Source organism: Mustela erminea, chromosome 4, assembly GCF_009829155.1.
Source record: "Mustela erminea isolate mMusErm1 chromosome 4, mMusErm1.Pri, whole genome shotgun sequence".
In the NCBI taxonomy this organism is placed as follows: domain Eukaryota; kingdom Metazoa; phylum Chordata; class Mammalia; order Carnivora; family Mustelidae; genus Mustela; species Mustela erminea.
In genome coordinates this window covers 99,234,262-99,378,440 of record NC_045617.1, presented here as the reverse complement: position 1 = coordinate 99,378,440, position 144,179 = coordinate 99,234,262, and the positions used below count along the sequence as shown (strand labels likewise).

At 43.4% G+C, this 144,179-nt stretch overlaps 1 protein-coding gene and 2 non-coding genes across 8 annotated transcripts; 2 read left to right on the top strand and 1 right to left on the bottom strand.

The window, feature by feature from the left end:
- Positions 1-17,497: 17,497 nt before the first annotated feature.
- On the bottom strand, positions 17,498-17,630 carry LOC116589619. Its single transcript, XR_004285378.1, has one exon. It is a non-coding gene; the product is annotated as a small nucleolar RNA SNORA44 (small nucleolar RNA).
- Positions 17,631-37,857: 20,227 nt separating this feature from the next.
- Positions 37,858-110,180, top strand: ELOVL5 (ELOVL fatty acid elongase 5). 6 transcript variants are annotated; one of them, XM_032340266.1, is made up of 9 exons: positions 37,858-37,948; positions 71,355-71,424; positions 81,707-81,772; positions 84,741-84,928; positions 100,736-100,813; positions 102,209-102,380; positions 104,111-104,235; positions 106,846-106,980; positions 108,308-110,180. In XM_032340266.1, exons 3-9 carry the CDS (start codon positions 81,715-81,717, stop codon positions 108,446-108,448), a joined length of 897 nt encoding a protein of 298 aa, XP_032196157.1. In that variant the 5' UTR covers positions 37,858-37,948; positions 71,355-71,424; positions 81,707-81,714; the 3' UTR covers positions 108,449-110,180. The 6 variants fall into 6 exon arrangements, 5 of the variants coding, with proteins under 5 accessions (XP_032196157.1, XP_032196156.1, XP_032196158.1 ...); XR_004285067.1 differs by lacking the exon at positions 71,355-71,424 and adding an exon at positions 107,312-107,477 and having other exon boundaries at positions 37,871-37,948; positions 108,308-108,394; XM_032340265.1 differs by lacking the exon at positions 71,355-71,424 and having other exon boundaries at positions 37,871-37,948.
- A 22,364-nt stretch (positions 110,181-132,544) lies between these two features.
- On the top strand, positions 132,545-132,648 carry LOC116589550. Its single transcript, XR_004285324.1, has one exon. It is a non-coding gene; the product is annotated as a U6 spliceosomal RNA (small nuclear RNA).
- The last annotated feature ends 11,531 nt before the right edge of the window (positions 132,649-144,179 follow it).

The following is a 144,179-nucleotide window of genomic DNA, read 5'->3' as shown; positions in this document are numbered from 1 at the left end:
CTCAATCTCATTACTGCAAGATCATGACCCAAGCCAAAACCAAGATTAAGACACTTTATAGACTGAAACACCCAGGCACCCTGAAAATTCACTCTTAACCAGCCAACAGATTTGCCATTTTTGAATTAGTCAGTTGGAGAGGAAGGATCGTGCTCCCAGGTTTAAATCTCATAGAAGTGCTTGGAGGGAATCATTATCTCCTTTGCATTTTACCTATCCACTGAGGACTGTACTTGCCTGCCAATGGCCACCTTACAGGGACAGCTGGATTCAGGCAATAGATGACCTCTCACCAGAACATCTGGGGCTGGTCCCTTCCTTTTCAGATACTTATTTATATCCAGTTGCATTCTGAACATCCCACAAACACCTCAGACTCATCTAAAAAAGTGAATTTATCATTTCTACCAAACCTTCTCTTCCTCTCATATGCTCTAGCTCTAACGATGGTACCTCCATACACCTAATCTAGAAACCCAGGTTAACCTTAATATCCCTCTTCCTCAAACTGGATATCTAGGTAACTGGTGGGACCTGCCAATGACATGGCCCATATACCTCCTAGCTCCATCTCTATCTCTGTGTCGTGGTTCAGGTTTTCTACTACAGCAGGTATCCCTTCAAATCCACTTGCCCACTTTAGCAGAATAATCTATCTAAAACGATAATATGTCCATGTTATTCCCAGGCATGGAACCATCAATGGATCTCCTTCATTTTCTAAATTAAGTCTAAGCTCCTTAACTGGGTATACAAGGCCCTCTACGATCTGGCCTTTGCATACTTACATAGCTCTCATTTCTAATCACCCGAATTGAACATTTTATGTACTAGCAATTTAAAAATATGTCTAAGTCCTCACATCCTTTTTCTTGCTCCTGCACTTTTGCTAAGACTATTCCTCAGGATGGAATGTCCCTTCTCTTCTCTCTAACCTTTAGTCGTCTGACCAGACTCCACAACCTTACCCATACCTTCCTCCTCTACGTCCCAACCAAGTCATCACCTTATAGGAAGTCTTCACTAATCTGAACGCACATATATATATGCATACATACATACCACCCAAGTTACGTTCAATGTCCTTCTCGATGCTATCATGACACCCTGGGCATTTTTCTATCACTACAATTAGCAAATGATTCTCCACTCATTTGTTCATATACCTACCTTGTGCAAAGAACTGTGGTCCATTGAGATCCACAGCTGTGTCTTAGTGTTTTAATGTCTCAAAGGCCTGGCTGGCCTACTTCTTGGCATGCAGTAAGAACCAAATAGCTTTGTTTTGAATGAATGAACAAAGGTGTGACGGATTAGGTCAAAGCAGGCATGCCAATGGAAAAAGTACAGCAACCAAATTAATGAAATCCTGAATCAAAGCAAGAGAAACAAGAAAGGGGGGTGAGGAGACAAGAATGAGGAGTTTGAGAGATCAACTCATGGAGCTTTAGCACCTGAGCAGAGGAAGAGATCATGGATGACTTGGTGGCATCTTCCTTTGGTGATAGAAGGGAAATGAAAATGCAGGGAAAGTTATACTTTTGTGAGGGGAGAGGCAAAATAGTGAGTTCTGGTTTGGACATGTTGAGTCTGAGGTATCAGAGAAAACAAAGTGATTGGAAAGATGGGAGTTACAGACACTGAGTGGTGTTGAAACCATGGCATTACTTAGTTCAGCCAGAAAAAGTGTAGACTGAGAGTAAAAAGACTATGTGTTGTCTTTGATCTGCATTTTAAAGCTTTTCTTATCCCCTTAATGTTCTCCCTGACACTTGTTTTAACCTGATTTCTTTGTACCAAAACTGATGTGCCCTGGAAGGAAGAAGAATCCACAGTGTGATCTGCCTGTCCAGTTTCCCCAGAAATAGTTTGACAAGAGGTTGCCTCCTGAGACCAAATGTATCAGGGACAAGATGGGATGACAGAACCTTCTGTTTGCAGAGGAAGCTGGTCCATCACAGATGCTATCCTGGATGGCTACCATTAAAGAATTAAGAAATACTTACACATCTTTCTGCTTTGTTCTACTTTTAAAAGTATGTCCTCAAACTATCCATATATACAAACTTGATTTCTCATTCCTAAATATTACAAGAATTTTTAAAAAATCATATATAGCCACTTTCACATAGGTGTGCACTGGACACTGCAATATGCTTAAGTTCAAACAAAATAGTTTCTGGACCTAACCTAATGGATATAAAATAACAGTTTATAAGGCAGGTTTCAAACTTTAAAGAAATAAAGCAAAGAGAGAATTGCATATATTAGATCTTGTTTTTTCTTTTATTTCTTCACTTGGCAAGATTTACTAAGAATCAATCATTTGTCAGGCTCTTACTACAGCTTAGGAACGTGGTCATGAATAAAACACACATGGTTATTTCCCTCAAAAAGCTTGCAGTCTGTTGTGGGAGAAAGCAATATGATTTGGAGGATGAAAATTAGAGAATGAGGGGAGCCTGGGTGGCTCAGTGGGTTAAAGCCTCTGCCTTCAGCTCAGGTCATGATCTCAGGGTCCTGGGATCGAGCCCCGCATCGGGCTCTCTGCTCCGTAGGGAGCCTGCTTCCCCCTCTCTCTCTGCCTGCCTCTCTGCCTACTTGTGATCTCTGTCTGTCAAATAGAAAAATAAAATCTTAAAAAAAAGAAAATTAGAGAATGAAAATAGTGTACTAAGAGAAATAGGTAAATATTTAAATGAACAATATAAATGGCAGCAGAAGGGAGAAGGATGAAAAGTGAGGGAGGGAGGAATTAGATAAAATATAAACAGAAATAGGAAAGGCACAGCTACGTAGAACATAGGTGCAAAAATCCTCAATAAAACATTATCAAACCACATTAAACAACACATTAAAAGGATCATTCATCACGGTCAAGTGTGATTCATTCCAGGGATGTGAGATTGGTTCAATATTCACAAAATCAATGTGATATACGACATTAACAAATTATATAAACCATATTATCTCACTAGACACAGAAAAAGCATTTGACAAAATTCAACATTGATTTATGACAAAAACTCTCAAATCTCAAAGTGAGTTTAGAAGGAATATACCACAACATAATAAAGGTTATATATGAAAACCACACAGCTAACACCATATGCAACAGAGAAGAAAATCTTTTCCTCTAGGAAAAACAACGATGTCCACCCTCACCCCTTTTATTCAACATAGTAGTGGAAATCCTAGCTGCAACAAGAGAAGGAAAATAAATAAATTAGTAAGGAAGGAGTTAAACCTTCACTATTTGCAGAGGATATGATGCTACACATAGAAACCCTGAGCTCTCCACCAAAAAACTATTAGAAGCCATTAATGAATTTAATCAAATTGCAGGATACAACATTGTTATACAGAAATCTGTTACATTTTTATGCATTAATAACAAAGTAGCAGAAAGAGAAGTTAAGAAAACAATTTCTTTTTACAATTGCATCGAAAACGATAAATATCCAGGAATAAAATTTACCAAGCAAGTATAGGACCCGTACTCTGAAAAGCAGAAGACTCTGAAGAAAGAAATTGAAGACAACACAAACAAATGTAAAGACACAGTATGGTTTATGGGTCTGAAGAATTAATACTGATTGTTAAAATGTTCATACCATTCAAAGCAATCTATAGACTCAGTGCAACCCTTATCAAATACCAACAAGCATTTTTCACAGAACTAGAACAAATAATACTAAAATTTGTATGGGACCACAAAAACCCCAAATAGTTAAAAGCAATCTTGAGAAAGAACAAAGTTGGAGGTATCACAATCCCAGATTTCAAGATAGACTACAAAGGTATAGTAATCAAAACAATATGGCACTAGTACAAAAATAGACATGTAGATCAATGGAACATAATAAGAAACAAACCCACACTTATATGGTCAATCTAAAATACAAAAGAGGCAAGGATAGTATATTCTTTCCAATAGAATATTGCAGTAGAATATCACAATAGAATACTGCTGGGAAGACTGGACAGCTACATGCAAAAGAATGAAATTGGATCACTTTCTTACACCATAAACAAAAATGAACTCCAAATGGATAAAAAGCCTAAACGTGAGACCTGAAACCATAAAAGTCCTAAAACAAAACATAGGCAGTAATCGCTTTGACATTGGCATTATTGCCTCCTTGGGCAAGGGAAACAAAAGCAGAAATAAACTATTAGTATAAGACCAAAATAAAAAGCTTTTGTACACTGAAGGAAACCACCAACAAAACAAAAAGGCAGCCTGCTGAATAGGAGATATTTGCAAATAGTATATCCAATAAAGGGTTAATATCCAAGATACATAAAGTGCTTGTACAACCCAACACCAAAAATTGAATAATATGATTAAACAATGGGCAGAGGACCTGAATAGACATTTTTCCGAAGAACACATGTAGATGACCAATAAACACATGAAAAGATGCTCAGCATCACCAACCTTCAGGGAAATGCAAATCAAAACCATAATGAGTGGGGTACCTGGGTGGCTCTGTCGGTGATGTGTCTGCCTTTAGCTCAGGTCGTGATCATGGAGTTCCTGGATTGAGTCCCAAGTAGGGTTCCCTGCTCCGCAGGGAGTCTGCTTCTCCCTTTGCCTCTTTCCATGGCTCATGCTCTCTCCCTCTCTCTGTCAAATAAATAAAGAAAATATTTTTTTTAAATGATGAGATATCACCTCACACCTGTCAGAATGGCTAGAATCAAAAAGCCAAGAAATAATAAGTATTGGTGAGGATGTGGAGGAAAAGGAACCCTTGTGCACTGTTGGTGGGAATGGAAATTGGTGCAGCCACTATGAAAAATAGTATGGAGTTTCCTCAAAATTTAAAAATAAAGATACAATATGATTCAGTAATGCAAATATTGGATATTAACCCCCCCAAAAAAGAAAAACTTATTTTAAAAAAAATATATGCACTCCTTTGCTTGTTGTAGCATTATTTACAATAGTCAAGACACGGAAGCAATCCAAGTATCCATCCTATCAATAGACGAATGCATAAAGAAGTAGTAATGTGTGTGTATATACATACACATACACACATAAATATATACATTAGCTATGAAAAAGAATGACATATAGCCATGCACAACAACATGGATGGATGTAGAGGGTGTTATTCTAACTGAAATAAGCCAGAGCCATATGGTAAAATCCATATGATTTTACTTGTATGTGGAATCTAAAAACCAAAACTCAGGAACAAACAAAAAACAGGAACAGACCCATAGATACAGAGAAAAAACTAATGGATACCAGAAGGAAAGGTAGTGGGAGTTGGGCAAAATAGGTGAAGGCACATGGGCAGTAGAGGCTTCCGGTTATCTAATGAATAATTCTCAGGTTGAAAGTTTAGGCAACATAATTGATGGTGTGGTAATAGCATTGTTTGGTGACTGATAGTTTGGTGACTGTCCGTGTGAAACCTGGGTTTGCTAACTGGCATTTAACTAAAGTCAAGCTCCTACCTCCCACAGAAACTGGAAGACAGTAGCCTGTTCTATGTTCAGGTGTTGGCTGGAACAAACAATAAATTCTTTTGGCAGCCTTGGATTGTTTCAGGCAGAAGCTTTAGGAGAGGCTAGGGTCATCCTAGACCCATCCTAGTGGGTCATCACACACTTGTATGAGCAGAGCATAATGGATAGAGTTACTGAATATTCTATCACATCTGAAACTAATACAATGTTGTATGTCAACTATACTTGCATTAAAAAATTTCTTTAAACCATAAAAAAAAAAAGCAAAAGCTGCTGTTCATCAAAAGATGTCATTAAGGGGCTCCTAGGTGGCCCATTTGGTGAAGGATCCAACTCTTGGTTTCAACTCAGGTTGTGATCTCAGGGTCATGAGATCAAGCCCTGAATTGGGCTCTGCACTCAGCGTGGGGTCTGCTTAAGATTCTCCCTCTGCGCCTCCCCACTGCTCTCTCTGTCTCAAATAAACAAATCTTCATAAAAAACAAAAGTGCTGTTAAGAAATGAATAGACACACCAAAGACTAGGAGCAAATATTCACAATAAATAAATCTGACAAAGGACTTTTAACTAGGATATGTAAAGCACCCCTATACTGCCTTAATAAGAAGATGAACAACCCAATTTTTTAAAGGTTTTATTTATTTATTTGAGAAACAGAGAGAATGTGAACAGGAAGGAGGGGGAGGCAGAGGGAGAGGAAGAAGCAGACTCCCCGCAAAGCAGGGAGCCTGATGCTTGGGCTTGATCCCAGGACCCCAAGTTCATGACCTGAGCTGAGGGCAGACAGTTAACTGGCTGAGCCACCAGGTACCCCAAAAACCCAATTTTTTAAATGGGCACAAGCCTTGAACAGATACTTCAAAAAAGAGGGCATATGAATATCTAATAAACACATAATTATATCTAATAAACACATATCTAATATCTAATATCTAATAAACACATAAACACAAAGAGGATTATATATGTATATAATTATATATCATATATATAAATATATATATATATATATATAAACACTCATGAGGATTGGTTGTTAGGGAAGTGTAAATTAACCTTAATATCATTGCAAATTCACTAAAATGATTAAAATTTTGAAGAATGGAAACATCACATATCAGCAAGAGTGTGGAACCAACAGAATTTTTGTTTTCTCAAACAGAATTTTTATCATTGCTTGTGAAAAGGTAAAATGGTACAACCACTTTGGAAACCTACTTGGAAGTTTCTTAAATAGTTAAACATACATCTAATCCTATGACCCAGCAACGCTAATGCTAGTGTTTATCCAAAGAAAATAAGACATATGTCCACAAAATGCCTTACATGAAAATGTTCAGAGCACCTTTATTCCTAATAGCCAAAAACTAGAAATAGCCCAGCTATCCATCAATAGAATAAGCAAGCTGTGGTATATTCATACAACGGGGTACTATTCAATAGTAAAAATCAACAGACTGCTAACTACATGAATGAATCTCCAAAACGTTATACCAAATTTAATAAGTCAGACACAAAAGAGTACAAAATGTGTAATTCCAGGTTCGTGAAGTTCTGTAGCTGATCAATTTATGTGTTAGAACAGTGGTTACCTCTGTAAGTGGCTGGTGTTGACTGGTCAAGGTGTGACGGACCTTTCTGGTTGATGGAAATATATCTATACCTTGATTATCTCAGTAGAGGTGTGAGTTCTACGGGTGTAAGCATTTGTTAAAACTGGTTTAACTGTATGCTTAAGACTGTGCATTGCAGGGTCTCTAAATTCCATTTCGTCAAAAAACAACATATTTCCTGCAAACAACTCTAGCTCTTTAATGCTCTCACTTTCAGTAAAGAGTACATAAAGATTTGAAAGCTATTCCTATACATGCCCACCTTTATTTTTTTCCTTTTTGACCACGATGAAAAGAGTTATCAGGAGCATCATGTCGAAAAATAAGGGTCACTATATCAATAGCTATAAACCATAGCAGACTAGAATATCAGAGAACACAAATCAAATTACCAATTTCAAATATAAAGAGGCATAAAATAAAAAGGAACATTGTACATTTACAAAATATACATAATAAAGGCTAAGGAATGAAAATTCATTATTTTTTTTTTAAAGAGATTCTATTTGTTTGAGAAAGAGACAGACAGAGAGAGCACAAGCAGGGGGAGTAGCAGAGGGAGAATGAGAAGCAGTCTTCCTGCTGAGTGGGAAGCCCAACCTGGGGCTGGATCCCAGGACCCTGAGATCATGACCTGAGCCCAAGTCAGACGTTTAACCCACTGAACCACCCAGGCGCCCCTTAACTACTTTTTTTTTTTTTTAATTTATTTTCGGCATAACAGTATTCATTATTTTTTCACCACACCCAGTGCTCCATGCAATCAGTGCCCTCTATAACACCCACCACCTGGTACCCCAACCTCCCACCACCCCCCGCCCCTTCAAACCCCTCAGACTGTTTTTCAGAGTCCATAGTCTCTCATGGTTCACCTCCCCTTCCAATTTCCCCCAACTCCCTTCTCCTCTCTAACTCCCCATGTCCTCCATGGTATTTGTTATGCCTTAACTACTTTTAAATAATCGAGCCAGATATTTGAAAGCAAAGGTCACTTTCCCTTAGTTTTAAGGGAGCAAGGTCTTAAATAACAAGCCTAGCTGCACAATTGTTTCTGTGTATCATCAGGAACTAACAATGTGGAAGTTATTTAAACTAAAATTCTGCTCACAATATTAATTTTTATTTATTTTGGGAAACCAGAGATAGATGAACTAAACAGTAGATTTCTTGGGATTTTAGCAGAACACAGTATGGACAATAAACCTAGTTTTTTTGGTGATTCAAATTTAGCAATCTTTTTGTGGAGTAGTGTGATTAAAGTTATCCCTTGTTTCCTTATAGTATTTTCTACCGGTCTGGAGACTTTCTATTGTGATCAGAGTAGATACTTTCCCACTTGTTCTTTATTTTCTTGACCTATTGACAAAGATTCTCTCCTTGACCTAAACTCTAGCCAGGTTTCTCTGAGCCCTCTTCCTTACTAGGCCCCACCCTGGGCCTATAAAGAGGTAAACAAACATTAACATAGTTTCCCACAGCTCAAAGCCAAATCCCTTGGATGACCATAGCCCCTCCTAAAGCTTCTGCCTGAGACAATCCAAAGCTGCCAAAAGAATTTGTTTGTTCCAGCCAACACCTGAAGATAGGACAGACTACTGTCTCCCAGTTTCTGTGGGAGGGTAGGACCTTGACGTTAGTAAGTGCCAGTTAGCAAACCCAGATGGGTTTCACACGGACACCCACCCGCCACCTCTGGCTTTTTGGAAGTTTTTGCTTTCCTAATTCTAGAGCCTTCACTCATCCTCCTCCCTATTCCTTTGTTCTCTCTTTAAGATGCCCAGCCAACTCTGTGCATATCAAAGTTGAGTTCAGTTCACACTGGACTCTTTTCCCTGTTGCAATAATATATTAATGTTTAAAATCTGCCCTTACCACTTCAATGTCTGTCTTTGATTCTACTCAGCGGTCACCAAAAACAAGGTGAGCGGGGTAGAGCCTACAGGGGCTCGCAGTCAAATAGCGGATAGAGCACATGCGTAATAAATATAAACTCAGCTACTATAGTATAGAGACCAAAGAGTGGCAGAGATTTGGGAGTAGAATGATAGAACTGAATCAAGAAAGCTTTTTGGAAAGGATGCATTATGATAAAGCAAGAAGAGGACACACATAGTTTTAAAAAGAGCGGGGGTACCTGCGTGGCGCAGTCCGTTAAACAACTGACTCTTGGCTTCCGCTCAAGTCCTGATTTCAGGGTTGTGAGATGGAGCCCCACATTGGGCTCCATGCTCGGTGCAGAGTCTGCTTAAGACTCTCTCTCCCACCCTTGTCCTCCGCCCCCAAAATAAATCAATCTTTAAAAAATAAGTTAAAAAGAGCAAAAGGTTACAGCCGACCCAGACCTGCCAGAGATGGAAACCAGTGATGGGCATGGATATTGTTTGAGCGACAGACAAGTTTAGCAAAAGTGGAGGGGTGAGGGTCCTAAAGCAACAAAGGAGTACTGGGAGTTAATCCTGCTTGATAGAAAGTCTGTAACTCACGGGAACACCTGCTTTTGGTTTAGTCACAGAGCATCCCATGACAGTCGTCCTCCTGAGGGGCAATGGGCACTTTTCCAACATGGCCAAGAACAGGATCTACCAAGGCAGAGGGGAGACCGGGTGCAAACCAGGAAAGGCTTCCCAGCCTCGGGTAGCGACCCTTAGGAGAATATTCTGAGAAGCCAGGGATGCAGGGAAGAGGAAAAGCTGAATCAGACCCCCTGAGCATTTCAACCTGTAGCTTTTGTGCTGTGTCTCACAGCACAAAGGACCAGAGTCACTTGAAGTCAGTTACTTGAGGTCAGGACGCTGGTAGAGATAAACTTTGTTTCCTTCAACTTTTCAGGGTTTCTTGTTATGGTTTTTTTGTGCAGTTTTCTTTTGCTCCTCCCCTGGTTTGGTTGGCTAAGCCCACAATCTGAAAACCTGGAGATTCTCCTGCCTGGATAGCAGAGCCCATGTTTAGGTCACCTATAAATAAACATCCTACCACCACAGCTCTCAGCTTTTGGAAGTCCCCCCACCCCTTCCAATCAATTTACTCCCAAAGTATCTCTGAAACCATCTCCAGGGCTTCCCTGGCTCAGATCTCAGATCTGTTACACTGTAACCATCAACTGCAAGTCTCTGCCCCGCTCCACTGTTTCTAGTTCTCCTCTCCGCTCAACCCAGTGTGTCAGAGATCCTATCAATCATTTAAGGCACAGATCTGATTTTGTCACATCTCTACTGAGACACCCTCAGTGTCTCTCTGCACTACTTAATTGATCAAGTCTAAGCCCACAGCACAGAGGCATCTGGCCCAAGAAAATTTTCTATCTCAGAGTCTATCACTCCTTTCCTCTCAGGCCAGCCCTCAACACCTAGATCCCTCTCCTCCTCTCTTCTAAGGGTGAGAGAGTTGCCGTTCTTCAGTTATGCCGAGCATTTTCATTTCTCTGTGCCTTTCCTTGCATAGTGTGCTGTCTGAGGCCTTCCTCCCCACCCACCTCTGACCATCACTCTTTACATGGCCTATAACATCAGCTCAAGCTCTCCTTCCTTCCGCCAGGAACCCATCTGGACTCCTCCAAGCAAAAGGAATTCTTCCTTCCAGTTTTCCCCCAAAATGTCTCTCTATTGCCATTCTTATTGCTTCCCCCATATTTACCCCTATAAATATACCCTTTGTTTAAATGGTCTTTTACCAGATTATGAAATCCTGGAAGGCAGAAATGGAGTTACATGTACAATCTGACACATAATGATCTATTGCCACCAAACATTTACCACTTGCTCATAGATCTTCATCTTCCTTCCATCCAGACTGTAAATTTTTTTGAGGAGTTAAATCATTTTGTTCCTTTCATCTTTCACTTCTTCAGCCCTTACTATTGTGATGAACCTAGGTTATCCTTTTATGTAGATGAAAGGTAGACTAGGTCTAACACTGGGTGATTCTAAGGGCAAGGTGTGGAAATCCAAGAAGTACAGCATACTGACTTCACAAAGGCTGCTTAGGCAATATTGATATTCAGGACCGGAATAGTAACTACTCTCCCCATTTTAAAAATATTTTATTTATTTGAGACAGACAGAAAGAGAGAGCACAAGCATGGAGAAGAGCAAGCAGAGGGAGAGGGAGAAGTAGACTCCCCACCGATCAGGGAGCCTGATACAGGACTCGATCCCAGGATACGAGGACCATGACCTGAGCTGAAGGCAGACGCTCAACCGACTGAGCCACCCAGGCACCCCAGTCATTACTCTTTCTAAGTAGAAAAGAGAAATAGGACCAATGAAGAGCCTCCTTCTGTATGTTCATGTTTACTGACAGCCTACCACGTGCCCCACACTGACCTAGGCACAGGGGGGCATACCAGAGAACAAAACTACACAAAGTCCCTGCCATCTGTGGAGGCCAGGTGGGGAGACAGACCACAAACAAAGGCTTCTAGGGCATGGCCAGGTGGCAATAATTCCAGAAACCAAAAACACTCTCCATTACGCTACTATTAACAACAATAGTATAAACCTGGGTAAGGAGCCAGAGAGTGATGAAGGGCAATGGTAATTTGCAAATGGCAAATGGTAGGTAGCTCTCTCTAGAGGATGCTAACATGTGCCTGAAATGTTGCCAGGAGGTCCCCAAGGCCATCCTCGCCCCAGGCTGAGGGCAAGCCACTGCTGTTGCTCAGAGCCCAGAGCTTTGCCAATAACACGCACAAAGGTTTGTTTAAGTATCAAGGAGAAGAGCTAAAGATGTTGGTGAGGAAAGAGATGAATGGGGAAAGAAATTATAATAGAGCCCCAAAACAGAACATTATATAATCATAAATGGTGTTTTAGAGATTTAAATCTAGAAACACAGGCTCCAAAATGTGGCATAATAAACTCTACAGATGTATGCTCTCATCCAAAATATAATTATGTATATACATACGCCCGCAGAAAGTACACCAAAGGAATATCACAAAATATTAACAGTGGTTGTCTCTAGTTGAAAAACTCACAGGTGAATTCCATTTTTCTTATGCTTTTTTTTTTTATATTTTTAAGTTTCCGCCTTGAGCATGTCTCACTTATACTTCATTTGATTGTGGTAGGAACCAAGATCTACCCTCTTGACTTTTTAAGTGTGTGATACAATATTGTTAACTATAGATACACTGTTTCAGCTCCTTGTTCATTTTCATTTTAAAAATATGTGTGTATTAAAAATAATTCAAGCAGTACAGATGTGCGTAAGGTAAAAAGTAAAAATCTCTGCTTTACCGACCCCACTTCTCTCCTGAGCGCTCCCGGATCTGTTATCTGTCAACAGGTTTTTCTGTGCCGTTAGAGAACTTATATATGCAGGCATAGGCATTCATAGTATTATTCCTCACCACCCCTCATGCAATCATGATGTGTATGCCTTTATAAATCTATTTTTTCATTTATTTAAAAAAAAAAAAAACTTAAATACATTCCTGTGTCAGAACATAAAGAGATGCCTCATTCTTTTTTCAGCAACTGGGTAGAATTCCCTTGTTTGTTCTCTTGTTCTATAATTTATCTCACTGGATTGTTTCCAACTTTTTGCCATTGCAAAGAGTGCTGCAAACAACAGCTGCCTGCAATTCAAGGGTTTCTCGGGCCAGCAGTTATCTGATTGATATTCAAGTCCTCAGAGAAAGACCAGCTTAGCTCTTGCGTGCTTGGACTGATCGCGTCTTCACACATCTGGTTTCACCACTGATTTCTGAGGGTAAGAGGATTTCTCTGCTCCTTCAGCTAGAGAGCCATTTCTGAGATTGGCCAGAGTGTCTGGTGTTGTCGTGAGCAACATGTACACGCCTGTGTTGTGTCCTCTTCTAGTTTGCACTGGGTACCATATTAGAGAATATTGATACTGCATGCCCTGTTATAGCATCTTTCTTTGTCAGGACATGAAGCACTTTTGAGCCAAGGCTACTCAGAGAAACAAAAGTGATTAAAACAAGAAATTTTGACAACATAAGCTTTTTTGTCTCAATTAACTATGGAAGTACATAATGCTTACAATTGGCAATTGAGTGGACATGGGGCATGGATTTGGCAATGGCGGTAGCTGCCATTATAACAAGTTTCAACCAAGTGGGAGGCTCCTCAAGGGAGTAAGGCAAAACCGGATCTTTTCTGAATTTTCAGACACTGGTCTTTATCAACCTGCCTTGCTTAGAAAATTCCAGGCATCTATAAAGCTCAGAAAGCTTATTTCCCTCTTTCCACCTAAACCTGATGAGAACCAATCACAGTGATCGGTTACCTATGGTTTCTAGAAGCACAGTCATACAACTGAAGTTCTAGGTCTGGGCTCTGCTAAAGCAGCAAAGAGCAAAGTTTAAAAAAAAATGTAGAGATGGTAGAGATGGTAGGTGATTCCCTTAATTTCCTACTCCCTGAATGCACTAGTCTCCACCTGGAGCTAGTCATCAATCATGAGACTGTTGGGTTTAGATAAATAGGACTGTAGCAACTGGGGATTCTGAGCATCTGACCAAATGATGATAAATTCTCTGAAAGTCATTTTTAAAGCCCATGTTTAATGGGATAGACTTTGGTCAAGTCAGAGTCATATGAAATTCACAGCTTCTGGCACAACCCGTCCTTCAGAAGAGTAATCAAATTATACATTAAGCTATTAAAATGAAAGTTTATGCAGTAGGGTGCTTAATCAGAACTGGAAAAGTGGTTCCCTCCTCCTGGGCATTTGCCTTATTAATGAAATGTGGCCAAAGGTCCCATGCTGACCAGACACAAAGGTCCAGATGTTGAGTAAATGTGTAACAGGAGGGTAACAAAGACAACTCCAAAGGTGACTGGGGTGCAAAGGATTGGTTGTTTAAATGTAAAACACAGAAAGAGTTGCTAAGCAAAATTAGAATGAAAAACTAAGCATATGTTTATGTATGTATTACTTGCTAAAGTATATATGTATAAATTGTGTTTTTGAAAACAAAGATGACAGGAAGGAAATAAAACATCACTAGTGAGTTGTGGGTAGTTTGGGTCATTATCTTCAAACTTTAGCATTCTATAATTCAAGTTTTCTACAATGAATCTGTATCACTTTTGTACACCAAAACACATACAGAAAGGAAGTCTTTTTTTTTTTTTTTTAAACTAAACTGACGTTCAACCCAAACAGCTGGAATCAGTGCTTATCTAAAAGCAAAAATAAATAAATGTTTAAAGATTAAAAAATAAATAAAAGCAGATTTAAATTCAACACTCCCTGCTATAGAGACCCTATCATGATTCTTAGCCAAAGCTTACTCTAATAAGGGATGGGGCAGAGGTTTTGGCCAAGAGATTGTGGGAAGTCTGGTTTGGCTCATGTTTCCAATAACTCTCCTCATTCTGAGACCAGGAAAGGGAGGAGAGGACAGGTGCTCTTGCTTGGTGGTCAAATAATGATCAAATTCGAATCAGTGACTCAGCAGCTCTATTAGGACACAGAATCACACCTCCTGACCTCAGTCTGCAACTAATGGTCAACAGGTCATTTGAAGGCAGCCTCACAATTATTAAATAAAGCAAAGGTGCTGAAAATAAAACAGCTTATCATCTCCAACAAAGAAAAAGAGCCAAGAGAACCATGGACAAGACTCTTAATTCTTCTGATCCCAGAGATGTGAAAAAATATTGCCAACCTGGAAGACAGGAAGCATCTGGTTATTTTACGAAGAAAGGAGTCAACTACAAAAAAAGAACAAGGAGAGGAGGAGAAGGTACACAGATTGAAGCATTCTTGGTCAGAAAGAGCAGGAGGTGATGTAATGCCTGACATTTGCTGGAATGTGTGCTACTCTGAGGCAAAGGTTGAATATTTTAAGGAAAAGTTAAAAATATAGCATCTGTATCAGGCTCCACCAGGCATGAACTTCCAGAGACACCTATGTATATGGAAGGAAGTAACAGTTTACCACACAACCTGGCTATCACATACCACTTACTGAAGAACTTACCACTGACAGTTGGAAGAAGATGCATCTTTGTTTTTATCAAATAAACTCAGAAAAATAGTACTAAAAAACCTAGGAGTTTCAGAAGAGGTTTGTCCTGCTGCTTACAATGTCCACTGCAATCTTGCTTTTTGTTGTTGTTCATTTTTGTTTTGGGTTTTTTTTTCCCCCCTAAAGATTTTATTTGACAGAGATCCCAAGTAGGTAGAAAGTCGGGGGGGTGGGGGTAGGTGTGAGGAGCAGGCTCCCTGCTGAGCAGAGAGTCCAATGCGGGGCTGGATCCCAGGACCAAGGCAGAGGCTTTAACCCACTGAACCACCCAGGTGCCCCTGTTTTGTTTTGTTTTTAAGATTTTTATTTATTGGGGCGTCTGGGTGGCTCAGTGGGTTAAGCCGCTGCCTTTGGCTCAGGTCATGATCTCAGGGTCCTGGGATCGAGTCCCGCATCGGGCTCTCTGCTCAGCAGGGAGCCTGCTTCCTCCTCTCTCTCTCTCTGCCTGCCTATCTGCCTACTTGTGATCTCTGTCAAATAAATAAATAAAATCTTTAAAAAAAAAAAAAAAGATTTTTATTTATTTATTTATTTGAGAGAGAGAGAGCACCTGAGCATGAGGGATGGGGAGTGGGAAGAGGCAAAGAGGTACAAAGGGAGAGGGAGGAGCAGACTGCCCATTGGGCAGGGAGCCAGACCTGGAGCCAGATCCCAGGACCCTGAGATTATGAGCTGAGCTGAAGGCGGGCACTTAACCAACCAGGCCACCCAGACACCCCAGCTGCCGTGTTTAAAAAGGCTTCCCTCATCAGCCAGTCTGGGAGGGACTGACCAGCCCAAAGAAAGCCTAAACTGTGGTGTTTCCGTCAAAGTGTTCAGGAGCAGAAAAACTGCCCAAGTATGTACATCTCCAGTCTGTAAATTGAGATCTACCAAATCATTTCTGCCCATCTTTTTCTTAGCTGTTTATAGGCATGGGTTTTCACTCATGTATCTGTATCTGCCTATTGACCTGTGAGCTAGACCCACATACTCGGAGGTTTCCCTACCTCCCCTGTCCTTGGGATATGGGGTGCTTGCCTTTCCTGCTCCCAGAGGCAACTCCAAGGACACAGCCTTGAGATAGGGATGTGGTTATTGAGAGCACTGACACTGTACATGACTGAACCCGGTCAAGGCCACCTTATAAACTTTTAAGATTTGGCCGGTGGGTGTGAGCCACAACTGTGAGGTAGGAGCACTGTGGTATTATTAAATTACTGATTTTTCTTTTCTGAAAATACATTTGAGCATCACTTCTGGGAAAACTACAACTTTAAGGGACTCAGTCTCATTTATTTTCCAAAGATGAAAGCAGAAACTGAATTACCCTCATTGTGCCAAGTGGCCATCATTGGTTGGGTTTGTTGTTTAAATTTTGTCAAGATAATAATTCCATTTCACTCACTGTGCCTTTTGTCATTAGGGAAGGAGGAATGACTCCCGGTTCTAATTACCTCAGTGTGCCTGTCTAATTTAAAGTCATGTTGAGAGAGGCTCCATTCCAATTTCTGGGTCAAGCTGAATTAACCCCAAGCGGAGCCACTGGAAGTTGTTATTTGCAAAGATTGCTGTTACCATTTAGAAATAAGTGCACTATCTAAATTTCCTTTAGAGAAAAACTCTCCACCTATAAAAAATTGCCTTATGGGGTGCCTGGGTGGCTCTGTCAGTTAAGCATCTGCCTTCCACTCATGTCCTGATCCTGGTGACCTGGGATCAGCCCTGCATCAAGCTCCCTGGTCGGTGGAGAGCCTTCTTCTCCCTCTCCCTCTGCTGCTGCTCTGCCTACTTGTACTCTGTGTGTATGTCAAATAAATAAATAAAATCTTTTTTAAAAATTGCTTTGACAAAAACAGTTGTGATTTGACTAATCATTTTGCCTCTTTAAATGATGAGTGTTGTGCAAGTTGGATACTCAATGAGCCCACACTGCACTGTGGATACATATCTGTGTTTAGGAGCTATGAGAACAGAAGGTGCTGTGTACAGAAAGGTTGCTTTGAAGCAATATTTGCAAAACATGCAAACATCTGTATCTGTATTTGAAAAAAATAAAACAAGTTTTTGTTGCTTAAAAAAATTGTTGTTTCTCATCTTGCCGCAGTCCAAGATAAGCCTTGTATGCAAGTTCCCTTTGCTTATTAAACCTGCCACCTACAAACCTGGAGGGGCCTCTTCATCCTCTCTCCCTCTCCTCCAAGTATAGAGGCTGGTTTCAGATTTCACCAGGGAAACTCCAGGAGGCTGGTGAGCCAACAGCAGCTCCTGCCATCCCCCTGGAAGGAATTCACCAAGGTTTTTATAGTCTAATCCCCACACTTCAGTGCACAGAGTCAACATTTATTAGATACTTCTGAACTTGATCATTTCAAAGAATATTTTTGTCGTTTACGGGGGGGGGGGATGCCCTTCCTTTTCCCCTTGAGCCATTCTAGCAGATGCAGGTAGATGTTACGCAGACCTGTGCTGTCAGAGCTGCCCCAGGTTGCTCTCACGTACAGTTGGAGATCCTATGGCCATAGTCAACCACGGCCACTGGAAACATGCTAAAAAATGTTTAACTTAAAAAAATGTATACTAACCATCACAGCTTGCCTCTAAAGGACTATAATCTTTTTCTTCTTCAGGTCTTGATGATTCTTATACCTCTTTTTATTATTTTATTATTATTATTATTTTTTTAAAGATTTTATTTATTTATTTGACAGAGAGAGATCACAAGTAGGCAGAGAGGCAGGCAGAGAGAGAGAGAGGAGGAAGCAGGCTCCCTGCTGAACAGAGAGCCCGATGCGGGACTCGATCCCAGGACCCTGAGATCATGACCTGAGCCGAAGGCAGCGGCTTAACCCACTGAGCCACCCAGGCGCCCCTATTATTTTATTATTATTATTATGTATTTCTGTCATCAGGATGAAAGCTATTTGAGGCAAGATTTGTCTTACTCATCTTTTTTTTCCCTTGTCTTACTCATCTTTGTATGGCCTCTAAGACTTAGCAAGTGGTAGGAACTCATAGGTGTTGAGATGAATTAAAACTAATAATTTGGCATCAACCATATGAGGGACACTGTCCTACATAATTGGTACAAAATATCCAAAGTTGCATTCATTGCATCATTCACATCTAGCAATCAAAAGCCTGTTCATTGACCTGCATTTGTAATGGCTAATGTCACTAGCATTCTCCCAGATACCAATCACCCTCACTGATTCTCTCCATGAGCCACCTAGTTGTATTGTTTCGCCTTGTACGACTTCTCTTCCCGCTTCTCATTTCTTCTGTCCTGCTCCAGGTCTAGTATTTCCTAGCAGGCACCGTAGAGGACCCTCCCAATTTGTCTCAGTCCTCTCTGGTGAACCCTTCTCACCACCACCAGGGAAACCTCCCTCATACAGATAACCATTTACTTTTCCTCTGCAAAAGCTTCAAAACATTCTCAGTTACCCAAGACCTAAATGGCCTCTCCAAGGCCCTCTGCTCTGATCTCAGCCAGGCCTAATTTCCAGCTAACCCTTAAGCAGGCCCTTTGCCGCTCTGTGTCTTTACGCAGACCGTTCCCTAAAGTTTCCAATGAAATTCAGATTTGTTGGGGCCAAGTTTAACAGAAAGAGTTATAGGAGGATACCTGGAACTTCCTCGGCTATTAGAAATCATGCTTTTCTTTAGCTGTAAGAGCACAGAAGAACCAAACCTGGAAGCCAAGATGCTCAACATCTCTCCTATCCTATACCACTCAGGCAGCAAACTCCATGGGAACAAAATAATGAATGTACATTTTGACTCTGCAAGGGCAGGGATTTCTGTCTGTTCTGTTCCCTAATCTCCCAAGTTATTAGAACAGTGCCTATCATATAGCAGAAACTAAATAAATACTGGTTAAATGGGGGAAAACATCACAAGGCATGTTGTATATGGGAGAAATTGGGGCCAAGATCCATTTCATGGGTACCTGCTCAGTACTGGCAGTGTGTGAACCCTGGGGACAACATAGGAATCAGGAAACCATGTTCCACTCTTGAGGAGCCTGAAGTTCACAAAAGGAGACAGCATTGAGAGATAATTTGGAATAACTCAAGTGGGGAATCTTTGAAGTTAGACCTCTGTTTCCTCAACGGTCAAGGAAGAAATCAGCTAAACCTTCTATGGTCCCTGGCCCCTTCTTATCTTAAACATGTCTGTATATTTCCCAGATGAAAGCCCCTGGAGGCCTGGGCTGTGCCTCTCATCTTTGTACTCCCGCAGTACCTGGTGCAGTATCTTGCAACTAATCTTTGCTATCACCTGCTTTTGTCATTAAACTGACTGGGCTTCAATTTTCTAACTTTTTTTAAGACTTTATTTATTTATTTAACAGACAGAGATCACAAGTAGGCAGAGAGGCAGGCAGAGAGAGAGAGAGAGAGAGGAAGGGAAGCAGGCTCCTGCTGAGCAGACAGTCCGATGCGGGGCTCAATCCCAGGACCCCAGGGATCATGACCTGAGCCGAAGGCAGAGGCTTTAACCCACTGAGCCACCCAGGCGCCCCAATTTTCTAATTTTTTAAGGCAGAAATAAAAGTAGAGGTAAAGAAGAAAACTTCTCCCAACATTCTATTAAGAAACGGGTACCTGGGGGCACCTGGGTGGGTCATGATCCCGGGGTCCTGGGATTGAGCCCCGTATTAGGCTCTCTGCTTGGCAGGGAGACTGCTTCCTCCTCCCTCTCTCTGCCTGCCTCTCTACCTACTTGTGGTCTGTCAAATAAATAAATAAAATCTTAAAAAAGAAAGAAGGAAAGAAAGAAAAGAAACGTGTACCTCCCTCCTACACTGATGGTGGGAATGCAAGCTGGTGCAACCACTCTGGAAAACAGCATGGAGGTTCCTAAAAAAGTTGAAAATAGAGCTACCCTATGACCCAGCAATTGCACTGCTGGGTATTTACCCTAAAGGTACAAACATAGTGATCTGAAGGGGCATGTGCACCCAAATGTTTATAGCAGCAACGTCCACAATAGCCAAACTATGGAAAGAACCTAGATGTCCATCAACAGATGAATGGATAAAGAAGAGATGGTATATATACACAATGGAATACTATGCAGTCATCAAAAGAAATGAAATCTTGCCATTTGCAATGACGTGGATGGAACTAGAGGGTATTATGCTGAGTGAAATAAGTCAATTGGAGAAAGACAACTATCATACGATCACCCTGATATGAGGAATTTGAGAGGCAGGTTGGGGCGTCATGGTGGGGAGAGAGGGGAAAAAATGAAACAAGATGGGACCAGGGAGGGAGACAAACCCGAAAAGACTCTTAATTTCAGGAAACAAACTGAGGGTTGCTGGGGGGTGGGGTGGGAGAGGTGACTGGGGGATGGACCTTGGGGAGAGTATGTGCTATGGAAGGTGCTATGAATTGTGTAAGCCTGATGATTCACAGACCTGTACCCCTGGGGCAAATAATACATTGTACGTTAATAAATAAATAAGTAAATAAATAAATAAGAAACGGGTACCCCCAGTAAATAAACCCTATGATATGCGGCAGCATAGAAAAGAACAGGCAGGAAAGCTTCCACATTCAGACAATGACCCAGGCTTTGAGCATTTTCTTAACAACCTTAAGCCTTGGCTTCCTTTTATCCATATTGTGTGAAGAATCATACCTGCCTCACAGGATTAAGAGAACCTAATCAGATAATAATGTGAAATTATGGGGCACTTGCGTGGCTCAACTGGTTAAGCGCCTGCCTTGGGCTCCAGTCAGGATCTCTGTGTCAGGCTCCCAGCTCAGTGGGTTGTCTGCTTCTCCCTCTGCTCCTCACCACACCCCCTTGTGCTCTTTCTCAAATAAATAAAATCCTTTCTTTAAAAAAGGTATGTGAAATTGCTCTCTAAGTATGAAGAACATTCCCTTCCATTAGTTAATACTATTCCCATATGTGTGGCTACAAACCCACTTTGCACTGCCACTGTCTTCTTCCCTAACCTAGTCAACCAAGTAGAGTATAGAAAGATTTTGTCTTTTGTCTCATAAATTCCCTAGATTTAAACTACTGCCTGTCTCATGTGTAGAATTTAAAATGTAGGTAAAAATGGACTCTATTATTGTTGGAAATATTTGTTGATTAGTATGAGAAAAGAAAATAAGAAAGTTAGGAAAACAGATTAAATGTTATAAGTACTTTTGGTTCATTGCATTTAGAAAAAAAAAAATGACATACCAAAAAATAAGGAAATTATTCAAAGAAGAGAAACAAAAGTTCACAGAGATATTTGCTGCAAAATTATTTACAACAATGGAGAATCATGGCTTTTAACCCAGCTCTAGTAAAGCAGAATTCATGTAACAGATTCTTGAGCTCACCCCCAGTTTTTTGGATTCAGTAGATTTGATCCAACACCTAGAAATTTGCATCGAGCCCCAATGGCTCAAGCAATGGCTATGGTGCAATTGTTTTTTTTAATATTTTATTTATTTATTTAACAGACAGAGGTTATAAGTAGGCAAAGAGGCAGGCAGAGAGAGGGGGAAGCAGGCTCCCTGCTGAGCAGAGAGCCCGATGTGGGGCTTGATCCCAGGACCCTGGGATCATGACCTGAGCCGAAGGCAGAGGCTTTAACCCACTAAGCCAACCAGGTGCCCTATGGTGCAATTATTAAATGGACATTTTTAAAAAGACAATGTAGGGGCACTTGGGTGGCTCAGTTGGTTGTGACTGACTCTTGATTTGGCTCAGATGACGACCTCGGGGTTCTGGGATGAAGCCCTGCATTGGGACAGGCTCCGTGCTCAGCCAGGAGTCTGCTTGTCCCTCTCCCGCTGCCCCACCCTCAACTCTGCTCTCTCTCTCAAATAAATAAATAAAATCTTAAAAAAGATAATGTAGCAATATGGAAAAACATGATAATTGCTTATAAAATGTAAAAATCTGTGTTCAGGGGCACCTGGGTGGCTCAGTGGTTAAGCCTCTGCCTTCAGCTCATGATCTCAGGGTCGTGGGATCGATCCCCGCATCGGGCTCTTTGCTCAGCGGAGAGCTTGCTTCTGCCTGTCTCTCTGCCTACTTGTGATCCCTCTCTGTCAAATAAATAAATAAAATCTTTTTTAAAAAATCTATGTTCATTCAGAATCAAGCAATACGTGGATTTGAGATTTTATGAATCCTTCAGAAAAAAACAAACAGCAGTTGTTTCTGCCCTTCCCATAAGCATTAATAATTAGTGGCGTCAATAGTTACTGAACTTTAGCAAAATAGCTTAATTTGTCAGGAGACAAGAGGACAAGACACAATGCAGAACCATGCCATTAACTTATCATAAAAAACACAAACCGACAACTACACAACTACTACCAGAAATTGAGAACCCAGAAATGTTGGCATCCTGACAATTTAGTGTGCAGATATTATAGTCACACACATATAAAACTACTGTGGCTCTCCCAGAACCACCCAAAAGATTAAAGAACTTTGACTTTACCATTCGTTAGTGTTGTTAGATTAAAAGGTTTATGTATCCTTTTTAATCCCTTGGCACCTTTAGCTGAACTGCATTCTCTGGTACTACAGACAAGAAGAATCAATAAGTTTGCTAATTTTAAAGAAGAGGCGGAAGGCAGAGGGAGAGAGAATCTCAAGCAGCCTTCATGCCCAGAATGAGCCCGACATGGATTTCAATCTCACGACCCTGAGATCATGACCTGAGCTGAAACCAACAGATATCTAAATGACTGAGCCAGGGCGCCTGGGTGGCTCAGTGGGTTAAGCCGCTGCCTTCGGCTCAGGTCATGATCTCAGGGTCCCGGGATCTAGTCCCGCATCGGGCTCTCTGCTCAGCGGGGAGCCTGCTTCCTCCTCTCTCTCTCTGCCTCTCTGCCTACTTGTCATCTCTGTCTGTCAAATAAATAAATAAAATCTTTAAAAAATAAATAAATAAATAAATAAATGACTGAGCCACTCAGGTGCCCCAAGAAGTTTGCTAATTTATAAAATAGTGATTTTGGGGCGCCTGGGTGGCTCAGTGGGTTAAAGCCTCTGCCTTCGGCTCAGGTCATGATCCCAGAGTCCTGGGATCAAGCCCCGGATGGGGCTCTCTGCTCTGTGGGGAGCCTGCTAACTCCTCTCTCTCTCTCTGCCTGCCTCTCTGCCTACTTGTGATCTCTGTCAAATAAATAAATAAAATCTTTTTAAAAAATAAAATAAATAAATAAATAAATAAATAAAAATAAAATAGTGATTTATTTTTTCAGTAGTCTCCTGTTTGGAGCCCAATCTTAATCTCGGATAATTTAAGCATTTAGTAGATGAGTACCTTTCCCTCATGCCTCGTCACTTCCCTGGGAAACTGTGTCATGCTCCTCTGTCCCATTAACGCAGGCGTGGTAGATGCTAGAATCATTACCAGGTTGAGTTAAACCAGCTGTGACTTAAAAGATTCAAGCCAAAGTCCATCTTCTCTGTTTTCAGATAACTACCTCTAATTCCTACTTTGTGGAGAGCAAACCTAGCCATGAACCTCCGAGCCCAGAAATAGCTTTCTTCTCAAAACAGACAGAAAGAAACAACGTACTCTAGTAACTCAATTACTTGTGACATCTACAAACATAATGCAAACTCTTAGCCATGACCCTGCCAGCATAATCAGGGCTAAGGGTAAACTCCCACCAAAGGCACTGTTTACACCAGTGCTGGGCTGTAGAAATTTGGATATTAAAAACCTATTCTTTCAGGGGCACCTGGGTGGCTCAGTTGTTAAGTGTCTGCCTTGGGCTCAGGTCATGATCTCAGGGTCCTGGGATCAAGCATAGGGCTCCCTGCTCTTTGGGGAGTCTGCGTCTCCCTCCTCTCCTGCCTGTGTTTTCTCTCTGTCTCTTTGTGTCCAAATAAATAAACAAAATCTTAAAAAAAAACAAAAACAAATAAAAAACCTACTCTGTCATCCCATACCAGCAACAATGCTATACACAGTCAAGACAAGTCAGGACATAATCCTATGCCTTACAGGGCTCTTTTAAAAGAACGAAGGCACACTAAACCTAAAAACAGCAATAAATATAAAATATACAGAAAGAAAAAAAGCTTATTTGGTGCAATCTTTTTAGCAGTGCTACATGCTTCTGATTTCATTTGGGTAGAGAAGCCCCCTGCATTGTTTTGTAGAGTAGTAAACTCATATTCTGAGGATATAGATTTTTCTTCAGGGAACTTGGCTTTCTCCCCAGTATCGTCCCAGCGTCAGAGCCATTTTCAGCCCAACTCAGGTGAAATTTTAATTCTGGAGCGGTCCATGTCCTTCTGATCTGGGGAGACCTGGGGCTTGGCCCCAGTGATGGCTATTCTTAATCTGGGGCAGAACTGGACGGTTTCCTAAACTGTGGGAGGGCTTTAAGGATATGCTGGAGTAAGGTCCAGGGGACCAGTGTATCTCAAACTCCTGAGAACCCACAAGATCAGCCCTCAAGCAATTCTGGATCCTATAACTCCCACTGGCTTCCCTGAGCGGCAGAGCAAGTTGAACAAATTTGTCTCCCATTATTGTCCTCTCACCTTCTATACAACTTGTCCTTGAAACCCAGGACGCACTCCTGAGTTGGGGTCAACACTTACCTGGCTTCTGGGTGATTGGAAACTGCACGAGTAATAGGACAATATCGAACACGGGAAGATAATCATTCTCCAAGAGCAATATTCTGAAAAAAGGGGTGGTGCAGTTTTGGAGGAATGGAGTCAAGGGACCGAGGGAGTCAAGATGGATGACCCTTCTCACAGTTTTATACAAAAGATCCTGGGGCACTAAGAGAAAACTTCCCAAGCCAGTGCTTCTTTATAGACGCTGGAGCAGATGGAAAATACCATCAAGAACACACTGAAGAAATCCCACTCTTGTGATTAACCTTACCTGTGCCTCACCCTTGTATCTCACCTCCCCTGTACCTCTCACCTCGGATTAAAAAGCTCTTTCACATGTGGTATTCATTTGATCCCACGACAATTAAGAAACATCACGCTGGGATGACTGCCAAGTTATCCTGTTACTGCAGAGAAAACTATCTCTAGGAGGTTCCCGCTTCAGCCACAAAAAAAGCCCTTCCTGGATGAAATCCTAGTGTGCGTCCCCCGCCCCCCATCCAGGCTTTTCTGTATGCATCTTTTTATACACAACCTATTCAGCCAAGTCTTAAATTCTTGGATTCATCATAATGTGCTACCCTCTTGCCCTCCTTGCAAGCGGCCTTCCTGGTGCAACAGACATTGGTGAACTCTTCACCACAGGTGTGTATTCATCCTCTCCCAAGGTCCTCCATTGTCTAACCCACTGCTTTCTGAAAGAACATGGATGAGGAAGCCATTTTTGTAATTTAAAAGTGGCTTTTAAATTAGTAGCCAAATTTAGTAGTAGCCAAATTTTTTGAAAGCAAAAAGGAATAAGTGAAATTAATTTTTGATGTGGTGAAATGGACATAAAATTCACATTCAAAGGCATTTAGTCTATTCACAGTGCTGTGCAAATATCATCACTGTCCATTTCCAGAACACCTTCATTAACCCAAACGGGAATTTTATACCCATTAAATAATAGCTCCCCAATTTCTCTGGCCCCAGGTAACATTTATTCTTCTTTCTGTCTCTATCAATTTGCCTATTCTATGTACCTCATATAAGTGGACTCAAACAATGCTTGTCCTTTTGCCACTAGCTTATTTCATTCATTTCACTTTCGAGGTTCATCTGTGTTGTAGCATGGGTCAAAATACCATGCCTTTTTAAGGTTGAATAATATTCAAATATATATCCCATTTTGCATATGAATTCATCTGTTGATGGACATTGGGGTGTGACTATCTTTTCAGTATTTGCTGCTATGAACATTGGTGTACAAGTACACATTTGAGTCCCTGCTTTCAATTCTTTGGCTATATACCTAGAATTACTCTACAACTATGTTTTACTTAACCCAATATATCCAAAATAGTACCATTTCAACATGTAATCTTTAGAGAAAAATGAGATCTTTTATAATCTTCTTTTGTATGAGGTCAAAATCCAGTTGAGATGATAAATTTTCACCAAAATTCATCTGTATTTGGATTTCATAAAACTTATAAAAAAGTAGAATCACATAGCCATGTTGTCCCAGATATACTTTAGGACATGTCCATAAATCAAAATTAAACAGAATTTAAATTCAGTTCCTCAGTCATGTTGCATAAATGCTCAATCCCCACCTGTGGCCAGTGACTTCCACACTAAGCAGTGAGGATCTAACTGACAGGCTAGATAGAAATGCTTCTCTCTGCCCCCGGCACGGCCTCCAGCCTGCCTTCTCAGCCAGCCTCCCACTCTTCCCCAGCATGGATTCTAGATAGAGAGAGTCTCAGCATTAATTCAAGAAATATTTATTGAGCACTGGCCATGTGCCACCCATTGCTAACTGCTGGATATGATAGGAAACAAAACCATGTTCGCATGAAGCCTGAAACAAGTGGGGCCAGCAAACATAAAAACAAGTAATTTCAGAAATGACTCTATCTTATACATTGTTATAAGCCCACTGAGGAAAAAATGGTGCAATGCTAGCGCAGGCAGATATCAAAGAGATAATCACACAAATAACAATATCTTAGAAATTTTTGAAAAATGTATGGGAAAAAAAAAAAGATCTGATGAGAGTTGCAACAGTGGGTTTTATTTAGAAGGGGAGCTTCTCAAAGGAAACGACTCAGAGAACAGATGGGCTAGGAAAAGAGGTACAGAAAGGGGACAGTATAAGTGACCAGGCAGAGGGGAGAGCACGTGTAAAACAACTGAGGTGGGAAAAAGTTTCATCTCTGAGAAACAAAGAGAGGAATTGAGTACTGTGCGAGTAAAACAACGGTGCCCTGGGAGGATGGCAGGTAGGCAGGACCTGCTTCATGCAGGGCTTCACATCATAAGAAGGATTTAGGATTTGGGACCAAGTACAATGGGGTGTTAAAGGATGTTGAGGGATATTGGGTTGGCTGGGTTGGCTTTTTATTTATTTTTTTTTAATTAAGGCCATTCTGGCTGCTTGGTGGTCCTAACTCTTCAGCATGGAGCCTACAGGGGTCTTCCTTTCCTTCCGTATTTTGACCTACTTCTTTGTGAGAGCTCAACTATAATTCTTGCCTTGTATTTACCTATTGTCACTTTATGTGCTGCCCTCCTTTACTGTTATCCATACACTAACTCACTAATGTCCCTTAATCCAACTGGAACCTTTTCTGGCAGGCAGGAAAAGCTGCTCACTCATCTTTGTGTACCCACAACACGGAGCATGGAGCAGACATACTCAGCCAATCTGCTAAATCAGATTTTGTTAAAAGTCTGATCATAGCTTGCTTCTTTCTGCCCGCAAAAAGCATTCTGTGACTTCATTAACTCTGTCTTTAATCCAAATTTTCTGTACTCTGTTTGCCACAAAGACTGAAGTCCCTGAGCGAAACCCAGGGAGCCTTCCAGCATCCCTTCTGGCTATACTTAATTACGAAATGTGTATTTGTTTCAGGTAAAGCAAGGGTTGCAAAAGGCATCAGCCCACATGTGACCAGGCATTTCAGAACTTCAAGGAACTCTCCTTCCAGAACACTTCAAAGTTCTGGCATGAAAAGTATGCACTTAACAGAGTTTTCAAGAAACAGAAACTCATCTCCAAGAGGTGCTTGCGCTTGGCTAGGTGTACTGTCTTTAGCTAAAAACTCCAAAAGTGTTAGATTTCTTCCCACCTTCCACTTAAAGTGGATTGAAATTTCATCATCTCAGGAAAAGAAAGGTGAACAGGATCCAAACTTTTAAATTTATAAACCTGTGACCTTGGCCAGATTAATCTGGGGACTGTTCTGACATCTGAAAAGAGCGATAATACCTATTCCTACAGACTGGCTAGGAGAATTAAACTTGAAGTGAAAATATCAAGCAGCAGTGATCAAACTGCTTTCTGTGCCTTTAAGTGTTTGGGGGACCGGGTGGCGGGGGTGGAGGAGGTGAGGGAGTGACTTTTGCCACCAATTGAAAAGTCACTAGGTATCCTGTTAACTTTCCTGGTGAATAAGACATAATGGAAGATAAATCAGACTGGGAGAGCCCATTTATGAAATATTCCAAAAGAAATATTTTCAATATCACAATTTATGAGGATATAAGTAAATATAATGTTAACCTCAGCAGGGGCAGTCTTTTGTTATACTTCACTCTCCGGAGTGGACACAGGTTAACAAATTCTATACAAGCCGAACTAACGGATTAGTATTTTTCTTAAATGATTTTTTTTTTTTGATTTATTTATTTATTTATTTGACTGAATTACAAGGTAAGGGGGGAGCAGGCTCCCCGCTGAGCAGAGAGTCGGATGTGGGGCTCTACCCCAGGACCCCGAGATCACAACCATGACCCGAGCCCAAGGCAGAGGCTTAATAACCCATTGAGCCACCCAGGCGTCCCAAATTCACCGATTATTTAAAAAGAAAAGAAAAGAAAAGAAAAAGACCAAAGATGAGTAACGATTTGAAGCTTCTCTCCAGAGGCTTTTCCCCAGCACCAGACTTGGGCTGAGCTGCTCACAGACACGTTGGCTTCCTCATCTCCCTCTTTGCGCCCACCACACAGCTGCACCCAGTCGCGCGTCTGGGGACGGGGAACGTAATACGCTCCCATCTGGATGCTGGGGGGCTGGGTGTGAGGGGCATGGGGGACCCCCGGAATCAAGGCCACCTTCCATTCTTCCCCCAAGGCCCCGACCATCCTCCGATTCCAGGACTCCGCAGTCCGGACGGCACAACCCTCTGCTCCCTGGCTCAGCGCTTCCCCCACCCGCAGTCGCCGGCCGGGTCAGCGCTGGGACGAGGCGGGTCAATGCCCGGGAATGACCCGGCCTGGGCGCGAGCTCGGGGCGAGGAAGGCGCGAGCGCGCGCCTCACGAGGCCCCGCCCCATCGCCAGATGCGGCGCTGTTGGTGCGCGGTGATTGGCGGGTGCGGCCGCGGGATGAATGGGGTGACCGCGGCGGGGGAACGGGGCGGGGACGCGGAGGGCGCCCCGGGCGCGGGTGGGGGGAGAGCTGCAAGGGGCGCAGGGCGGAGGCGGCACCGCCCTGTGCTGCGGCCGGCCAACGGTCCCCACACCCAGCGAGTAGAGGAGCGGGGCCCGGTGGGCGGGCTCTGGTTCCCGGGAGGGGCGGGCTTCTGGGGCCCGGAAGTGATCGGGGCTCCAGAGGGCTGCGATGCAGGCTAGGGAAAGTGGGGGTGGGAAAAGGAGAAGCTGCGCTTTCCCCCAGGCCACCGGCATAGGGCATCCCCGCCTCCTGAGAATCCCTTCTGGGTGCTCCGTGCGTATTGTGCAGAGGGCCTTGCTCTTCGGAGTGAGAGCTATGATTGGAATCCTCGTCTGGACCTCCCTGTGTGGACACGCAGCTTTTTTCCATTCCTACACCAGTACCCTTTTTTTAAGCTTCATATTTCACGTTCGGTCATTCAACAGATATCTATTATGTGCCTACTTTATGCCTGACACACCCCAGTGGGCAAGGCAGATTCTTTCCTAACATCCTGGAGTTTAAAGGCTAATTAGGCAGATAGGAATAAAAATAAGCAACCAAAACAGTTACAGATTGTGCAAAGTGCTGTGACCTGAGTATTTGCTAGTGACTGAGGAAGGGGAAATGCAAGAAGAGACTGATTTTACCCAGAATATTAGGAAAGACCAATGTGAGAAGGTGACCTCTAAACTGAAACCTGGAAAAGGGGCAAGTGAGCAGTGTTAAGGTGAGAGTATAGCCTTTGCAAAAACCCTGCTGCTTCAATCCCCTTTTCTCATCCTCTGCAATATCTGACTTTTCATAGGACTTTTTTTTTTTTTTTTTTGCACTTCTTAAGTGCAAACACTTTTTACCAAGTATTGTAGTGTTACTATCTCAATTCCTGGCACATACCAGGTCCCCCCAAAATATTCCGTAAATATATACTTAGCACCCACTGATTTCCAGATACACTATTAGGTGCCTAGGACTTTTAAAAGTGACCTGAGCATTCATGAGTGTTTCCTGAATATGAATTTTGTATTTTTATGCTTGTCCTGTGTATCCACCATGGCACCATTTATCCCCTGTCTTTGGGAATTTTTCTTGAACACAGAGAGAAACTTTCCAGGCTTTCATGCTTTCAGAACTTAATTGATCCCATAAACTAACTGGGACTACCTATTAGTAAGTGAATGTACAGTGTGTTATTGTTGTTATATAATGTTTGTGTCCGTTTTTCTGTTTGTTTTATTAGTAACTAACCTGCAATTCCTTAATTCAAAGCAATAAATGACATGAAAATTTGAAGGACTTGACTGGCCCACTGAGTTAGAAAATGTTTGTTGGTGTTGGGCTGAGAATGTACATCCCTTCTCAGTATGTCCTCATTCCACAGAGCAGTACCTTGCTTTGTTTACAAAGTGGCATGCCTTGATCTCCACCTCCTCCTTTTGAAATTTGTCAACCTACTCCCATGTGTGTAAATGTTTTCCTGGAAGCACACTGGGAAAGGCAACTTCTTATAACTAAAATATTGACATAGTTATCAAAACACTAAGCATACATTGATTGTTCCAGCAAATAAATAAACTTTATTCATTTGATTCTGTTTTTAAAAAGTAAAACTATTGACTTATCTGTATTAGTTGTCTATTGCTTTGTAACAAATGATCCCAAAACAGTGTCTTCAAATGACTTGTTTTCTCCCAACGTTTCTATAGGTGAAGAATTAGAGCATTGTTTACTTAGCTGGGTTTTATGTTTCAGGGTTTCTCACAGTCTACAATCAAGATATCGACTGGACCTCGAGTCATCTTAAGGCCTTGATAAGGAAGGAAGCACTTCCAAGTTCACTCTTGTGGTCATTGGCAAGATTCAGTTCCTTGTGAACTGTTATACTGAGGTCCTCAGTTCCTAGCTGTCTATTGGCCAGAGGCATACTTGATTTCTTGATTTGTGAGCATCTTCAACATAGCCCCTTTATTTCTTCAAAGTATGTAATCCAAAACACTGAATAGAGATTGCCAGTAGGATAGCAGTCAGTTCTTTCCTAACCTAATCTTGGAAGGTCATTCCATTATTTTTGCCATACTCTTTCCATCTGTTAGGAACAAGTTACTAGGATCATGAGGAGCACTTTCAGAAGTCGCAATCACAGGACGCCTGGGTGACTCAGTAGGTTAACTATCTGACTTCAGCTCATCTCACGATCCCAGGGTCTTGGGTTGGAGTCCTACATCAGGCTCCTTGCTTAGCGGGAAGCCGGTTCCTCTCTCTGCCTCCAGCTCCCCCTGCTTGTGATCTCTCTCTCACTCTCTGACAAATAAATAAAATAATTAAAAAAAAAAGTTCCAATCATATTATCAGAGCCCATTAAGCTGTTGAAATGAATTTAGGACTCTAAAAGTCTTTTTTGCATATCGTGAAACAGCTTCCTATGTCTTATTTGCTATCTTTATCATGAAGAAAGTGAATGGTCTTTTGAGAGTCTAGTTCATAAACTTTTTTTTTTTTTAAAGATTTTATTTATTTATTTGACAGACAGAGATCACAAGTAGGCAGAAAGGCAGGCAGAGATAGAGAGGAGGAAGCAGGCTCTCTGCGGAGCGGACAGCCTGATGCGGGGCTCGATCCCAGGACCCTGGGATCATGACCTGAGCCGAAGGCAGAGGCTTTAACCCACTGAGCCACCCAGGCGCCCCTAGTTCATAAACTTTTATGCCTACTAAATATCTGGCATACCACAAAGCTAGAGGAACAAAGATGATCATGACACGTTTTCTGGCCTTGAGTTGGGGAAGAGAGATATAAGCAAATAATTATATTAATATTATAAGTGGTTTTTAAAAAAAAAAAAGTCGGGGGGGCCTGGGGTGCCTGGGTTAAGCCTCTGCCTTCCGCTCAGGTCATGGTCTCAGGGTCCTGGGATGGAGCCCCGCATCAGGCTCTCTGCTCAGCAGGGAGCCTGCTTCCCCCACCCCCTCTCTGTCTACCTGTGATCACCCTCTCTCTGTCAAATAAATATAATCTTTAAAAAAAAAGGGAAGGGGGAAGGCCTGCACAGAGCACTCTGATTATGAGGAGATAGGAAAGAAACATTTTGTTCTAGGTCAAATTCAAGGAAACATAAAGGGTGGGAGAGGTGGAGACAAAAAAATCAAGAAAAGATTACATATAGTTTAAGACTATGTAGAAGTTAATCTTATTGATCAGCAAAATGCAAAAGTAATGACATACTTCTGTACATTTTATTTCTAGATCTTAAATAGCCTGAAATTGCCTCAGTTATATGCTTCTAGAGTATCTGACAGCATTTTCAGTTTTATATCTGAGCTCATTTTACTGAGATACATCCAACAGAGTGCAATGTGTCATTTAATCATTCACATTAGAAGACAATCCTGTAATGCTCTTTAGCTGAAAGAGAATTGACTTAATGAAATTAACCTTAGGGAATGCACTTAAATTTGGGGGAAAAAAAAAAAAAAGATGTGCTTCACATCCAGATGCCGAGCAATAATTTACAAAACAATTGAATCACAACACACTCTTGTAGATTTTTAGGTGAATCTCGGCATGCATTCTCTCCTGGCAAACAGTGAACTTGAGACTGTAGAAAGAAATTGTACTACCAGTTTTTGACATGTAAGGGCATGTCTGATACTGCAAGGGCACAAAAGCAAGGCCTTTTATAATAATTATAACTAAAATATCACATGATCTTTAGCATGATTAAATCATCATTTGGAGAACCTGTTTTGTGAATGACAGTATAAGGGCAAAGCATATTCTATACTGTATCCCCGGTACTAACATCACAAGGAGCACTTAGAGAATACACCGGTTAACCGGAACATATTCCACAACAATAGACACCCCATGGCTACTCTTTGCCAGTAGCACTTGATTTTTGGCTAGAAGTTTGGTTATTGTTTGTTTTTGTCTACTCCCCCAAATCCTTAGCTCTTTAATATGTGATAGAATTTTTAAAAATCAAGTTATGACAGTTATGAAATAACCAACAAAGTAAAAGACACATTGAGAATCTGTCCTGTTTATAAGAAAATCTTATCTTTAACATAGCTAAGGATTTGAAGAAGTTGAGAACTGAGATTTAAATTCAATCTTAATATTAAAAGTAAATCGATAGTATGTCAGACAGTGCTAAGTGCTAAGGAGAAAAATTAAGCAGTGTAAAAAAGTTCCAGAATATGGGAGTCAGGGAGGGAGATGGTGCAAATTTAGGGAGTTTAAGGAGAACACTCTAGGAAGATGGTATTTAGAGAGATGAGAATGGAGCAAGAGTGTAAGCCTTAGAGACTTCTGGCATGGTGGAAGAGTAAGGGTAAAGGCCCTGAGTCAAGTCTAGTGCTAGGGAGGTAATTGTGGGTAGAAGACAAAGTAGCTTTAGAAGGTCAGAGAAATGACACAGGTGCCAAGACAAGAAGCACCTTCATAAGCCATTGTAAGAGTTTCGATTTTTACTCTGAACTGAGATGAGAGGTTGATTGATGGTTTAAGTACACAAGTGACACTATCTGTCTTTGGTTTTAAGAGGATCGCTCAGGCTACTGTGTTGAGAATAGACTGTAGGAGGCAAAAGCAGTAAAGGTCCAGGCTATTGGAAAATTCTGGGCATCAGCTTATTGTAACATAAACCAGTGTTCGTGGTAAAGTTGGTGAAACGTAATGAGATTCTGGATATATTTCGAAGATCAAGTAGACAGAATTTAGCTGATGCATGTCTGTATGACGTCAGAGGAAGACAGAAGCTAAACATAACTCTATGGTGTTTGGCTTGGGAAACTGAACAATTAGAGTTGCCATTTACAAAGCTGGGGAAATCCATAGATTTGAGGGAAAATCAAGAATTTCTTTCTTATTATTTCAGTTTGAGATGCCTTTTAGAGATCCAAGAGAAGTCATTAATAGGCAGTTACGTATAAAAGTCTAGACTTCAGGGGAAAATACACTTAGGAGAAATACATTTGGGAGTCAGTAGAGTATAGATAGAACCCAAAGTCATGAAAGACAGTGATAATAACGCCTAAGAAGTAAATGAATATACAGAGGATTGAGGACACAGGCTCCTTTTATTGTCCAGTCGCTCCTGGGTAGAGTACTAAAGAGTGTATAAAAGGAAATTGAGAAGAAAAACTAGAGAATCCAGAAATAGTTCAGATTGTTCATTCATTCCACAGATACTTATGAGCATCTGTTCTTTGCCAGAGGTTCTACCAGCCTTTGGGAAAACGTGGCAGACCAGGCATGGGCCATGCCTTCAAGTAGTTCACTTCCATCAGGGTGAACACTCAAGGACAGGAAGAGAGATAAACCCCAGTGCAGTGAAGAGGAGTTGCCTCAGAGTAACAATGGGTGTGGAGAAATGACTCCTTGTTCTGGGAGAAAAGGAAACTGCCTTTAATCTATCTGCCTCCTACAAAGATAAGCCAGGCCAATGGGAACCCCTGGCAACAAGATAACAGAAAATACAAATTAGGAGATAAGAAAAAAGTAAGATGGTAGAAAAGGGGAGAGGGGAGGGAGTAGGAACCAGTAGAGACTTAACAGTGATATCCTTAGCATAAGCTAGCTTATACTTGTCCTATATTTTAGTCAACTTTCAAATGTCCAGAGGCAAACATAGACTTATATTTAATCTCAAAAGACAGGTTTCATTATGTTATGCAAATACCTCCTGAGCACTTACAGTATTTCATCCTGAAATGAAACAAGTCTCTAATAAGAATTGCATTCTAATGAAACCTTCCATTGTATTTACATTGATTTTATTTTTAGGTAATCTCTACAACCAACGTGGGGCTCAAACTCACAGCTCTGAGATCGAGTTGCATGCTCTACTGACTAAGCCAGCTAGGCACCTCTCAATTGTATTTTTTTAATTCAACTACAGATGCTACAACAATGGAATATATTTCCCAAGATGTTAAATTCTTTCTCAAGAGCAATATTGGAGTAACATTCTAATATGCTTGGAAGTGTGTGGTTGGAGGAGATATCAGACCATTGATGAAAATTAAGAGCAGAAGGAAAAAATAAAGAAACCCAGGAGGAAGAAGATAAAAAGGAATAAAATTGTTAACTATTTAATGAAAACAATTCGACAATCCTTCTTAGGGATTATTGTATGGATGTTGTAAAGAAAAAGGCAAGAGTTACAGGGTTTTTTGTTTTTGTTTTTGTTTTTGTTTTTGTTTTTACTGCACTGTACCTGGGTTTACTCTTGATAGGTTGGTTATAAGGACTAGGATGACTCCAGCACAGTGTCTAGAACCTGGTTGGCCAAGAATCTGATTCTGACAGTAACTAAGATACTTTTCTTGAACCCTGGCATTGAATCCTAGGCATTCTTTTATTTTGGGAAAACAAAAACAAAAACAAAAACAAAAACAAAAAACACACGTTTAAGTTGGGGAGTCATTTCAGGTCTACTGCTTTCCTTAAAGCTTTATCCATGAATGTGATAGTGCTGCAATCTACCATAATTCATACTGTGGTCATGGTAGTTTACTCTGCTGCGTGTAAGATGAGCTTCAGGCGGGGGGAGAGGGGAATTCTCCCTAAATCATATATGTATTCAGAACCCCAAGTCTGGCTGGAGGAAGAAAGAGAACATGACTTTATTACTTTAGGTTTAAGAAGAATCAATAGACCTGGGACACTATCTGACAGAAGTTTGGAAATCTAGAACAGAACATGGAAGCACCAGAGGGGTGACGCTGAAGGTGAGGAGAAGAATTCATTCATTCACTCATTCAAAACGTATTTACTAGGCTCTTATTATATACCAGGGACTGTACTAAGATCTGTGGGCAAACAGTGAGCAAAATTCAACATGTTTCCCCTCCTGATGGAGTTTACAATCTAAAGCATTGATTTTTAAAGTGGGGGTACAAGCGTCCTATGGATTGAGCCAGATGGTACAGTCAGGAAACAGCCATGCATAAAATATTAGAACTTTGTAGTTACTTTTGCCTTAACCTAAGAAAAAATATTTAATGTATGATTTGACAGTTATATAAGTCCATAATTAAAAATAAACACAAATATTTTGGTAGTACAGGCTTAAAACATTTTACTGATAGGTGAGCACAATAAAAACAATTGAGTGTACTGTAAAACTTGATATTTTTGGAATACCAAGTTAAATTTGAAACTTTTAAAACCGGGAAAGACAGAACAGAATAGGGTAACAGAGAGCTGAACCAATGCCAGCCTTGGGTTGCTAGCAGAAGAGTGAAGAATCAATAAAATATCTTTACCAAACTCTTCTGTGTTTCTAGCACTTACTTTTCACATGGCCCTTATCAGAAATCTTATTTAATCTGTGTATCTCGGTTTCCATTGTAGCATTTACCACTGCATGGTGGTTGTTTCCTGACTGCATCACCTTAGGCAGAGGGGTTCTTTGAAGTGTTTTATTCCTAACAGCTAGCATGGTACTTGACAAACTGAAGCCATTTAATGTTTGTGGTGTTGAGTGACAATTGACTATTAAAAGTCTCAATTATTTGTGTATGTTTAAATTTTTTAAATATTTTATTTATTTATTTGACATCACACGTAGGCAGAGAGGCAGGTAGGGGGAGGGGCGGGAGCAGGCTCCCTTGCGGAGCCGAGAGCCCCATGCAGGGCTCGATTCCAGGTCTCTGGGATCATGACCTGAGCCAAAGACAGAGGCTTTAACCCACTGAGCCATCCAGGCACCCCTGTGTATGTTTAAATTGCCTTATTTGTATACAGTTTGTACACCTGTATTCTTACTGCAATGGCCCAGTGCCTGGAACACAGCTGGTACATGATAAACACTACACTGTAATTATGTAAAAGAATTTGCTTACATTAAATGGTTGACTATGCTGGCTCAATGGACATGGGTAGTAAGAGGGCGCAAGGAAAAAGGCTTAATTTCTGGAGCTTGATATGGGGCAAGGGTGGATTACTGGGATGAAAAAGGCCTGATGTTACCCAACACCTGTAAAAAAAAAACAGCAAGGATCTATTTGTGCCTGGAGCACAAAACACCCCGCCTTAACTGTTTACATTTGTCTATCTGAAAAGGCGTCACTTGCTTGGCCACCTTTCCTCCTTTTAAAAGCCTCTGGAATAATTTCTAGAGTAGAAAAGAAGTTGGCAGTGACTTCTGAGAAAGAGAGTCCCTAAGAAAAATCACAGTAAGGGAGCTCACTGTAAGATCAATTTTGAGTGCTTTTCGCTGTTGCCTTGTCTTGCTCAACTGCAGACCTTCGCTCTGGTGGTCTGCGTAGGTATTTAACCCTTTCAGCTAAAACCAAGGGGAACTGGATCCATTTCAGAATCATAAAGGCGAGTGGGCTTCCCGTCGTCCAAACGCGGCCATACAACCTTGCCCTGCCTGGCTTTCCGCGACGCAGGGTTCAGGGCATCAGGAACTTCACCGCCGCTATTGCGCAGGCTCTGCGTTCCACGCAGGCTTATTAGAAGGCGACGGGGGAAAATTGCCCGGACACACGTGAACCCGAAGGCACCAACCCGGGCCTCGGCTCCCCGCTGCCTCGGATTCTGGAATTTACAATCACGAAAGTTCTATTGTTTCGCTATTGGCTCCAGGGCCGCATGACATCATAGCGCTTGATTCAGCCTTCGGGCGCCGATTGGCTGGCCGCGCCATTGTGACGTCACGGTCAGCCCACGTTCTGATTGTAGATACCCGGCGCCTTCCTCTTCCCATCGCGGCGGTTCCGCGCTACCGGAGCCTCCCTCTCACAGCCTCCTCGGCTCCGCTGGCCCCGGGCGCCCCTGCCGCCGCCGCGCCGCTTCGCAAAGCTGCGTCTGCCCCTCGGACTACGAGGTAAGCCGTCAGCTCCCTGGAAACTTCGCCTGGGGCCGCCGCTCGGCCATGACACCGGCGCGGGCGCGCGGCCGGGACGCGAGGGCTGCGACCCCGCGGTTAGGACCGGACCCAGGGCAGTTACGGCCGCCGGCGCGTGTCCGCGTGGTGGAGAAGCGCGGCGGCTCCCGGGGCACGGAGCGCGGTGCGGGAGCGCGGTGCCGGCGCGAGGCTGGGCGCCTCGGGAGTTCCCCCGTGCTGCAGGCTCACCTGCTCGGCGAGGGGAAGCCGCCGGCGGGGACGTTTGCTCGCTGACAGGCGCCGCGGGGACCCACGCTGTGCCCACACCACGGGCGGGAAGAGGGCTCTCAGAGCTCGAGTCCGCCCGCCCTGTCGGGATGAACTCGCAGATGAGAGGACCAGGGAAGCGCCCGCCGGGAGAGAGAGTGCTCTCGTTGGGGCAGAACGGAACCTCGCTGAGTTCGGAGAACCTCTGTCGGCTCGCGGGTCCGCTCGGCACCGAGAGCCATGGCGCGCCCTCTCTCGCCCCGCGCGGAGCCCGCGGAGCCGGCAGTGAAGGGACCTCCCCCATCCCCGCCGGCCTTTCCTTTTTCCCCTTCCTCTCCCCGCCTCTGCCTCCCGGAGGGAAGCCCGCTAGCTCAGGGCCACTCGGGTTTTATTAAAACCAGAGAGCTGCAGCCGGCGGTACTCGGGGAGGGATGAGGCCGGCAGGGAAGCGGAGGGGGAGGGTGGGGGGGGCGGGGACTCGAGGGCGATCTGGGCGGCCCTTTGGGGAGTCCCGGCGCGGGAGCGTAGGACCGGGAAAGAGGAGCGCAGCGCAGCAGCGGCTCTGGGCTGGCGAAGCCCCAGGTCGTGGCTTTTGAGACTTGTAAGGGAAAGTGCTCTTTTACAGTTTCCACGCTTGCAAGACTCGCTCCTCTGTGCCGCGTCTGCCCGCCCGCCCGCGTCTGGGTGGTGGTGGGGCGGGGGGGGGGGGGTGGGAGTCGTGCCTGAAGCAAGAGTTGTTCTTTTGAACTGTCTCTTGCAACCGTTCCGTTCTCTTGCACTTTAAGGGTGGTTTCGCCTTCTCACGACTGTAGTTAAGCTCATCTCCCGGTTTCTTGATTGCAGATTTGGAGAATGCATTAGGCCAACTTTGGTGCTCCAGGAATACGACTCTTCCGTACGTGGGGCTCACATATGGAAGAAGCCGGTGCCTGACTTATTAGCTGGGCTGGGGAACCGAGAGGTGCCAGCGGTGGGAGTTGGAGGGGCGGAGGGCGGGTAGAATTGTGGCGACGGAGCAGCCTTAATTCTCCAATAACGGACCCGAGGCAGGAAGTGCTTTTTAGAGTTGTGCGGAAGAGCTAATGTTGCTTGTGAGATTTAGTAACGTGTTCTTCTAACTGCTTGGTAGATAACCTGTTGGTTTACACTTGTTTTACTTAAACATCTCAGTCAACAGCATTTGGTGCAGAATCTGCAGATACCGACATGGCGGGTTTTTGCATTCTATGACTGTGGATGTACGCTGTAACTTTGTATCTTCGGTTAGGACACGAGTGAATTCCTTTTGTAGTCAGCTTCAGATGCTGCCTGGGATTCTCCTGGAAAGCTCCGCGCTTGAAGGAGAAATGTAGCTCACGTCCCTTTTAGCTTCTTACCCCAGATTATAAATTCTCATTGCCGGGAGCTTTTCTTGTACTGTTTCTCTTTTTGCATTTTCTTTCCCATTTCTAACTGAAGACAAAAAGGAAAATGTCATTGATGGCTACAGATGGCTAATTTTACAGAATATGGAACTTCGCTGAAAAGTGAAAGTAGAAAGCATATTTTTTTTTAAAGATTTTATTTATTTATACAGAGAGAGATTATAAGTAGGCAGAGAGGCAGGCAGAGAGAGAGAGGAGGAAGCAGGCTCCCTGCTGAGCAGAGAGCCCGATGCGGGACTCGATCCCAAGACCCTGAGATCATGACCTGAGCTGAAGGCAGCGGCTTAACCCACTGAGCCACCCAGGCGCCCGAAAGCATGTTAAAATTTGTCAGATTTTTCAAGAAAAGTGTCTATGACTTCAAACACTATCCTCGTCCCCTTGACCCAATTTTCTTATGTATAAATGGGTGTTTTCTGTTGCAGAATTTTTATAGATTTCAGGAGCTACTAATGGAAGTCTGGCTTGGGGTCCACCAAATAGTGGTTTAATAAATGCTTCCTTATTTTTCTTCCTGGGAAAGTGAGATTTAGAGGATGTGGCCAAGAATAAACCTCAAGAATCTCAGTTTTAATCTTAAAACTTTAGGTTTTCACAGATACAAAATCCAGTATCCTTATGAAGTCACTTTTGAAGTGAGGTAAGTTATCTCATTGCCTGGAACTAGCAGAGCCTCGTTTTTTCCACCTGACCTCTTAGAGACCTTAACGTGTATGCAAGGATCTTTTTTTTTTTTTTTTTTATCTTTTCAATATTTTCAATATTATTCAATATTTTCAGTATTATGCTCTCAGCATAATATTGATTGCCATCCTGCTGCTAGAGGTGAGTCTCAATCCTTGGCTGTCTTATTTTCCAGATGAATTATATAATCAAGGCAAAACTGTTTACCTTCCTTTCAGGCAACTTTGATGTCCAAGGAGATAGTAGAGAGTGTGAGTGATAGTTTTATTTCTTTTTTTACTTGGCCACATCCTCTCCCCTAGGACATTTTGATGTTGAATTCCTCTTCTGTGCTGCTAACTCTTCTGTTACTGATGGGATGATCTTTCCAGTAGTTGTCCATAAATACGTCTTCTTTTTTGAGGGACATTCAGTTTCAGGAATCGATGGGAGCCCCTTCTGATTAATAGTTGTTTGCCCTATGTAGTTCTTACCTGTTTGGAAAGCGCTGTCCTTTACTTCTTCTTTGAAAGAATTGAGACCTAAGGCCTAGAGATGCCAAGCGACTTGTCCAAATTGACAAAGCCTTGTCTCCAGTATCATACCCACTTTTTCTGTTCTTGTACTGCTAGGATTTGTTCAGTCAGCTGTGTCTAATCTATGTAACTCTGTTACACTGTAACTTAAAAATCTAACCTAGTCAACCTAAGATTGAGTTTGTCATCTTTCAGATCTACCTAAAATCTCTTCCCTTCCTTTTTTTTCCCCTAGATGTCTTTTTAATTCATTGACTTGTCAGTTATATGTAGTTTGTGTGTGTTGGGAGAGGTTATATACAAAGCTGAATGACACAGTTCTAACTCCAAAGGTCTTCCTGAATTGATTTACATGTTAATTCTTTCATACCCATACAAAATCTATGCCTTGCACTAAAAAGGGGGCAAACACAGATTTCTGGAGGACTTGTGTAACTATTTCTGGGAAAGCTTTATGTGGCAGAGCTATTTATGTTAGACATATCAATGCTTACCACCATAAGATTGGTTAGGATGCTTTCAGTACATACAGGAAACAGAAGACCTGACTCAAATGGGCTTAAATGACCACCTGACCTGAAAAATTCTGGGGGCAAAAGTTCCTATCAGTGTCTCTGCAGCCCTTTCAGATGATGGTTATGTCCAGAGGCTGATTTTGCAAGATGACTGCCAGCAACTATCTGGAATTCATTAACATATTCTCATGTAGGAACATCATTTTCCATCACCTTCCAAAGAGGGTCCTTGGCTTTGAGGGAATTAACTTAAGCCTGGAAATCTGGTAACCTGGGGACCCACCCCAGAACTGAGGAAGTGGATTTAAATCTCACCTCACCTGCTGAGCTGCCACTGTACCTTCAGTGAGGACCAGTGTGGACACAGGGAAGTCAGCCACATTGTGAACTGGAAGGGACTCCAAGGATGTCAGTCCTAAAGAGATGATCGGATTAAAGTGGGTAGAATTGAGTCAGCATTTGAATGTAGCCTTAAATTTCATAAAGGAGTCTTACTGATTTGAAGAGATAGGACAGGCATTCCAGGACAGAAGGAGTTCGGAGAGCAAACATCTGTGGAATCGCTGGGCAAAAATCGAGTAACCCAGTTGGCTGAAGCTGATACTGCAGAAGTGAAAGAAAAGGTTACAAAGGCAAGTTGTTGATGATAATAATGGCTCTTTATTACTGAGCTCTTATTAGTGTCAAACCCTACAGTGAACGCATTATATGGATTTATTCCAGTTGCTCTTAATTGGTGCTGTGAACCTTCCCCGCTTTACAGATGAGGAGTTGGAGGCTTAGTGAAGTTTAGACCCTTGGCCAGGGTCACTAAACATTCCAGCCCAGGTCATCTTGAGCCCTTAGCCTGGCTGCTCTCCTGAGGTTACAGAGTAGCACTGAAGCTTTCGAACTAGGAGTACATTATGACTGCGGTGCTCCAGGAGTATGACTTATCAGAATGTGTAGGATGGATTGGCTTGGACAGAGGCTAGGACTTGGAGATGGGTTGGGAAGCTGTAAGGCGGCCAAGGGCAGTGAGAAAACCCCACGTGGAACCGCAGCCGTGAGCACAGGCTGGGGAGAGCTACTTAATTGTATGAGATTATTTCTAGGATAAGTACATGAGACCTGGAGACCAGTGGATTTGAGGGCCAACAAGATGAAGAACACTCATAAGACCGGTCGAAGAAACGTGGCGTTACAGAGGAAGAAAAAGGAAGTTTTGCAATCAAGTGGAATATCCAGATGGCCCAGATACATATCTGGACAAGCTGCTTCACACACACACACATCTCTGTTGGCCACTTTTTTTTGGTCACCCTTAACAGCTCGGTGTTTCCACATTTCATCCATTTTCAGTGTTGCTCATGTATCAGCATATCTTGGGAGAGACGCGACTTACAACCCCGTGGCCTCTTAAAATCACTGCCGGCACTTCACATTTTAATATTACTGAAATTAGAACGCTTCCCAACTTTTAATGAAGTATCATTGGTGAGAGTAGGAAAAGCCAGTGTTGGTAAACTCATGCAGCTGATTCTGGCAGAACCATGAGTAAGAACCAAGGCTGCTGGGCTCCATCCCTCAGCTGATTTACCTCAGCTAGTGTAATCCGAAAATCAGTGATGCCTCTTGACAGGATTAGTAAAGTGCATAGTTCTTTATTACAACTGAAATAATTTGAGAAGACGGGAAAGCATAGTTGTTTAAGTAGGGGGGCCTCACCTTTGTATAGAACCTGGCTTCCTATCCTAACTTGCCACCAACCAAGAGAAAACCAGCTCTGGGTATTGGTCTCTTTTTCTTTAAGAGATTAAGGTGACTTCCAAGAACTAAATTTTTTTTATTTTTACTTTTGCCAAGAGCAAATCCCTTGTCTCTGTTTGACTAGGGATAGAGCATGGAAGTTGAAATCATTTAGGTTCTAGAAAGGCAACTGCAAAATCAGTGATGGAAGTTACAGTTTTGTCTTTGAGGTTAAGCTAGACTGCTGGACATGTTCTGGCCGAGCAAAGTGAATTGTTTAGGAAAGTAACCTGACCTAATTTTGAGTATTGGTAATACAACAGCCCCCCCCCACCCCACTCACCCACACATATCCCCAATCCCCCTTTGAACCCATAAATGTTATCATTAACAAACTGTTTGGTTCTCAATGGGCTCCTGCTAGTATATTTTCTCAGTGGGAACTTTTTTTTTTGACTTGTGTATTTCCTTTTATATTTGTGTGGTCCCTGTATATAAAGTATTGGTACTTAGTGTTCAGAAAGACTAAATTCCCACCCTTCCTCCTCCCCAGCCCCATTCCATTTGTGTTTGAAGTACAGTGATGTGTAACCTCCTTTCTTAAATTAGACATTTGTACTTTTGTTTGATGTCTTTCCTGACAGAGATTTACGTTATCATTTCTTTTTAAAAAGTGTTTCTGTGCTGATACTGTCATGTTTTCTCTTGTTAGGAGAGTAACCATTTTCTTGAAACAGCTGCAGTTTCTAAGTATAATCCTACTACGTTAGGGCCCTCCTGCTAGCACATGCTGGTTACAGTTTTCCATCTCTAAGAAGTTCTACCTTTGCCCTTTCCTGTCCCCATTGTCAACAATTTCACCCTGTCAGAACAATCTTTATAAGCCCATACTAAAAAGACCTAATTAAAGTCATGCTGGAGAATTGGCCGTTCAAGTGTTTATTGTATCTGTTATACTGAACCACAGAGTACCTGTTCTCCTCTTGTCTTGGTATAATAGCAAATGCTACTACAGAGTAATTGTTACAAATTTCTCTTTCCCCAAAGAATAGTTCTCATGATACCAAATTCGATAATTATTCATTACCTCTCTGGGAATTTGGCAGTGTGGTGTATGTCTCCAGGGGGTAGTGTTCAGGATACTTCTGCTTCAGTTTTTGGCAGAGGAAGTAAATTAATATTTACTGAAGTTGTTACCTCCATCTGCCATATTTGTGAGCTGTTATGTACCTCTGTGAAAATTTGAGTTTTACTTCTTACAGAGCTTCTAAATATTTACTGTGGATCTGAGGTACATTTGTAAGAGCATCTAGTATGCCTTTTTTTAAGTAAGCAAAGTTGTGGGAAGTCCATTAAAGCTACTGCCTTTCAAGTTAGCAGCCACATGTCCAGATGGGGTTCCAGCTCTGCCACTTATGACTGGGTAGAACTGGGAGGTGGTAATATCTTTGCCTACTTTGGAAGGGTATTCAAACCATCAGTAGTAAACATGAAGGTTAAGTTGGGGGCTGAATTTGATAATCATGGTAAAAAGATCTCTCTCTTGTATAGGATGTCCATTGAAGCATTGTAATATAATAACAAAAGATTGCAAGATACAATAGGGTAAATGCTCTTCAGAAGAAGGAATTACAGATGAGCAGTAAGCAGTTGCTGCTTATAAAAAGAATGGGCCTTTTCTGTGGGTGCTGAATATAACTGTTCAACAGCACATACTAGGTGCTTTTCTGAAGTGTTCCACCTATATATTTTGGCCTCACAAAACCCCACAAGATAAGTACCCCAATTTTACAGATGCAGAAATTAAATCACAGAAAGGTGAAGTGACTCGTGTAAAGGCTCCACAGTCAGTAGCCGGCAGAGCCAGGTTTCAAACCCAGGCAGTCTGGCCCTAGACAGCTCTCAGCCACCCTGCTACTCTGTAAGCCTGGGACACTAGGTATAGCCATCTTTCCATCTGCAGCTCTAGATACAGAACTAGAGGAAACAAAGTTGTTTCTTATTCATCATTACATTCTGAGAGGTTGACGGTATAATGAATACAGAACTTTTGACAATAACTAAACACAGGTTTAGACAAAGAAAGCTAACAAAATAACATTTATGATCAGTCCTTGAAAGGGTAAACTTTTGTTTGTTCTTAAGTCCTTTTTTCACAATTCTGCACTTAAGCATTCTCTTTTTGGTGTAATCAGCAACACAGACACAGAAGAGTTTTAGAATCTTTGGTGTAAAAAAATCCGTGCCCAAAAGCTCAATTGCCAATAGGCTGGATTGGTGTGATGGCCATGGGCATCCAGCATCAGTTTCCTTACCTGGCCTCAGCTGTAGCTGGTTTGATTTACAAGGTGTATAAGACCTGAGAGGTGTGGGCTGGGAGGGAAGGGCACCCAGATCCTCTAGGGAGCCTCTGTCTCCAGCTTGTCTGATTTCCCTTGGACGGAGGTGTAAGTCATGTGGATTTTGAAAACATCTACTAGGTCATTCTGACACAGGCCCCGTAAAAGGCCACCTGTTCAGGCTCAAGATAGACACGTTTATCACCACCCTTAGTTCTCTTGGGGTTATTAGAGTCTCTTAGAACTTTCTGATTTTCTTTCTGGGCATGGCTTAGTAGATCTAACAACATGATGGTTATGTTCCTAAAATAATAAGAGAATCACAAAATTCAGAGTGACCTACATATTAACATGGACTGTGACCAGGTGGTAACTGCTGGCTTTGGACATACTCTGTAGAAGAGACGAATAAATGATTACCAGATTGTATTTGCTTTTAAAAATGCCACATTGTGGCAGACTTTTTTTTTTTTTTTTTTTTAATTTGAGAGAGAGAGTGAGTACAAACAGGGAGGGGCAGAAGAAGAAGGACAAACAGACTCTTCGTTGATCAGGGAACTCACACAGGGCTGGATCTCGGAATCCTGAGATCATGACCTGAGTCAAAGGCAGATGCTTAACCCACTGAGCCAGCCACCCAGGGGCCCCAAACTGCACGCGCCTGTGCGTGTGTGCGTGTGTGTTTTAAACATATTTGAACTCCACCTCTCCCTCTCCTCATTCACCTTCATAACCTAGTAACATTTATAAAATGTGGGTGTTTGGATTCATTTTAAACAAAGAAATGTGTTCTCATGTCATGTGCCTTATTTATGTTAGACAGGCTCAAATTTAAATCCTTCAAGACTTCTGGGGGTTGTATAACCTATCTTAATTTTGTTTTTCCACCCTCTTTTAATTTCAACCAAGGCTATGATGTTGCCTTTGTGTATTGGTATGAATTAGCTTGAAGAACATGATAATTTACTTTGAATATTCAAGTAATCACATCAGTTAAGAGACTGCAATCAGATAAGAATTATAAATAGCTGCCGTAGCAGAAAAGCTTAAAAGTCCCTTAAATGTTTGTCTCCCAGCTTTTATTTATTTATTTGACAGGCAGAGATAACAAGTAGGCAGAGAGAAAGAGAGAAAGGGTGCTCCCTGCTGCACAGAGCCCAATGCGGGGCTTGATCCCAGGACCCTGGGATCATGACCTGAGCCAAAGGCAGAGGCTTTAACCCACTGAGCCACCCAGGCACCCCTCCCAGCTATTTTCAATTGGCAGTCTGACTTAGATGTTTAGGAATATGAAGCATATCTTGAACTCTTTAAGCTTAGTCTTTAAGACAACCAGTAGAGGCATGCAAAAGATCTCGATGTCCATGATGGGCTTTGGCCATTGATTTTTTTGAAGCATGCTTATAGAGGAGACAGTGGTTGCCCTGTGAAACAGATGAGAGTTTCTCCAAAGAGCCTCTTAAACACAGTATCTCAGGACTTCTATGTCCCCAGGAGAATGCTATAAATACTATGCTTGCTTCCTCTTCAGAGCAGCTCTCTTTTTTGTTTACTTGGCAAGGACTGGTAGGTTTGGAATAGGCTCAGTGACCCCAGAGGAAGATGGCTATGAATGTAATACACAGAGAGGTGCTTTTCACTGAGCCTTGGTACAGAGCTTCATGATTGAGTTTATCATCATTTTGAGAAATGGGACTGGCATATGTTAAAGGACTTCCCAAAATAGAAGATTTAGGTGAGTAATTGCAAAGTATTGTTGGAAGACCAATCTCAGTGGGTGATGTACGTGGCCATAGGTTTGACTGTCCACCTAGTTTCCATCTCATTTATTTCTAATCCACCTCTTCTGAGCTCCAGATTCAACTTCTCAGCGAGGTTCACCTGGATGCCCTACAAACATGTCTGTCCTGTTGGCCAGCGTGGTCAGGGGCACCACCATCCGCCAGTTTGCCCAAGCTTCGAGCTGGCACTGGTGTTGGGGTCCTTCTCTCTCATCAGCCATGTCCTTCCTTCCCTCACTCTAGCTGTCAGTCCTTTCAGGTTCCTCTCTGTCCCTCTCTGCAACCTCCACCCCCCCCCTCAACATCCAACACTTGTAGCACTTCGGATCCTAACTGGACAACTACAGTTTCTCCATGTCTCTTTCCTGTCTTCCCTCTGGTCTGGTCCATATGCTGTTGTCACAGCAGTGTCCTGACACGTTAATAGGATCCTTTCACTCCATCCTAAAAGCTTCATTTTCTCTCTCTTCATTTCCTGCCACTTGATTACCTGCACCTCTCACCCTGAACACACCACAGACTTCATTTCTGTTCCTGTGCTTGTCTGTTCCCATCTCTGCTCTGCACAGGCTGTGTCTGAATGCTTCCTCCTCAGTTGCTCCCCAGCAAACGGATACAAGAGTAAAGCCAATTTAATAGCATAAAAAGCTCTGTTCTTCATGAGTGAAATCCTCACACCGTAGAGCCTGTGGTCTTTTTGACTGAATCAAATGTCCCCACCCCTGCCTATTTGTATAACCTTAGTTCTGATATCTAACCTTTGTGTGCCTCAGTTTCCTCATTCTTAATGTAAGGATGACTTTCCTTTTCTTTTTGCTCAGTGTCTGGCACATTTATCTCTGTGTCCTCAGGACATATATACCATCAGGCGTGTGTTAGCTGTCTGGCAATTATTTGCGTGAATGTGTCCTTAAAAGATGTAGCTTTCACATATCAGTTCAGTAATCTGTGCTAATGGCTGTGTGAAGATGGATGGTAGTTTGAGAATGCAAAATATTTCAGGAATGAGGAGCCCACCTAGCAGGGGACTGTGGAGAACTGGCTTCCCTGCCTGTAGGGTTACCATTTCCTACTCCAAGCTGAGGGAAAAGAGCAGCAATAGCCCTCGGGCCATACAAATTGCCGGACATCCGACTTAGCCAGGAGCAAAGGTGACGCGTCCTATTATTTTAAAGAACCTTGCTTATTTGCTTATTACCTTGTAAAGCATTCACGTAGGCTATGTCAGTGATAGACCACACCCATGGCACTATGCCCAGGGAACGAAGAGAGTCAACTCTGGTATCTCGACGTCCAGCTATTTCATGCTAAAATAGTGAAGGACGCTATGGAGAGGGCCTCTGGATAGAGCAAATTACATGAGACTGGGCAATGTCAGGTGTGTTTGGTGCTCCCGAGTTTTGCAGTTTTTGAGTCCAGTCCTAGGGTCCTAGAAAAAAGTAGTACAAGATAATGCTGCAGAAGTGTTTGGAAATCATGGAAGCCTTTAATGTAAAACTAAGTGGATTAGACTTAATTCTTTAAGCACTAGGGAGCCAATTAACACTTGGTATCAAAGGATTTAGTGTGATTTTCTTAACAGCAAATTCTGCATTTTTTTTTTTTAACTTTTGCCTGTCTGGATGCTTTGTATCAAGTGGTTGTGGTCAGCAGAATAGCAGCACCCCAAAGATGGCTGTGCCCTAATTCCCAGCACCTGTGTGAAGATGCCAGGTTACAGGGAAAGGGGAATTAATGGTTGCAGATGGGATTGAGGTTGTTGATCAACTAACTAAAATAGGAGATTATCAGATTATCTCAGATCATCCGGTGAGTTTGGTGGTAATCACAGGTATCCTCAATTATGGAAGAGGAAGGCAGAAGACTAGAACAGTGATGGCACAAGGAGACTTGGCCCAGCGTTGCTTGCTTTCAGGATTAATGAAGGGACCTTGAACCAAGAAATGCAAGCAGGAAGAGGATTCTCCTGTAAGAGCCTCCAGAAAGGAGCGTAGCCCTGCTGCCATCTTTTTTTTTTTTTTTTCCCTGCTGCCATCTTTGATTTTAGTCTGAGACTCATTGGAGACTTCTGATATCCTGAAATGGAAGAGGAGTTTGTGTTGTTTTAAGCTCTTTAGTTTGTGGCAGTTGTTACAGTAGCCATGGAAAACCGAAACAGTGGTCAGTATTTGTTTGCCTCGTGAAGGAGAGCTGGGCATTCATCAGTGTGACAGATCCATTTGTTGCAGAGATTGGCTAGGAGGAAGTTCTGCGTGGTAGAGGGGTAAGGACTGAAGGGGTGAAACTGGAGAGGGAGGGAGGGAGGAGAGAAAGGGAGGGGAAACTGAAATCGCAGAACTTCTACAGGACTGGAAGCCTGGGTGGCCAGGTGTTTAGGGTGGGCGAGGGATGGAGTATATTTTCTGGGCTGGGCTTCAGGAAAGTTACAGAGCCAGTAACAGAAATGTGGGAATCAGAAGGAAGAGAAGATTGTGAAGAGAAAAGTATGATGAATTCAGTTTCTGGCTTACTGCATTTGGGTTCAGGAACATCACATGTGTGTAGATGGAGAGAGAGCAAACTGGCCCCTGATGTCCAGGACTGGGATGTAGGATTGGGTATCACTGGTCATGATTTTAATCTATATTGTTTCTTTAAATTTCCCCAGGATGGAGACTCAGTGACCCTTTTAAAAAATCCAGTTATGTTATATTCCTTAAAGTTTAAGTTGTTTTTTTCTAGTGCTTTACAAAAATTATTTCTGCTGCCATTCAGATTCTGTATACCCTTAAATTTTTAAAATAAATACAATTAAGTTAATACTAAATAAATAATACATTTAAGTAAAATAAAATTAACAAACTTCTGTGACCTTCTCTTGCATATTTTTTTCTGTGCTGCAGGCCACCGTTCCAGAAGCCTCTCTGGTTCACATTGGTCTATGTCACCTTGCTAGTCACTCAGGGTCCTATTTCCCGGTCCTGAAACTGTCAGATCTCCCTTACTGAGTCAGGTAGGATAGAGCCCTAAACAAACCGTGGCTTGTGTGGAAAAAGAGACCTGAACGTTTCTTCCTGTGTCATTACAACAGCTGTTGTATCAATTTGTTGTTGAACTATGTACACCCCTATTTTAGACATGGTTACATCCTGAAAGTTCTTGGTTGCCCTTCTTTTATTCTTCATAATGAGCTTATTTATAGTGATTGAAATTACAGCCTATTTCTTGGGAAATGGGAGAGAAACCATTTCAGGGCAACGATGTAGAACTTTTTGAGATGATAGATGTTTTTTTTTTTTTCTGTGCACCACATTGTTTTCCCACCTGTCTGTTGATGCTGTTTTATCTGTTTGATCACCGTCCTTTACTTGGTGGCATTTGCACCATGTAATTGGAGCTTAAAAGAAGAATAGGAAGATGTTTTAGTGAAGGCTGTACTGAATATAATCTAAATTTTTTAAAGCCGGTGAAGATAGGAGGTATGACTAATAAAATAATGACTTCCATAAACCACCCATGAAATCACTTTGATTTCATTGAGCTACTTATATTTCATTCTTCAAAAAAGAAAATGTGGGGTGCCTCGGTGGCTCAGTTGGTTTGGGGTCTGCCTTCGGCTCAGATCATGATCCAAGGGTCTTGGGATTGAGTCCTGTGTTGGGCTCCCTGCTCAGCCCTCGCTCTGCTTCCCTTTCTGCCTCTGTTGCTCCCCCTCCTTGTGCTTACTCTGTCAAATAAATAGATAAAATCTTAAAAAAAAAAAAAAGTTTCAAAAAAGGAAACTAGACTGAAATAAGAAATCGCATTCATTCTGACTTGACCAACTTAACTTTCTGTTCTCCCTTCCCTTTGCCCTTTGATTAAGACTTATGTGTGCTAAAATGTAGGTTGCATTTACCTTAATCAGTATCCTTATAAGACAGAGCCTCCCGAAACACCGAGAAAGCAGAAACCAAGTGCAAAATGGTTTGAAGCCCCTTTAAAAAGAAAAGAAAGGAGAAAGTGTTGGTCCCATTCAGTGCCCATTAGCATGTCAACTTTTTCTTTGAATTGAATCGTTTCAGCTAGTGAAATAGTCTACTTGGCTTATAGGCATTTCTCTGTAACGTCTTCCAAACTAAGAAAGCAAATAAAGGAAAGATTATGTAGAGAGAAATCTACAAAAATACCTGCTCTGTAGCTCTGACCTAAAGGTGAGTGCCCTGAGTTTTGGGTGAAAAGTATGGAGTTTCTTCCTAATAGATGGGAGTAGGTAATATACCTTTGAGCAAGTAAGTGTTAAGCTTCGCACAAGCTTTATCCTCTCATTGGCTCTGTCTGTTCCAAATAAATACACTTCAAACAGTGAAAGGAGTCATGCTTGGAGAGGTGAAATGTCACTCTTAGATTCTTATTTTGGAGGAGGAAGGAGTGTGTGCAGTTTTCTCCCTCTTTTATTCATATGCATTCTCTGTCTCTCTCTGCTGACCTGCTTTAAACTTCCTTCAGCTGGGACTCTGCTTTCCTTCTGCTAGTTATATTTCTGTGCACTGTCAGGGCCATACCTGCACCTGACACCTCATTTAGAGGAAGAAAGGAGGTGAGCGCACAGGCCAGCCAGTGGTGCTGGGATTAGACAGAGGCCGTGCTCCAGCCTGGCAGGGGGGAGGGGGGAGGCTTTCTTTCTGAGGTGGCTACATTTTGAAGTTTTGAAAAACCTGCACAATGCTAGCTTGAACTGAATTGCAGAATGAGTCAAACAAGGACTTGGTGAAAATTGGACAACAGATGTGACAACAGACAAATGGGAAGTCTGGTTTTTTAAAAGGTGTTTTGTTGTGGCAAATTGAAGTCAGGAAAGTGAATTTTTGACTTTCATTCTAAGCTAGCATTTTCTCTTTCTATAAAAAGAATATATAAGTTACTTCAGCTTTTGTGTCATGGTTGATGAGTGGACATACTGTCTGCTCATACTGATGAGCAGAACTGCCTAAGGTGACTGGGCCACAGGAAACTTGCCGCTCTTGTTATTTATGACTTTAAATTTCAGTTTTGAGTGAGTAACAGTGTCCATGAGGAGTAGCCTCATTTGGAAAGGGGGGGAGTTAATATTCTTTGAAAAAAGAACCTTCTAGAGTTCTTATGCCCACATGGTAATGTTGAAAATCAGCTCATCCTGTCTGACCAGTGTTGAATTTCTCATCATACCATACAATATATAACTTGATGAGCTGGTGGGGAACCGTAAGAACTTAATTATCTCCTGGGGGACTTTATTTTATTTTTTAATTTAAATTTAGTTAACATATAGTGTATTATTGGTTTCAGAGATAGAGGTCAGGGATTAATCAGTTTTACTTAACACCGAGTGCTCATTTTATCATGTGCCCTCCTTAATGCCTGTCACCTGGTTCCCCAACCCTTCCCCACCCCTCCCCTTAGTTTGTTTACTATAGTTAAGAGTCTGTTATCTCATGGGGTACTTTAAAATATATTTATTTTGTTTCATTCATTATTGTTAGCTTGCTTTCAAAATGACTACATTTAAACGAGCTTCAAGTATTTGAGGGTGCAGTTTTTAACTACCACTAAAATATAAAGATAGATTTTTTTTTTGAAGTATATTTGGGGGGCGCATGGGTGGCTCAGTGGGTTAAGCCTCTGCCTTCAATTCAGGTCATGATCTCAGGGTCCTGGGTTCGAGCCCCACATCAGGCTCTCTGCTGAAGTATATTTGGGATAGTCACTGTTGAATTGGGAAGCTGAACTTATAATACCTTTTTAGCAATAAAACCTTGTAGAGAAGGAAAAAATTGTTTACATAATTGTTAATACATCTACTCTCAAATTTTTGGTCTTAGGACCTACACTTTTAAAAATTATTAAGAACTTCAGAGAGCTCTTGTTTATGTGGGTTACATCTTGAAATTTACTGTTAGAAATTATTTTTAATTAACAAATAGTAACACATCTAAATAATAATGAGTCCATTACATGATAATATAAGTAACCTATATTTTCCAAAACAAAAAAATTAGTGCATCATTAGGTAGGCTGGTTTGGATCACTTTATCAAATAAATATGTGGGGTACCCTACTTAGGATGATATTTAAAAGTAAATCCATGCCTTCTAACAATGCTGGTTTCTTGTGTGAATGATCCTGGAAGACTGTCAGCTGTCAGTTTTTTAAAATCCAAAGCAGAAAGGACTAAATTAAGAGATTGGTCTCAATAGCATAAATAGTTTTTTAGATGCTCATTTTATTTTTTTATTTATCCCATTCTGTTTGCTATTTATACATTAATATTTGGGCTTTTAAATTGACTGGTTTTTGGAATAGTTTTTAAAATAGCTAATTTATTTTTTGTTCATACCTATTTGATACTGTTTGCCTATCTGACTTTTTTTTAGCTGCTGATTTTGGACAGTGCTTTTGCTTTAATAAAAATTTGCTGCATCCTGTCCCACTTCTCCGTCTTGTTCCGTTTACTCCATTTAACTTTCATAATTTCATGTGTTCAAGAAAGGTCCCTCTGGCCTTTTCTGTGTAATGTCTGATCACGTAGAACTGTAGTTGGGTTTTAGTGAGCACTGCATGCACCTCTTCTTGATTTTACTCTAGGGGATTCTCTGAAAAATCTTCATACCGCTGGTTCTAGGATGTGTACATCAGGTACATACTGAACTGCACTATTTGTACATACCAAGATTTTTCCAGGAGATGTATTTTGCACTGTCCATTATAATAGTCATTGGTAGCCACAGTTACTCAGCACTTGAAATATCACTAGTGCAAACTGAGGAACTGAGTTTTTAGTTTAATTTTAATTAATTTATTTTTAAATAGCCACATGGGGGTCATGGCCCTCTTACTGGGCAGTGCAGCTCCAAGGGTTTCTGGCAGCTTCTTTTTAATGACTCATGCATGGCTCATTCTTGACCTCGGTTTTTTTGCAGGCTCATCCATTCGTTTTTAGAAGAGCTTTTTGGTGTATTTTGACAGTTTTAGAAGTGTTGTAGGAGTTAGGTTTCACTATCTGTAGATTGCCTTATCCCTAGGGAGGGAACTAGTGGGAATGTTGGATCTGAAGAAATGGAGAATGTTGATGTTGGCTGCTTTTTATGAGATTTTGAGATGCTTCTAGGTGAGGTTTAAAGGGAAAAACAAGGTGAAGGGAAGGATTTTTAGGTTGGGGAGCCTTGAACAGATTTGTCAGCAGAAAGAATCATCTTAGAGGCAGAGGAAATTGAAGGTAAAAGGAAATGGGAGTTTAAGAAATTCTTGAAAGAGGCAGGAGAGGATCCAGAGTGCAGGTAGGAAGGTGGAAAGCCACTCTTTATGAATTTGAAGGGAAAAGAATGATTTTTTTAAAAGTATATGAACTTTTCTTGATGTGAAAGTTACATAATATTACCCATTTTAAAGTGGACAACTCAGTGGTGTTTAGTTCAACCACAGTGTTGTGCTCCTGTTGCCTCTAATTCCAAAGCATTGTTACTGCACCCGAAGAAGATCCTGGGCCCGTTAGTGGTCACACTGTTCTCCCTGCCCCCACAGCCTCTAGGCAGCCACTAATCGTTCTATCTTGATGTATTCGCCTCTTCTGCATATTTCATGTAAGTAGAATTATACAACAAATGTAACCTTTTGTATCTGGCCTCTATCGTCTAACATAAGGTTTTCAGGGTTCATCCAGGTGGTAGCAGGTAAAAAATGACAATTCATCTTGACATCCTGAATCTCAGCTAAATCAACAGTTCCTCCAGTTGGAGTTCCATAGGATTAAGGCTTCGCAGAGGTGGACGCATCATCGAGAGTATTGGTGGAATGGCTGACTCTGAGGTCCATTCTGAGCAGGGAGATGCACTCGCGCTGGCCAGAGCTGGGAGCGTGGGGAAGCAGAGGTCTGAATCTGGTGGTGGTAATCACCAGGAGCAAAATGACTGCAGTGGGGGACGTGGGGAGGAGGGGTGAGTGGGAAGGAACTTGCTTTAAAGAGGGGGGAGGAGTGTCCTATTTCAAGGGTGAATTTGGGGTCCCAAGTTAGAGAATAGATGTGGAAACAGGAGCCCATCTGAAGTGGGGGTGATCTCTTGTGTTCATAAGTCAGGGTCACCCAGAACTGCTTGCTGCAGTGAGCAGATAGCGCAGATCCAGTTTCCGAGGAGGCAGGTGAGGTGGAAGGCTCTGCAGCTGTGGCCTGTTGGGGACTGATGCAGCGCTGCTGCTCTCTGAGGGCTGCTAACTCAGGTGGCAGCCGGGTGACAGACCTGGAGTTTGTTTCTGCTTCTTTGAGGTTGAGTCAGCCATTCTGGTTGGTGCTGAGATTAGTAATGGAGTCGAGCAGTGCTGACAGCAAAGCCACTGCAGGGCCCAGCTGTCTCCTCCTGTCTCCAGAATGAGGATTTAAGGACTTCCTGGCTTTCAGAGTCTTCTCCGTTTTGTCCCCAGTATGCTCCCCAGTATCACAACCCACCGTACCACCCGTTCCACAGAGAGCTCATGGGTTCCTGTGTGCCATGCACTGAGCTGCTGGTACCTGGACCAGACCAGGCCCAGTGCTCGAGGACTTATATACTAAGTAGGTGTTAATGTGTATTTGGGGTATGATTGGAGAGTAAGCTGAAAGTCCTAACCTAGACTTGGGCTTTGGGGGAGGAGTCAGGGAAGATTTCTCCAGAGTGACCAATCTGTTATAGGAAGATTGCAGCATAAATAAAGGGAAACAGGAAGTGGGACAGGTGGATGAGGGCACTTCCATGCATAGGATTTGCCAGAGTAAAGGTTGCATTGGAGAAGGGGGAAGGAAACAGGTGTGGTTGGGGAGCAGAGCACTGGAGGGAAGGGCAGAAGCTGAGCTAGAAGCTGTTGTGAGCTGGTGCATGAAGAGGGCACTAAGCAAAGTGAAGGATTGTTGATTGTATCTAAGATTAAGGGACACGGTTGAGGTGCTTCAGGCAGGAGTGGCCTGATCAAGTTTGGTGGCTTAACAATACTCTGGTGTGGGCGTGGACGGGAGGGGACAGGAGTGAACGCGTGGAAGTCCGCTGTCAGGAATTGTGGTACAGGTGGGAAGAGGATGTTGACAAGGAACGTGGGGGATGGCATCACCAGGTGAGAAGGTGACTGAAGCACTGAGCCTTCTTCTTATTCTGTCCTTCATGCCTCCATGCCTCGTCCCGTGCTGTGCCTTCAGTGTGAACTACCCATTCACTCTGCCTCCTGGGCCTTACGCCTTGAAAAATCCTGAATAAGCTGGTCACATGCCACTTGTGTGAGGGTTCTCTGGTGTCCTGTTCAGAAGCAAGTCATTTGACAAGTGTTCGTGGGGCTCTCACATGTTTGACAGTGCTTCAACTCCTTGCTGACTTAATTTTCTAGCGAAGGTAGTGTTAATCACCTGCAGGTCAGCTATGGGGGCTGGGTGATGTAGTTGAGGTAAAATCAGAGACGTTCCTCAGACTCACCCAGTATTGTGGTTCTTCCCAGAGTATGGCACCCACTTCTCTCTCCGTGCCTTTGCATTTGGAATACCCGTCCCTCATTCCTTGGCCTAACCACACCTACTAATCTTGTGTCAGGCCAAGCCAGTGCACCGGGGAAGTCTCTTGATGGCCCAGCCCCAGATCTCTGCTTCCTTACCCTAGCTCTCACCCCTTTGGCTCTCCTCTTACCTGGTGCTTTTGTGTGTTAACTTTTCATGTGTATATGATTCCAATTACATTAGACAATTTACAGACTCTTAAGGTCCACTCCATCCAAGAGAGTACTTGGAAGTAATTCGCATGCATAAGTATCTACACATGGCTTATAATCTTCGTAAATTTCTATGAACGATAGATAAGATATAGGCACTTTAAGAAGAAAAAAAGCACAGCATTTAAATATAAATATCATATATTTGGCTTATGATGTGGTAAGGGGTAGCAACCTAGAACGTGTGTTTCAGATTGAAGAATAATTCCCAAATGACTCTACTTTGCTGTGTCTTTCCATCAGTTGTTTTGTGCTTGGGTAGGACATCTAAACATATGAGAAGCTGGTCAGTCAAAAATCAAGTGGGAACCGAATGGCATTTTGGAAAAGAAGTTGTACACTGACCTTTCTCAAAGAACTTAGCGGTGGGATGGGATTTTCACCTTAGATAGTAGGCCTGGAGGGTGGGGCAAGGTTGGAGACTTAGTGTAGCACAGTCTGTGTGGACTAGGGTTATCAGTGTCTGAGGAAAGTCTTTGGCCTTGGGTTAATTTGTACCCCAGAGGGGTGGGATTTTTTTTATGCAGGGTTTTTCTAGTGTTTGTGCGTGTCTGGAAGTGTTTTCATATGTCAAACTTAAAGTTACTACTTCTTTTTTATCTTCTTTGGAAATAAATTTTGATGTTTTATTTTGTTTTTATGATACTCATCCCTCAACTTTTTGTCTTGCCAAAGCCTAGTTATTTCAAACTCATTCCCATAGGCATGGTTTTCTTTCTTTTTTTTTAAAAAATCTCTTAGCTGGGCGCCTGGGTGGCTCAGTGGGTTAAAGCCTCTGCCTTCGGCTCAGGTCATGATCTCAGAGTCCTGGGATCGAGCCCCACATCGGGCTCTCTGCTCAGCGGGGAGCCTGCTTCCTCCTCTCTCTCTCTGCCTGCCTCTCTCCCTACTTGTGATCTCTGTCTGTCAAATAAATAAATAAAATCTTAAAAAAAAATAAAATAAAAAAAATAAAAAAAAAATAAAAAATCTCTTAGCTGTACATACCCATGTTTTTAATGTATATTTTAATAACAAATTTAGGTAATATTTAGAGATAAGATACATCTATAATCTTTACATATGCCTGCATATCCATATTTTAAAGGGATATGGGAAAAGCTCATTATTCATCCTGGCTCTAGAAACTGACAAGTACTAAACATGATGGACACGTTTCTCATTCCCTATCACGTTAACCTCCAGAACACTCTTACCACTCTTACTTATTAAAAAAATAAGTGAAGACTTATTTTTTTAGTCCCAGCATGGCTGAAATCACAATATCATTATTATTTGCTTTTATGTCACTTCCAAGCAGGCCTGCTACCTGAGATTAATAGGACCTTATTTATGCTGTCTACAGGATACCAAGGTCTTTATGATGATTCAATGGGTGTCACAGAAGCACTGCCATCAATTGTAACCATCTGCCTACTGACACTGTTGTATACCATTGTCTTGGTGCTGGGTTGCCTTGGGCAGAAATTGTTCCCCACAGTACATTATTACTTAGTACCCAGCAGTGTGATACAGGTACTTGTGAGTTGCTATTTTGATGCACTTGCTTAATTTCCTACCTAAGTTAAACTTAGTGTAGTGTAATGTCGTTGCAAAGAGAGGCAGTTACGAGCTCAAGTTGTGGAAACAGAGGGCCAGGGTTTGACGCCCCTACAGCAGGTACAGACTCAGTGACAGTGTGCAAAGAACATTGGTGTGTGAGCTTCCATTTTCTTTTCTGGAAAGTGAGAAAAATAGCCCTTTACAAGGCTCATGAGAAGATTAAATGGTGCATGTGAAGTGCATGGTAGCCTGCTTAGCAGCACTGAGTGTTCAGTGTTAGGTTACAATTATGATTACCATTGTCATGTTTTCTGTTTTTAATAATGTTACCATCCTGAAGCCAGGGACTCTCTAAAGGAAGAATATTATGGTTTCATAATGAAATCCTCTTAACTCATTAGTGAGGCGTTACAATCTATAATGGCGGAAGATTTGTTTGATGCTGGAACAAATGAGGACGGGGCTAATGCCATTTCATCCTATTAGACCTTGGATAGCTTATCCTGGTGCCTGCCTGACATTTTGCTGAACAAGTTTTCCTTTCTTTGTGAAAGGAGAGGAATTCTTGGACAGTGTGCCACTTGTCATCGTGAGGATTTTTGTGACCCAAGTAGGAGTTGATTCATTCTAAATTGAAGCCATTGGATCCTGTGTCACTTACTTATTCTGGATGTGGTGATTGAGTGAAAAGTCCAGCAAGAGAACTCTTTGGGATTTCTCATTTGTGTCCTGTGAAATGCATATGAAATTTCTCTGTAAGCCAGAGTATTTTTCTGACTGCTCACTCAGTGCCTCTACATGGGATTAGAAAAATCAGGCTGTTTTATGATGCTTTATTGACAAAACTAGTAATGACACAAACTGAATTTGGCTAACTCTGCTACTGATTAGCAAAAATGGCCTATCTTCTGCAAAATGGTGTACACAGTTTAAAACAAAACAAAACAAAAAACCAGTTGGTAAGTCTTCGTTCTTCAAGTTGAAATACATAGAACATTTGGGGTGGTTTTGAGTTTGGATTTTTTAAACTTTTAGGTATTTTTCTTTTAAAGATTTTATTTATTTATTTGACAGACAGAGATCACAAGTAGGCAGAGAGGCAGGCAGAGAGAGAGAGAAGAGAAAGCAGGTTCCCCACTAAGCAGAGAGCCCGATGCGGGGCTGGATCCCAGGACCCTGGGATCATGACCTGAGCTGAAAGCAGAGGCTTTAACCTACTGAGCCACCCAGGTGCCCCAAACTTTTAGTTATTTTAAAGCTAATGTTATGAGCCTATCTTACTAGAATCAAATTTATTGTTTTACAGGGGTTCCCTTGTGGTTGGGTTAATAGAGTCAGTTTAAAAACAAAAAGGTCTGTGTCCCTAGACACACTAGACAACAAATGCTTTAACTATGTTGTTTAAAATCCACACTTGTTCCCGAAGATCACTATTATTTAGGTAAGATGGAATGCTTCTCTGAGAGGTTTTACGGATTGGTAAGTAGACTTAGTTCCTTGGTTTGAGGGGGAATTTTTGTGGCATGCAGACATTTCCACTAACAAATAACCTGAAAGAAATAAAGATTCCTAGCATAAGTGACCTCTTAACACATATCAGCTTATTATGTTCACAAATTAATCCTTTAGAAGTGGAGGATACACAGTATTCATTATTCCTTTTCTGTTTTGAGCATTATCTGGAAACGACTCTTTATCCAGATTTTCAGTGTATAATTCGGTGTTTATTCAGCCATTGGGGTTTTGGTAGGATTTACACACACACACACACACACACACACACACACAGAGCATTTTATATTAGACTAACTTAGGGGGAAAAAATCTTTTTTCCTTGAGATCATTTACCTAGTCCTTGACCAGGATGCAGTTATATAGGCTGCTCCTGTAGACGATGCTGGTGGGAATGTGATAGGTAAAAATATTTGGAAAGAAATTTTGCAATATATGTTGACCCTTCAACCTAAATGACCATTTTCTGGGAATCTCATCCAAGGAAAGAACATAGAGCTAAAGTTTTATATGCAAAGATGTTCATTGCAGTATTATTTAAGATTGGTAAAAATTAGAAACAGATTAAATGACTCATAATAGGGAGAATAATTAAAGCATATGTAAATATTTGAGAACTCAGATTTCTGAAGGAGATGATTACTACAGTGTCAAAATGCAGGATTGCAGGTATGTGCTTTTTTAAGGCATAGAAAAAAGATTCATATTTTAAATATTTGTATGTTTATTATGGAATATTAGCATAGCTCCACGCTAAATGCTTTACATGAACCATCTCATCTGAAGGTATTCTTTTTAGTCCCATTTGAAGGGAATATGCCAGGTGAGGAGAGTGAGGTTGTCAGAGGTCAACTTGTCCACCATCACTCTGCTAGTAAATGGTAAAAGAGGAATATAGATTCTGCCACATTCTTGTTGCTTTTTGTTTTCACTTGAAAATGATACAAAAAAGGGGTGCCTGGGTGGCTCAGTGGGTTAAAGCCTCTGCCTTCGGCTCAGGTCATGGTCTCAGGGTCCTGGGATCGAGCCCCTTATCGGGCTGAGGGCTCTCTGCTCTGTGGGGAGCCTGCTTCCCTTCCTTTGTATCTGCCTGCCTCTCTGCCTACTTGTGATCTCTGTCTGTTAAATAAATAAATAAAATCTTTTAAAAAAAAATAGAATAGGGATGCCTTGGTGGTTCAGTGGGTTAAGCCTCTGCCTTCGGCTCAGGTCATGATCTCAGGGTCCTGGGATCGTGCCCCACATCGGGCTCTCTGCTTGGTGGGGAGCCTGTTTCCCCCTGTGTCTCTGCCTGCCTCTCTGCCTACTTGTGATCTCTCTGTCAAATGAACAAATAAAATCTTTAAAAAAAAAAAAGTAATAAAATGATACAAAAAAACTTGACAGATTTTTCTGCAGTAAACATAATTTTTTTATTTTTACTGTAACATCGGGGAGGGAGTAAGTGTGGCCCTTAAAGGAGCAGGCTCTGGAGTGCCTCTGTCTGCTGTTGGTTTGACCTTGGATAAGGGATTCAACTGCCCTCTGCCTCAGAAAACTCCCCTGTGCTGAGAGGATGTGTGAAGGAATGGTAGAATTGAGACAAGCTTGGTAAATTTATAGCAGAAAAACTACTGGCACATAGTAGGGACTGAGTATTAGTTGCTATTGTTATAATCATTATGATCTTCAAAGAAATTGGCTTGAAAATGAGAAAAAAATAATTTGAAATGGTGGGCTGGTTAGGTTGTCCATGATTGTTAGCTTCTCTTAGATGTTGATGTGATGGGAAAGTGACTTGAGAAACTCCCTTAGAGCAATTGTTAGCAAACCATTTAGTAAAGGGAACTAGCAGTTTGCTAAATAATTCAGCCTCTAGAAGTGTGTTGTAATTCATCTTAAAGCATTGCTGGTCTGTTTTTTGTTGTTGTTGTTGTTGTTGTTGTTGTTGTTGTTTTTAGGACATGAGTGTATGTCTCTAAACAAGTATGTGACAAAAGTCCCAGCATAGGGGCACCTGGGTGGCTCAGTGGGTTAAGCCTCTGCCTTCGGCTCAGGTTGTGATCTCAGGGTCTTGGGATCGAGCCCCGTATCAGGCTCTCTGCTCAGCAGGGAGCCTGCTTCCCCCTCTCTCTCTGCCTACTTGTGATCTCTCTTTCTGTCAAGTAAATAAATAAAATCTTTAAAAAAAAACAAAAGTCCCAGCATAAGCTTGAACTTTAACACTTAACATCATGAACTCAGTGCACAGCTCACCTTCCAAATGGATCCCTTATAAGAAAACATGTCAGTTCAGTGAATTTTCAGTAATTTGCACTCTGGGCATTCAGATTGTATGGGCAGGCACGTATGGAACTGTATAATCGATCTGTGATTAATAAGATTAGTACTGGACCAGTACATTTCTAGATGGTCAGAGCTTTTCCTGTTCCTTTTTCTCAGACTGCTTGTCCCTGTGCTCCCTGACTCCTTGGGCAGTACCCCATCCAGGATGCGGAGTGGGAAGCCAGAAGCTTGGACTCCCTGCCTCTCCCTCACGTGGCCCAACTCTGGACAACTCTTCTCTCTGGCCCCTGCATTCCCTCCCCAGCGTGCCCAACGATGTCCTCCACCTCTGATGTGGGCTACAGCAGTGATCTTCTAAGTGACGTGACCTTCACCTCACCTCCTTTCCAGGCTCCCGCACAGCCCCCGCTCTCACCCCACCTCCCCAGTTTCAAATAAACAGTAGAGCCCTTCCCTGCTTCTCCAGCTTCATCTTTCACTTTGCTCTCCCCTCCCCTTAATCCCATCCTCTCCCCTGGCAAGCCATAACCCAAACATGATACTGAAGCCCCTCACCTGACCCATTTGTCCCTATGTAAAATTGACTATTCTTTTTTTATCTTCCCATTTCCCTTGCACATCCTTTTTGTCAAAGCAGCTCTATCACTTTATTACAGTTATTTATCACTTCTCTCTCCCTTTGCTAGACCCTGACCTCTCTGGAGGCAGGTTTACTGTCTTGTGGATTTCTCTGTCACAATGCATTAAATACATGGTTGATGGATGTTTGCTGCTGCCAGGAATGAAGGTGGTCATGCACTGTGCCGGCTGTTGTAGATAACTTCAATTAATCCTTACCACCACCCCAGGAGTATTGGGCATTAATGTGCACGCATTTATAGATCAGGAAACTGAGGTCTGTACAGGTGAGCAACTTTCCAAGCATCCTATGTTACAATGCTGAGTCAGAGCACAGGATTGTAACTCAAATTATACATATCACAGATTATATTTTCTCCTAGAAATACTGAGAATCTATAGTCCTAAAGGGGCCACGTCATGATGAGTTAAGTGGCAGAGGGCCCATCTGGTGATTTTCTAAGTGACGTGACTATCAACCACTTAAACATAGGGTTCCTAATATGGGGACTGGGATCCCTAGGATTTGGAAGACTCTAAATGTCAGTTTTATCATTTGTGGATAGAGAAAAGGTCTCTTTTGCTTTCATCAGATTTTTACAGTTGGTGTGGGATCTGCAAAAGGTTAATAACTACTAATGGAACGTTATTTCTATAGAAAATAGAATTTTCCAAAAACCAGAAGATTCATTTATAAGTTAACATCGGAACACAGCCCTTTTGTCAAGTAGAGATTATGTGTTTTGATAACTTGAATGAATGAATAAATGGAAAATTGCCTCTTTGCTATAGACTGAATGTTTGTGTATGTCCCCTACCACCAGATCCATATATTAAAGTTCTAACACACACACATTCTCTCCTCTCACCCCAATATATTGATATTTGGAGGTGAGGCCTTAGGGATGTAATGAGGTTTAGATGAGGTCATGAGTATGCCCATTATGGGATTAGTACCCCTTCAGAGAAGAGAGGAGATCTAGGCGCCCTCTGTCCCTACCTTGTGAGGATACAGCTGGAAGATGGGTGTTGGCAACCTAGGATGCGTGCATTCCTCAGGAACTTAGTCTGCTGGCATCTTGTTTTGGACATCTCAGGCTCCAGAACTGTGAAAAATAAATGTCTGTTATTTAAACCACCTGCCTGTGGTATTTTGTTTTAGCAGCCTGGACTAGGACACTCTCTTCCCTTCTCCTCTCTGGTGGCATGTATTAAATTGTTCATGTCTGTGAAAAAAATCTGGAGAAAAACATAGTACCTTTTAAACATGTCACTGCTTCTGTAATCACATTAGTTTTCTTCAAATAGTTGTTTTCATTTAGTTTCTATAGAGAAAATGTGATGGCTTTTCCTGACCAAGGTGGGATATTATATATCATTTTATATGTGTCCCCCCTACCACCAATTAAACATTCTTGCCTTTCAGAGGTGGGGGGAGAGGTGTTGAGCTATTGCTGATTTGTGCTAAATTTGTATTTTGAAATGAACAAAAAGATGTGGATTTCGACTGGATGACAGTCCAGTCATTGGAGCTTCAGGGAGAGGACCATGTTCTCTTTTCTCTACCAGCAACCACAAGGCCGTAAACACATTTGGTGCTCTGTAAAGGCAATGTTGTTAAACAATGATACAAGCCATTTTGCAACCTAAATTCTTTTCCTAAAATTTTCACCTGATAGACTTCTCCGGGAAAGAATTTTTACAAGTTCTATATACAAATGGGTGTTTGTTTTTTTCCTCCTTAACTCTGTCCTTCATTTTCATTTTGGGACTTGTTAGCATTTCTCTCTTGTTCTGGCTATAGGTGGGCACTTGATTGACTTCATGTTAATTTGATTGCTGGCTTCCCTTTTTTCATTTTGTTACAGCAACCTGGCTTTTATGACAGCTCAGAGTTAAATACTGGTACTTGGGGAGAATTGAAATGAAGGGAAAATCTTTTTATTAGCCAGTTGGAATATTCAGTTACATTAATATGACTTGCTAAAATACTTGCAGTTCCACTAAAATGTAATCACTGTAGGGTTTGATTCTCAGCGTTTCACCTTTAATGGTCGTCAAGGGGGTTTTAAACACAGTGGCACATTTGTTGAAAGTAGCACTCGGTGAAAAGAAGAAAAGCATTGCTAGGAAGAGATCTAATCTTGTTGGAGAATTTCCAGAGAGGCTTACAGGAGACGTCATCTCAGCCTTTTCTGGAGTGCCCATGTCCTCTCGAGAGCTGTGGGAGTTGAACGACTCCCTCCTGTCTGCCACAGGAAGAGCCACTGCCCAGCTCACGTGGAGGGTGCACGACCCACACCCCAGTAAACAGCGGAAGCATGATGATGGGGACTCTCCTGCATTACACAAGTGCTTCTGAACCTCCTTGTTTCTCAGTGGATTGAAGAGAAAATGGTCCAAAAAATAGAGGAAAGCACAGTTTTTATTTTTCATAGTGCAGTAAGCTTTTCTTAATATCAAACATCTAAAATCTGACTGCTCTCAGCGATTGCTATCTGAAGTTTCCTACATTCCATTTATGAGAATGAAAAGTGGCAAGGAAATTACTGATTGTAGGAACTTCTTTAAAACCACAGAGGCATAGTGTATTTATCCAAATTATCTATGCCTGCTTATCTGCAGACCTGAAAAATGGAATTTGGCATTCATAATTCTGACTGAAACACTCAAACATGACAGAATCCCTCTGAATCATTGTAAATTTTATTTAGGGAGATTTTATTAGTGTTGGTTTGTTTTGTTGTTGTTGTTGTTTTTAAGTAAGCACTATACTGAGTGTGGGACTTGAACTCACAACCCTGAGATCAAGAGTCACTTGCCTTACCAACTGAGCCAGCCAGGTGCCCCAAGGAAGAGTTTATTTAATATACTTAGTGATTTTCTTATTCTATGAAAACTGGCCTATGTGAGTTCTGTGATTCCTTGAAGTGAATCAGAACTTGACACTAATCAAAACAGTATTCCCCATAGCCTGAGTAGTCTGGATATAAATAAGCATTTACCAAGAAGCTACATTAGACTGGAAATTAAACTTAGTTAAAATACCAGCACTTTGGTCAACGGGTTAAGATTTCACGAATGGAGTCACAGTTCAGACAGTTCCTTTCCAGAATATACTTTCCTTTACAGTTACACAGAAAGTCACAGCCATGTGTCATTGGATTGGGTGGGGGTGTAGGGGATGGATATTTGAATTTTTTTTTTTTTTAAATCAAATGCTTCGTCTTGCTTATCTGTTTTCCTCACTTTTGTGGATATTTTAAAAGATTTCATTTGATAGAGTAAGCACGAGTGTAGGGGGTGGGGAGGAGCAGAGGTAGAGGGAGAAGCAGACTCTCCTCTGAACAGGGAACACTGCATGGGTGGGGCTTGATCCTAGGACTCTGGGATCATGACCTGAGCTGAAGACAGATGCTTAACCGACTATGCTACCCAGGCACACCCCAGTGTGGATCTCTTTCTTTTTATTAAACTTTTTGAGATTATTCTGGATTCCTAAGCAGTTACAAAAAATAATAGAGATCCCAAGAACCTTTTTTCCAGTTTCCCCTGCAGAGCTGTAGTTCAGTGTCCCAAGCACAATACTTAACATTGTTACTGTCAAGCTACAGACCTCCTAGCCACATCTCTTCCCTCCTGACTTCACACCATCTCTGACCCCAAACACCACTCCTCTCTTCTTCACCTCTGTAAGTTTGTCATTTCAAAATGCTATATAAATGGATTGGCCTTTTTCACTCAGCATACTTCTCTGGAACTTCATCCAGATTTTAATGTCTGTCAATAGAGTGTTCCTTTTTATTGCTGAGTAATGTTTTATGGCATGATTGTTTCCAGTTTTTGGCTATTACGAGTAAAGCTGCTATGAACCAGGTACAGGTTTTTATGTGAACATAAGTTTTCATTTCTATAAATAACCAATAATTTTGTTTTAATGGTAGCTTAATATTTAATTGTATGCTTGTACTACAGTTTATTTAGCTGGTACTTCTAGATGGATATTTAAACCACCCCACCCTTTGTTTTTCTTCTGTTACATCACTGATAACAGTCCTATAGGTAAACTGTAATGCACATCTGCTTTTATTTCTTCATATAAGGATTTATAGAAGTGGGCTTGAGTATGTGAAATTTTTAAGCTTTTTTTTTAAAATTTTTAAGCTTTTTCAACGTTTTTATTTTAAGTACATCTAATCCCAAAGCGCTTTTTTTGTTTGTTTGTTTAACGTCAAAAACACAGTATAGGTCAGCACTTTACACTCCCGCTCCCACCCTTCTCCAGCCCCAGACAACCACTAGTGTTCTTTGTATGGATTGTCCCTTGCGGACATTTCATGTAAATGGAGTCATACAATATGTGACCTTTTTTTTTTGTCTCTGGATTCTTTTGCTTAGCATGATGTTTTCCAGGTTCATTTATGTTGTAGCACGTGTACCAATACTTCCTTCCTTTCATGGCTGAAGAACATTCTGTTCCGTTGTGTGGCTGTATATATACTATATTTTTTTCATCAGTCAATGGACTTTTGGGATGTGTCCATTTTTTAGCTATTGTAAATGATGGCACTGTGAATATTTGTGTGCAGGTTTTTATGTGGACATATATTTTCATTTCTCTTGGGTATCTGCCTAGAGGTAGAATTGCTGATGTTAAGGTAGCTCTGTGTTTCGCTTTTTAAGGACCTGCCTAATGTTTTCTACAGCAGACATATCAGGTGACAGTCCTACCAGCAATGTGTGCATGTTCCAATTTCTCCATATCCTCGCCAGCTTGTAATTGTCTGTCCGTATGTTTGTAGTCATCCTAATGAGTGTGGATCTTATTAAGAGATGGGGCCAGAGCTATTTGAGCAATGCTAACTTACTGCTGGGTGGCCCTCCTAACATATGAAAACCCTTTGCATGCTACTTCTCAGTGGTGCAAGTTGGCTATCTCCGGGTTTCTGTAGCGGAGGAGGCAATTGTGAAATTGTGAACCTGCCTCCCACCCAGCCAGAGCACTTGACCTGCTATGCAACCCTGGGAGGAGCCCATCCCATCTGGCTGGCAGCCCTTTGAGCTGTGCTGGTGGGCTAAAGGGCCTGCAGAGGCCCGGGGCGAGTACCTACCTGTCGAGTACCTACCTGTCATTCCTGGCCTCAGGTGCTGTTTTGAAGCAAATGTTTGCAGAAACTCTTATGTAGAAAGATTTCTATGCTACATTGTATCATAAGAACAGCAGTTTATCTTTTTACAGGAAAAAAAAAATGGTCTTGGGTACTGTGAGATACAGAAAGGTTTGTGGTTTTCATTTTCATAGGTGGCATTTTGAAATACATAAACTGACAAAATGATAGCTTTAAATGTACATTAAAAAAAAAAAAAAGTCAGCTGTGGTGAATTGCATAGCACCCAAGACATGGACAGAGTAAAGTAACCAGCCCTTCTCAATGTGCCTGGGGCTTTCCTGGGATTGGTTCGTTCCCCCACCCCATATATTTTGTAACTTGGGAAACCCCTGAGTTCCAATAAACCAGGACAGTTGGCAGCCCAAGTCTGTAATCTGCAGAATAAGTAAATGGTCCTTTTTGTTGTTTGAACAAGTTATCTGAACTCTCTGAACTTTGGTTTCTTCATCTAAAAATGAGGATAAATCTTTATTGAGCCTTTGAAAAGCTGGATCTGTAGTAATCAATAAATGTTATAAATAAATAATAAATGTTAGCTTCCCCTCACTCTAGTAATTGAAGTGTTCATATTGTTTTCATAAGCATATTTTATACTTTAGAAACAGTGCTTTTCATTGCCTTCCCAGTTCCAGTTTAGTCAAGGTAGAGAGAGCATTTATTCTTTAGGACCGAGCTGCCACTAGTGCCTTGGTCATGTGTCCTAACCAGACAGAAAGCCAGCAAGAGAACAAGTGTTGACTTCGAAGAACCTCTGCTATCAGCCTCACTGACCTGTTGGCTTCTAAGCCTTGCCTCTGTTGCTGAGGAACAAATCACTGTAAGATTTACAGCTTCAGACAGCAATCACCTATGTCCCTCCAGTCTCTGAGGTTCTAGAATCCCACAGAAGCTTAGCCCGGGGCTTCTGGCTCAGGACCTTAGATGCAGCCGGAGTGGTGCTGCAGCCATCCACAGCTGCCAGGCTCACTCAAGGTCGTTGGCAGAGGGCTTCCGTTTCTTGCCATGCTGTCCTCCCCTGTACAACTGCCCACAACCTGGCAGCTGGCATTCTCCAGGGCTCACGATCTGAAAAACAGACAGAAACACAGGGACTGACCAAGGTGGAAGTCACAGTGTTTTTCCAGGCTGATCTGAGAAGTGACACACCATACCTTTCGCTATTTTGGTCATACGCACAGCCCTGATTCAGTGTAGTAGTGGGATTGTTTGGCAGCGGGCTTCTCAGAGGTTGCCTCTGATGACACCAGAGCCGCTAACGGGAACCTCACCATCTCATCCAGGCAGTGGAGTTAACAAGAAAGGCTCCATTTAGGACTGATGATAACAAGGCCCAAGGCAGCTCCCACATCTCAGCCGGTGTCCACATTCTGCCCCTTGTCCCCTTCCAAGGAATATATACACAGTTGGCTGTGGCCCAGTACGTGCCATGATTTCTGATGGTGGCAGCCAATCAGTGGCATCCCGTGCTGCCTGTTCAGGGTGATGAAACAAGTAGTTACGAAATTCCTTTTTTATTTCATTCAGCTTGAGAGATGGGTTGAAAGGAAATGGGGCATTTTTGTTATTTTTTTCCTGGCTGGTGGAGTTAGAGCAAACAGGGAATTGTAACAAAATTTGTTAGAATGAAAAATAGTTTGTCCTTGAGACCACAGCCCTGGTCTAGACTCTGTCAGTGTAATGCAATATATGGATACTGTCTGGGTGACAGAACATCAAGAACTGCAGGGGATTTATTAGCATCCAAAAGCCCAATTTATTAATTTACATATATGTGAATACATATATATAATAAATATATATTATTTTATAGAATATATTAAAAATAGGGGCACGTGGGTGGCTCAGTGGGTTGAGCCTCTGCTTTTAGTTCAGGTCATGATCTCGGGGTCCTGGGACCGAGCCCCACATCAGGCTCTCTGCTCAACCGAGAGCCTGCCTCCTCCTTTCTCTCTTCCTGCCTCTCTGCCTACTTGTGATCTCTGTCTGTCAAATAAATAAATAAAATCTTTCTTTAAAAAAGAATATATTAAAAATATGTAACATAACATACATGTTTATAATATAATACATAATATAGTATAAAATATAATGTATATAATTAATATTTATATATGAATATATTAAATATATTGTATATAGTATAATATCACATATATATACACATATGCGGCAGTGGTTCCCAGAGAAGGCTGTTCATCTAAATAACATTTCAAAAAGATGAATTTCTCAGCCTCTAGACTGTTGAATCAGATTTCTAGGAGTGGGTCCCAGAAGTTTCTAGGTATGGTATCACAGTGTCTGTTTTTTACAGCTTCTAGGTGATTCTTGATGCAGACAGATTTGAGTGCTCTTGGATAGGAAACTCTGAAAGGCCTGGAGTCATTCATTTATGATTTCAACCAGTCATCAGCCACCTGTCAGGCATCAGTCCAGGCTCTCTGCAGCTACCAATGGGAACGTCAGAGGTTTGCCCTTGAAGAGCTTAGAGCTTAATTGGGATTGTGAACGAATGAACAGATAATTACAGTGTAACTGATAATCACATCATTTAAACAATAAGCCTATAATTTTATCACTGATTGAGATAGAGTGGAAGTGTGGTGATGGGCATGTGAAAAGTAGGCAAGGAGGATTTTACCGCTCCTTTTTCCATCATCTTCCCCTTTCGGGAAGACCCCCTGAGACCTCTGTTACTAAGTAGCTTAGGTGGATACAACTGGTGTTTGGTTTAACTTGATAATGTTATTTATTTTTTGACAATGTTATTTAAAATAAAATTAATTATCTCATAGATATGAACTCAAACAGTATTGATACATATTGTCACAATCCTTTTAATAAGCATATGAAGAAGCTTCTGTGAAAGTTATGTGGGCTGTTTTGTTTTTGTTTTTATTTTTTTTTAAAGATTTATTTATTTTAGAGAGCACTCACATGAGTAGGTGAACAAACAGAAGGAAAGAATCTTCCAGCAGACTCCCCGCTGAGCGTGGAGCCTGCCATGAGGCTTGATCACAAGACCCTTGAAATCATGACCTGAGCTGAAACCAACAGTCAGACACTTAGTTGTCTCAGCCACCCAGGTGCCCCTACATGCGCTGTTCTAAGATCAGTAAATCATAGGGTAGGAGATTGGCCTCACATTCTGTCTCCACCCAAGTCCTGTGACTTTTGTCAACTCAGCCACTTTCCCAGTTGTAGTAAATGGATAAATTCATTGGGCATCTTCCATGTGCTAGTTACTAGAAGTACAAAAAAGGTATCTCAGGTACCTCCTTCCACACTGCTGAATAAGGTCTGAACATTGATTTTTCTCTTCCATCCACAGAGGAGTCAATGGCAACATCCCCTTAACATTCCAGAGGAATTTATCTAGAGACTCAAAAATCTCCATACTGGCAAGTATCATTATGACATGTGATTCATCCAAAATAGAGAATAGTAGAGCTGTGAGTGGTGGATGTGGGCACAGTTCATTGCCCACGGCCTTTCCAGGGAACTCTGATACGGCTTAGCAAAACTCTTAAAACCATTGAATGTGAATTTGGTAATGGCAAAGGTCTTTGTAAGATGATAATACAAATGTACAAATATACAAGTAATACAAATAGGTTTGCAACCTATAATGTGTGCCATGCACTCGCCAGTCTGAGTATTTGGTATGTATTTAATCATAGGAGGAATGTACTGTAATTACTTTTTTAAAAATTTTATTTTTTAAGTAACCTCTACTCCCATCGTGGGGCTCAAATTCAGTCCCAAGATCAAAAGTCATATGCTGTACCAACTGAACCAGCCAGATGCCCCTGTAATTGCATTTATTTTATAAATAACAAAACCAGGGTGTAAAGGGTGAGTCACTTGCCCAAGGTCACATGGCTAGTATGGTGGAGCAGGGATCTGAACCCAAGCTGTATGGCTCCAGGATGTGTGCCGCTAACTACTGCTCCCCGTAAGTGACGGACTCACAGGGATCTTTGTACAGTGTATACTGGTCTACCTTTCAAGAAGAGGGGTCATGTCTGCATCAGTAGTAGATCTGTAGTGTATCTGCATCTGTTGATATTCTGATGTGGCAGTAAGCTGTTTGACACATGGTAGGTGCTTGTTCAATATTTGTGAATTCAGTGAGTCAGTCCCCTTCCAGGTGACTAGTAGAGAGAAAGGCAGTCATTCTGTGAGATTTCTTGGGAGCACAGGAATAAAAGCAGTCACAGGGATGACCCAAACCCAGGGCTTGATCTTTTGCCTTGTTTCTCACTGCAGCCTTGAGGGGATTAACTTCTTGTCAGCAAACTCTGGGAGAACAGAGTTCCAAGTCCATCCGCAGCAATCTGGCCTTCATCCCCCAGCCAGGAGAGTTCTGTGTGTACAGTAGCATTGTGTTTTCCCACGACCTTGCGCTTCGCCTGAGCGGAAGTCCTCGCCTGTTTTTCTTCTGTGAACCAGTGAGAATGCAGGTGTCCTACCAGAGTAACTTTGTTCAGTGAACCCCTCTCCAGATGTTTGTCAGTCAAGTGGGATGGTGTGTGGGGCCCTTTTCTCCCCCTCCTGAGAACTGCGGGAAGAACTTTGAATTGGTTGGCAAGTTCTGTTCTTCAGCTGTGAACAAGAATTGCCCTAGAAGAAAGTTTGAAGGCAGTGTTACTCTCCCTCTTCCCACTGCTGAAAAAATTATCTACATCTGAATTTCTCAGATTGAGTATATTTATGTATTGCCTTCCAAAGTAGAGAAATAATCTTTCTCAAGTAGGGAAGAAATTCCCTACGACTGTTTTGGGGGGGAGGGACTGTTAATCATTTTGGTATTTAGTTATAGTTTCTTTCACACCTTATGAGGAGAACAACTCTGTTAGAGTTCTAAATCCCTAGCACTGAAGAGCTCTTCTCTGGGGAATGCCTTCTGTAAGCAGGACTTAGTCCGTGTTTCAGGGAGCTCCCTTTGTGGGCTCGTGTGTATCACTGCATGATGCTGTTTCCCTTCTATTTCATAATAGCAGGTGTATCTCCTCATTGATGGTATCACCAATAGATAATTGTTGAATGCATAGAACAAATTGCCCTTTGAGGGATTTGGGCTTTACCTAAGGATGTACAGAGTGTGCTCCCATAATACCTGAAAAAAATAAATATCCAAGTCCTATCAAAGTTGAAGTAGATATGTGCTAAACGAGTTGTCAAGACCACAGAGCTACAAGAGGCCAACAGAGAGTCTTTGTATCATCTAATCTGGGCCTGGGAGAAGGGGTTGGAAGTGAAGACTAAGGGAGAGCAGAGAGGAAAGACCACAGATGATTGACTTAAAAACAAAGCCACAGGGGTGACTCCACTGGTTTAGAAGACTGTTCTTCTCCAGTGGTTAAAATAGTAATTCTTAATTAACTTGTGGCACCCAAGGAGTGGGAGATTGGGCACTTCTCTTTTAACCTATCTAATCTTTGTAGTAAGGGAAATTGATTATTGCAACATTTAAAATCCATCTCCCCACCACCACCACACACACACACATTGAACACTACACCAGAATGAAGCTGTTCAGCTTTCTTTAACCATGGAGCTAACCCGAAGCCATCCTTTGCAGTGCATATTAGTGCCCTAATTTTGCAGTTATTTATCCAAAGCCCCAATAGGACTGCGTTCTCTCTCTACATGTGTGATGAATGGTAGACAACATGATTGTGTCAGAGTTTGTTATGCCCTTAGAATGGAGGCTAGAAAGTATGGAAATTCTACAGGAAAAAAGAATAAGCATAGGGCGCCTGAGTGGCTCATTTGGTTGGGCAACTGCCTTCTTCAGCTCAGGTCATGATCCCAGAGTCCGGGGGATCGAGTTCCGCATTGGGCTCCCAGCTCCACTGGAAGTCTGCTTCTCCCTCTGACCTTCTCCCCTCTCATGCTCTCTCTCACACACTCTCTCTCTCTCTCAAATAAATAAAATCTTTTTTTTTTTTTTAAGATTTTATTTATTTATTTGTCAGAGAGCGAGCGTGAGCAAGCACAGGCAGACAGAGTGGTAGGCAGAGGCAGAGGGAGAAGCAGGCTCCCCACGGAGCAAGGATCCTGATGTGGGACTCGATCCCAGGACGCTGGGACCATGACCTCAGCTGAAGGCAGCTGCTTAACCAACTGAGCCACCCAGGCGTCCCTCAAATAAATAAAATCTTTTAAAACAAAAGAATAAGCATAGATATGTGCTTTGGCAGAGTGACAATACCACTACTGATGTGGCAGATAATTTCTCTTGAGCCAAGATTTAATCCAGAGTTGTCATTTATTTAAATGTGAGCATTCTAAAGGAATTCTCTTGTCAGTTTACTTTCATACCTGAAATCTTGCTAGTACTTAGATATTCTTCCCCTTGTGATCTTTATGACAGTTTTTATATTTTAACATTTCTGAGCAAGGTATGGTTTATGTTCCTCCTCTCATTGCGGAGCTGATTTTTTCCAACCTAGAAAAACCTTTTTAAATTCAGGAAAGAGTGTTGTGACTACCAAATTAAAGCACTGTTTAATTTTTCGTGTTATTGGCAGTCAGCTCGAAGAATGTTCCCATGCCTGCCTAACACAAGTTGACTGTTAAAGAGATGAATGGGTCGGAGAAGAGAAAGTGGAGGGAGATTTCATCCTGACCCCCTTGTAGCTCGTCAGCTCAGTTGACTCAGTTTTACATGAACTATGACAAGTCAAAGAATAAATAAACCAGATGTGATGAAGTTATGCTAAACAGTAGTTAAATGTCTGCAGTAAACACATCTGTAAGCCAAAAGCCATGTCTGACTTGACTGATTTTGCAGGAAAGGGAGTTATCGCAGCAAGCCGACTGCTGCCTACTGTCATCACCTTAGCAGCAAGAAGAGCCAATACTTGACCCTACAGATCTTTACTACTTACCTGTGAGTCCAGGAAATTAACTTTCTTTACTATAGTAAATTTTTAAAAATCTTGATGTCTCTTAAAACAGATTTACCCTAAGATCTTAATACTTTTCAGTTGCTGAACAACCTTCCAGCTTTCTCCCGCCGCAGCTATAAACAGCCAAGATGATAGCGTTTGCTTTCTTAGTGAGACCGAAAACTCGTCTTGAGAGCTACGGTGGAAGAGCTTTCTATGCCATCTCTCATTAACCCCAGCACCCTTCTGTTGTCACCACCACCCCATCCCCCACCATTCTCTTATATTTTGTGATCCCTCTTGGGAGCCAAATGGAAAGGAGGGGGGTGCAACTGTTCTGCTTAAAGCTTAGTGCAGTGTCTTTTTTCAGACAAGCCTCCAGCAAACTCTTTGATAGCAGATCAAAGGCACGGTAATGCTTATTTAACCTCACACAGATGATTCACCTGGCCATACTCCTCCTGGAGGGCTGACAGATGGATTTTCCACATGAGCAGGGCTCTCTTCGGAGGATGCTGTTTTTGCCCTTTTGAGGTCTGCTTACATCAGGGTGTTCAGGTTTCTGCATTTCATTCTGTGGTGGTTGCAATGTTTCTCTTGTGTTCAGGCCTAAGGCACACCTCAGTCCTGTAATTCTTAGTATGGGTGGCAGGAACTTGTCTCAGGACACAGAATTAATATTTGATTCAGGGTGCCTGGGCGGCTCAGTCAGTTAAGTGTCTGCCTTCAGCTCAGGTCATGATCTCAGGTCCTGGGATCAAGTCCCACATCATTGGGCTCCCTGCTCAGTGGAGAGTCTGCTTCCCGCTCTCCATCTGCCCTTCCCCACCCCACCCCCACCTGTGTGTGTGCTCGCTCGCTCTCTCAAGTGAATAAATCTCTTAAAAAAATATTTGATTCGGATATGGGTATGCTGAACTCTCACAGCCTCTTATAATCTAGGGTAATTTAAGGGAGTGACCATACCCCGTTAGTTTTCTTAGTGAGATACTTATGGTGAGGCACAATTATAATACAGTCGCATGGTTACCGCAAACACTGCAGAATTTGATAGTGGGAAGTGGCTTGCAACTAAGAGTATCCTTTGAAAAATGTGCATAAAAGAGGAAAATCTATTTTTCTTTTGTGGGGGGACGGTGGAGGGGCAGAGGAAGAGAGAGAGACTCTTAAGCAGACTCCATGCTTAGTGTGGAGCCCAGCACAGGGCTTGAGATCATGACCTGAGCTGAAATCCAGAGGGACATGCTTAACCGACCGAGCCCCTCAGTCTATTCTAATTTACTTGCTTGCCTCTGATTTCTACCCTTATCCCATTTTTATTGTCATTATTTTTTCTGTGTGGCTTATGAATGAACTAGTGAATACTTGGAATACTGTCATAGAATTTTTTTTCAACAGATCCTGTTGCTTCCCATCATGACCAACTCTGAGAAGCCCTGTAGGTTGAGTGGGCATCAGAGATTTAGGGCTACGGAGGCTGGGGAAGCAATGCTTGGCCTGGTGTCAGTGTGATCTGGTTCCTGGGAGGTGCTGACCACCCCCTTTTCCTGTCTCTTTGGGGAACCAGCCAGATCAAAGAATGGCTTATTCTTTTGCTTCATTTAGGACCCGAGCTCCTCTACCATGGGCCCAGTGCCTGGGCTTGGTCCCTGCTAGTACAATTGTATGGAGCAGCTGTTTTCCCACTTGGCCCAACTTGCCCAAGCTGCCGGTAGGGTGACTTGGATTACTGAGAAAGGGGTGTTTTTGGCCCACGGGCAGCCTGGCAGAGGGGGGACTGCAACCGTCCGGCCGCCCACAGACCTGGCAGTACAGTTGAATGTCTTGTGCAAAGTGGGTCATATCGTTCTCATGATCACAGATCACTAGGCAAAGAGTCCAGGGTTTTTCCAGGACCGTTTGCCTCTCCTGTTCTGTTAGAGAAGTATAAAAGAGTAGGGCTGGGCCCATAGACCTCTCAGCAAGTGCCGGATTCACCCAGCAGGGTGGGCCGGCCCCGCCTGGCTGTGAAGAATTCATTTGCTGAGACCTTTTGTACTGTTCCTGTGGCTCAGCAAGGGAGGTGATGAGGAAAAGGGCATGGTGCTGGCAAGCCGCCTGCAGCCAGGAGGATGAGGGGACGGTGGCAGTGAGAGCAATTAAGCTTTGGCATCTTCTGTTCCCAGCCTTTTGGCCACGTGCTCTCTGCAAGCTGTGCCATGTGGTTGCTTTCTGTGGCTCACCACCGAGTGAGCTCCGGGTGCCAGGCGGAGAGTGGGGGACAGAAGGCCTCTCGTGTTGCTGCCATCCACTACCCCTCTCCCCCCGCCTAGCCTGTGGCCTTTGAACATGCCATGCACGTGCTGGCGTTGGGGCCCCTACACTCACCTATCCCTCTAACTGGAATGCCCTTTGCCTCGATGCTCCTTCTGTTCAGGTGTCTGCTGTCTAGTGCCCTTGTACATCAGGGGGCCTTGTACATTCTCCAAAGTGGATCCTGTTGCATGACCCCACCCCCGACCCCTGCTGTATTACTTGCTTGCTGATAGTCCCTTTACATAACAGATTCTGTACGTGTGTGTTTCTCCGCCAGCGTGGAGTTTTGTCTTGTTCCTGCTGCGTCCCTCAGTGCCTGTGTGCCTGGCACATAGAGGGCACTTGGTAGGTGGACGGCGGGCGTGAAAAAGTGGGTACACGGTACGGACGGATACCAGATACGTGGCTGGCCAGACAGAAACGTGAGCTGACACCGGGGAAATAATGAAAGTAAAGCTTTGACGACAGTTTCTTGGTAACCTGGGTAAAAACAAACACCTGCATCTGACAGGATTACCGTACACGTCCAGCTGTGGGTGTGGTAGAGGGAGTTTGGGGGGAACCTTTCACACGGCAGAGTCCAGCCCAGAATCAGGCCTTGGTTCACAGACCAGCACTCCACTGAGTCAGGCCTGTGTGCCAGGGACATCTCTGCCCGTGCTTTCACTCCCTTCCCTGCGGATACTTCGGGAGTAACACACACTCCTCCCTTACTATGCTCCACATATGTTCTTGCGGAGAATGTTTCATGTGTTCCTAAGTTGGATTGTGAGAAGTCCTGCCAACCTAACACAGGAATTCTCATGTGAAAAAGAAATGCAGTCTAAGAACAGATGTGCTATTACAGAGAAAATCATATGTTGTGTGTGCTTTTGTAGAGATGTTCCATCTCAGCGAGTCACAGGAGTGCTCCTGGGCCTGCCAGCTTCCTCGGGGCCTCTGTTCAAGCTGGGTTTAGACGGGGGTTGCTCAGACAGATGGCTTGTCACAGAATTCTTGAATATCTCCAAATACTAAATTTCACAGTTTCTTCTGGTAACCTGCTGCTGGCTTCAGGATTCTTGGACTGAAATTTTACCTTATGTTTAATCAAGCTGCTTTTCTGTTGCTGTGATGTTAGCCTAGATTCTCAAACTGAACGCTGTCCTAGGCATTGTTCTTACAATGATGTGTCGTTACACCAGTTCCTGGGCCTCCTTTTTTCCAAGACCACTCATGTTCTTCCTACCTCCCAACTCTCTCCCACAGGTCAGTTCCTTGTCATGTTTGACTTCTTTTTTTTCCCCCTACTTGTTTCCACCTTTTCTATATCCTCCTTATATTAAAAACAAAAACAAAAACCAAAACAAAACTGGTTACAGCCCCTCTGGTTAAATTGGTTAAAAGTTAGAATGATTCCCTTGTCAGGTCTTTTCCTCGTGCTAGATCCCATGTTACTGTTACTTGAATGGCCTCTCGACAGCTGATTAGTATTAAGTACACAGCTTGTTGTAGTATGCACCGTTCTGACACCCACTCATTCGCTGGATGAGCTTGGTTTTGTTTTCGGTTTATAGCCCCGGGCTTCCTTCTGCCCTGTGAATGTCAAGTTTGTTCTAGGTTTCTAGGTCTGCTCCTTTGCCTCTGACCCTGCTCAGCAACACTCTGTACACAGTAGGTGCTTGGTATTTGTGAATCTCATCACTACATTCATTTCAGCCTTGTTCTCCTTGATTACTGCCTCCTATTAACAGCTCCTCTCTCGGTGATGCTATCAGCTCACCTATCTTCAATTGCTGTCCGCCTTGAAGGGGAAGTTGTGGGTGGGTTGTCAGGATGACTAGGGGCTCACTGATGGCATTGAGTGCACAGGGACCAGGGACAGAAGGCCGGCAGTGCCCTGCTGAGAAACACGAGCAGCCATTGATGGCGGTATCCCTTGTGGAGCTGAACCTGTTGCGGACCTACAGCGGAAAACCTTTATTGAGGCCTTACTGCATGCCTGGCACTGCTCTAGGGATTTAATGTGTATTAAATCATTTGATCTTCTTAACCTTTGAGGCAATTACTGTACATTTGCCACCATTTTACAGATGAGAGGTTAAATAACATGTCCAAAGTCACATTGTTAGTAAGTGGACAAAATGGATTTCAAACCTAGGTGGTCTTGGGGCACTGGGTGGCTCATTTGGTTAAGCATCTGCCTTTGGCTCAGCTCACGGTCCTGGGGTTCTGGGATTGAGCCCCACATCTGGCTCCCTACTCAGCAGGGAGTCTGCTTCTCTCTCTCCCTCTGCCACACCCCCTGGCTCATGCATGAGCACATTCTCTCTCTCTCTCTCAAAAATAAATGAAATCTGAAGGGAAAAAAAAAGTGGTATGATGAAGAGCCCAGCACTTACCCACCTAATCACCTGCCAGCCTGTTATCCTGTATACCTGCTCTCAGCCCCTTTTTACTTAATACCTGATTTTTATGTCTGTAATATGATCCATTCGTAAGCTATATATTCATTAAGTAAAAGCAGGATCTAGATTTAAAATGTTTTGGAAGAAGGTGGATTTGTCGCTGGTAGGCAGCTTGTCCATCAGTGACTCAGTGCAGTAGTCAACGTGTTCATAACCTTGTTCCTCCTTGTGCCTGTTTGCTTTTCATTGGGGATTAAGGGGACCTCGTGACCTCCATATACATGGTCCACCATCCATCACAGATAAAGTTAAATTTTATTAGAATGATCTCAATTTCACAAAAACAGGATGTTTGTTCTAGGTGATTTTCAGTAGATGATGAAAAAAATAATTAGATACAGTTAAATTATTTTCCAGCTGTTAGACTTTGAATAGATAAAGCATCCTTAAATGGATGGCATCCTTTTTAAGAGGAATTCTGCTTAGGAAATGTAAAGCTTAACCAATTCTCAAATCTTCTAGAATTTCTGTCCCCTGAAGAGGTTCAGTTTTGGGCAGGAAAATGGGTCAGAACCAGAATGGTCTTAGGAATACAGTATATTAAAAAGCTGTATAATTTTCAGGATTTCAGAAGTGACCTAGTACTGTGATTGTGTATAATTGTTGGCACTTGGATGTGTAGAGGTTGGTGGCTTCCTGGTTTCCAGCCATCGGTTGAGGGAGTCAGTACCTTTCCTGCACACCCCACTCCCCACCCCCAACCCAGGGTGGAAGGGACAGGTGTAAGAAGAGAACTCTGGTAACTACTACTTTCTAAGTGTTCTTGGTGGTCTCTGTCTCACTGCTGGCTAGATTGACACAGTTGTAACTACTAGAGTCCACGGATGAAGGGAAGTTTTATCCATGAAATTAGCCAAAGAGCACACATACTTCAGTGCCGTAAGCCAAGAAAGAGAAGTATCATTAAATGATTAACAGCTTACTTTAGTTAATAAAACCAATTTTGCCTTTGCCCTTGGAAAGTAAAATATTTGTGGTTAATTCTGTGAAGAGTAAATGTATGCCTTCTAACTTTAATATAGAAAATAGTATTTGAAAAAATACTTAGCTCTACTGTAAATGTATATCTTAAATGGGAAATGTGGGGAGCTATAAAATCTTAGAAGATAAAGGTAAATCTGTAACTACTGATAGACTATATTTCCAAGATGTTTTAAGTAAAAGCAAGCAAGTAATATGTACTCCTTAATATAACATTGTTTTCTCTTTGTTCACTGTAACCTCCACAGTAAGAATATATTTTATATCACAACATATATCAGCATACTTATGTGATACAATAACAGAGAGTTATGAAAATATTCATTCTCACTGGAGGCAGAGCACTCTGATTAATATTACTGTAATTGCTTTCTAATGCTAAGTTGACCTAATCATCTAGTAATGGGTTGAAATCCACAATTGTAAAAACAATTGGTATGACCCCTTTTGTGCTCAGAAGAGAAAAGTCTCAAGGTATGTCCAAGAAATGTTACCATAGGTTCTTTCTGACAGTGGGGCTTCGGGATTGTGGTTGGAGCGAAGTGATGAGGTTTTTTGTTTGTTTGTTTTTTTGTTTTTTTTTTTCTATGGACATGAAATATTTTTAAATAATAATTAATGAAGATAGCAAGCAGAGGACTCCATCTCTTCACTGTGGCCTTCCTTTCTCCAACATGGCTCTTCCTTTCTTGGCTACAGTCTTACCTCAAGCTCTGGTTCCTGCCCAGATGGGATCTTCTCCCGTCTGCCGCCTTTTTCAGTCCAGTTCCACTCTTCTCCCCACTGAGATTCCAGCTTCACGGGAAGCATTTTTATGGAACTGCGAAAAGAACTTTAGAAAACTGGCACTTCATTTATAAAGTGAATTCACGGGATTCTGTCTTTCCTTTGGTTTTCAAATTAGACACAGCACACAAGTAACTTTGGGAGTTAAAAAAAAATTTCAGCATAACCTTGTCTGTAGCATGTTCTTTGAAAAGGATTTGTTCTTGTTCTTTTATGAAAAAGCACTGTATAAAAAGCATTTTGAGTAGAGATTAATCAATGTCTGTTTTTCTTAATAGGTTTTAAAATGGAAAATTTTGATGCATCACGTAGTACCTATTTCAAGGCATTGCTAGGCCCCCGAGGTAAGGTGGTTTTGGTTTTGCTCCCCTCCCCTTATGGATACTTATAAATATTGCATGAACAGATTCTAGAAAACATTAGCATCTTCTATGATAAAACTAACGCTTTGTCCTGGATAACAAGGGGCTTAGAAAAGTCCTGTGATGTCGGTCTTGAAGTGGTGCAGTGTCCCTGGCTATTGGAACAGACACACAGCTACTGTGACCCTCTGCTGACTGTAGCTGGGGATTCAGATTATGCTAGAAAGTTTGCAGCCCAGGAATGCTGCAGATTTTACCATCACTGGTGGAACGTTTTCCTCAGTTCTTGCGAGTCTGCAGCTGAGACTGGTTTCCAAAATGCACTGCTGGAGTAATTTAAAACGTGTCCCCTTTTACAATTTTAAAGACTTATTAATGTCCTTTCATGTTGTGTCACATCAATGGGTAAATATATACACCTCACTTTTTATACTTTTTTATACTTTTTTTATGCTTTTTTATACTTCATCGTTTGTTTCCTCTTAGGAAGTAAATCAGCTCCATATTGCGCTCTTTGAATGTCATCTGTAATGATACGTGATGTATCTATAAAGAAGGAACTTTTTAGGTTCACAGAGTCATTAAAAAATTGCAAGAAGCTTTTAAATAGATAAAAAGATTCAGTTTCACTTCTGATTTTTTCAAGTAGAAAAGAAAACAGCGAAAGAAATTCAGTCTCTTAGCGTGGTAGAAATGAAATGTGTTTGATAGCAGTGATGATGTGGGAAGAGTCTACCTGGTATGACCTCTCTGAAGGGTAATTGTGTCTTCCATTGAAATAAAAATGCACATGCCCTTTGACTCAGCTATTTGACTCCTGAGCCTTCATCCTAGAACTTGTCTTGATCAGATATGCGAAGATAGGAATAAGGGTGTTCTCTGCAGCATTGCTTGACAAGACTGGGAATAATCTAGGTGCCCATCAGGAGGGGGCAGGTTAAATCAATTAGTGTATAGCCAAATGAGAAAAACAAGTTAGATCATCTTGAATATTTACTTGCATTGAGATGATGCCTTATTTCAACCGTATGGGTCAAAAGAATCCAATTTTAAACAGCTGAAACAATAATAAACATGACCAAGATTGAGAAAACTCCTGAGTTTTGTTCTTGTCATTTTCTACTTTGTATTCTCAGTATATCAACAGTTGTGTACCTAGAAAAGTCCCTCCACCTTTCATGGCTGCAGAAGCCACAGGTGGCACCTGCCGAAGAGAAGGAAAACATGTGATTGCTTGCATAAATTTGAGAATAAGGAAACTCTTCCCCAGCACCTTTCACTCAACCGCCATTTCCTCAGAGCTCCATGGCCACAATTGTTTCACATGCCCGTGTCTGAACAAGTCAGCACAGGGTGGCAGAGACTACCAGAGTTGGCTCGAGCCCTGGGGACTTCCTGCCTAGAGATACAGTGGGGCTGGAAGTACTGGAAGTATTTGGCAATATAGAAAGAGGTTGCACATATGGCATATGGCCTTATGAAATTTCAAAAGCAAGGTGTAAAATAGAGCATTAAGTGAAAGGAAATGGGAGGAGGTTTCTGTGTGTGCGTTTACTGTTTGTGATCTATATGTGCACACAAACATATGTAACAGTCTAATGTTAGTTGCTAAATGAGAATTTGTTTTCTCACAGTTGATAGCCAGGGCCCAGAGTTGAGAACACAAGGCATTAAGAACCTCCTCCTTTAAGTCCACTGGGACCACCTTAGCCTAAGTAATGGGGAGAGGAGGGAGGGCATCTTCCTCTAAAGCCATGGCAGGAGCACTACAGAGAGACACTGGGTGAATTTAGAATGTCTGCAAGAAAGGAGACTGACAACCTGTTCTCCAACTGGATGGCTGCTTTTCCTGCAAGATCAAGAGAAAAAGTATTGGGGAAGGTAGCAGGATGGCCCAGTCAGGAGGTCAAAGCGGGGACAGAGACTATGCTTACTAGCTGCTGCTTCTCTGAAGATGGAGGAGGCAAAACGTACATGCGCCTCTGAGCTGCAGAGTAGGTGACCTTGGAGGGGAGAGAAGATTGAGGAGTGAAAGGTTTTGGGGGGTTCGTCAAAGCAGCATGCCAAGGGGAATGTGCTGCAGAGGTGGCTTCCTGGGCATCGATCACAGGCTGAAGTTGACTTACAGGGGACAGGTTAACACCTGGGGGAGGGTTGGCTGCCAGGGAGTTTACCCCCATCCAAAGAGAGGGCTGTCAGATTGCTCCCGCAGCTATAGCTGCGTGGAGCTAATTTTCCTCATCCCTGTAGGGAAAGGAGGAGGGAGAGCAGGGGAGAGCTCTCCTCCCCTGTAGCATCTTTGAAACAGTGTAGGTCTTCTCTCTCAAGCTGCTGCGGCTCCTGTGGTTCCCTAAATAGTCACCGCACTGGTCCTTGCTACCTCACCCCTTTTTATTTTTCCTTAAAAAGTACTGTCCCCTCTGCTGTTCACCATTGCACTCATAGTAGATACTGCCTTTCTCATTGGGGTGACTGTGACTGTCGTTAAGCTGGATGAATAGCCCATTTTCTCTGAGTCTGCACCTGCTGGGCAGACTAGCAGACACTTCAGGTGAGGACTCTGGAGTTCAAAAAGACTGTCATTTGTGGAGTTCTGTTATCTTGTGCATCAATCAGCAGCTCTGGTCGGTAAATACAGTTAGTGGCAAATTTAGCTTTCTCCTTGCTTTCCTTAAGATTCTTTGGAATACGTATTATTTTTACTTAGCAAAAACCATGTATGATATGCACATTACTCAGAACACATAACAGGAGCTTCACCTTGTATGACAAATACTGAAAACTCCTGCTTCCTCTTCCAGTTGCTTCGTTGGCATTAGGAACTGGAGTATCAGATGACTATTATAAAATTATGGGGAGAGAAGATTTTTAATGTTTGGGGAAAAAAGTTGTAGTTGTTTTCATATCTGCCTTATTAATCACTAAATATTTTTCTTTTATTACTTTCCAGATACCAGAGTAAAAGGATGGTTTCTTCTGGACAATTATATACCTACTTTTATCTGCTCTGTCATATACTTACTAATTGTATGGCTGGGACCAAAATACATGAAGAATAGGCAGCCGTTCTCTTGCCGGAGAATTTTAGTGGTCTATAACCTTGGCCTCACATTGCTGTCTCTCTATATGTTCTGTGAGGTAGGTCTCCCCCTTAAATGTGCTCTGATCACCATCCTGAATGGTGTTCCTAAATGAGGAAGGGCAGCTGTGTTGCAGGGTGGGATGGGGGACTGGGAGAGCAAATACATTAATCCATTTTGAGTATGTTTTAAAATTGATTTTTCTAAAATGCCAGAGTTGTTTTTATAAATATGCCTTCTAGAATATCTAAAATAGAAGCCTTTGCTATTGATTGTTTTGTGATGCTTCATATTATATTCAGAATTAAGTAGTTCCAGAAATACATTTATGCAGGCAGAATACAGGGTGGAAAATGAACAAAATGTGAAAAACAGATCTGTGAACATTTTATTATTTAAACATTTAATAAATACAGGATTTTCATTTGGAGGTGGGAGAGGAAGGAAGTGGGTAGCAGTTGTGTTTGGTATGTTTTTTGGTAAGTCGGCCTCTTGCCTGATCTGATAACTGTAAATAGCTTTGAGATTTGACAAATTCAGTTTTTAAAAGCTAAAAGGAGTGTACGGTGAGATCTGCGTTTAAGATTTGAATGGTCTGTAAGTTTGGGCCAAATTATTTTTTCTATATAACTGGGATGTTGAAAAACTATTATTTGAAGATCTCGGAGGCAGACTATAGCTGAAATAAAAATGAAAGAAACTGGAATCAAAACTTAGGTCCTCCCTGTTTTTCATTGTTGTGTAATACAGGCTTTAAGGCTAATGGGTGGGGGGAAGCTGCCCTCCAAGGGTAAGCACAGTTTGTGTACGGTTTTAAGGGAGGAACTCCACCTTTCAGGCTTACAGTACAAATGTCTCGCAACCCAAAACTATTGTTCTATCTCTAGGTGGAGAATTTAGCCACATACAAACATTTGCAAGCACTCCCTTTTAGATTTTTAACCTTTTATTGTGGCTTTAATTCTCCAAGGAGTAGTAAAGAAGATAAGGGAAGGAGGGGGAAATCAAAATGAATCTTAAATTGGTGTTGAGAGGAAAGAATGAATTCTCCATCCGCCTGAGCCCCCTTCATCCTGCCTCCCTGTCTGTGTGCATGCGGTTGTGTGTGAGAGTGCGTCTGAGTGCTTACACCAGTGCAGAACACTCTGATCGTGAGAGGTATTTATTGCACCTGTGGGAGGTCTGGACCTTGTTCGCCTATGTGTGTTTCATAAGCCAGCTAAAGAGTTTAGGAATAGAATGGTAGATGCTGTTATCATTATGTTTATGCTTGATACTCTGTGAAATGCTTACAACCCCCTTTTTCACTTTTTCTGTCCTGTTCTAGAATGAAGGCAGTTTAATTAGCCTCCAAGATGGATATTGCAGGACTGGAGGCAGGGCAGTGCATAGGAATGACTCCTGGGCGCAGCACTGTGCACGTCTCTGTGTTCAAGGGACAAAGCTACAGCAAAGTGTCAGGTTTTTCAGAGTTAATTGTTTACTTTCCCATAATTGATAGATGATACAGCCATTTCCTTAAGAAAGCTTTTGTAGAGTTTATTGTTATAGATAGCAGTATTCTAGAGAAAAAATATTTAAGATTATTAAATCTTCTAGAAATTAAGGATCTGCCTTATGGGTTTCTCAAGCCCTGGAGATAGAGCCAGAACTTCGTAATTAACTTCTCTCCAACAGATCATTCTTGGTGGAAAGAGGGGAAGAACAGTGCTGTATAAATTGCTGCTGTGTGCATAGGACTGAATTTGTATGGTCCAGAAGCACTGTGGTGGGAAATACAGATTTTCCTCTGACAGCTTGGTGAGAACTAGACGTGACATTGAGCCATCTGAGCACTGGATGAAGAGACCTAAGAAATAATACAGTGGAGGAAAACAGTCCTAACTGACGATTTAGAGTACGTACAATAGTAATCCTAAGGAGGCAGTAATTCTTTAATTTAAATCCAGTTTCTAAAATATGTCCAGAGCAGCTGTTCCTGAGTTGAAAATAAGCCCCACATTTTACTACTTGTTAAATGTATTTGCATTTGATTTTTGTTTGACTTTTTTCCCTGTATGTACATTAGTAATACCATTAGTAATACCATTATAACATATCCTTTGTCAAGTTTTTCATTTCCTCTTAGCTCCTGTTTTTTTTTTGGTTTTTTTTTTTTGTTTGTTTTTTTTCTTTTAACTAGGATTTATATTCCGTTGGCTGTTAAAACCTAGGAGGGCAGTCATGGAGTTTTATGACAGATCAAACTGAGGAGGTCATAGATCCCAGTTGGGCCCCACAGTTCAGCAAAGTGTCCCAGGAACCATTTGCCTGTGGTCACACAGTTGGCAGAGTCTTGATTATTAGTCTTTATTTATCCTCCTGCTTATCTACATATTTGGGTCTGTAAGGAATTTAAAAAATAAATATGTAGTCATTGATAGTTCTGTTTATTTTATTCCGTGTGAATTCACAGCTGCCTTGGCAAGTTCTGGGCTAATACAAATAAAAGTAGCTGTCACTTAAAGGAGACAAAGAGAAATCTTAAAAGAAGAGAGATAACAAGGAAGTGAAAGGGAGAGAGTCACTATGAGTTTAAAATTACCAGAAGCAGGAAAATAACTAAATGACAGTTTGAAAATTGTGAAACAGAGTTTAAAATCCAGAAAAAGTCTACACTTGTTCATAGTGACTGTGGTTGATTGTGAGAGAGTAAAAAGGACTTGGATTGCATACAGTTTTCTCCAAAAATCTTAGTGTTTATTCTCAGGAAAATGATCGTAGATCCCTGATTAGAAGTGTATTTGAACAGTGATGTATTTTAGATTAAAAATGCAGGACTTTATGACAAGCCTTTTGGCTTTTAGTTTCTAAATGAGGTGTTAACGAATCACAGTCAAGGGTCACCTGGGTGGCTCAGTCAGTTAAGCATCTGCCTTTGGCTCGGGTCATGATCCCAGGGTCCTGGGATAGAGCCCCACATCGGACTGCTTGCTCAGAAGGGAGCCTGCTTCTCCCTCTGCCTGTCGCTCCCCCTGCTTCTGCTCCCTCTCTCTCTGTCACATAAATACAATCTTGAAAAAAAATAAAATCACAATCAGTGGTGAAGGCTCAAATAAAATTTCATAGAAGAGTAACAGCTTAGTTTGAGTTAGTTTCTCAGCATTGTAAATCTGTGCCCTCTGTAGCAAATTTAAAATTCTTGTGTGCCTTTTCTACCCTTTGAGATGGAGGGCATATTTTGTCTTTATTGAAGCCCCCCCATGTTTCCCCAAGCTACCTGTAAGTCCCTGAGCTCCAGATTGAGAATGCCCAACCGTACAATGCCAGATGTGGCTTCTCATGATGCAGTATATGTCCAAGCTGGACTCATTTCCATTGCCCCCCACTTCTTACTCCTTTTTTTTTTTAATTTTTTATTTCTTTTCAGCGTAACAATATTCATTGTTTTTGCACTACACCCAGTGCTCTATGCAATCCGTGCCCTCTCTAATACCCACCACCTGGTTCCCCCAACCCTTCATCCCCTTCCACTCAGGTGTTCCTCTGGGTGTGGCCTCAGCATCCTGTCCCTCACACACTCATCACTGGCTTGGAAGATGGCTGTGATCTCAGTGTTTCTTCCTTCTGTTAATGTGGCTCCACCAAATGTTTCGTGAGTATTGGGGTAGAAAAAAAGCAAATGCCTGAACCATGGTTTTACTTTATTTAACAAAATCACAGATTACAAATAAGATTGTTTTTTTGAGTACTTATTTGTGTTTATTCCCTTGCAGTTAGAACTGTCGGTTGTGAATAGGGTGAGAGACTTCAGACATTTAGAACATTTAAAATGCAATTTTAAAACAGTGGTTGATAGCTGGATAGACGGATCTGGATTGGCATAGAACCAAAACTTCCTCTTTCTTCCCCATTGTATTTTTTACTTTAAATTGTAATTTCAAAACTACTTCAACATATGGAAAGTATAGTCACATAAATGATATCTATGTGCCTCACAAATATTGACCTTTTATTATTGGTTTGGATTATTTGTTTTAAAAAGAAAATATTAGGGGTAACTGGGTGGCTCAGTTAAACCCCCATGTTGAGCTTACTGTTCAGCAGGGAGTCTGCTTCTCCCTCTTTTGTCTGCTCCCCCCACTGACACTTTCTCTCTCTCTCCCATAAACAAATAAAATCTTTAAAAAATTATTAAAATGCATGTGATAAGCCCTGGGTGTTATACACAACTGAAAAATTGTTGAACATTACCTCTGAAACTGATGATATGCTCTATGTTGGCTAATTGAATTTAAATTAAAAAAAGAAAATATTATAAAAATGCATCTGAAATACAGCCCCTTCCCAGATAAAACTTTCTTCTGAAGTTCATATGTTTCTTCTCTAAATATGTTTTTATACTTTCCATACATGTGTATATTCTGGGAAATTTTTAAAATTTATGTTAATGGCTTACTGTTTATACTCTTTCAGATAGCTTTCTTTTAGTGAATATTAAATTGTGAGATGACTCCATGTTGAATCATAGAGCTTTAATTTAGTTAATTTCTGTATTATTTCAGTGTTAGAATTTAGTATACCATTTTAGGAAGTTTTCTTTGCATGAACGTACAGATTTCCATTGATAGTGTTGTATGGAGTACTCTTGGTCTCCTTGTGCAAGTGTGATTTTTTTTTTTTTTTAACTAGATACACTAGGACTTTAATGACTGAATCTGATAGTCTCTTTTCTTTTAGTGGGGAAATGTAACCCATTTTCATTTAGCGTAGTGATTATTTTAGAATAATTTCTATCATCTTTTTTGTGTGTATATGTTTTCTGTGTCCTTTTTTTCCTTCTTTCCTATTTTCTGTTGAATTTTTGTGTTTATTTTTTCATTTACTGATTGAATATTCATTCTAATTCTGTATTTTAGTGTTGTCAATAAGTTCTTAATATGCCTTCTCAACTTCATAAAGTCTACGGTGAATTCTTATTTCCACCCTCCTGAGTCATACAGGACACTGGAAGTTCGCTTGCTGATCCCCATCTCCTGTGTGTCTCCATCGCATTTCGTCCCAGCGTTTGTTAAATGTCCTGCACTGTTTTGTCCTGCACAATCTTTGCAGTCAGGGCTTGCTCTTTGCTGTGCTCACTCCTGATCTGTGAAATCCATTCCTCCCTTTGAGGCTCCGTTTCCTTCTCCTGGAGTAGTTCTTTGCTGTGAAGACTCAACTCTCAGTCTCTGTTTGAGCATCATTTTTTTAAAAATATTTATTTTTTTAACAGCGAGAAAGAGATCACAAGTAGGCAGAGAGGAGATCATAAGTAGGCAGAGAGGCAGGCAGAGAGGGGGGAAGCAGGCTCCCTGCTGAGCAGAGAGCCTGACACGGGGCTCGATCCCAGGACCCTGGAATCATGACCTGAGCTGAAGGCAGAGGCTTATCCCACTGAGCCACCCAGGCGCCCCTTGAGCATCATGTTATTGGTCTTTAGGCATAGAACTCTAGATGAAGTTATTTTTCTTCTGCACTTTAAAGATTCATTCCAGAACCCTATTTTTGTTCATTCATAAGTAATTACTTTTGTTCTGGGTAATTTTTAAGTTGCATTCAAAAATAAAACAGTTGTGTGCCTGGGTAGTCATCTATTTTTATTTTTCTCATTCAGGACTTGTGAGCCTTGGGTCTGAGAGTTTACGTATTTCATTAATTCAGGAAAGTACTCGGCTCTCATCTGCTCAACTCCGGCCTCTCCTCCCTCTACTGTTAAACACATGTTAACAGTCCCCGACCCTACATCGTCTCTCCTTGTATTTGTGCCTCATTATCTCTTTCTGATTCACTCACATTTTCATTTGTGTCTACTCTGCTGTTCCATCCATCTATTGAGTGTTGAGTGTAAACGGCTACCTGCTGTTTATTTTTGAAGGTTTGCCACTTGTCTCTCCTCCCCCCATCACATAACATAAGAGTATTATGGGAGTTTTTTTGTTGTTTCCGTGATCTAGATACGACACTTATCTCCAAACTTAACCACTTGCATTCAGCCACATCTGTGAGGTCAGACCTCTGGAAATAATTATTGAATCTACATTAAATCTCCTCTTTAAAAACAAAATGGTTTGTCTGGTATCCTGGGTAAGCACCCCAAACTAGTATTGCTGGGTGGGATCATCTCAGGTAAGATGTCTTCCTCAAATACAGGAAAGATTCTAAAAGGACTTAAATGTAAACTAACGTCCTCTTTTCTGCATAATGTTTTGTGGAGGGGGCCTCACTGTATAATTAGGCGTCAGTGATGATGGACTTGGTGTGTTTCATGGAGCATTTCTGTGGGTCTTTATAGTTGGGGGAGTTGGTTCTGCTTTTGTTCAGTTTGCTGCATTGCCAGAACCAGAAGTCAGTACTTTTTTTTATTTGAATCTTCTTTTGAAGATTTCTGATGCTGCTTTATTGGAAAGATGAAAGAAATGTGCTGGGTGGGTGTTTTGCTTGTACCTTCTAACCCCTCTGTCACTGTGGGGTTGATACAGCTGAAGCATCTCCCCGGGCACCTGACAGCCTGTTCTTCCCTGGGCTCTAGCTTTGAAGGTCCTGATAGAACCACAGAGCAGTTGCTTTGGAAACATTATATTCTAAACTGTCTTGTTTTTCTTTCCCTTCAGACTTTCCGAAAATAGAAATGTTATTGTGGGGAAATAGCATTTGGAAAAACACTTAAAAGACCTGGTAGTTGAATATTGAATTTTTTTTTTTAATTACCAAAGTACTTCAAAAATTTTTTTACTATTTTGCTTTTTCTCCTTTAACAGAGGTACAGAGAAATTGAAACATGTGGTGAGATTAATATTTCTCGGAAAGGCCTAATCATTGCCTTAAAATACTTCTCACTCTTAGTTCCCTTGCAACTAAAGTTCCTTGCTCAGAATGAAGCTTTTCTCAGGGACTGGAAGCACCCTGTTCAGTTATGTTCCTCTCACTTTATCTGGCACTGCCCTGAGAGAACGCCCTATATTGGGCAAATGGAGGAAGGGTGCAACCCAGACAGTCTTCCCCTCTCTCCTCACACCCAACAGAAGAACAAGGATTACCTTCCAGTAGAGTGCAAGCTTCGGAGTTGGTTCAAAGCCCGGCCTGACTTCTCTAAACTGACTGCAAACCTTTGGTAACTTGGCCACTTGGAGTTGGGGTGCCAAGGAACGTGTCACTGGACAAATCCTCAACTAACGCAGACTTAATCTGCAAAACCAGAGTCGGTAGGTAGCCTGGAGAAGTCTCTTTAAATTATGCAAAGGATGCCCTGGCTGGGGCCTCAGAATACAGGAGGAGCTGCACTGCTTCAGACCTAGTCGTGGGAGTCGTGGGCCTTTGTGCATGGACAGCAGAAAGAGCAAACATCTGGCTAGAGTCATAGCAGAGACTTACATAGTGCTTCCCATGCCAGGTCCTGGGCTAACTTCTTTACTCTTCCTTGTACTGTCACCGCCCTTTCTGCAGAGAGCACATTCCCAGGGAGGCCTGGGATTCGGATCTGCGCCTCAGACCAGTGTGCAGTACCGTCTGGAGATGCTGAGTCTTGGCTTAAGGTTTTCCTCTCCCTAGCCACTTATAATCCATGAACGACAAAACGAGCATTTGCAGAAGCCACTCCTCAGGAGGCCTGAGAAGTGAGAGACTAGGACCGGCAACATACAAGGACAGGGTCTAGGGTTCACGGGAGAATGCCAGACATCCCTGTTTCAGCTTGGGCTGAGGACAGGCTGTTCCTTTGTGCTTTGTTCTAAAGGCTTCTCTAATGTACAGAGCCTGTCCATATGACTTAACCAAGAGTATTCCATTCAGCAGTGACCCATGGGTGTTCCTGGTCATCAGGAAAACAAAACAAAACACTTCTGGAAGTTGTGAGTGTGAAATTATTTTAATGAGCATCCTTATGGCCTGGATGTGAAAGATTTGAAATGCAAAGCCTCAGGCTTTGACCTGACTCTGTTTCATAATAGCACAGCCAAGAGCAGGTAGTTAAACCCTGAAAGAATGAGATACTTTAAGTTTTGGAGCAGCTGAGGTTAATTTTAAATCAAATCTGCTGAAGTAAAGACACAGTGAAAGTCTGCTTTTCCTCAGATTGCTTCATGGATAGAGTACCCCATTGTGTTCTTGAATTATTAAGAATTCAGAAACAAGTAAGGAAGGTCAGAGGAACATGGAACTCCTGTTTGAGATTGCAGTTAAACTGAGGACCCGAATACCTGGGTGCTGGTCCCAGTGGTGCCACCAAAAAGCCATGTGACTTTGGGGTATCCATATCACTTCTCATCTCTGTTTCCTTATTTAAAACATGGGCTTGTAGCAAGTCTAAAAAATACACACTCATCCATTCACATAGAAACAATATAAACTGTTCACCACCCACATACTTGGTATTACTTGGAAATGTCCCTGGGTCCTCTTCTAGATGCAATTTGAATTCCAGTATGGACAGTCTCTTCTTACTCTTCTTGGATAGATGTCTGCTTAGGGGTAATAATCACACAGCTCTTCAGGCCTTCATCACTAAAAGCAGCCAGGGCTTTTGGAAAAGGGTTATCTTGTGGCTCTGACATCTAGAGATATTGGGCTGAAAGGCTGTGATAATGGCCACCCAAGATGACATTCTTCTGCTTATTCTTTAAATGTTAAATGACCTTGTTTCTTGAGATGCTTCGGTAGAATTCCAGAAAGTGCCCTGGAAATGGTTATCATGCTGAAGGTCATACCTTATTGGTGGCTATTTGTGGTGTTAGATGAGAAGTCACCTGTCACCGTTAGAAATGATTCACTCCATGAGCTGCATCACCCAGACCTAGCTGTGATACTTGCCTGATGTCTCTTCTTTAAATGAAAAGATGCATCGAAACCACCTTAGGTTATTGAATTTGTCCCATAAGAAGAGAAAGCTGCTAGCTCAGCTATAATTCCAGCTCTTTCTGTGCCCCTGGCCTAATTAAAGTTTGCTTTACTCCACAAAGGAGAAAGCATATATGGTTTGCAGTGGTGCTCTTTGTATTTTGATTACTTGGGAAAAGCCAGGTCGAGTAAATAATACCATAATGTACGCTCCATTGCTCTTGGAGTAGCTGGTGTTGTATGGAACTGCATGTGGCGGCAGGCTGTTCGCCATGGCCTCCGTTTTCCTTCAAGTACAATCCTGTGTGCTCCTGAGCAGATTCCCAGGAGCCCAGGGTAGAGGGACCTAGCCTTACTTTCCGTGTCTCACCTTTGTCCAGCCTCCTGGCCCTCTGGCTCTGCAGTGTCTGCAGCGGTGTGTTGACTTTCTGGGGACCAGAGCAGCTCTCTGGAAGGAAGCCAGACCCAAGCCCTGAAGGGAAATGGTGGCCAAGGTGACTTCAACTAGATCATTGTCTCTACTGATGTGGTCCTAGGGGCGCTGGAAGGAAGAGCTTTGCAGAGCCCATGCTGTTTCCCTCTTATGGGGAATGGAGGGAGCAGAACCTTCTGACACTGACCCATTGTACACAGAATTGGTGAGAGTAGTCTTAGGTGAATTAACTTTAACTCAGGGGCTTGGTCCTTGTTGTTATATTATTCTATGCCTTCTGAAGCTGAGGATGTATGAGAATTCAACTCTCCGTGTCCCCCAATTTGATGGGGACCGGTTTTTCCATCTTGTGAACAGAACTCGGATGAATAGTGTCAAATCTAGGTTTCACTAAAATACTTTCTTGTGTTTCAGTTTCTCCATTTGCAAAGCAGAAATGACATCTTTTTTGATTTGGGGGTGGGTTTTTGACTTTTTTGTTGTTGTTGTTCGTTTTTGGTTTTTTTGCTGTGAGTAATATATTCAGCCTCTATTTGGGGGTGGGTGTGGTGAGGCAAAAAGCAGGGCCTCAGATGCTTTGTTGTTACTTTAGCAACTGTTCAGTACCTCTTGTGTGCAGGTCCCTGTGCTGGGTTCTGTGCATGTGGGAGCCCCAGTCCCCAATGATGTAAGCTGCCCACAGAGCTTAAAACAGACCCTTTAACAAAGGGCTAAAAGGGAACATATGAGCAGACAACTACAAGCCGTGGTAGGGTGAGCTTAGAGGAAGGAGGACAGACTTCAGACTGGAGGTCCAAGCAAGCAATCACGAAGAAATGAGGATTTAAGGGGCACCTGGGTGGCGCATTTGGTGAAGCAATCAACTCCTGATTTTGGCTCAGTTCGTGATCTCAGGGTTGTGAGATCGTGCCCCATATTGGACTCCGTGCTCAGCAGGGAGTCTGCTTTAAGAGTCTCTATTTTCCTCTGCCCTCTCTCTCTCTCTAAAATAAATAAATAAATCTTTTTTAAAAAGGAATTTTAAGCAAACTTTGAAGGATAGTTAGAATTTTAAGAGCTAGAGATGGGGGTACCGGGGTGTAGATGGCATTCCAGTTGAAAAGAATAAACTAGTGGTCACTGCTAGCATTTGTTGGGTTTATCCTATGTACCAGGTTGAGCAGGGTAAGCATTTGTACACTCCCTCCACCTCATTTACTTTCACGGCAGCCTAAAGAGGCGCAACTGCTGTTCTTACCCTCTTTACATGAAGAAACGAGGTGTATAGAGAGGGGTACAAACATTTGTCTAAGGTCACCTGCCTAAATGCAGGTTGCTAGGAATTAAAGTACTTCTGGCTAGTGCCCAAACCTGTGCTCTTTGCCCTTGGCCGTTGTGGGGTGGGTGAGGAGCAAAAGGGGTCCTTCTGACTGTAGGTCAGGGAGCTGGGAAAGAATGTGAATGCTGTGCCTAGGATTTAGGATTGTGTTCTAAGGAAACTGGGAGTCACTGAAGAGTTTGTTCTTTGTTTTTTGTTTTTTATTTAATTCTTTTTCAGTGTTCCAGAATTCTTTGTTTATGCACCACACCCAGTGATCCATGCAATTTGTACCCTCCACAATACCTTCCACCAGCCTCACCCAACCTCCCCCTCCCCTTCCCTCCAAAACCGTCAGTTAGTTCCTCAGAGTCCACAGTCTGTCATGGTTTGTCTCCCCCTCCGATGTCCCCCAACTCCCTTCTCTCCATCTCCTCATGCCCTCCATGTTATTCCTTATGCTCCACAAATAAGCGAAACCATATGATACTTGACTCTCTCTGCTTGACTTATTTCGCTCAGCATAATCTCTTCTAGTCCCGTCCATGTTGCTACAGAAGTTGGGTATTCATCCTTTCTGATGGAGACATAATACTCCATAGTTTATATGGACCACATCTTCCTTATCCATTAGTCCATTGAAGGGCATCTTGGTTCTTTCCACAGTTTGGCAGTTGTGGCCATTGCTGCAATGAAAATTGGGGTACAGATGGCCCTTCTTTTCACTACACCTGTATCTTTGGGGTAAATGCCCAGCAGTGCAATTACAGGCTCATAGGGTAGCTCTATTTTTAATTTCTTAAGGAATCTTCACACTGTTTTCCAAAGTGGCTGCACCAACTTGCATTCCTACCAACAGTGGAAGAGAGTTCCCCTTTCTCCACATCCTCTCTAACACTTGTTGTTTACTGTCTTGTTGATTTTGGACATTCTCCTTGGTGTAAGGTGGTATCTCAATGTAGTTTTGATTTGAATCTCCCTGATGGCTAATGATGATGAACCTTTATCATGTGTCTGTTAGCCATTTGTATGTCTTCTTTGGGGTAGTGTCTGTTCATGTCTTCTACCCATTTTTTGACATGATTATCTGTTTTATGTGTGTTGAATTTGACCGGCATTTTTCAAAGAGCTGGAACAAACAATCCTAAAATTTGTAGAACCAGAAGAGACCCCGAATTGCTAAGGAAATGTTGAAAAAGAAAAAACTGGAGGCATCATGTTGCCTGATTTCAAGCTTTACTACAAAGCTGTGATCACCAAGACAGCATGGTACTGGCACAAAAACAGACACATAGACTAGGGGAACAGAGTAGAGAGCCCAGATATGATCCCTCAACTCTATGGTCAAATAATTTTCAACAAAGCAGGAAAAAATATCTGGTGGAAAGGACAGTCTCTTCAATAAATGGTGCTGGAAAAATTGGACAGCTATGTGTAGAAGAATGAAACTCGACCATTCTCTTACACCATACACAAAGATAATCTCGAAATGGATAAAAGACCTCAAGGTGAGGCAGGAATCTTATCAAAATCCTAGAAGAGAACATAGGCAGTAACCTCTTCGACACCGGCCACAGCAACTTCTTTCAAGACATGTCTCCAAAGGCAAAGGAAACAAAAGCGAAAATGAACTTTTGGGACTTCATTAAGATCAAAAGTTTCTGCACAGCAAAGGAAACAATCTACAAAACAAAGAGGCAACCCACGGAATGGGAGAAGATACTTGCAATTGACACTACAGACAAGGGCTGATATCCAAGATCTATAAAGAACTCCACTGAAGGGTTTTAATCACATAATTCAGAGGTCTGCCCCCAGTGGAAGTGCTGAGTGGCAGGGATGAAGGAGGGTGGGTTGCCCTGGGGGCTGCAGGAAGCCTCTCCTAGGAGAAGAGGGCAGTGGGCTCAGGGCCCTGAAGTGGCGCTGTACTTCGGGGAATTTCACTGCCCCCCAGACCTGGAGTTCTTTGGCCTCCAGAGATACTGGGTGTTTTAGATACAGACTTTTTTCCCCCATTTATAGGAAGAGGGACAAGTGGAATTTTAAGGTAATTAGCTTAAGGAGCAAAGCAATCCAACCTGGATACCTTCGGAAAGACATTTTAAAAGAAAGGTATGTGTTAGTCCCTTCTGCTAGAGTTAACAGATCCTTCCTCAGTCTGTGCCTGCCCTTGAGGTCAAGTTGCCTACAGAAATACAAGGAAGAATTAGCTCTCTTCTCCCTCAGCTTCCTTGCCTGTCCCCTTTCCTACCAAGGCAGGCATTCATGAATGCAGTCATCTGCCTCCAGACGCGATAAACCAGAATAGCAGCTGGAAAACAGTGATGGTAGTTCCTAGAATTTTAAATTGATAAAATGCTAACATTTCAAAAACATTTCAAAAAGCATGTTTAGCGAGGATAATCATGGTTAATAAGTTTTTAATTTTGCCAAGTAAGGCTATCGTTTTAAATAAAGGTATCTTTTAAATTGCATAAATACAGGACTCTTGGGTGGCTCAGTGGGTTAAAGCCTCTGCCTTCAGCTTGGGTCATGATCCCAGGCTGCTGGGATCGAGCCCTGCATCGGGCTCTCTGCTTGGCCGGGAGCCTGCTTCCTTTCCTCTCTTTCTGCCTGTCTCTCTGCCTATTTGTGATCTCTGTCTTTCAAATAAATAAATAAAATTTTTTAAAAATTGCATAAGTATATCTTCATGAAGCACTTTGATATGTTGTTCTTACTTTTTATCATTTGCAGTAGTCGTGTGAAAACTCCCTTGAGAACCATTCGTTCTGTGTATGTATCCCTCATCCACAGAAGATAACTCATTGGTTCTCTCATGGGTTAGGAGGAAGGGCAGGGAAAACTACACTCTCTTCTCTTCTCTTCACCTCAGGTCTTCTGAGGGCACATATGCCAACACCCCACTCCCAACCACACTTTATTTTCAGGCTTTTTATCTCGATTCTTGGAACTCGGGATACGTCTGCATTTGGGGTGCTTAACCTGCTATGACTTGAGAGCACAATGTTGTCCAAAAGGATGATGTACCTTCTGATAAATTATCCTGCTGTTGTTGGTCTTTCAAAGATAGTGAAGTACAGCATAGTTTATGATCTGTTTATTAAAAGTCCAAATGTAGAAATTGTAGAAAATTAGAACCTTTAGAGATCATTTAGTCCAACCTCATCTTTTTACCTAAAAAGGGCCTGAGGAACTTAGCGAGCTCACCTCAGGTCTTGGGCCTCAGTGGACGGCAGCCTAACTCATCCAGGCTCCCTGGTCTGGTCTTCTACTTCCTAAGGAGAACTCTTCATCACAAAATGATGCCTCCAAACCCCTGTGCCGGTCTTTGGTCTTGAAAACCATGTTAACACTTAATACTTTCTTACATATAGAAGATGACAAAGCCAGAAGGCAGACCACAGAAAGGAAGTTAATAGAAGAAAAAGCAGTTTCTGAGAAGGGCTTTCAGTGAGAGTACAACGGCCACACCCGCTGTGGCATTTCTGAGGTCAGATCGGGTGGAAGTTTAACCGTCTGTCTTCAGGCCCTTGTAATCCCTTTTCTGCTTACCCAGCAGGAAACCTGTGGTTCCCACTCCTAGTTGCAGGTTGGAAGTACCTTGAGAGCTTTGTGAAGGCCCCTAAAGAGTCTGGTTTAATGATCTGGGGAGAGGCCAGGCAGTAGCAGGTTTAGAAGCTCCCCAGGTGGTTCTGTTATGTAACTAGAGTGGGAACCACAGCTTTCAGACCGTGGTTCACAAGCTTTGGCTGCATCAAAGTCACCTATAAAACAGCCTGTTGCCATGCCACTGGGCTTCACACCCAGAAATTTCTGATTCAGAAGGTCTAGGGTAGGGCTTGAGATTTTTGTGTTTCTAACGATTCTTGGGCGATTGCGACGCTGCTGGGTTGGGAACCACACTTCGTAAACCACAGTATTGAGTTCTCAAAGGCTCTGTGATCGTGTCTGTGAGGCCCTACCTTGATGGTGTACCCCCAGAGTTTGTTTTTAAAGATGTTATTTATTTATTTGACAGAGAAATCACAGAGAGGCAGAGAGGCAGAGAGAAAGGGGGAAGCAGCTCTCTGCTGATAGAGGACCTTGAGGTCATGAGATCATTACCCCTGAGGATCAGGGCCTGAGATCATGACTTGAGCTGAAGGCAGAGACCTAACCCACTGAGCCACCCAGGCGCCCCACCCCCAGACTTGATTCTGGGGTAGGGTCAAGAATTTCCATGTCTTAGAAGTTCCCATGTAATATTAATGCAGCTGGACTGGGGAACACACTTTGAGACCCAGGGTCAGTCTTTTTATGTGGGATACCAGATGAGATCAGGCACAAGGCAGGCCACCTCAGATTTCTCCCCATCTATAGTGTGGCAGTTGGCCCCCAGAGAGAAAGTCACCAGGAAACTCAAGATCACTGTAGGCTTTAGGAGGAAGCAGGAAGCTACGGTTTACATGGACAAGGAATAGCACCTCCTAGGTGTTTGTCTAGGACATAGTGTGGACATGCACAGGTGTTCAAATTAAACCTTCCCTCTGGACTGTCACAGTGGGTCCTTAAGTCTCATCTAGGCCAGGTGTCCTCACTGTAGACAAATGAGGAAACCAAAGAGAGCTGGTGATGCAGATCTGTAAGCTAGAGCTGGCATGTCCCCTGATTCTGGGGTCCTTTCTGTGACACTGCAGATTTCTGCTTTGTGGACCCAGTGGATGACACAGCAACAGGAGGTAATGAAGGCAAGGCTGGCCAAATTATCCTAGGTTTGACAGCAGTGGTTCTTGAAGTGTGGTCTCTAGATCAGGAGCATCAGGATCACCTGGAAACTTGTTAGAAATATGGATTCTTAGACCCCACCCCAGGCCTACTGGATCAGAAACACTCCCTAGCGATCCTGTTTTTACAGGCCCCTGAGGCAATTCTGGTACACCAACGCTCAAGTTTGGGAAGGGCTGAATTTGTGAAGGTGTGATCTCCCCTGAGATTGCTTGCGGGACTGAGCCTGCTGTCAGCTTGGTCAGGGCCTTGGGACAGCCCAGGGCATTGAGAATTGAGGGCCAGCTCAGTAAGGCAGCACCCTGGAGTGACTTTTGGTCCACCCCTTGTAAAACGGAGACTCTCCGGTATTCACACTGCCCAACATCGTGATTTTTGCCGAGGAGCAAAGACTGAAGTTGCGTCAGCCAGCCCAAGGTCAATTGTCAGAGATTCCGAAACAAATGAAGTTTAAGTGAGTACAGCTTTTCTGATTTCTGATATTGTTGGTGATGGACTTCTTCCTTTTTTTGTTTTAGTTAGTGACAGGAGTATGGGAAAACAGCTACAACTTCTTCTGTCAAGGCACTCACAGTGCAGGAGAAGCAGATATGAAGGTAAGGTCTCTCTCTGTTTTAAATAGTTTGTTTGTTTTTAATTGTGCAAAAGACAAAATGGCTCAGATCCTCACTGCCCAAGGTAATTCCTATTGACATTTTTAAAAAACCTATTTCCACATTAAAATTTGAACATGAGTGGTGTAAGAGAAAAATGAAAGTTTCATTTAATAAAAGTAAGTCCCGTTAATGGTTTCCAGGAAGAGGGGCCTGGCGGGCTCAGTTGGTGGAGTATGCGACTCTTGATCTTGGGGTTGTGAGTTTGAGCCCCACATTGGGTAGACAGATTATTTAAAAATAAAATCTTGAGGGGCGCCTGGGTAGCTCAGTGGTTTAAGCCTCTGCTTTCAGCTCGAGTCATGATCTCAGGGTCCTGGGATCGAGCCCCACATCGGGCTCTCTGCTCAGCGGAGAGCCTGCTTCCCCCTTTCTCTCTGCCTGCCTCTCTGCCTACTTGTGATCTCTCTCTGTCTATCAAATGAATAAATAAAAATCTTTAAAAAAATAAATAAATAAAAATTAAAAAAATAAAATCTTGAAAAAAAATTTGTTATTTACATTTCGGGGGGAACAAATAACTACATGCATTTTTCAGCATTTATATAAATGGGATCGTAAAAATAATGTCTTAAATGCTGTAATCATTCCTGAAAGTGCTGTCTGAGGGTGGTCTTTTGATTCTGACTTTCACTCTGAGTGGGTTCTGTTGTTGTTTTGTTTGTTTTGGTAGAGAGAGCACAAGGAGGGGAGCAGCAGGCAGAGGGAGAAGCAGGCTCCCCACTGAGCAGGGAGCCCAATGTGGGGCTCCATCTTAGGACCCTGGGACCATGACCTGAGCTGAAGGCAGACACTTAAGACTGAGCCACCCAGGTGTCCCCAGTGTTTCGTTTTAAATGAAAGACTGCTGCTTTAAATTCAGATGGGCATTCATTTCCTTAAAACTCTGTGGCATATTTAACTGGGCAGGGACCTGACACGGAAAGTTCCGATTCCTTTTCTTCTTTTCCTCATATCCTGGCCCCCTGCCCCCATGCCAGTCCCTGGAATAGCAGCACCACCTAGGAGGTTTTTCTGTGCTGATGGTTTTGCAGGTCACTCCATGGGGAATAGACAGGCTTCAGGGCTTTTGAACTTTGATCCTCTGGATTTTGTCAGTCTTGAAAGACGTCCATGCCACTTTAAAATTTCCCCTGTCATCATTCCAGACCTCCCCCAGCTTCCCCCCACCCCCCAGTATTCTGTTAGAGGCACTCAGAATGACCAGAGCTCCCAGCCTCTGAAGGACTCTAGGAGCCAGGGGGTGCTCAGGCTTCAGGAGTACCTGGGAGCCTGGGATGTTAGTAAACACTTCAGGGGTGATATTCCAGAAACACCGTAATGGTCTCTTCCTCGTAGATTATCCGCGTCCTCTGGTGGTACTATTTCTCCAAGCTCATTGAATTCATGGACACCTTCTTCTTCATCTTACGGAAAAACAACCACCAGATCACAGTCCTGCACGTCTACCACCACGCCACCATGCTGAACATCTGGTGGTTTGTGATGAACTGGGTCCCCTGTGGCCACTGTAAGTCTTACATTGTGGGGGGGAGGCGGTGCGCAGCACTGGGGACAGGTGTGAGCAGAGAGGCTGAATTGAAACCAAGGCTTTTAGTGAAGGTGCTATTTCTGTGGATTTCTAGGTCAAACACGGGAACTTTGTGTCCCAGTTGCATTCATGATAGTTTGTGTGGCTTGTGCACTCAGTAAGCTGACGAAACCTTTTTCTGGCTGACTTGGCAAGGTGAGGGAAATACCAAATTCCCAGCCCGGGGCATACAGGGAAATAGGGACAGTGTCCTCTATCACAGAGGACAGCTGTTCCAGGTTATTTCTAGTCCTTGTTTCTTAAAATTTGGAAGTCGTTTGACTGAGAGGGGAAGGCCAGAAAGATAGAACCACACCACTGAGGGAGTCCCAGGGAACACGACTAATGATGAAACAAGCTTTAGCTGAAGAGCACAGGAGGAGGTCTGCACATAATGATTATATAACGAGCCTGCCTTGTTCCCTGAAGCATGTTAGCAAGGCATCTTCAATGGCAAGCACCAAAATTTGAAGTAAATTCCCAAAGACAGATAGATACCTGTTCTTTTTAGAAAGCTTATGGTCTGAGGTCTCTCATAATTTTCAAAGATTAAGTTGTCTCCTTTAGGTTTAGCTTAGGAGTTATAACAGGTGTCCTGATCAAAATTTCTGCCATCCAGCACTGGTGAATTTTAGAACTTTTGGGTCTGTTCATGTGTTTTTTCCCTAGGATGGCACTGCCCTGAATTAACTGGCCCAACAAGATTCCCACAGTCATAGAATTTTAGAACTAGAAAGGTGACTCACCAAACCCAGCTCCCTGTGGTTTGGGAGGAAACTGACATAGTAGAAGGTTTGGAAGAACTCGGTTTCCAGTGTGCCATCCCCTCGCTGTGTTTTTCCCACCGTCACACTTCATGGCTCTGGATTATCTGATTTAACTTCCTAATAGGAACAGTGTCTCTTTACATTTTCAAAGAACTCTCAGGGTGGTAGATTTTAACGAGCCCCACTGGGCCCAAGAGAAACAACTAGGGCCTGGATGTGACTTGTCCAAGGTCACCCAGCCAGTTACTGTGATAGCCAGAAGTAGAGACTCCCTCCCTGAGCCCCTAGCCATGTACACCTCTGACTGTGCGTGGGAAAGCTGGTGAGTTCTGTTGGGTTGCCCGCTGTGGGGGAGGAGGACAGAGAGGCTAAAAAAGAACTGGTGGTTCTACTGGAAATTAAAAGTATGTGATAAAAGAGGAGTCTTTTATCTCTAAGGAACTGGACTCTGGATTGTTGTTGAAAAAAATATGTAGTCTCAGCAGTGCAGCCCTGGGGAATAATAAGGAGGCCAAGGCTTCTTCCAGCTCCAGCAGATGTGTTAGCCAGCCAGCTTTGAACCTCCTGCCCATCAGCTGCCTTCCCCAGGCCTTCAGCACAGCAGCCTAAAGCACCTTGCATGTAAAGAAAACCAGCTCGCTCTGGGAGTTGATTGGGGTTCTGGCAACAAAGCTGTGAGGTGGTCTCCTGACTCCTGTGTTAAATGCATGCCTGGCAGCCCAAGCTGAGCCCGGCCTTAAAGCACCCCAGTCGGCCTGCCCCAGTGGAAAGGGAGTCTGAGCACTGTTCCACATGCTGCTTACCAGCCCCTACTTGAACGTGTCTGTTTTCCGAATTTGAAAGGAATTTTGTTCCATGTAGAACACTGATGCATTCTCCTTCCCAATCCCCCCTGTTTTTCAGCGTATTTTGGCGCCACCCTTAACAGCTTCATCCATGTCCTCATGTACTCATACTACGGTCTGTCGTCTGTGCCCTCCATGCGCCCGTACCTCTGGTGGAAGAAATACATCACTCAGGGGCAGCTGGTAAGTCACTCAGTGCCTCTCTCCAGGACTTGCTGCCCGACAGACTGCTCTCCCTGCCTTTATTCACTGTTACTTAATAGAATCTAATGTATATCTTTCCCACCTTTTCTCTTTGATCCAACTAAACTACCTGCAGCCCGTGGAGCAGAGAATGTTCTTACTTCCAGCTGATGCAGAAACTATATCTGTGGGCAGCTAGTTGGGCTATAGAATGAGGACAGGAATCTAATTTCCTGACTTCAAGTTCAGTCCGTTTTCCTTAGTTTGTATACAAAGCATATGTTGCCTGGGTGTGTTTCCTAATTATAATCCAGAACCCAAAGTGACCACTGTGTCCTGGGTTCTTGGGAGTTTTCGAAGGACCAAGGAGTCCCGAGTGCTTATAGCCATTAGGCAGTGAGGGTGTCGGTAAGATCAGTGCCCGGTGACCACTCAGCCCCCGTGCTGTGAAGCACTTGTTGGCGAGGATGGCACCTGCTGTGCTTCAGACGACAGCCTCTTTCCTGACGTTGACCTTGAGGGCCCACCCAGCCGTTGTTGGCAATTGGTGATTACGTCCTACTGTCCTTTCTGAAGCTTCCCTGAGTTGTCAGGGTATGATTGACGCCTGTTTCTCTCCCTTTGTGAATTCTTTCATGAACTAATTACTGTTACCACTAATGTGAAACACTGACATTCGCTGAGTGTCTGGCACTCGTGCTAAGTAAGCAGGTTTACATGGACTAGTCCAGAAGCCTGAGTTCATGTTCTTATCCCCATTCTATGGATGAGGACACTGAGGCAACAGGCCTAACCCAGCTGACTGAGGGGTATAAAGTTTCAGCCCCAGCCTTGCCTTATCAACATATTTTTCTAAAGAACCATGCTGATTCCAGTCTTCCCAAGTCAATTGTGATTTTTCAATATTTAAAAATAACAGTCTGGGAAAAAAAATCTGAGAAGATCATCTGAGCTACTTAAGTGTTTGACATTTCATTATCACCTCTTTGCCAGCTGCTTTCTAGTCCTTGTTAATTTTTTTCACCCACCTGTGAGGAAGGATTATTGTTCCTTAACCTTCTCGTTATGCTTGAGAAGTGATGTGGAGATCGATTTATACCACACAGCCGTGGCCTGGCAAAAGCAGAATTTAAAAGAACAGACTGCGGACATTGGTCTCCCATTAAGCTCTGCCCTTTGAGGTAGAAGACTGCACCCAGTTTGCCTAGATTTATTTTAAGCACCGCTCCTAGTTATTCCTTAACCTAGAGTACTCACCTTAAAAAAGAGAAGAAAGTGGGGAGGGAAGTAATTTCTCTCGAGAAACCCTGGGGGCTGGTCCAGAAATCCAGTGGGCAGAACCCTGCCCCCTGGTGATGGTGGTACTCTTTTTTTTTTTTTTTTTTTGGTGGTGGTACTCTTGAAGAGTCACCTTCCAGTAACCACACCTCATTGTAATCTTTCCCATTCAATATTTATTCATCAGAAAAATCTGGACTTAGCATTATATCTTGGTAGAAGTTAAAATCTGTTGATCAGCCTTCTTCAAACCAAAGAGGTACATGGGTAAGAAATAGGAAGAGTTGGGGCACGTGGGCGGTACAGTCAGTTAAGTGTCTGGCTCCTGGTTTCAGCTCAGGTGGTGATCTCAGGGCAGTGAGCTCCAGCCCTATGTTGGGCTACATCCTCAGCAGGGAGTCTGCTTGAGGACTCTCTCCCTCTTCCTCTCACACACTCTCTCAAATAAATCTTTAAAAAAAACAGAGAAAGGGGCGCCTGGGTGGTTCAGTGGGTTAAAGACTCTGCCTTCGGCTTGGGTCATGATTCCAGGGTTCTGCAGTCGAGCCCCGCATCGTGCTCTCTGCTCGGCGGGGAGCCTGCTTCCCCCCCCCCCCCCCAGCCTGTGTCTCTGCCTACTTGTGATCTCTGTCTGTCAAATAAATAAAATCTTTTTAAAAAAAATAAAAAATAAAAAAACAGAAATAGGAATTGCACATCCCACAGCAACATCACCAGTTCTCTTTAAACATACAGCCCACACACCCTTCCTTTCTCCCTTAAAAATATAAAGCAAGAAAAAATTACTTGGCATCTCTCTATACAGGGTCCCTAAGGTTTGTGTGTGGGGCGGGGGTGGGGGGATTAGGTTTTCCTTTGTTCCCCAGCTTCATTGAGCTGTACAAGACCTGTAATGTTGTGTATGGTGTGTGGTGTATGGTGTACTGATAGGGTATATGTATGGGTTGTGAAATGATTGGGACAGTAACACCCAGTTCACACCCACAGTCACGCTGCATAGCTATGGGGTTTTTTCTCGTGACAGGAACTTTTACGATCTACTCTTAGCAACCTCCATGTATACTATATAGCGTTGTTAACTATTCTCCAAATTTTAGAGAAGGTGGTTTAAGCAGAAGGAAGGGGAGGAGAATGTATATGACAAAGGCACATATATAATTTAGGAGAAATTTATGCATGAACGTATGCTTAGTGTCTATGAAGGGACTTCACCTCCAGAAAGGCCTGTGAGTGTCTTTCCATGGACTCGGTGTGCTGGGTGGAGAGCCCGTCTGGCGTGGCACCTTGTCGGTGCGCCACGGCTGCACTGTGCTGTGTCCCCTCTCCCACCAGCTGCAGTTTGTGCTGACAATCATCCAGACCAGCTGCGGGGTCATCTGGTCGTGTACGTTCCCTCTTGGGTGGCTGTACTTCCAGATTGGATACATGATCTCTCTGATCGCGCTCTTCACAAACTTCTACATTCAGGTAAGTCTTGCTCTTCCGTGGCAGTTGGGCCTTGTGGCCTTTTCAGCAAAGACCCTCCTCTGTTCATTTAAGGAGGATGACCTGTGGAAAGAACCCCTCCTGCATGCCAGACAGCAGGCTCTGGTGCAGTCACAGTGACAGGGCAACCCCTACCTTTGGGAGGGGACTGCCAACACAGGAGATGCTGGTATCTGTCCCAAACCTCCAGAGTTCTAGATCTTCGGCAGAGGAGCCGGGGATTCACGTGGGAACGCCACGCTGTTCGGCAAGCTCTGTTGTTGCTTTGCTCGCAGCCGACTGCGGGCATGTGACGGGAGAGTTCCGTCAACAGTCCCGCAGCCCCGCCGCCCTGAACTCTGGGACTACATAAAATGTCTAAAGAAATGTGCATCACAGCCCTCAGCTGCAGACAGAAATCTGCCCTTTCGTCCCCGTTTCCTCACACCTCCACTGCTCACGTCTGGAGGCTCCATTCATTCCCAAGTGCAGGATGGAAGGTCAGTTTTACTCAGAAGGGTCCAGTTAGGGCAGATTGCCTCCACTGGATTGCTTTGTGGCTCCCCGTTACCCCTGGGTGAGGTGTGTTCCTGCCCCCATGGGCAGCATGCAGTTCCAGGCAGGCACCAAAGGTCGGGAGGCAAGGCAGGGGCCACGGATATGGAAACAGTAAGGTCCGGGGGGGTTGAGCAGCTCCTTGGGGGCGTCCCATGTGGCCATCCTTGTGCACCTCCCCCACCTTTCATCCCACTCCCCTGGGCATGGAGGCACATTCCAGGGAGCTGCCGCATGGGGGGGTGTACCCATGTGGGGACATTCATCGACATGAGGGAGGACAAAGGCTGGGAGCTGGCAAAACTGAAATCACTATTCTAACTGCTTGTGGCAGCATGGCGTTGTGTACATATGGGCCAAAGCCATTGCCAAAGTCCCGAGCAAATCCTGAAGGTGAGAGATGGGAGTGATAGAGAGGTACCACAGAGTGGGGGAAAACAGTGTGGCCATGTGACCCCGATACTCTGTAACCCCATCCAGATACAGAGAGGGCATGGCCAGGGGAAGTGTACTTTGAATTTTCTACTTCATTTCTAGAATAGTCCTTACATTGCAGCCCAAACCCCTGTGAACTTCCTCAGGCTACGCCTCAGGAAGGGAGGAGTGATGGAAACCAGTGGCAGAAAACGTTCCCAGGGTTGCTTGACCACAGACCTTACGTCTCAGTGGCATCGGGTCCTAACAGGAATCTAGGCTTAGAGTTAGGAAAGCGGGGCGCCCCCACCCCCCAGCAGAGCACCCTGTCACACGGCCCATCTGCCCTGATGCATTTCAGACTTACAAGAACGGGGCCTCGCGGAGGAAAGAGCACCTGAAGGACCACCAGAACGGGTCCGTGGCTGCCGTGAACGGACACACCAACAGCTTTTCTTCCCTGGAAAACAATGTGAAGCCGAGGAAGCAACGGAAGGATTGAAGCGGAAGAGTTGAGAAGCCTCCAAAACCCATCGTCTGATTGTAAGCACAGCTTGAGCTGTGCCCGATGCTTGTTAACAGCTGCTGTAACTCGTCCTGCCTACAACAGCGTGATTCATATAGGACCTCCTTCATCGTTCAAAACCCCTTGAAAATGTATACAGATTATACGTAGGCATAAGATTTAACATTTCTGGGCTCTCACCGACCCCTGCGCTAGACTGTGGAGGGCGTATTATTGTAGTATACGACACTGCTGTTGCCTTATTAGTTATAACATGATAGGTGCTGAATTGTGATTCACAATTTAAAAACACTGTAATCCAAACTTTTTTTTTTTTTTACTGTAGATCATGCATGTGATTGTAAATTTGTACAATGTTGTTACGTAGAGAAACACACATGCCTTAAAACTTAAAAAGCAGGGCCCAAAGCTTATTAATTTAAATTAGGATATGTTTCAAGTTTTTATTCGTTTTTTAATAGCTCTTTAGGAAAAAAAATCAAAGACCGTAATTTATGAAACTAGCGTGTGACACATAATTTCAAGTGACTTGTACATGTGAAATCAGAAACGGCACCTTCAGTTTTGTAATATTGGCTTTAAATCAGGCAGGCTCAAATCTAGTGGAAGGTCAGTTTAACTTTTTAACAGATCTTATTTTTTTATTTTGAGTGCCACTATTGATAATGTAAAAAATGGGGGGGGCTCTAAAGGAGTCTTGATGAAACCTAAATATATATTCTTTGTCTTCAGGATTTTAGAAAGTATGTAGGATGAGTAGGACATTTAAAATTTCTGAAATGCTAAGTGTTTTTATACAGGAAACAGTGCCCACTTTGCTTTCCACTTGCGAGAGAGAGGGTGTGTACTTTTCAGAAGAGATCATTGAATACCATTTGACAGAATCCCATAGATGAGCATTGGGGAACTGGTTGCCAGGGTCCAAATTTAGATTGGTTTCTGTACTGCTGTCTGTTTTGACACAAACTTCTTTTAAAATGTGCCTAGCTTATAAAAATGAATAAAGGGGGAAAAGGGGACCTTAAAAAAATTTTAAGGTAAAATTAAACAGATAGCTACTACATAAGAGAACTGGGAAATTGGGTAGAGATAATTTGTTTCATGTAAATCTAATAGTACCTGTAATTTTCTTTTTCTGCGTAGAATCTAAAGATTTGTGTAGAACTGCTTATTTAAAAATGAGACTGCTTATCATAAAATCGTGTCTGTCACCCTTGAGGCAGTGGTCAAACAGATAAGGAGTATTGTGCGTGTCATTTTAAAGTGTTGAAATTTAGTCTCTGAATACCTTCTTTGTGGGGAGAAAAAACAGTCATTGAACCACTCGTGATACATTTTAGAAGGTCATCGACAATGTATAAACTAATTGTTGGTTTGGTATTTATGTAAATATCAGTTTATCATGCTTTAATTTTGCACATTCATATTATATAGGGAGCCGATTGGTTCTCTTATTAGTCTTGTGGGTTTTCTGTTTGGAAGGAGTCACAGCATCTGTTTACATTTACCTTATCAAATCTAGAATGTGTATATTTGTAAATGTTATGTCTTCCTAGGTACTAGTTTGCAAATGTCTTTACATATTTCAATACAGAAACTATAACATTCAATAGTGTGCTGTCAACGTGTGCTTTAGCTCATCTGGATATACCCACACTGTTAAATAATGTCTAAACATTAATCATTAAAACTTTTTTGATTACCTGTGCTTGTGTGTTATGTGGTTTATACACTGCTGATTTGGACAGACTGGAGAAAAATCCAGTCTTCACCTTCTAGGAACTCACCCCAATAAATGTAGATAATTGAGGTGGAAAGGTTATATTGTGTAGCTCAGCTCACATGAGGAAGGACCCCCGCATAGTGAGGCATGGTGGTGGTTTCTCTGGTCCCCCAAAGGTCCCAGCTTTCCAAACATGCTTCTTCCACTTGTCTTTCCCCCTCCCTCCCCATACTTTTGGCTGTTAGTTATTTTCCTTTCCTAGGTTTACACCAGAGGTCTGCAAATGTTTTCTGTAAAGAGCCAGATAGTACGTGTTTTAGGCTTTGCAGTCCATACGGTCTCTGCCCCGCTTTCGACTATACCATCGTGGCGTGCAAAAGCAGACACAGACCATATGTGTATGAATGGTCATGGCTGTGTTCCAGTAAAGCTTTCCTCACAAAACGGAAGGTCTACAGCCATAATTTGCTGACCCCTTCTCTAGAGTAATGAGAGCCCACATTATTCCCAAAACTCTGCCACTTTCTTTGCCAAAGACCATTTTTTGCCCCCACCGTCCCCCAGCCTGCCACAGTCTTGACGTACAGGTCCAACCATATACACGTGGAGTCATGACCTAAATGGCCCCCGTCCTTCCATTTCCTGCATAACACACAGTCCCCAGCATAGGCTGGATCTTACTTAGCTTTTGAGTGCCTTCTAATTTGTCATTACCACCTTAAAAATGTCATGTGAAACTGCATTTAGTTTTGGGGTACTGTCTGAAAAATACAGAGGACTGCTAGGGTTTTGGTGGTGATAGTCCTATCCTTGCCCTTCCCTTCTAAGTCCAGAACACATTTTAAAAAGAGGACCTTAAAAAAAAAAGAAAGAAAGAAAAACAGGACCTAGAAATCAGATAAATAAGAATCAAAATATTTCATCTCTTACTGGAAAGACTGGATTGGTGATGCTAAAACCACAGCAGGATTTCTTACCCTGGCCGATAACCCTACTGATGCAAACTTACCAGGGCTGGCCCTTCCACGGCAGTGCTTAGTGGCATTTGTTAGTCTAGGGATGAACTGGTGATTAAAATATTTTGAGTATCAGCCCAGTTATGGACCCACCGTAAACTACATGCTCCTTTGCAGTGTTGTTTTCTGTCCTGATGACGTTGCCACGCCAAGAAAATACACTCGTATCTCCCCGTCTTGGCAACCAGAAGGTTGTCCTCCCCTCAGAGAAGTAAGTGGGTCAGAGGGCAGAGCAAGGCCAGATGTGTCCCCATCCTTTTCCCTCACAGGGAAGCAAAAGGGCATGCTTGCCCACCAGGATGGAAAGGGGAGGATTCACATCTCCCCTCTTTTTAGCAGCCTAGCCATGCATATGGAAAGGCGGTGTAGCCTAATGTGAGGAGCACAACTTGGCGCCTGATCGTCTGGTTGGACTTCCATCTGTGTAACTTTTAGACAAATACAGTGCAGATGCCCTTGGAGCCATATCAAGCACAGAGTAAACCCTCTGTGTGAGCTATTCCCTTCAAGATTGTGTTCTGTGCAATCTACCCACTGGTCTCTTAAAACTCTCAACTATTGTTTTGCTATTTCCTGGCTTGGCTGCTGTCCTAATCCTATCAAGAAAAACAGAAAAGGAGGTTACTTTGGTGTGACACTGTTGAATCAAGAGCTGGAAAGAAACCAGCAATCCTTAGCAGTCAGAATGTTGATCACCTCTATCATTCCAGATTTTACCAGCATTTTCCATTAAAGTTACCATGCCGGGGTTTCTAGAAGCTTTATTTTGCCTTGGGAAAGTAGGGCAGTGCTTCTCAGGATCTGGTCCTCGGTCGTTCAGGGATTCTCCAGAGTTCCGACAGCTCTGCTGTGTGATCCTCTTTGAAACAGATGTCTCCCACTCTGTCCACATCAGTCGTAGAATTGAAGTACTGAGCAGGTGTTTTTCTGCCGTCTTTATTTGGAAGATCCTGTGCTTATTGGAGAAAATAGAAGCAGGTTAGTGGTTGCCCTTACCTATACCATCATCAACTAATTCTCATTCAAGACACCATTTTAAAGCTCATTTTTTGTCATCTTTGACATTTTTATGAGCGTCACTTCCTCTCTTTTCCAGCATAGCAGTGGCACTCACCCCAAGGGAGAAAGTTCCCAAGGACCAATTCTTGCTCCTGCTTTCATAAGATACCCGGACCCGGCTTTTGGTGTAAGGTTGTGGCAGGTGGCTCAGGCTCCGTGGTGGACATTGTAGGAACAAGCAGAGTAGAACCCAGCAGCTGACGATGTAGTGATGGCAGAGAACCAATCACACGGTTGTTGGGGGTTGTCCCCTTTCTCAGATGGTCCAGACTCTTGGGAACGGTGCTAACTGCCCCCTCGGTGACCTAATCGTGTTCTTGTGTTGACCAGACCTCGGGAAGAGTGTTACCTGGCTCACTGGGAGAGTGCTTGGAACACAGGGATCTGTGAGATAAGGCTTTTCAGTTCTTAAAGGAGCCTGTGTTAGATTGGGATCAAACATGGGCACGGGTGATTTCACAGGGTACTCTGTGGCGAGTTTGTTGTGAAGTGGATGTATCCAACGACTGTAATAGTTCATGGAGAGAGAACTCTTCCACTGAGGTGCCCGAGAAGAGCTCTGTGAGGGTGGGGGTTCTTCCGAGCCTTTGTGGACCATCGAGATTTCAGGAGGTGGAGACTGAGGGTCCTCTGGGAGACAGCATGGCGGCTCTAGGAAAGTACAGGAGCCCATAACTGAGAAGGATGAGATGACACATCTGTTGGAATCGTTGGCTGTGTAAGAGAAAGTGCTTATTTTTTTAAAGGTGAAGTGGGAAGAGTGTGGAATGTGGGTGTTCCCACTGATGACATGTGCAGGACGTGGCTGAGAGTTCCCAGGAGGAGGTAGTAATTACACCTTCTAAGGTTATCCCTCGCTATGCCTCCTGCCTACGTGCCCTCCTCCTGCTCTCCTTCATCGGCAGCACTGAGGAGGGACCTGAAGTGCTTGTAAGGAGACTTGGAACTCACCTGTTAGAAATCCATGGGAGTCTGTCGGGCAAATTCAAAGGGGCCTCTGCCCTTGTGAAAATTCCTTCTAACCAAAGAAACTAGCATTTGAAGTCTGAAAACTTGGGACACCTGAAGGCATGGCTCACAGGCAGGATTCCATGTTGCCTTGGAAACAAATGCTTAAGTGATTATGTCAACACATACTACGACTGGCATTCTGTATTCAAACAACAAGTCATAGGTGTGGGTTTCCCATGACTGATGAATGTGACAATGTTTCAGCAAAGCTAGCACTTTCCAGCGATTGTATGCCCTCCCCTTGACGGGGTTCCCAGTGAAACAGGTACCTATTTGGAGCAAATCATCCAAACCGGTGTCCCACAACTTCATGCCTCCTTGTACCCCTCACGGTGCTCCAGTCAGCAGCAGTCCTTTGTAAGACTATGGGACCAGGCATTGTCGGAGCCCCTTCTGCCTGCCCATGGGTGCCCTCTGCTCTCGGAACACCGGGTAAGACAGATGAGAAGACCAAGGCTGGAATTCATGCAATGCCCTTATTCAGGAGAGCAGCGAGGATCCAAATCTTGGGCTTTCCTAAGGGATTGGGAAGAGGAACTTGTGGTGGCCCCAAGCTACACCCTCAATTCCACCCTCATTTTAGAACTGGGTGCACTAGGACACATGTCTTCCAGCATGGAAGGCACTCTTGCCCGTGCTAGAAGGGGTCTCTGTGCATTGGGAAGGGGCACAGCGGACATGTTAGAACCCAGGCTTTGCCATTCCTTGTGGGATTGCAAGCAAGTTACCTCATTCTTCTGAACTCCCATTTCCTGCACTGAAAAGAGAGAGGGAGATGCTTAGCACAGCTGGCTGGGGTGAAATGCAGAGAGAAAATATGAGCTGTACAGTAACAGTCACTTATTCTCAAGGATGAAAGACCCCACAGGTAAGTAAATGAGGAAGAAGGTACATGCCGATAGCTTTTGTATCAGACCTTAAATCTATTCAATACAAATTATTCGTATTTAGTTATCCTTGGTTGAAGCTCAGTTAATAATACCTTTTGGGGGGCACCTGGGTGGCTCAGATCGTTAGGCATCTGCCTTCGGCTTGGGTCATGATCTCAGGGTCCTGGGATCGAGCCCCACATCAGGCTCCCTGCTCAGTGGGGAGCCTGCTTCTCCCTCTCCCTCTGCCTCTGCCTCTCCCCCAGCTTGTACTCTCTCTGTCTGTCTCTCTCAAATAAATAAAACAAGTCTTTAAAATAATAATAATAATACCTTTTGTAAGGGAACTCAAATTTCTTTAAAAAGTGGATGAATGGGACATTTAAGTTTAGTGGTATCACAAAATGATATTCAATAGCAAAATTGTCTTTCACAGAATGTCTTAAATTTACCACAATACTGAAAATAATTCGTGATTTAAATGTGGCTTTTTTATGAAATGGGGTCAAGGAACTTGGCAACCAACCTCTCTAGCCCCAGATCTAAATGAGCACCGACTATGTCCCGGGACCTGTGGTGGGATTTGCAGGGAGGTTGCTGAAGAAGCAGAGGCAGGGAAAGATTGGGAGAGAGCACACAGTTTGGATAAAAGGATTAAAAGTGAACTATGGGTGCAAGAAAAGAACCAGAGAAAGGGCATCGTTCTGGAGACAGTTTTTCTTCTGATCTAAATAAAAGTGCTTTCTCCACAGCCTTCCAGATCCCTGAGGGCATTCACCGTTGGGTCAGGTGTCCTGGAAGGGTGTCAGGCAGAGACAGGGCCATGGTCTGAATGTGTGTGTCCCCCTCTCCCTGCCCCCAACCCTGCCAGATTCCTTTGTTGAAGCCTAACACACAGTGTGATGGTACCTGAGGTGGGGAATTTGGAAGGTGATACCGTCAGGAGGGACAGTCCCTGTGACGGGAAGCCTGCCTTGTGCAAAAGACCCCAGGGAGCTCGCTCCTCCGTTCTGCCTTGTAGACAGGGAGAGAAGATAAGCTGACCCTCTGTGAGGGAGTAGGCCCTCACCAGACAGCGCCTCCAGTGGCACCTTGGCTGTGGACCCCCCAGCCTCCAGAACGGTCGTGTTTATTGTGCATAAGCTGCCGGGTCTGTCGTCTGTCAGTCTGTCATGTTCTGTTAACCAAGCCTGCACAATCTAGGACACGGGCCTAGCACCAGGCACCAGTGGAGTGAGGCCCGGGGAGCTTTCCTCCTCCCGTCAAGACACGGCAGCTGTCCTCCCCATTCTGTGGGGGAAGCTGAGTCCAGAGAGGATAGTGACCTGTGACCTGCCCCAGGGGAGTGGGGCCTCTGGAGCAGTGCGCTCTCCTGTTCCCAAGCTGACGCTGGCCCTGAGAGCTCGCTGTGTGGGGAGAGGCCGGCCTGACAGCAGCCCCTCAGACCAGCTCTTCTCAGCGCCATGAATGGCTGGATGTACGCGAATCATGCCGGCTGCTTCCTGTTCAACTAGGTGAGAACTTGCCCACAAGTCACATCTTATTGGGAAGATACCCATTACCTAGTGAGGGTTTTCAGTTAATGGATTAGAACGTTGGGAGAGTCACTCGAAAAGATTCCCCAAATATTAAAATGTCTGACTGAAAGCTTTGGAATAGTTAGAGGGCTTTTACACCATTTCCTTCATTGTGAGATGCCGATCAGTAAAAGAAAAACCGCCGAGTCATAAAAGTTAACACCAATTAATACCTGTAAATTTAATAAAACTTTTTCAGAAGAAAAATTTGTTCATAAAACCTTTCTAAAAAGATTTTATTAATTTGAGAGAGAGAGAGTGCACAGGGGGAAGGGAAAAGGGGAGGAAGAAGGACACGCTGACTCCTTCCTGAGCGTGGGGCCCGATGTGGGGCTCAACCCCAGGACCCTGAGATCACAATCTGAGCTAAAATCCAGAGTCAGCCGCTTAACCCACTGCACTGCTGAGGTGTCTGTCCCCTGTTCATAAAACCTAAAAAAAAAAAAACAAAAAACTAACAGTGAGGGGCGCCTGGGTGGCTTAGTGGGTTGAGCCTCTGTCTTCAGCTCAGGTCATGATCCCAGGGTCCTGGGATCGAGCCCCACATCGGGCTCTCTGCTCGGCAGGGAGCCTGCTTCCCCTCTCTTTCTGTCTGCCTCTTTGCTTTCTTGTGATCTCTCTCTCTGTCAAATAAATGAATAAAATCTTTTTAAAAAAAATAAAGCACACAGTACTTTCACAAACCCTTCAAAATAGAGAAAACTAATTTCCTCTAGTTTAAAAAAAAAAAACTAACAGTGACGTCTATTCATATAGACAATTACGTAACATTTATCTTTTTCAGCATCATGGTAAAGCTTTTGAGTCTAAGCTTCTCCAAGACACTGAAGAAAATTCCAAATCATTTTGGCTACAGCATCTTGGCCGTGGACTGCTTCCTCCCCTCCCCCACCACAATTCTTCCTCTGCACGTGCCCACTCTGCTTGAGGCATTCTGCATGTTGCTGGGGAAACGACAATGAAAAGATCACCTCATTCTGGAAGAAAGACAAAGACAAAATAATTACAAAATGCGGTGGCCCTTCTGAAGGAAACCACCAAGGAAGGTGTTATTGTTGAGAATAATCTCTTGGGCACTGTGGGAATGGAGATCATTTGAGGGATATGGAACAATAGTGGCATAGTTAGGCAATTCTTACTTTCCTGAGCTGAATGAGATCTCACTGGAAGTTTCACGCCTTCTCTAGAAAGTCATCTGAAGCTTCTGATAGCACTCCCTGTTCACCTGAGCAATAGGGCTTCCCCGAGAGTGTGTGAGTCCGACACCAGGCTCTGAGGATTCTGTGAGCCCTCACTCCAAGGCTTGGCAATTCCTACCACCCTCAGTTGCATTGCTGCTGCGTGACAGGTGGGCTGCTACGTAGACAGCGTGTCCTTTTAACCCTGCATCTCACACTGGTCTCTCTGAAGATTTTTTTTAAGATTTATTTATTTATTTTGGTGGCAGGGAGAAGTAGAGGGAGAGGGGGAGAGAGGATCTCCAGCAGCCTGCCCGCTGAGCGCAGAGCCCGACTCGGGGCTTGATCTCACACCCCTTGAGATCGTGACCTGAGCCCAAATCAAGAGTCAGACGCTTATGTGACTGAGTTAGCTAGGCGCCCCGGTCTCTGAAGATTTTTTAAAGTGACAATTTAGGATTCAAATTACAATGAATTCCAGAGTGAACAGGTAGTGCCAACGTGAACCGATGATAAATGGGTCAGCAGATGCTCCTCAATGCATGGCACAATCTGCTTGGCTGCCGGCAAATTTCATTAATGAGAAGAATAAGACAAATCTCCATTTCAGAAAGTCCAAAATGGTGCCTGTATTTGCAGCAGGGGTGTCTGTAGGATCTCACTGCATTCTGGGAGATACAGTATAGATCCAAGCAGCCCACTATTTCTAAGACGCTTGAGAGCAGGAACGGTGTCTAGTCTGTATCTATATCCCTAGTGCGTGCCCAGCACAGCTCCAAACACAGTAGAAGTCTAACAAGTGGTGTGATGAATGAAAGTACTCAGGAAGTATTAGCTGGTGTGATAGTGAAAACAGGCTTTCCGGTCGACTGGATCTGAATTGAAATCCCACCGCCACTCAATAATCATGTGTCATGGATTGAATGTTTGCATCCCCCCAAATGCATGTTGAAACCCTGCCCCCCAGTGTGATGGTATTGGGAGATGGGCTTTGGGAGGTAGTGAGGAGTAGAGAGGTCATGGGTGGAGCCCTCATGAATGGGATTAGTGTCCTAGTAAGAGTCAGAAGAGAGCTTGCTTCTCTCGGCTGTCTGCTACATGAGGATACAATGGGAAGTTGGCAGTCTGAAGCCCAGAAGAGGGTCTCACCAGAACCTGACCACACTGGCACTCTGGTCCCAGACTTCTGGCCTCCAAAACTGTAAGAAAGAAGGGTCTATCTGTAAGCCACCTAATGAATTGTCCTTTGCTACAGCAGCCTGAATTAAGACACAGTGTGACCTTGTCAAGTTATCTAATGTCCTCTAAAACTCAGCATGGTTCTCTAGGATTGGTGAAAATACATATTGTTCACATGGTCTACAGGGGGGACTCAGAAGGATTTATCCACACATAATAGGTGTTGGTTATGCAAGGTGGCGGTATAGCAGAAATAAAGTCTGCTTTTCTTGATAATCTCATCTGTTTCCACAGTCGGCAAAACCAAAAGACAACAATAAAATGGGAGAAGATATTTGCAAATGTCTTCTTAGGTAAAGGGCTAGTATCCAAAATCTGTAAAGAACCTATCAAACTCAACATCCAAAGAAGAATAATCCAGTCAAGAAATGGGCAGAAGGGGCACCTGGGTGGCTCAGTGTGTTAAGCCTCTGCGTTCGGCTCAGGTCATGATCCCAGGGTCCTGGGATCGAGCCCCACGTCGGGCTCTCTGCTCAGCAGGGATTCTGCTTCCCTTCCTTTCTCTCTACCTGCCTCTCTGCCTACTTGTGATCTCTGTCTGTCAAATAAATAAAATCTTAAAAAAAAAAAAAGAAATGGGCAGAAGACATGAACAGACATTTCTGCAAAGAAGACATACAAATGGTCAATAGATGAAAAAAAGTTCAACATCACTTGGCATCAGGGAAATACAAATCAAAACCACAGTGATATACCACCTCACACCAGTCAAAATGGCTAAAATTAACAAGTCAGGAAAAACAGATGATGGCGAGGATACAGAGAAAGGGGAATGAATCCTCCTACCCCGTTGGTGGAACGCAAGCTGGGGCAGCCACTCTGGAAAAAAGTATGGAAGTACCTCAGAAAGTTGAAAATAGAGCTACCCTATGACCGAGCAGTTACACTATAGGTATCTACCACAAAGATACAGATGTAGTGATCTGAAGGGGCATGTGTACCTGAATGTTTATAGCAGCAATGTCCACAATAGCCAAACTATGAAGAGAGCCCAGATGTCCATTAACAGATGAATGGTAAAGAAGATATGTTATAAATATACAATGGAATACTATGCAGCCATCAAAAAATGAAATCTTGCCACTTGCAACGACATGTATGGGAATAAAGGGTTTTATACTAAGTGAAATAAGTCAATCAGAGAAAGACAATTATCATATGATCTCACTCATGTGGAATTTAAGAAACCAAACATCATAGGGGAAGAGAGGAAAAAATAAGGCAAAATCAGAGAGGGAGATATACCGTAATAGACTTGTAACCATAGGAAACAAACTGAAGGTTGCTGGAGGGGCGAGGGGTGGGGGGTTGGTGTAACTGGGGCATGGACATTAAGGAGGGCACGTGATGTGATAAGCACTGGGTGTTACATAAGACTGTTGAATCACTGGCCTCTACTTCTGAAACTAATAATACATTATATGCTAATTAATTAAATTTAAATTTTTTAAAAATCTCATGTTTCCAATAGACCTAGGATGCCAGAGCAGCTCATCTGAATTATAAAACCACCAAAACCTGACAGCCATAATGACCAGCACCCAGAGACTCTCCCCAGAATCCCTCTATGCTCCCAGCCTGCTGGGACCTGACGTGGTCACTGCTGGGCTCAGGGACCGGGAGAGTCTGTAATGAATCAGCACGTGGGAAAGAGCACGGAAGAGCAGACTAAGGGTCACTAGCTTCCCCCTGCCTTAGGGTCACCTCTGGATGATAGCTTCACAGAGTATAAAATGCTGATTCTTCCCAATGACCTATAGGCCCTCCCTGAGCTGGCCGCCCACCTCCTTGGATCTCTCCCCCTACAACACATTCAGCCACCCTCGAGTCTTCGCTGGTTCTCCGGTGGCTCCTCTCCCATCTTGAGGTCTCTGTCCTTGCTGCTCGTCCCCAGAGAGTCATTTTCACGACTAGTTCCTGTTCTTAAATGCCACCTCCGCAAAGAGGTCTTCTCTAACTACCAGATCTAAAAATCACACACGCCCCCGCCCACTTCCCCTAGCCACACACACTCCATTCTCTTACTTGGCTTTATTTTGCTTTATAACATTTTCGTTATATTAAATATTTGTCTCCCTTCTGGAAGGCAAAGACTTCTTCTCTGGCCGGGCACCTAGGAGAGTCTCACAGGTTTGAATAAACGAACTTGTGAACAAAGGAACCTGAGATGATTAGTGTAGATGTCGCCCACACTCTCCCGTGGGGGGACTGTAACCTTGTCTCACACCAGAAGGACACTGTGCTGTTAATAGCCCTCAGGTTATCAATACGACATCTTAATCATCTCAGAAAAGTGGGCCAGATATATTTCGGAAAGGAGCATATGACCAGTGAACAGTCAAATCCCACCAATGTTAAGAATTAATGAGCTGTCTGTTCCCTTATGAACTTAAAGTATAAATTCTGCTGCTCTGTGTCAGTCAGATTTAGAACGGAAGACTACAATAATTGTGAAGGTGAAGCACAGCATTGGGAACTATTTTTAGAGTCCTGCAACAAAGGAGGGTTTTTTTGTTTTTTTTTTAAGCACTCAGTGGAGCATGATTTGATTTTATGAACGTTCTTATCTACTTCTTGAATTCTAGCTTGGGAATTATGATCATCCCAATTTTCCTAGTTATTAGAATTCACAAACACTTATTGCCTAAAGAGAAGGGAATGCAGGGATGGTAGGTTTGTCCAGTGAAGAAATTAAAGAAATCCAGAGGTCACACTATTGTTAATTGTCTTTGAGCTTCTTACCATTTCCCCGGTTAGGCATAGCTGGGCAGTGGGGGGCACCCACGGGCAAAGAGGGGCAGTGATCTGCCGAAGGGTTTTATAGGCATGACTTCAGATATTATAACAACGATCCTTCATTCGCTGCTCCGAGAAACAACTTTTGGGACACAGAGTCAAGACAGAAAACGCTCGGCATCAGCCCGGCGGGACCAGGGAGGGTCTGATGGGGCGAGTTCTGGGGGGGCAAGTTCTGGGGTGGCGCGGAAAGGCAGCAGCGGCAAGGCCCGAGAAGGTCAAAGAGCTACAGAGAGACGCAGGTGATAAATACCATGAAAGTCAAGTTGGAGAGACAGAATGAAGAGCACGGGGGAGGGAGAGAGCCTTTACAGTGGGGACACTGGAAATCCTGGCCTCACTTCTCCCCCTCCTCCAGCAGACGGGTGAAAATCAAACTGAAACCTATCAACTTCCTCGGTTTCCTTCCCTGTCTTCAATCCTTTATCAAACCAAGGCCCAGACAGACCACTGCATGGAAACATCACTCCGTTTTCATAAGGCCAGGCATACCATTGCAAGGGTGTTTGTAATTTTAAAGAAGGGTGAAAACCTAAAAGTGCAACTGAGTGGATTGAGGGGCCTCCAGGATGATGAAAACATCTTATGATGTGAGAAAACAATCCTGGAAATATTATCAAATTAAAAAAATGAGTTACAAAAACAAGTTATCCATCAGTTTATACCACATTTCCTTCCAATTTGTTAAACTGCGGTCATCTGCATATGGAAAAAGGCAGGAAGGAAACATCAAAATGTCAACAGCAATTATATCTCAGTGGGAGGATTACAGGTGATACTTATGGTCCCCTTTGTGTTTCTCTAACTCTTCTGAAGGTTCTGCAGTAAACATTCATTTTTGGTATAATGCGGGGGAGTCATTCCATTTTTCGGAAAGAATCAGTCCACCAGCAAGTGATTCAGCCTGTCTGAAAGGCATACCTTTGCAACAATGGGAGAAAACCACTTCCCTCTTAAAGATACTTGTTTTCTAAACCATGGTTTTCTAGAAGAAGAACATGTTTATTTTAAAGGGTTTTTTATTTCAGTAGTCTCTACACCCAACGTGGGGCTCGAACTCAATGACCCTGAGATCGAGAGCCACGCGCACTTCCAACTGAGCCAGGCACCCCAAACATTTCTGTTTTAGAGGGCAGCAAGCAGCTGTGAGATCTTACACAAGTCATTAAATCCTTTTCAAATGAATTGACAGCCCCTCGTGCTGTCCACACAGACGTCCACACTCTGTCACTTGGACCTGGCGCTGCTTTCCTGTTTACCTCACAAGATTAATCTTGGGTTCCCAAACCCCCCATTCCATGGAAAGTTAGGGAGGGCTGTTCTAGTCTCACAGAAATACAGTCAAGCCTCCTCCTCCTCCTCCTAGAAGGCCAGAGAAGAGGCTGCCTGGGAGAGAGAAATCTCTGCAAGGAGAGAACTGTAGGAGACGAGCCATGAGTCACTCAGTGAGTCACCGAGGAAAACGGCAGAGGCGGCAGGAAACGTTCTCAGCCCGGAGCCCACTAAGGTCTGCTGCAGGAATGGAAGTTCAGCCTTTACCCAAACACAGTGTGGGCTTCACAGCACAATATTTTGACTGTTCTGCCATCTGGCAGTCTTGGTGTGCCGCCAGACTGGCTCTGAATATCTCTTCCACGAGAGAGTCGTGGCCATCTAGATACAGAGAAGGGGCGGGAGTTTGTCCCAGGTCATCTTGGCCAGCAGTCAGGGTCAGAACTAGGCAAACTAGTCACACGGCCACTGCTTGACATGAGCACCCTCGAACTCCCCTGGTGGTCATTGAGAGACTAGTCAGAATTTGAGTCCCTAAAGCTGCTCTCCCACTAGCGTTGTAAGCTGGTTCCTTACGGTGGGATGAAAGACTTGGTCCAGTGCTAGGAAAACCGAAGGCAGAAGTGAATGAGGAAGAAGGGTGAGGTCAAGCAAATTTAGGGGAAACATTGCTCACTTTCCCCCAGAGCAGAAGCACCCACTCTCCTATTCGAAAGTCTGGCCTTAAAGCAAGGCCAGTGGAGACTGCTTTGAGAAACACATTACCTGAGGGGAATCCTCATGGGCAGGACTAATCGCGGTGCTGGGGGCTTTCCTTAAAATTCCACGGAGGAGGGGCGCCTGGATGGCTCTTGGTTTCGGCTCAGGTCATGATCTCAGGGTCCTGGGATAGGGCCACAGGGCGAGTACTCAGCGGGAAGTCTGCTTCCCCTCTCCCCCTGCCCCACATGTGCGCATGTGTTCTCTCTCTCCATCAAATAAATCTTTTCTTAAAAATCCCACAGATGAGGGGCGCCTGGGTGGCTCAGTGGGTTAAAGCCTCTGCCTTCGGCTCAGGTCATGATCCTGGGGTCCTGGGATCGAGCCCCGCGTCGGGCTCTCTGCTCCGTGGGGAGCCTGCTTCCTCCTCTCTCTCTCTGCCTGCCTCTCTGCCTACTTGTGATCTCTGTCTGTCAAAAAAAAAAAAAAAAAAAAAAAATCTTTAAAAAAAAAAAAAATCCCACAGATGAGAATAAAAAGCAAACTCTTCACATGGGTCTGGGGCTCCACATAATCTGGCCTCTGACCCCCTCTCTGGGGTCCCCCCGACTCCCCGTATTCCAACCACACGGGGCTTCCTGAACAAAGCAAGCTCACTTCTGCCTTTGCCTTCGCCCTTCCTGTTTTCTCTCCTGGAACTCTCCCTCACCTCGTTCATGGCAGTCTCATGGGCTAGAGTTACAAGATAAAATGCAGGACACCCAGTTAAATGTGAACTCCAGATAAATGACGCATAATTTTTTAGGACTTACATGTCCCAAATATTGCATGGGACACACTTAGGCTGAAAAAATTTGTCATCGCTTCTCCTGATAAGGAAAACCTGTGTTTTTCCAGCAGGGGAATCCCAGTCCTGGCCCCAGGGCCGTTCCAGGCTTTCCCCTAGCCCCACTGGCCACAGCCGCAGGAGTGGCACAGATACAGAAATAAAAGTGTACAAACTACCCCCTTTGTTTGTGCTCGGGGCTCAGACCTTGAGAGATTACTCTCCTCCGGGCCCACCTGAGTGAAATAAATCTCTGATCCTCCAAGGTCTCCGAGTGCTGCTTGGTTTTTTTGGCCAGGATCCAGTCCGCATTCCGCAACACTCCCAAACTCAAGTTGAATTGGGTGTCCTGTATTTTTATTTGCTAAATCTGGAAACCCAACCTAGGAAGCCTGACCAGACTCCTCATCTAAACACCCCCACCCCATGAAGCCGCCTCGCCGCTCTCTTACCTCCGCACCCTGTTTTGTCTTTTCAAAGCACTTAGCACCACGTGAAATTATACGTTGTTAGCCTCACCCCACTAGCTGGAGAGAAAGTTCCATTGTTCCAGGTAGAGAGGCCTTCTGTATCTTGTTTGTGACTCTCTCTGCTAGCAAATACCATTTTATTCGATGAAAGTATACATGAGTGAGTTTTATATGATTTTTTTTTTCCTTCAATCTTTTACTTGAAGGAAAAAGCAGGTAACTTCCAGCACAGAGTTTTCAGTTCAAGGTTTTCTGCCCTTTGCTTCCTTAGCTCCTATGGCCACCTCCATCTGACCCTGGAGCCCTGGCTAATAGCTGTCTTGGTCTCTGAACATGCCTGTCTTGCTCTCACCCTGACCTTCCTGCACATCCACACCATGTCCTGCCCCCGGAGTGGGCCACACCCTCCCATTTGACTTCCCTGACAGCAGGAATTGCACAGAGACCCATGATTGTGCTCTATGCCTTCAAAATGCATATGCTCCCAGGACGATAAGCGTTTGTCCATTCTCCTGATGTGAATGAATGGATCAGCTCCTTCCCCGGGAACAGGTTTTGGTTTAGAGAAATGAAAAAGGAGAGAAGCTCCGGGGAGAGATTGTATACAGAACACCTACACAGAAGGCAGGGACTCGGAATAAATGAGATCAGGAGTGACCTTCCGTTGTTCAAGGCCAGCACCTTCTGTCCGCACTAACACCTCCCAGCGCTGGCCTGTCCACTGTCTGGCTCTCCTGCCCTTCCACTGTCCTCCCCTCAAGAGAACAAGGGTTTCAAGCCTCGTAGATATTGTCGCTTAGCCCAGTGCAAAGCCATCTCTGTGAGCAAGGTTAGATGGGCGTCTCTTGAAATCAGGGTTTGGAGAGAGCAACGAGCCAAAGCCATCCCCAGGCCCTGGCTCTGGACTTCGATCCCCCTCTGCACAGTGTTGGGCAGAGGGACAGTGTCCTAACTAGAACAGCAAGTCAATCCCAAGTGAGGAAGCATTGCGGTGGTAGAAAGATGAGGCATACATTCCCGTAATCAGCCAAAGTGCTCATGTAGGGCCTCCTTATTGATTTTGGTTTTCTTTGTGCGCAAACCTGAATTTCTTTCTCCTATCTGGGTCAGAGCAACTGGAGGGACACATGACTTGCTTTAAAATGAGCCTCAAAACTCATTGTATAATAGCTCTCATGCCCACTAAATGGAAGGGTTTCTTGAAAGGAGAAGCATAGCATTTATAATTAAGTCTATCTGGTTGAATTGTCTTGGAGAAAATCCTTTCGATCCATGGAGACTCAATGTTTCCACCTGTAAAATGGGGTAGATTTTGTTTGAAAGAAAAGAAAGGGTAGGAGCACCTGGGTGGCTCAGTGGGTTAAGCCTCTGCCTTCAGCTCAGGTCATGATCCCAGGGTGCTGGGATGAAGCCCCGCATCGGGCTCTCTGCTCAGCAGGGAGCCTGCTTCCCTTCCTCTCTCTCTGCCTGCCTCTCTGCCTACTTGTGATCTCTGTTTGTCAAATAAATAAATAAAATATTTAAAAAAAAAAAAAAGAAAAGAAAAGAAAGGGTAACAAAAGTAACCACCTCAGCCAGACCTTCTTCACCCAACAAACATCTTCACCCCCCCCCACACACACCCAGAGTATTTGACTTTGTCAGCAGATGGAGAACAGCCTCTTTCAATCCCCAAAAGACAGGACAGGAGTACAGAAAGAAAGAAATGCTTGTTTCCGAAATCACGCCATCACCAGAGCCCAGTGTTGAGGTTCTGAGAGCGAGTTTAAGTGAGCTCAGAGAACATATTTTAAATCTTAAGAACACAAAATTTTCTAACTGTTTCTTCTGGGACAGTGAGATAGTCTTAACACAGATTCAAAATCAGCAAAAAGAAAGTAATAAGAATCCACCCAGACTGCCGTCCTTCTCCAAGGACAAAGAGTTTCTCCAGATTTCTGATTCATCTTGGCAACATCTACAAATAAACCCAAATGACCCAGAGGCTAAATAGATGCAAAGAACTATGAGTGATTGTGTATGCCTAAAATGTTTCTTTATGACACAGAAACAGTGTTCCCATGGTCCTCCAAGCTAGAAGAACGGCCCATTGTAATTATATCTCACTTCTGAGGCGGTAGTAAAGAGCCCAGGGTTGGGGGAGAGAGTTCTCAAAGAATCAAGCCCCCCCTTTTTTAAGATTGTATTTATTTCTCAGAGAGAGAGCACAAGTAGGGAGAGTAGCAGGCAGAGGGAGAAGCAGATTCTGTTGAGCAAGGAGCCCAATGTGGGACTCGATCCCAGGACCCTGGGATCACGACCTGAGCTGAAGGTAGATGCTTAACCATCTGAGCCATCCAGACATCCAAGCAGGCCCTTTTTTAAGTAGGAGGACAAAGACCATGTCGCACAGACAAAACCACCAAGTGCGGGGTGTCTCCTTTACAGCTGGGTCCATGACACGGAAGGGAGGTTTCTGCGTGTGCTTAAAAGAGATCTTTGGAATCAGAGAGACCTACATTCAAATCCCAGCTTACCAGCCATGTGGCCTTGGGCAAGCTACGTGGCCTCTTTGAAGCTCCCTTTGCTCATCTATAAAATGGGGATAATAATGGTACCTATCTCCTGAGGCTGCTGTGAGGTTTAAATGAGATAATGTTTGTAAAAGGGTTTTAGTAAAGAGCTTGGCATGTAATCAGGCCTAGTAAATGTTCAACAGTGTTAGTAGTTGTTGAAATTAGCCCTCAGTTCCTAAGGCTGCTTTAACAAATCACCACAAATTTGGTGGCTGAAAACAACAAAAATGGGTCCTTTCAGGGGGCCAGAAGTCTGAAATCAAGTTTTGAGTAGGGGTTTTGGGGGGGGGGCTCCCTCTGAAGGCTCTAGAGGAGAATCCTTCCCAGCTTCCCCTAGCTTCCGCTGGCTGTCAGCTCTCCTTGGCTTGTGACCACAGCACTCCACTCTGTGCCTCCGCGTTGGCCTTCTCTTCTCTCTGACTCTGTTTGTCTCCTCCAAGAACACCTGTCGTGGTACAGAGGCCCATCCGGGTCATGCAGAGAGTTATCTTGAGATCCCTCACTTAACACATCCGCTGAGACCCTTTTTCCAAATAAGGCCCCATTCACAGGTTCTAGGGATGAAGATATGAGCATATTCATTGGGGACCACCATTCAACCCACTACAGTCATATTTATATCGTGACTTAGCAAGGAACCCAGTGCTGGCCTCAGACCCGTGCTAGGGGTTCCGGGGCCCGGCCCCTTTAAAAGGTTGTGTCATGTGCCTCTGAGCACTGGCTCAGTCCCACCGGTAACCCTGAACGGCTGGTGGCTAACACCATTCAGTTCCCAGCGAACCTCTGTGCTTTGCCCTGAGTTCTCCAAACCAGAGGTAAGCACACCCAAAGCCACTGACGTCTGTAGGGGGGGTTTCTGCTGACATCAGATACAGACACTGCCTCGGAGAGGGAGAGGGCCGAGCTCCTGGATGGGGGAGGAAAGCTACCTTCGCTCTCCAGACCCTCGTCGTCCACAGGTTCTTGTTCTTCTTCATGTTCTGGTATATGGTTCTGGAGTTTCTTACGAAGTAGACAATGTTCACAAACGGCTTCTGTTACTCTCAAATGTGTGTGCATGTAGTGCACACAATATTCATGAGACATGACATCAACCCTTTATGATATCATAAAAGATTTTATTTTATTAAAAGATTTTATTTATTTTTGAGAGAGATGATAGCACACGAGCAGAGGGGAGAGGGAGAAGCAAGCTCCCTACTGACCAGGGAGCTTGATGCAGGCTCAATCCCAGAATGCTGGGGCCATGACCTGAGCCGAAGGCAGGCACTTAACCGACTGAGCCACCCGGGCGCCCCTTTAATGCCCATTTAAAGGTGTCATAGCAGAATACCCACAAGTGTGCAATAATCACAAAATCGTCATTTTTTAAATTTCTGTGAACTTTCAGTCATATAAAACCCACAGATTTCATTCACTCTTTTCCCCAAACTTGCTGCTCTGAAGATATACTTGCCAGGTGCAAGGAGGGAGCAAATTGGGACGCCTGGGTGGCTCAGTTGGTTGGACAACTGCCTTCGGCTCAGGTCATGATCCCGGAGTCCCTGGATGGAGTCCCGCATCGGGCTCCCAGCTCCACGGGGAGTCTGCTTCTTCCTCTGACCTTCTCCTCGCTCATGCTCTCTCTCACTGTCTCTCTCTCAAATAAATAAATAAAATCTTTAAAAAAAAAAAAAAAAAAAGGAGGGAGCAAATTTTATTTAAATATCAGATGTAGGCTGTGTGGACCACCACGCGTCCTCTCGTCCCAGGCCCTGCCAATGGTAGCAGCTGGTCTGACTCTGTGTTTCAGGGTCTTCATCTATACCAGGGAGACATCTGCATTTAATGCAGGTTTTCTTGATTTAGAATCTCTCTGTCCTGGGGCACCCAGCTCTTGGTTTTGGCTCAGGTCCTGATCTCAGGGTGGAGTCTGCTTGAGATACTCTCTCTCCTCTCCTTCTGCCCCACCCCATCCCACTTGCTCTCTCTCAGTGAAAAACATTTAAGGGGGCGCCTGGGCGGCTCAGTCATTAAGCCTCTGCCTTCGGCTCAGGTCATGATCCCAGGGCCCTGGATTGAGCCCCCCTTCAGGCTCCCTGCTCAGCGAGGAGTCAGTCTGCTTCTCCTTCTCCCTCTGATCTTCTTCCCTCTCATGCTCTTTCTCAAATAAATAAAATTTTTAGGGAAAAAAAAAAAGAATCTCTCTATCCCTCGGCAGGATGACCCTTACACCATCTAGGAAGAGGGTTAACACTGCTGGTATTCTGGGGTCCTTGAAGGAAATTCACAGGAATGCAGGGAGTAGATCACAACTGGCTGTGTGGAATGCCATCTCCAAAGTAGAGGCCTTGGGCCATCAGTGTTTGATAGGATCGTTTTCAGAGGTCTGCCCTCACTCAAAAAACACAGCTCCCTTACTTGTCTCTGCACCCACCCCACCACTTAGGTCCTAAATCTATAAATGAATAGTCCAGACACAAAAAGGCAAACAGGTACAGTTTCTAGCTATCCATTCTGCTTTTTTCTCCCTTAGAACATTCCTAAACCATCTCTTGCTCACTGCTTCATAATCCTTTGCCTTTGTTTCTGACCAGGAGTTGTAGGAAAAATGTAAGTCTGATGGTAAGAAAGTTTAGGACCTGTCCTAGCTAGGGGATCCCAATGTCCTTTCTAATTCCAAGGCTCAACATGTGTCTCCTGTGATATGTAAAATCAGCATGGGGCACAGAGCTTGACCTTCTAGCCCAAGGACTCACTGTGCCGGGCTTTCCTAACCCTGCTCTCCTGACCTGCCCAGGGGGACACCCTTTTTTTTAAAATTCATCCACCAGCAGTGCACCTTTCCTAAATTGCCTAAGATTGTTTGCATAGGTTTGAGGTGACCCATCTTGCATCAAGAGTCCACAGTCCTCCTTTTCTTCCTCTTCCACAAATCAAGGGGTGCTGGAGGACTGCCAACTGATCCAGATGAGTGAAACAAGGTAACAGATCCCAGGCTGTGTATATTACAAACAAGCGTATCACCTGCCCAGGTGAATTACCTTTTAAAGCCTGGGCTTGCTCAACAAATAGACAATAGCCAGAGTGGAACATCTAAATAAATTATTCTTGAGCCTTTCTGACCTGGAGGCTGCCACAGCCAAGTTAGAGACCAATATGCAAACCAGCTGGCTGTTCCTGTGGCTCCCTGCCAGTCCCCCAAGGTCCAGCAAAAAGCTCTGGAGAATGTTCCCTAGGTTATTGTCCTGAAAAATCTCTCCACGTCCTCAGGTTCCACCTGCTGGCTCACTCTCTCAGTCTCTACAGGTGGTTCTTGGGTGGGGCAATTTTGCCTCCTTAAAGGACACTTCCGGCTGTCACAACCTGGGGAAGGGGCTCTACTGGCATCAGATGGGTAGAATCCGGAGATGTTGCTAACCTTCCCACAATGCACAGGATAGTCCCCCACCCCCCAATCAAAGAATGATCTGGTCTAGGGATGTGTGGGTGGCTCAGTCGGTTAAGCGGCTCCCTTTGGCTCAGGTCAGGATCCCCAGGGTCCTGGGATCGAGCCCCACATTGGGCTCCTTGCTTGGCAGGGAGCCTGCTTCTCTCTCTCTCTCCCTCTGCCTGCCACTCTGCCTGCGTGTGCTTTCCTTCTCTCTCTCTCTCTCTCTGTGTCAAATAAATAAGTAAAATCTTTAAAAAAAGAAAAAGAAAAAGAATTATCTGGTCCAAAATGCCAATTGCACCGAGGCTGAGAAAGCCACAGTGTACACCCTTCACTAGGATACTTTTACTTGCTCTTGGTTCTTACCATCTTATTGACCCCATGAATGATGTTTGGCCACCCCTGGCCCCTAGCCCATTCTTACCTTGAATGTAAACGCCGTGTTTCTTTTTGTTCTGTGTACTGCAGCCACTAAATAGAGACAAGACTGTCCTCCCCTCACCAGATTCTTATTAATTCTTTCAAACACTGTCTGGGGCTCTGTGATGACATCAGACCATTCCACCATCTTCCACCCCTAAAAGTCAAGCAAAGCTATGCAGGACCAACCATTAATGTTAATGCAGTCTTGGGGAGCCTGGGTGGCTCAGGCGTTAAGCCTGAGGTCCTGGGATGGAGCCGTGCAGGGAGCCCGGCTCCCTGCTCAGCGGAAAGCTTGCTTCTCCCTCTCCTACTCCCCCTGCTTGTGTTCCCTCTCTCTCTGTCAAATAAAATAAAATCTTTTGAAAAATGCTAATGCAGGCTTGCTTTTTAAGTGGTGTGAGTTTTCGGTTTTTAGTTCTGTTTTGTGAAGTTATGCTATATAACCAGGAAGAGCAATCCCATGCTAAGCCTCCAATCTGTGCTCTGGCTTTTTCACAAACAAAGGATTAATGTGTATCCAGCACTGTTAACTACTTTTGTTCGTGTTGTGACTTATCTCCTTTCTCGGATTTTTTTTTCCCTGTCTCAACCCTGTCTACTCCTTTTTACCCCATAAATTGTGAAGCCTGATTTTAATTTTTCAGAAACATCCTTTAGTTTCTCAGCACCGACACTTCTTTATTTTTTGGAAGTGAGAACAGTTTATTAAAAATATAGAGAAGTGTAGATAAGGACAGAACTTCAGGGAGACTCAGAAAGGAAGGAGAGTGAGGCTTCTCAACACCTACACTTCTTTTTTTTTTTCAAACCTACACTTCTTTAAACAAAACATTTCGCCATGTAGAAGGCAGAAAAATGTCTGCCTAGCCTTCAAAGATGAACGCACCCTAATCCCCAGAACTTATCAATACATCACCTTACGTGGCAAAGGGGACTCTGCAGATGTTAAATTCAGAGGAGAGTCATCCTGAACTATCTGGGTGAATTCAACCCAATCACAGCGTTCCTTAAAAGAGAAGAACATTTCCCAGCTGTGGCCAGGGAGGCAGAAGTGACAAGGGAGAAGGGTCAGTGCTTCAAGATGGAGGACAGGAGCTATGAGCCAACGAATGTGCTCAGCCTTCAGAAACCAGAATATTGGGTGCCTGGGTGGCTCAGTGGGTTAAGCCACTGCCTTCTGCTCAGGTCATGATCTCAGGGTCCTGGGATCGAGGCCCGCATCGGGCTCTCTGCTCAGTAGGGAGCCTGCTTCCTCCTCTCTCTCTGCCTGCCTCTCTGCCTGCTTGTGATCTCTCTCTCTCTCTGTCAAATAAATAAATAAAATCTTTAAAAAAAAAAAAAAAAAGAAGAAACCAGAATATTCAAGGAAGTGGATTCCTCCAAGTACCCCCAGGGAGGGATGCAATCTTGCTGACACCTTGGTTGAGCCCAGTGGGACCCGTATCAGACCTCTGATCTCCAGAACTGATAAAAAGTTGTTCTTTGGAATCCACCAAGTTTGTGGTAATGGGTTAAGGCAATCATAGGAAATTAATGCAACCCCACGCTCTCCATCCCCTATATTCATTAATGTCTTTTCCTCCAAAAAACTATTCCTTTTTTTTTTTTTGAAAATTTTTTTTTATTTGACAGGGGGCACACAAGCACAAGCAGGGGGAGTAGCAAGCAGGAGAGAAGGTAAAACAAGCTCCCAGCTGAGCGGGGAGCCTTATGTGGGGCTCAGTCCCAGGACCCCACGATCATGATCTGATCCGAAGGCAGACTCAACTGCCAGAGCCACCCAGGTGACCCCCCTCCACCCTCCATAAAACTATATTTGACTTCAAGGGACACCTGGCTGTCTCCATCAGTAAAACGTGCAACTCTTGATGTTGGTTTGTAAGTTCAAGTCCAACATTGGGTATAGAGATTTACTTAAAGAGATATTACTTAAAAATAATATCTTTAGCTCGCTTCGGCGGCACATATACTAAAATTGGAACGATACAGAGAAGATTAGCATGGCCCCTGTGAAGGATGACATGCAAATTCGTGAAGTGTTCCATGTTGTATGCGGTTTCCCAGTGAACTGCCGCTCTTCGCAGAGTAACTCCGCGGAAGAAACGGTATCGGTCAAAGTGAAAAAACAAAAAAATCTTAAAAAAAAAAAACAAAACTATTCTTGACTTTTAAGAGACATTTTCTTATCTGAAACTATTCTCCTTATTTCCCATGTCTCCCATTAGCAAAGATTGTTCAGACATCCCTTCTGGACATCTCTCGGAGCTGTGAAGTTGCAAACATTTTAGTTTGTTTGGATGCAGCCTAATCTCTTACAGATCTTACTTTGCAAATAAGAACAGGAAACCTCTGAGAGGGCAAGGGGCTTGTCCAGTTCATGGAGTTACCAGAAAGCAGACGGCACCACACGCCCTGTCCTGACTCATCAGCTGTTCCTATATCCATTTCCTTCCTCTTGAAAGAAGAAAGGACTGTCCCACTCGTTCAAGAAGAGCCTATTTGCTTTTTCCATTTTGGGGAGCTCTGATAGTTGATGTTGTATAGATCAAAGTTTCCTGGCAAAAGTCTGGTGAGATACTCCGGGAGAATGTTTACAAAGCTTCTGTGGCCAAATAAGCTTGGAGAATGCACCCTGTTTATCCCCATCTTGGAAAATCATTATGTACCTAAAAACACAAGACTCCTCAGAAGTCCTGTAGAAAGAACCAAGTTCTAACCCAGAGTTTACCCTTTTCATAATAATATGCATGGGCATGAAACAAGAAATGCCAGTAGAGATGATCTGTCCATGTCCTTTGGCCCTTCACCTGTTGTGTGGCTGCTTTAGACCATATATGGACTTGGCTGGGTACACTATGTGGGATCCTTTGAGAATGGAACAGGTGAATGCGGAGACAGAGCCTGCTGGTTTCTACCCATTCTCCCTTGCTTTCTCATTAACAGAAGTTCATTTTATTTGGGTAAATAAGTATTGAACTAAAGCTATTTGATTTCCTAAGCTCCTTTGAAGCTGAATGTGGCCATGGGACAGAGTTCTGGCCAATGAGAATGGAACAGAAGTCTATAAAGGGAGTTTCAGAAAAGCTTCCACATACATCTCCTATTTATTTGAGAGAGAGAAAGAGAGAGAGCACAGGGGAAGAGCATAGGGAGAGGGAAAAGCAGACCCCCTGCTAAGCATGGAACCAGATGCAGGGCTGGATCCCATGACTGTGAGATCATGATCCTGAGATCATAACCTAAACTAAAACCAAGAGTTGGTTGCTCAACCAGCTGAGCCACCCAGAAAGCCACCCCTACATTTCCTTGTTATCTTCCCTCTTCTTCCCACCTACAGTGCAGAGGCAATACCTGAGGTGCAGCAGCCATCTTGTGACCATGAGGTCCATAGACATCTACCAAAGGTGGCAGAGAAGAAAGCAAGAACCTGAGCCTTTGATCATGTGATGCCATCTCACTAGCCCTGGACAGCTTCTGGTCTTCTTGAGAATGTAAGAAAAATAATAAACTGCCATCTGGTCAAGTTCTGGTAGCCAAGACTGTTCCATGCACATAAATATCTTTCTGACTGAAATCATGTTTCAATATTTATTTCTGAGTACCATAGAATTTTGCTCTATGAGTATTGTCTTGGCTTTCTTTATTAAAGGCAATTACTGGGAAGAGTATACATTTATGAAAACAGTCCAGCACCACAGCCAAGTCACCCAAGTCAGTGGTTTTTGAAGTACAGTCTCATACCAACAGCCTAAGCACCATCCACAATCCTACTAAACCCCACCCCAGCCTTACTAAAAGAGAGGATCTGGGGGTGAGGTTCAGCAGTCTGTGTTTTAGCAAGGCTTCCTGGTGATTCTCATGTACACCAAAAGCTGAGAACCACTGACAAGTTAAAGGCATCAACCTCAGTGAGCTCAAACCCAACACAGGGGAAACACTTTGAATGAAATAATTGAGTCTGAATAGGAAGACCCATGCCAACAGCTAACAGAGCTCCCGGGGAGGTGGTGTCTTGCCATGCCTTGACAACTCAAACAGAAAGAGAAGTAAAGCTAATAAAGTCACTAAGAGGAGCCACCACCAGTTAGTATTATTCACGGTGGTTTCTCTCAGTGTCCCTAGGGGCCAGGGTGGAAATTTTCACGGGAGGCTTTCAGTCTCACTCTTCTCGATTAGTCACATACTGTTCCCTTGACTCCAGCTCTGCTCACAGGACAACCAAATCACAGGTAGAGATAGGATTTATATAAAGTTCAGCAAATTAATAATGTGTGTATGTGCTCACTACACACAAAATAAAGGGGTAATTATGGGAAGTGGTGGAGGCACTAACCCCACCATGCCTAATAATTTTGCAGTGTAGACCTGGATCAAATCAACATCTTGTATGCCTTAAATGCACACAATTTTATCTCAGTAAAGCTGAAAACGCGCAGAATGTGTACATGTGTATAAGAGCCAGGGGTGGGGTGAGGGTGTATTAGAAGTGACCAGTGTCTCTGGACCCATTAGGAGGATGCTTCAGAGGCTAAGACAAGATCCCTCTCCACCCGAGGTCTCAGCACCCTCTTGATGCCAACGCCACCCCAAGGTCTATTAAATAACCAATTACTGATGACTCTCAATTTTCCAAAGACTCATATATTGTTTAATCTTCACGAGCATTCCTAAGAGCCTGGGATGCATCTTTTTTTGCTGGATTCTTGGATACAGAAGGAGCCAGGCCCTCCTGTTCCCACTCTGCTGGTGCAGTGGAACCTTCAAGATGAAGAAGCCATTAAGAGTGACCCGCAACAACAGACATGATGCTGGGAATTCAGCTCTGGCAGAATTATCCTGTCGAGGAGAGGTCTCCTCTCCAAACCACTGACCTTCCATGGTATTTCCTACTCCCAGGCCTCCCTTTATCGCGTGAGTTGGAATATATTCAATAAATTCCCCTTTTGTCTCAATAAGCCAGGATCATTTTCTGTTGCTTGCAATGGAGAGGTCTGACTACCGTAATATTATTACCATCTTTTTTCAGATGAAGAAATTGTGACATGGAGGTTCAGTAATTTCTCAAATATATGGTAACCAGCCATTAAGGTGAGCCCCAGAAATCTTTGTCTCTTAGGTGTTTACCTGCTGGTATCGTCTCCTCACATGCTGGTCTGTGTCAAGCCTGGCAGAGGTGACAGTGTGTGACTTCCCAGTCTAGATCACAAAGAACATGGCAGCTTCTGTCTTGCTCTCTCAGACGGCTTACTCCGGGCAAAGCCAGCCACCATGCTGTGAGGATGTATTAGTCATGTCTTTTATTTTTTGTATTTCCATGCTTTGACATCTAGGACCTTAATGACCTGGAGGGACTGCCCCTCCAAAGGCGAGTCAGTTCCCAGAGATAACAAACACCCTGTCTGTGAGCACACTTTTCAAAGCAAGCAACCAGTCCAGGGCCCATGTCCGCTTGCCCTAATCACTCCATAGCCAGGTACTAGACAACCAGGGTACAGCTCTTGTGCCCCAGACCCTGCTGAAATAATTCAAACTAGCCCATCCCTACTTTACCCATTCCTTCCTATGGAAACCACAATAAAGTCTCTAGCCTCCATCTTCTCCCAGCTGTCTCTGCTTCCAGACCTTTCCCAGTGCTTTCCTAAGGAGTAGATGTACCCTCCTCTTGTGATCTGGGAGTATAACAAACCATCTTCTCATTGGCAGTCATTCATGATCTGTTGGCCTTGCCACATCAAAAGAACAATAAGACATCTATTTATGTGTGTATTTTATTTTCTCATTCACTCATTCATTCATTTATTTATTTTTGAGATCAAGTCACACACCTAACCCACTGTACCATCCAGTCCTTTAATAAGGACTTTATAGACCTAATAGGCCTTTATTTAGTATGGGAAAGCCCAGGTAGGGAGGAACAGAGGCCTCCCAGCAGCCACCTGAGTAAGCCCTGTGAGAAACAGACCCACCAGCTCCAGTGAAGCCATGAGATGACCGCAGCCCTAGCCAATACCTGTTTACAATCTCATGAGAGAAGAAAACTCTAAGCCATCCCCAGATTTGTAACACACGGAATCTGAGAGATGATACACGTTTAATGGCTTTTTAAGTCACTAAGTTTTATTTTTTCCTTTTTTTTTTTTAAAGATTTTATTTATTTATCAGAAAGGGGGGGGGGGTGGACAAGCAGAGGGGAGAGGCAGAGGGAGAAGGAGAAGCAGGAGCCTGTCTGCAAGGAGCCCCAGGCAGGACTCGATCGCAAGACCCTGGAATCACCACCTGAGCCGAAGGCAGACAAGTGCCCAACCGACTGAGCCACCCAGGTATCCCAGTCATGAAGTTTTAAAGGAATTTGGTCCTCAGAAACAACCTGTTAGTGGAGTAACTGAGATATGAAATCAGGTTTACATAGTTCTAAAGCCCAAGGATTTCTTTAATTGTCTCACCAGTGTGGCAGCATGAACTGTGTTAAAATGTTTGTGGCTTCTGACTCAAGCAGTGAGAAAGAGTTATCTCCTATAGCAAGAATTCAAGAAGTAGATAGGTTCCAGGGGTGATTAAGCAACTCACCAAATCACCAAGGACCCAGATAATTCTTTCCATTTCTCTATTCAACCAAGTTCATTCAGCCTGTCAGCTTATCTTTCTCATTTTCAGAAGACAGCCATGACATTCAAGGCATTGCATGCAGATATCACAATATGAGTTTTCCCAGAATTCTCTCAACTGATCTCTCCCACATTGGCCAGAACTATGACACACGCCCAAACCCAAACCAATCACTAGTGAGGATAATAGGCAAATGGGAGCACCGTGCCTGGCTCACACCAATCAGGGTTTTTGCCTGGAGCTGAGTCTTTGGAGCCCTGCACTTAGCTACATAAGGCTCGGGGCCCCCTTGACCTCAGTCAGGGTTCTGGCACCAAGGAGTTAGCATGGTGGTTAATGGCTTAGGTACATTATCTTCTCTATGAGCCAACTAGAATCCAGCTGCACCAGTGTAAAGGGAAAGCAAGATCCAGCGAAGGTGTGGGGAAAGAAAGAGGCAAAGCAAGTGCACTGAGGCCAGTTGAAGGGGTTGGGCAGAACAAATAACCTGAATGACGCTTCCCCCAGAACCACCGCTCACTCACCCCATTCTCCCTCCTGAGGATGAGTCATGTAACCGCTCGCACACCAGACTGCCCTCACTCTGCCAGTTTGGGTCAGAGAGCACAACCCAACTGCCTCCGAAAGCCTTCCATCCACTGGAACAGGAACAGGTTGTAGACATGTTGGTCAGCTGATTAGACACCATCTGCATTTCCCAGGGTGCAAGGCGGCAGGGTGTGTGTATAACTCTCCCCTCCGCTGGGACAAGGAAGGGTTATTTGTTTAAATGTAGTTGGAATAGCCGAAAACATGTGACCTCCTTCGTTCGAATATGGAATAATCCAACGGAGATCTTCAGAGATGTGAGGAGACTAGAAGTCCAGCTCCTCTCTTCAGTAGCTGTGGAAATCCAAGTTTACACTGAAGGGACGTGGCCAGGGTCACGGAAGCAAAACCGGAGCTAAAACCAAGTCTCAAGTCTCTTGCCTCAGTGTTCCTTCTCATTACACTTTATGGGAAAGATTCTATGCCCAATTCTGTGCCAGATCTCTAACCTCATTTTTCTGGCATACGGAATTGCTAGGCAGAATATTCTTTTTTTCTTTTTTTAATGTATCTTTTTTTGAGGGTTTTTTTTTTAAGATTTTATTTATTTATCTGACAGAGAGCACAAGTAGGCAGAGAGGCAGGCAGAGAGAGAGAGGAGGAGGAAGCAGGCTCCCTGCTGAGCAGAGAGCCTGATGTAGGCTCGATCCCAGGACCCTGGGATCATGACCTGAGCCAAAAGCAGAGGCTTTAACCCACTGAGCCACCCAGGCGCCCCAACTAGACAGAATATTCTAACAGTCTTTCATGTCCACTTAAAAATACAAACTATGCTTGAGATTGAGACATTGATTTTGAATGTCATTTAATTAGACTTTCAAGCTCTACCCTTGAAATATTTTATCTGGTGTTTACCAAACGGGCCAAAAGGTAAACTAATAATGATGTCAGCCACTTTTTTTGCTCTCCAAAAGATTACATTAAAAATTATCAAGAGGAATTCTTTTCCAAGTGACAGCAAAAATTAAGGACTTCCAATCTCCAGTTCAAGAGTTCACTGGACTCATTACTTCAGAGAGAATATAAATAAGCTTCCTGAGATGATCTTTCTAAAATAACTCTTCTGTCTACCAGCTGACTTGCAGAACTGACTTCGTAGTCAGCACAGGTCCACATGACTGGGTGCCAAAGGCTTTGGGAGATTTCAAGTTTTGCCTCCGTATATGATTTTCATTCTTGATTTCTTGGCTCATTTGAAGACATCAAAGGGGAACCGCATATGCCAACTGAATGGGTCTTCTTATCACTTTCTATTTTCCTTTAGGAGATCCATTCTGATTTTGGAAATGTGGTAACATTTTTCTTAAAGGACATTACTGAAGATGCAATCTGGTGGGGCGCCTGGGTGGCTAAGTCAGTTAAGTGCCTGCCTTCGGCTCGGGTCATGATCCCAGCATCCTGTGATTACGCCCCCTGCCGGGCTCCCTGCTCAGCAGGGAGTCTGCTTCTCCCTCTGCACCTTGCTCACTCTCTCTCCCATGCTCACTCTCTCAAATAAATAAACCTTAAAAAAAAAAAAAAAGATGCAATCCGGTAAGGGGTTTCAGGGGAGTGTGTGTATGTGAGTCTGTGTCTGTGTCTGTGTGTGTGCGTGTGTGTTGGGAGTTGGCTGGGTGGAGGAGGAAGATAAATTTTGGAGTTGCACTTATAGCACTTGGAACAACACAAAAAAAGATGTTTAGCATATATCCATAATAAATCTGGTCTTCATTATTTCTAGTTAGTATTGTTACCCCACAAAAATGATTTTTTTTTAAAGATTTTATTTATTTATTTGACAGAGAGAGATCACAAGTAGGCAGAGAGATGGGGGGAAGCAGGCTCTGTGCTGAGCAGGGAGCCCGATGTGGGGCTCCATCCCAGGACCCTGGGATCATGACCTGAGCCGAAAGCAGAGGCCTTAACCCACTGAGCCACCTAGGCGCCCCACCCCACAAAAATAATTTAAAGCATTCACAGGTTAAACAGATGATTCACAGAAGATAATCAAAGGCAGTCCGTTCTCTCTGTAACTACTGTTTACTTCCTCCATTAATTTTCAGGTTGCTGAATCCCTGCCAGGAAAATATTCGCAGGCAAGCAAACTATATAAAATCTATTTGTCCTCATCCACTTAGGCACACAGCTAAGTACGTTAACTCTGATTAAACAATTCACCCGTCAAATGTACAAAGGACACTTGCCATGAGATAGCTACCATAAAAGAAACAGTAAATAGGAAAGGACAAAGGGTTCCATTTAGTGTAGTACTGTTGTAGAGGCCCAGACAGATGCATGAAAACTCACTGGTGAGGTACCATCCTGATCTGAGCAAACAGATAGCCCAGGAAGGTTTTCAGGAGAAGGTGACATCTGAGCTAACTGTGGAAAGACCCATCAGAGTGAGGCAGACATGGAGGTAAAGACAGAAGGTAAAACAAAGGCGTGGAGGTGTGAGGAGGGAGTGTGGCACTTTCAAGAGCCTCAGAGTCAATATGGCGGAGGCGTTGGGAGGGAGAGAAGAGATGCCGAGCCCCTGGGGACCAGCTCCCGAGTGGCTGCTTCTGCCTTGCCCGGTCAGACTAAAACCTGAGAGAAGTGGGAGCTACTGAAGGAATTATTTCAAGCAGAACAGGCTTGTTTGGGTTTACTGGAGGAGTGAAGAAGTTGGTGTGTGTGTGTGTGTGTGTGTGTGTGTGTGTGTGTGTGTGACAGAGAGAGAGAGAAAGAGAGAGAGAGAGAGTAAGCTTGTTTGGACAAATTTAAGCTCAGTAAAGGACAGTGCCAGGTACTTGAGGTCAAAAGAACCAATACATTGTGCCATTCACTATTGCAACACCCTCTTCATTTACTTAGCACTTTAGGACGAAAGTGTTCTCCCCAGATGTTTCCTTCTTTAACCCGCAGGCAGAGAGACGGTTGGTGGGAGGCAGAGCAGAAAAAAGAGACATCCAGTTTTGATGACTTTTTTTGACTGTCTCAGGATCTCACCGCTGATGTGTCATCTGAGAATTTCACACTGGCTTCCTCAAATTTTTTCATTAAAACTTTAACAGCCACCGTGTCTACCTATGATCTTGAAAACTATACACAAGGCACCTTTCTGGGACAATGTATTCAGGGCAAAGAATCTCTCCCTTTGTCTTCCTACCCCTCCCCCACACACCCATCTGTGCTTATGCCTGAGTCCTTGGTATTTCAGTTTAACACTGTGTTCTTGAGATCTCAGATTTTATTTCTAGGAGCCATATCGGAGAAACTGAGAAATTCCTCTTATGACTTGACTACTTGAAACTTTGTAAAGAATGAAAAGGAAGTTTTCTTGTCAGATTCAGGCTTATTTAAAACCTTCTCTAGGGGCACCTGGCTGACTCAGTAAGGGGAGAATTTGACTCTTGGTCTGGGGATCATGAGTTCAAGTCCCATGTTGGGTGTATAGATTACTTAAATAAATAAATAACTTATAAGCAAATTAATTCATTAATTAAAACCTACTCTAGAGAATTAAAGGACAAGTTACATTTATTTAAACTTTTAATCATTAGAGCTCAGGAGCCACCATATCAGACTCCATACAACTTTAAACACATTACACGCTCATACACAGACACACACACCCACGCTTTGGGCAGGGTCACCAAATCCATCCATTCTTAGTTACAAGTTCAAATTCACTCAAGGTTTTTGCATTTAAAGTCAAACATCAGGGCTCTGGGTGCCTCAGTCCATTAAGTGTCCAACTTTTGATCTCAGCTCAAGTGTTGATCTCAGGGTCGTGAATTCAAGCCCCACTTTGGACTCTACCCTGGGTGTAGAGCCTACTTAAAAAAAAAAAAAAAAGTCAACCGTCTTTGGGGCACCTGGCTGACTCTTGATCTTGGGGCATGAGTTTGGGCCCCACACTGGGTGTGGAGCCTACTTTAAAAAAATGAAAATATTTTAAAAAATAATAAAGTCAAAGAGCTCTCTTGGCTCCCTTTCTAGCCACCACAGCCCCATATTTTAAAAAAGAAATAATATATTTAGTCAGATAAGTTAGTATTAGTAACTACTCACTACTAATATAGGGCATTTTCTTTTGTGTTAGGCACAAATATTCCCCCAAATAGCTATTTGCATCTATTTTCCTCTTAAGAAAATTTACCTGAGGGGTGCCTGGATAGCTCAGCGGGTTAAGCCTCTGTCTTCAGCTCAGGTCATGATCTCAGGATCCTGGGATCGAGCCCTGCATCAGGTTCTCTGTTCAAGGGGAGCCTGCTTCCCCCTCTCTCTCTCTCTGCCTGCCTCTCTGCCTACCTATGATCTCTCTCTCTCTCTCCATCAAATAAAGAAATAAAATCTTAAAAAAAAAAAAAGAAAAAAGAAAATTTACCTGAAAGATGCTCCTAAGTTTCGATTTGCATATAACTTTGAAAACTATAGTTTTCCCTCTGAGATTTCTTTCTTAAAATTAGCAAAAGATGGGGCACCTGGGGGCGCCTGAGTGGCTCAGTGAGTTAAGCTGCTGCCTTCGGCTCAGGTCATGATCTCAGGGTCCTGGGATCGAGCCCCACATTGGGCTCTCTGCGCAGCAGGGAGCCTGCTTCCTTCTCTCTCTCTGCCTGCCTCTCTATCTACTTGTGATCTCTCTCTGTCAAATAAATAAATAAAATCTTTAAAAATATATATATTTAAAAAAAAAAAAAAGATGGGGACACCTGGATGGCTCAGTCGGTTAAGCATTTGCCTTTGGCTCAGGTCATGAACCTGGAAGTCCCAGGATCAAGCCCCATGTCAGGCTTTTCGTTCAGTAGGGAGTCTGCTTCTCACTCTCCCTCTGCCCTTCATCCCTGCTTGTGCTCTCACTCACGCTCTCTCTCTCAAGTAAATAAAATCTTTACAAATAAATAAATAAAATTAGTAAATGATAATTTATCAAAAACTAACCACAGAGTAAAGTTACACTTTGAAAGTATTTTGTGGATTTATAAGTAAACAGTGGCTGCATCTGCTTACGATATGAAATATCATAGGTGTTTTAAATATCCTCCCCCACCCTGGGGCAAAGGCAGAGCTATGTGCTTCCTTTATTCCTTCACCCCTACCTCTGTATTTTAATGCCCTAAGTCAAGTGATGCTATCATCTGTTTGAAGATCCATGAAGCTACTTTTTCTAGACATCAGAAGAGTTAAACTGGACTTTAAATATTGTTACAGGTGGGCACCTGGGTGGCTCAGTGGGTTAAGCCGCTGCCTTCAGCTCAGGTCATGATCTCAGGGTCCTGGGATCGAGTCCTGCATTGGGCTCTCTGCTCAGCAGGGAGCCTGCTTCCTCCTCTCTCTCTCTCTGCCTGCCTCTCTGCCTACTTGTGATGTCTCTGTGTCAAATAAATAAAATAAAAAATCTTTAAAAAATATATATATTGTTAAATATTTTTATGTTACCGCCCCCTCCCCCTCCCCACCCCCAACCCCACCCCCCACAGCAAACAATCCACTGTCCTGGAGACCCAATGGAGGTGATTTCAAGGAGGGGGTGGTGGGGGTGGAGGCAGAAGGTAGAGAGTTGGAGGGAAAGAAGGGGCAGATTGAACATGATTTTGGGGGGAAAAAGGCATCCAGTCTGGGCTGAAAGCGCCCTTGCTTCCCCAGGAGCAACTGGAGAGGAAACACTAGGAGTTAATCATTCAAGGCACAGGATGAAAGCAAGAAGGAATTCTAAAAATAATGCCTTCTCCTCCCAAACTGAAGCTGTCTGCAAGAAGCAGAATTGGAGAGCTTATTAGCATGACTCCTTTGCCCTCTGCAACCAGAGGCTCCCCATTTAAATCCTGGCACAATCCTGAAGGGGGAGTTTGCTCTGCAAGGTCAAAAGAATTGAGGTCAGCAAAGAACACGTATCAGGTAAAGTTTGGTGCCACGAAAACCAAGTCGCCATTCCGCATGTATGTTAAGGGCTCCTTCAAGCTCTCCATCCCTGTGGCCACCTACAGAGGTGACTGGAAAGGAAGTGGCTGGACAGAGCGGTCGCTGACTGCCGTCCTCTTGTCACACTACTTGGTCATCTTGGCAGTATCAGTTGCTTTGGGAGGAACAAGGAAAAGCAAGGTTGCCAAGGCATTTGCCTGTATGTGCGTGTCAATTCCATTTTCTGCGCCCTTTATGCAGAAGACCCCCTTGCTACAGCTCCCATCTCCTCCCAAAAAGCTTGTCACCCAGATACACTTGTCTTTCAACAAACACCCCGCATTTCTTTTGATCATATACCTGATCCTATGACTGGTATTTCATGCTGAATCCCTTCCTTCTTTCTATTTCTTTCCAGCCTTAAACATCTGGGGGTCCTGTACAAGATGCTAGAGATATGAAGAAGACTGGAACATTCCCTTCCTTCAAATTATTCTGAGTCCAGTGGAGGAGACAGAAACTG

Coding starts and splice junctions, on each gene's coding strand:
- ELOVL5 (XM_032340268.1), top strand. CDS start 81,715: ATGGAAAATTTTGATGCATCACGTAGTACCTATTTCAAGGCATTGCTA. Junction 81,773..84,740: donor GGCATTGCTAGGCCCCCGAG/GTAAGGTGGTTT, acceptor ATTACTTTCCAG/ATACCAGAGTAAAAGGATGG. Junction 104,236..106,845: donor ACATCACTCAGGGGCAGCTG/GTAAGTCACTCA, acceptor CTCTCCCACCAG/CTGCAGTTTGTGCTGACAAT.